This window comes from Coloeus monedula (assembly GCF_965178545.1).
Source record: "Coloeus monedula genome assembly, chromosome: 13".
NCBI classification, from domain to species: domain Eukaryota; kingdom Metazoa; phylum Chordata; class Aves; order Passeriformes; family Corvidae; genus Coloeus; species Coloeus monedula.
In genome coordinates, this window is record NC_138793.1 from 8,673,150 (window position 1) to 8,817,328 (window position 144,179).

Here is a 144,179-nt window from a genome sequence, read left to right on the forward strand (position 1 = left end):
TACAGGGAGCTGGGCTCTGCTCAGTCCTGAAGAGCAGAAACACACACAGGGAAATGGAGAAGGGCTGTTTCTGTGCCTCTGCTCCTCACCTGTGTCAGTCCCTGTATTCCTGCTGCATCACAGGCTTCGTATCAATGCCACTCCTTGGTGTGCACAGGGTACCTGTGGGGAAAATCAGTAGTAACCAATGACTCAATGTATAAACAACTTGGAGATAAACCTGATCATTTCTGCTGCTGTATCTTAATGTTCAAAAGAAGGCATTCTTTCATAGCCAAGTTTATTTTAGAAAGACAAAATTCTTGTGGCAAGTTACTGGAGCCAGATTTGTACAGTGACATGGTGGTCCAGGCATAGTTTTTAGAGTGAAGTTTTCTTTCTCAGATATGGTTATGAGTGTTTGCCAAAACACTTTAGAATTGTTATAATTCATACAGAGCTCAAAAGATAGTTTTGCTAACATTTTTTTTCGTTTTCAGATATCTATTAAGTTAACACTTCTTGCACTTACTTATTTGTAAGCACAGCACCAACCCTGTTTACTATAGCAACAGAACTTCAATAAAATTTATGCTTATTTAAGAAAAAACCAAAAACCCAACAAAAACCAGCAAAGCTAACACAGAAGTGCTGTGCTGAACCACCACACATTGAATTCAAGCCTTTCATGTTTCATGAGAGTTTTGCAAATGCTATCATATTGGAAATCAGGCCTGGGTGACTGTCAAACTCTATAGTTTCAAATATGCTGAAAATACTCCAGAGATGGAACCTAAATACAAAATATAGGTGCAGATCCTGATTCTTACATTTTCTTTCCAAAGTTCACAGATTTGTCAACATGTGACAGTATAAGACTTTACCACATCATAGTTGTAAATAGTAAGACAGAGATCAAGCAACTTTCTCTTTCTGCCACCCCTTGCTGTGGGTTGCCACTTTGTCAGAAGTGATTTTTACACGAGCAGTGTGCTCTGTGTGTAAGGTTTGACTGGTCTTGCTTTGTTTCCATGCCAATTGTTTTTCCAGCAATAGTTTTACCTTTTTCAGAAAGAAAAGCACCAGTGAGTTACAAAAATGAAAAATGAAAACAGGAATCCAGCTTCTTGTAGTTTAAAAAACCCAACAACATTGAGCAAGTAGCAGAGGAGTGGAGGAGCTCAGCTGGCTCATCTGACAGTAGCCATTTGCTTTAATGCAAGACATGTTTCTTTTGTCCATGTGCAGTGAGTATCCTCTAGAATGGATATGAAAAGTAATAGGGAATTGTATGATTTAATGGTGACCCTCAGTGCCATGCTTTGAACAGACCTGTGATGTCTGTGTTGTCAGCTGTGGAGTGGGGCTCTCTTCAGTCATCAAAGCATTTTAGTAGAGTTTACAGTCTGCTGTTTACATTATTGGTCACTACTTTACTCTCCTGAATACAGTTTAACTATTCCACCGCCCCTGTGATGAGTATTCTTTTCGGCAGCAGCAGTCCTCACAGCCTTGGAACATTGTTTTTGGACACAAACATACACAAGTTATCAGAACACAAGATCAAAGGAGGTGTCCCACTGTCTTCCTTTCAATGCTCCCATTGTGTTTGTATGCTGAAGCCTGCTAGAGAGTTAGAACCAGAGAAGGGGGAGAAGGGGGGAGGAAACCTTTGTACAAAGGTACTTGTCACTGAGAGAAGCCCATAAAAGATGATGTGAGAAAAGACACCAGGTGGAGTATAAACCACCCTTATTGTTAAGAAATGCAAATAAAAATCCTCTCCTATATTAAAACTTTCTTACTTGTCATTTCTTAGATGCTAAAGGAAAGGTTCTGATTATTGAAGTCATGGCAGTACTTTCTACTTTGCTTCTTTTCTTTTTATGTGCAGCACACCATATATGATGTTGAAAAAAGTTATTTTTCCTCTTTCCCTGCATATTGTTACAGTTGTTAGCAAATTTCATCTCAGCAAAATATCCACTGGAAAAAGAAAACTCAGAAAAATTACACTTTTAAATTTCTTAAGGATTCCCTTTTATGAAGGACATCCATAGTTTTGGATTAGTAAATAAACTGCAAGTTCATTTTATTTGGATAGGAACAGTGTTTTCCTTGGGGAAACTATGACAGAAAAAATCTTGCTAATTTTGTATGATCTTTGAATTTATTCTGGTCAATCTGCAGTCAGATTCCAAGCAAACAGATTCTAGATCCAAAACCCAGTAAAATGTACTGAAAAAGCCAATTGCCTCTAAATTGCTGGGAAAGCCCTGGCCCAGGTTCCTCAGCTTCAGAGAGATACATGGTAGCAGGAGTCTCACTAGTTTTAGGCAGCATCAACTGTTTTTTTTCACCTTTCCACTTTTCTGGTGAGCTGAAATCTGGATTACTGAGTTAGCTATGCAAAGATCTTTGAGAGAGAATTTGCAGGACATAACAGGTGACAATTAGGAATTCACAAAAAGCAAGCATTTCTAAACTCAGGCCTTCACTGAAGGCAGTTGCTGATGTGGACTTTCAGAGTAATAGATGGAGAAAACAAACAATAACCTGGCATGAATCTTTATCCTCATCATCATGGATTCTTCTATTTTAAGACTTCTAAGACTCATTTTCCTGAATCCCATGAAAAGAAGATGTGATACTACCTGAAAAGGAGTGTTTTAGTGGGGGCAGTACAAAGGACAACTGGCTGTCTCCTGGTGTTTGTTGTGGAAAACAGCTCATGTACTGGATCAGCACTTGTCACCCTGAACTACCAGCCCTTAAACTCAACATTTATCTCTACCTGATGGGTTTTCTTGGCTTTAAAGAGAGGTGAAAGAGAAAATACTTTAATCGTGGAAACTATGTCCACTGGAGTATGGAGACACAGTGGTTTAACAGTCTGGGACTTTGAAGTTCACCAGGGTTTTCTCCAGCCAATCATCACAGGCTCTCAGAAGTTTCCTAGGAATAACCCTGAAGAAGGCCTGGAAAAAATTCTCATGGTACCTGAGCATGTGCAAAATCTGGCAAGTGATGTAGTGAATGTGCTCATTTGTGATAGGCATCTCTCTGCTGCACAGACACTGTTTGAACTTGCTGATCAGTCTTTCTTCCCCCTCTAGGGTCAGGGCAATTGCTGACATCCAAGAAAAACCCAAGGAAAACCTGTGAAGCAAGTATGTTTGGAGTTGAAAGGATGCCACATGCAGACTCATGCCAAAGCTTTGAGGCAATAAGCTAAGGCTGCAAAGTTGCTAAAGCCAGGAGGTGCTAACACGACAGATTGCAAAAATGCCTAAGGCAAAAGCGCTGAAAAAACTGCCAAGATGAGAGGTACAAGGACAAAGGCCCAAAAGCTAAAACAGTGTCTTGTAACAGGCATCCCATTTATGTGTTGGGAATGAGCAGTCAAAGCACTCATGTGGTCACCAAACCAAAATTTAAATGTTCATAAAAGGGTGTGTGGCCCTAAAAGCATCATCAGGGTAGTGATTGAGGCAATTGTTGAAGAGGTACCACTGCTGTGGGCAGTTCTTTGTTGATGGAGTAAAAGGGGTTTGGTTGGAACATGGTAGAAATGGAGGCTGAGTGTGGTTTGTGACCATCTATGATTCTGAGAGTGAGGAGATTAAAAATTCTTTATCAGCTGGGTCCTGGAAATATTAAGATCTTAGATATGATCAGTGTTGTCCTTGCAATGCTGCTGAGAGCACCAGAAACATCTTTAGAAGCATGAAAAACTCATGTTTTTTCTTCACAATGGAGCAACCTTTTCTTAAAACACTTCTGTTCAGTATGGACTCAGATTGTTTAGTGCAGAGGAGGAGCTACACAGTTTGCACTTTACTGCTTCTGTGGGCCTTTTTTTTTTTTTTTTCCAAAGAATTACATGGGGCTTTTCCACTTTCAAAAACACATGTTAACCCTCACTTATTCTAGAGTTGGTCTAGCATGACCAGCTTGCCACTTCCAGGTGGAAGAGAACAGCACCCACCTGAGACTGTGGGAGGCCAATACCAGACTTTCATCTCTAGCTGGAGGGAACATGGCAGGAGAGGGGAAGAAAAGGAAAGAGATAAGGTAGAAGAAAGCAGTATCTTACCACTACCCAGACAGGAAAATCAGTGTGATGCTTTCATCTATCAGGTAACTCTTGCTATTGCAACTATTGTCATTAATTTTTCTATGCTATTGAATATTGAAAATTAATTCCTAGAATGGTCTTATTCACTTGTTCCTTGGCTAAGATTCATTTCCTATCATCAACTGCTTTATCGTATAGCAAGGTTCAGAAGGGTTTTCCATCTTCTGAAGAAGTACAGTGTAGTCAACACTAATGAAAGGGCAATGAATAATACTCTATGACAGAGCTTTCTAACTTTAAGAATTCCACTGAGGTCACTGGGTTGAATTGGAGATCCTTTAATCATTAGTACTGTTTTGTGAATGGTGTACTTTACTCTGATATTTTACTAGACGTCACTGCTTAACACACTTCTGGCCCCGTGGAAGGAAAAACAAAAGGCTTTGTATGCCTCGAGGTCCCTGTAGTTTGAGGATCATTATAATTCTACTGAGTCAATCTTGAGGTTCCTGTTCAGTTGTAACACCATGCTAAATCCTCCTGAAATCAACCGGAACTTTCTGAGAAAAACCATGCTAAGAATTGCAAGATTTGTCACTTCAAGAGTGGCTAAAACTTACTTTCTTGCAGGTGGAGGAAGAATTACCTACAGTTGTGATTCATACCCAGAGTAACATAATGAGCTTGGAATTGTGTTAGTCCTGTGCCCAAGCAGTAGAGACATGAATCCCATTGTGCATGGAGTCAGTTACTGACATTTGGGATTCTTTTGTCAGATTTGCTCTCCTGTGAAAACCTTGGTTTTGCAGGGTATGTCATCGACTGTAATTAGAAAGGGCTTGCTTTAAACTCTAACAAATGTTGTGTATGTGAAGGCAGTTCTGCACAAGAGTGGCTGTGTCATGAACGCAAGTTCCTCGACACAAGTGGACCTCTGTAATCTGCTGTGAAAGCCAGGGCTTCTTCCCCCGGCCACTTGTTCAGACCTGCTGAACTCGTGGCATTTCTAAGGCCTCATTTTATTCCCGAGAGCTGAATGATGGAGGCATCATCTCACAAGATGAATGGATAAAACCATCCCATTTGGAATCACTTACACTAAGCTGTTCTCAATTTCTCATAAACAGTGAAGATAAGTGATATTACAAATAAAATATTTGCTGATGAAGTTTTAAAGGGTACTTGAGCATATGCCAACCTGAGATATTAGGATTTAAAGTTTCTTAATATGGATCAGAAAATTTTTACAAGTTTTCACACTCTAGGTGAGGTTCATGCCCCAATGAGCCTGCTTCGTCTAAATCACTTTTTCCCCCTCTTTTACCCTCCCCAAAACAAGAGACAATCTTCAAAGGAACAAATATGTCACTTTAAATACACAACGTAAAAAATGGGCCAAATAAATTATTAAAATACATTAAAAAGAAATTCACAGAATATGCATGTTATTAGCTATTTGACAAGCAATTGATGCTGTTGCAATGGCTGCATTTCACAATGCAAGGGCTTTCTCCGCTAGACAGATAAATAGTTGGAATAATGTGAGAAATGACTTTGCAACCATCCAAAGAACAATTTGGTTTGAAATGGTCCATTTAATGGCATTGCACTGGCTGTGCTGCACAGTTGTTTCATACCAGACCTTCCCCACATCCATGTGCTTTGGAATTCCTTCTAAAAATGAGCTCCAAGCCTGACCCTCCTCTCCCAGTCCCAATTCCCTGCAGAAGTGTTACTACATATGCTTTGAATCTTTTTTTCAGATGAGCTCCCAAGTCTAACTCCTTCCTCCCTGTGCTTGAAACGTATGGATTTGAAAGCACAGATGTGGCCTTGAAGTTTTTGGACCAGGCCCATCTGGGTCAAACCCTACATAGTTTGACTAGTAGTTTTTTGAATTAAATTCTCAGAAGTCTTCATTTTTTCTTGTTCTGAATCTACTACACACTCCCTTTTATCTCTCCTAGTTGAACTACAAGGATCTCAAGGGAGATGTGATTTTCATAAACAGAAATATAATGACCAGCCAGAGGAAGAAAGCAAAAATTTTAATGACTGTGAGAATTATCTTTATGAAACAGCAAGTTTCCTTTTCGTTTATGCTATATGTAAAAAATATACCATTCATAATTTGGAGAAGTAGGGGAGATTCTCTGTAAATCTCATCTACTTAACTAATAATTAAAAAAAGCTGAGAGAGACTTTGTCCTCCTGCTGCCAACATTTTAAATCACTGAGAAAGGGTTCTGGACCTGACCCTGAGAACTGCATTTTGGCATTTACAGTGACTTCATTAGGATCACTTGTGTGCGAAGGGATGCCCGTGAAAAACGATTTGCAGGACTAAGTCAGTAGAACAACTGCTTTTCCAGACATGCTGGCTTCCTCCGCAATCCAGATACCGCGAAGTAGGGACAGGAGGGGCTCAGCACCGCACCCGGGTACAGGGGTGCCGGGAGGCAGCGTGCGGACATCCCGCCGGGCGTGCGGGGTGCCGGACCCTCCGACATCCCCGAGGGATGGGGAGCCGCGGCTGGGACCCGGCCCCGCGGGGGGACACTGCTGCTGCGCAGGCGGGGGCGGCGGCCCCGCGGGGGGAGAGCGGCCCCGCAGCGCCGGCGGCCCGCGGGGCTCCGCGCAGGCTGCGGAGGGCGGCGCTGGGGCGGGCGGGGGCCGGGCCGGGCCGGGGGGCAGCGGGCGCATTGTCCGCCCGGCGCCCCCGGGGCTGCGCGGGGCGCGGAGCGGGGCCGGCTCCGCCGCCCGTGCCTGGCTGGAAGTGAAACGCGCCCCGGCTGCTCCTTTTTCTTTTTTTTTTCTTCTTCTTCTTCTTTTTTTTTTTTTTTTTTTTTTTTCCCCTTCTTTTTCCTTTTTGAGCCTCCAAAAGGCTCACTCGCCCCTTTCATCTGCCGCCGCGGCCCAATGGGAAGGCGGAGGCTGCCTGCAAGTGGTCTAATCTCAATGAGGTGTCAATCATGTTCCCCGGTGGGTGAAGTAAGGTCTTTTGTAACCGCCTCTGTCTTTGGGAAAGAGAGGAGAGAGGAGGAAGGCTGGAGCGGAGAGGGGGACGCCGGATCGTGCTGCAGGAGAGGAGCTGAGCTTTGAGCTCGCTTGTGCGTTAGCAGGGAGAAGCGGAGCACATGGATTTCTAAACACGCTGGGATTTTATATATCTATAAAAAATAACAAGCGAACCTGACCCTACTGAAAACAGTCAAATGAATCGTAATTGCAGATCAATGCAGAGAGATGGGGAAACTTCACTCGAAACATGGTTAGTTCCTTTCACTTGCTACTTCCTTAGCCCCTTCCCTTTATTCGGATTTTAGTCGGTTTGTTGCTGTGATTTTATTCTCGTGTCTAACGATTTTCCTTTATTATTTCCCTTACATACTTTCCTCCGGATCTGCCTAGCTGCCGTTTGTAAACCCAGAGAAAGTCCAGAAGGTAGGGATGGCTCCTCACTGTTAGTAACTTTGAACGCCTTTCCCCGGTCCGGCTGGCTGCTCCCGGCCCCCTGCCCTCTCCCCTCAACTTTCCGCCGCGCTCTGCGCTCTGCGCGGCCGTCCCGGTCCCGGTCCCGGCTCCAGCCCCAGCCCCGGCTGGGCTCGGGGATGGCCGCGGGGGTCGGGCGGGCTCTGCGGGCGGCTCAGCGGCGGCATTGTCTTCTCTTTTCTAGGTGATAGTTTTGCGGTGAACGCCACTCTGGCTCGCAGAGGGCTGGAGGACTGGCTGGTGAAGCAGAAATACTCCGGGGGCGGCAGCAGCTCGGGACTCCAGCACGGCTGCCAGCACCGCGCCGTGTGCAGGCTCTCCAGCGCCAGGGTATGTCAGCTTCCTCGCTGCCCCCCCGCCCCTTCCTTTTGAAATAGTGAAAAGCAAAAGCTCTTTCTACATCCCTCTTTCCCTCCCAAGGGGCGGTTGTGCAAAGGAAGGTTTTCTTTGCCCTAATGTTGCTCCGAGGCGCTGCCCCGTGGGTGGTTTCCTTCAGTCCTTTGATGAAGTTAGGAGCTGCAGAGCAAACTTGGTGAGGGTACAAAAGCCAGAGGAGTAAGGGAACCTGACTGGTGGTGTCTGGGCAGTACGATTAGAGCAAAACCTTTCACAAACAGGAACAAACAATCTTTGGGGAAAACCCAGCACCCAGGCAGTGTGCGGTAGCTTGTGGACCCTGATTAGTACACAAGTTTGCCTGTGACATTTTGGCAGGCAAGGAGAAGTCCCCGAAGAGTTATTGTTATTTATTTGCTCTTTGCTAATAACGTGAGGCTGACTTTATCCACAAGAGTTTCTGTGCCAGTCACTTGTCCTGGGTGTTTCACTGGTCACTTTCCACCCCTTCTCTTTCCTTCAGTCCTTCATGTAAAGCAGGGCTGGAGGAAATGTTTCAGTCGCCGTTTTCTTTTATTTATTTTTAATGTTGTCTCTTTAAACAAAGAGGCATGATGGGAGGTAAACAGACTTAACGTTATTTAGATATGGTCCTCATAGTGTTTCAGGGTGTGATCCAGAGCTTATTGATGTTTACTGAAAGACTCCCATTGACTTTGGATCAAGCCCTGAAAGCTTCATCACTGGAAAGGTAACCTGAGAGATGGGGAGATTGGAATCTGTGCTTCCCAGCAAGCAGTGTGGCTTTGAAAGTGCAAGCAGAGCCAGGGCCACCAAACCTCCTGCAGGCTCTTCACTTTGTTAGCTACCAGTTGTATTGTCAGAAGCCTGGACTTGTGTCTCAAGGAAAAATTAACTTGCAAGTCAAGAACACTTCATTTTAGGTGGGATGTGAAAGTGAGTAGAAGATATGTAGCATGGGAAAAGCTAATGATGACATTTAGATTCCACAAGTATTGCATTTTGAGGAGAATAAATTGCGTGAGAGTCGCTAGAAGTAAAGACAAAGGGGGTAAGATATTGATGTGTTTGTAACTGATGAGCATAATCACCTTCAACTTGCAGGTATGATTGGTTGAAGCGATATTTATTGTGCTTTACTTGGAAAAAATAAGTCCAAAGAAAGAAATTTTCATTAATAATAGTACATACTAAGATACAGATGCAAAGAGTAAAAACACATGTTTTTAATTATTTTCTAATTATCCCAATTTTGGTAAGTCAAGGTTTTTAGATATGTTCTACCTTTCACATGTACATTTTCTAGAAAAGAAGCTCAATTCACCAAGCTAAACATAGATTTAATGTATAAGAGTTAAAGGTAAAAACTCTGACTTCAGTTTGTGAAATGTGTTTTCTTCCACAAAGGTAATTTGCTTTCTGAAAAGAAAGAGAAAATATATTTTGTCAAAGATACTTTCTATTCACAACACTCTTCAGTTGGCAGTTTTGTGAAGTCTGCTCAGCTGGAATGATAGTAGAACAGTATCTCCCCTCTTACTCAAGAGGAAGTCCTCCTCATGATGTCTCAGCAATTAGCAAGCCATTAACTAAATATTAGTCTACAGTTTTAGTACATTATAAAACTGTAAATAGGTTTAAGTGTGTTTAAAAGCACTGTTCCCATGAGGCTTTTTACTGTCATCCTTATAGAGCTGTTTCTGAATGTTCAAAAATATTTGCCATTTATTGCCTAATATATTTGGTAGTATCTGTATGCATGTATGGCCTGCTAATTGATTTAGTTTAATTGTCATCCTGTCACAGGCACACTGTGACAGCTACATTAAAGTTCCTTTAAAATATGAAGTTTTGGAATATGGAAGGATACATTTCTAATCCTACATTGGAACCAGATGTGCCATATGTACAGTCATTTTGACAAGGATTTCGGAGTCACAGCTATTGACTCCATAACTGAGGTTGCATGACTGCTTCTCTTCTGAGATCCCTTTGATCTCTAGTGTAATTATACCAAGATTGAAAGGGAATTTTAGTCTAACCTCTTGGTTCTTCAGTCTCCTCAAGATGTAGAAATAGTAGTTTCTTCTGTTAATGGTTAGTCACGGGGTTGTGTGGGACAGTTGTGTTGTCCCTAACAATGTAGTAGTGTTGCATGTGAATTGCCCAAGGACTCTTCTCCTTATTACTTCAAAATTCATCCTAAAATGTTCAATCAGCTTACAAGGCTCTGTGGAATTTGTGGACACAGTTATATTGTGTCGCAGCTGAAACTGTGACTTCTCAGTAAAGCATGGGTTTTTTTCCCCAAAATGGATCCCAAGTTGCTGTGTTTGTGACTTACGGCAAAGAGCTAGATTAAACACTGACAAAAATATCTGCATTCACAGAAATATACAGCTGTGTTTAAAAAAAAAAAATAATGGTCCTAGAAATAATTTTCCTAGTAGGAATCCTTAACCAGAGCTTTGTTGATAGTGGTTTTGTTAGTATGTAGGGCCTTTTTGATGAAATTCAGCTTACTTCCAAAGACCTGTTGATGGGAGAGGAGACCACTTACTCTGAAGAGGTTCCAAGACTGGAAATTCAAATATTTGGATAATTTTTATCAGAACTTGGATGTGATAATGCAATTTGATTTCTATTACTCTCTATAAGCCAAAAATTTAGTCTTGGTTTTAGTTGGAAGGCTGTTTCTCTCAAGGACAGACACTGAATTGTTCTGCTAAAGTTAGTCATCCAGGGGAGATGACACTGAAGTTCAGGGGATTCATGCAGTGTTTTACAAGAGGAATGAGTGACTAATACAGGGAAGCAGTAAAGTTTCATTTGTAGTCCTCGCTAGAATGATGGAATTTAAAGTTGTTGTGGAGGGGAGGTCTTTACATCAATTCACTCAAGAGGTGTTGGACTCAAGGACAGTTCAATCATATGACACCTTTCCTCCTCCCGAGCAGAAGTTTTGAGAGTTTCTTGATTAGAGCAGACTTCCCTCAGCTGATATGTTGTCCATGTCGTGTCCTGTCCATCTATCTCTCCCCTCCAGTTCACTGAAAGAACAGTAATTAGTGTCCAGCTATTGCCAAAAACACCAGTCTTCGAGAAGGATCTCCTGGTAGATTGCTGGGTGAAGGCATGAGCTAGGGGAAGGGGAGTGTGTCTGAAATCAGCGCCTGTGGTGTGTCTGCAACTGGCTGTGCTGGGTGAGAGCTCTGATCTCATTTAACCATTGCCACCCGCCCAGCAGGGGCTGCTCTGCTCTAAGTGTTTTAATGACTGGAGGCCGAGGGCTGGCCTGCAGCTTCCACAAAGTGAAGGATTAAAGAGAAAAGGAATTCTGTTGCATCCATGAAAAGTATGAGATCCAGAGTCATCTTCTGGTTTCAAAGCTAATTGAAACCACTCAGGCTGTAAATCTGCTAGAGCAACTGAACACACTTCTTTTGCTGCTCTATGAACGAGTTAACTTGTATCCAGAAAGGTTTTCTGATACTGTGGATTATCCTTGTATAATGCTTAAATTTATTCAGTGTGTTTACTTTTACAAACTATTTTTGGAAATCAACATTGTTTGCAAATATTCATGTATTTATTTATTTAACTGAGAAATAGTTCTGTGCTAGAGGGGGGAATATTAAATATGACATTTGCTTAGTTCCATTTACTTTTATCTTCAAAGCCAAAAGAAATTTTACTAGGTTCTTGTGTGTCTCATTGAGATCTGTGCTTGGGAATGGAAAAAATATCATATTTTTGATTAAATTTCAAACTAGCTCTCAATGAGCTGCATTGTAGGTACTCATTTTAGGTAAAATAGAAATGACTTTAACTTACCACTTCTGATGGTCTCGTTGGTGCTAGTGATCCTCATGTTCAACCCTCATTGGTGTTAATTAGAGTTGAGTTTGGGTTTGGGACTAATACAGTATGAAATGCTGAGGCACATCAGTACTTCAGAGGTGGGGCTTGTTCTCCATTTGTTCTGTGCCTGTAACTGCCAGTGACATTAATGGGCATTCCTTGCATGGCTGAGAGGAGACAACACCAGTGTCAACTTCACTGCTCCTCTAGTATGATCAATCCTAAATTTAAAAAAAAAGCCCTTCCCAGTCCCCCACTGTTAAAAAGTGTGTGTGCATATTAAAAATACGTTGCCTTATGGAAGACACAGCTGGGTAGGTCATTCATCCAAAATGAAAAAAAGGAACAGAAATTAGGCTTTTTTAGTGTTGTGTACATACTATGGTTTAAAGGCTGTTGAAATGCAGGATTTAATTGTAGCACTACTTTGGGGTCATTTCATGGGTAGAGTGACATTTGAAAGACTGCCTTCTTATTGGTATGGTGACAAGAGCAATGAAAGTGTTCTTAGATGCTATCTTGTGTGACTGCTTGAAGTGATCTTTTTAACAGAAATATAATATTTTCAAGTCCATTAATGTCAGTATTATATAGATAATTATTTTTGTTGACTCTGAGGATAAAATAAACAACAGACTCAGGAGTGCTAGATATTGGTATGACTAAAAAGTATTTTAGCATTCAAAAATATTGTCTATGGCATTTAAAATAAAATTACCAAACTTTGTATTGAGAGAGAGAAAAGCAGAATCTTATTTAGTGTTGAAATTTAGTGCCAACAAACCAAGATAATTTAATTAGTGGTGTACATAGTATATCTTGACAGCTCTGGTTTGGGAAAATTATAATATGAATATTAACAATCAAAGAGTCTCTGAAAGCGTTAGTGCCATGGTGATGAGATTAGTGAATTGGCCAATACTATAGCAGAAAGCTGGATTCCAAGGGAATTATCCTTGAATGATACCAGTTGGTGCAATTAAAAGCCACAATTCAGTTGCCATATGGAAAGTGTTAGGCATCCTTATATGGTTTCAAAGCTATGTGCCAGAGGTTAAATTGACATATGAAGAAAAGCAAAAATTAAATATTTTGTGTTATGAAATTAAAAGTTGACTTTGCTTGAGCCATATGGAGGCGGTAGATGGAAGACTCTGTATTTCATCAGGGCTTGTTTTATAGGTGTTTCAGATTTAATGTGGTGCACTCATAATTTGGCATGTTGATTGGAAAGCTGAATGGCCCGTGAGGTTTCTGCAAACAGTCTCATTAAAGGAACTTTTTTTGATCTCTAACAACCCTCCTTCTCCCACCCCCACTAAAGTGGAGTTACTTAGGTTGGTATTTGTAAGGAGAAAGCATATTCTCTGTAGTAGCTGGGTCAAGTCCTCATCTGTGTCCCTTGGGCTACTGATAGTCCCTGTTGGCTTAGTGAAACCTTAATTCTTCTGAATGAGGAGGCCTTGGTGACGGAGTATATTTTCTTCTGTAAACCAGGATGAAAAGTGACAACAATACGTTAGATTCTTTAATGTCTTAAATGTAAATAATGCAGTCCAGACTTCACACTAAAACTTTAGTTATACCAAAAATGGGATATTTGTAGCACATGATTGTTGACATATGGGAATGTTCTTTACAGCAGCATTCATTAACAGAGGGGTTTTCTGTAGGTTTTGAGATCTGTAATAAGACCCAGGAGGAGCTCAGTAAGTGGCTATTTGTATGCACCCTTCAGAAGAAGATCTTAGTTGACTTTTATGGTTTCTTTTGAGTTGAGTTATGAACAGAGGAAAGAGAACTCTCTTGAGTATTGAAACTTTGTGGGAGTTAGTTTTTCCAAAGTTGGGGAAATAATTGTTCGGTGATGATATTTAAATCAGAATGGAACATTGCTCCCAGTGCTGCAGATGTTGGCCTTTATAGAAATCCTTGCAGACGGATTTTGCTTTTTGAATGTCAGCATCAAACCCTGGTTGGAAAGCAAATGGGAGATGTTCAGATGTACAAAATACTTGAAGTATTTTTGGGGTTTTTTTGTAATGGAACCACTTTTCTTCTTCATATACCAGTTACTTTGAATACCTGTGAGTTTCCAAACTATGTGATATTTATAGATTTCTTTTCATGGAAAGTGAGGTAAAGTTTTAGTTAAAAAAATTAATGTGAAGGAATGGTCAAATATACTTTCTCTGTGAATTTATTTAGTCATATCTGCCAACATTGGCAGCAAAACTAAGCCTGTATTTACTCCTACAGAGTAACTACAGCTATGGGAGACTGAGTTGGACTGTATTCCATTCAAGAATTATTAACCAAGTTCCAAATGCAAAATCTTCATTGTGTCTGATTTTTGAGCCAGCAAAGCATGTTTGTATTGCAATATCTCATGACATTTCTCTTGCAGTGGTGGAAGGCCAGTGGTGCTAGCTGTGGTGAAAGGGCTGTGCTGGCTTTTAGTGTAAGCTAAGAGAAAGGGGAAATGATTTGTGTACCTTCAGCCACTGCTGCCCTGGTCTCTGCAAGGGCCATGGTTGTACAGGGCATTTACTTTTTGTAGGCTTCTGGATATATTGTCATCAGAGCAATATGGTGTGTATTTTGTCTTCTAATTTGAAGAATTATAGGGGCACTTCTGAACACGTGAGACACCCTTTCTTGAGTTGGAAAGTCCTGTATAGTTAGTGTGTTCCAAATAGACTGCTGCCATGTAACCTCATGTCCACTGTTTAATAAGGACGATCTGTTGGCTTGCCATGGGACTTGGCTTTCCAACAGGCTTCTGTCTGTAAGCAATTGTTCAACTGGATTCCCTAATCTCTACATATTTGTGTCTCACATGACCTGATAGGTGCCCATCATACGTCAGGAATACTTCTGGTTTAGTCATACAGAATCTAATTGTTTAAGAAAGGGAGTAGCCCTTGAGAAAAGGTGCTGCTAGGGGACCTCATCAATGTCTATCAGTATCTGAAGGGATGGTGTCAAGAGGCTGGACACCAGGCTCTGCTTGGTGGTACCAAATAATAGGAGAAGAGGCAATGGGAAGAAACTGATGCACAGAAATTTCCACCTGAACATGAGGAAGAACTTCTTTCCTGTGCAGTGACCGAGCACTGGAACAGATTATGCAGAGAGGCTGTGGAGTCTCCCTCCACTGGAGAGATTCAAGAACCATGTGGACACAACCCTGTGCCCTGTGCTCTGGGATGGCCCTGCTGGAGCAGGGAGGTTGGACCAGATGACCCATTGTGGTCCCTTCCAGCCTGAACCACTCTGCAATTCTGTGGTTTGGCCTATTGCATATTATAGGGCAATAAATGATCCTGTTGTTTTGGTCCGTAAAACTTCTGGTGGTGTAAATAATTTTGCTCCTCAGATGACCAGACAGAAATTTTGACTTCAGTGCCCGAGAAGGTCCTCAATGACCAAGAAGAGCCCTGTAAAAACACACCTAAAGGGTCCCACCAGCCACTAACCCCTCAGCAGGGGGAACAGAAGACCCTGTGGTTCCTTGGTTCAGACCAAGGTCCCTGCCAAATATACATGAGAAGTAGTTGTTCCTTAAACCTAGGGCTGTTGTTAATAAAATTTAATACTTGTGAACAAGGCTTATCAGGCAAGCAGTTTTTCTGCATTTTGTGATAGTTTGGTAATTTTGTCCAATAACCCTTCTCAATCTGAGAATTCAGTGGACTCTGAAACTCACTGAGTTGACTGTGATGGGGAGTGGGTGTCTTGATTACACCTTGAAAAAGGAAATCTACCAGTCTTGCTTTCAGTTTTGATGGGTTTGGATTTAAATGCAGGCTCAGCGGCTCTTGTTCTTTGTATCATTTGCAATGAGAATGCCTTGAGAATGTGAGATCCTCCCTTAAATGCGGAAGATCAGTTATGTTTTGAGGAAAATTTGCAGCAGAGAACTTCTAAGGTGCCTGGGATTTTCAGCCATGTATCCTTGGACTTCTGACTAACAAATGCAGGCAGTGTATGTTGCTTTAGCTCAGAGGTGGATTGGCATGTGGTCAGAACAGTCTGTGCACTGTCCATCCAGAGAAATACTTTGTATTTTGTGATTAGGGTGGAATTTAATGCATTTGAGGGCATTACTGTGGCAGCTTTAAAGGGATTAAATATATTGAGGTTCCTATTAAAGTATAACATTGTGATTCAAGATCTGTGAAAGAAAATCATGCATGGGTGTTTGATCTTGGGGTGCAGCCACACATGCTGTGAGGCATAAAATAAGGGGATAGACTCAGTAGGGAAGTGACAGAACAAAGTACTGTCTTCCAGGAGAAATGGGATTTGGGAGCAGCCTCGGATCTTTTGATCCATACTCTGATGCGAATGATGAGTGGTACGGAGGTGACAGATTTGTCTTGGGGGAGGAAGGAGAACGGTGGGTAGTGTGTCACATTGCCCTTGGAGATAGTTTGCTGTCTGATTCCCCAAAGATTTGATAGTGGTAGGTAAGGACTAAGCTTCTTCTTGTCCTATCTTAAAAATCTTTTATAGTTCCAGGACAGTTAGTTTCAGGAGAGTTAGGTAAGGAGGGTAGTAGCTGTAAGGCTAAGCCTTGTAAGTTAAGTGCACAGAAAGAACAAGTGCCTGTTTGGGGAGTGGGAATTTTTTCTGAGCATAAAGTGTCCCAGTCCTGAGCTCACAGAATAACAAGCAGTCTCTGTATTGCGTAAGATGCTGCGGTTAAGCCTGTATCAGAGTTTCTGTAATAAACTACTCTTTTTGAAACAACAAATAATAATTTTGCCTGTGAACTTTCCAAGTCTCTCTCTCTTCGTGTAGTGTACGTGTGCATACACTACGGACACTCATTCCCCTGTAAAGAGAGAACATCACAGTCTAGCAAACAGAATATCTGTCATTCCAACTGAGCAAAGGTCTAAGGCAATAACCCAAAATATCCTGGAAGAAATTCTAAAAAGCATTGAGGAAATCAATCGTCTGATCCTAGAGGAAGGTCTTTGATGTAATCCCGGTAAGTTTATACTGGGATCTTGCCTATTTATGGTCAGCCATAGACTTTCTATATGAAAAGTGGATCAAATAATTTCATAAGCTCCTGCTGTAAAAAAAGCTGGTTGATAATTTTCTAAAGCGTACACACTGTTTAAATGTAGATTGCGGTTTTTAGCAGAAGCCCAGGTGGGGAGGAAGGGCTTTTCAAAACAAGTACCTACAGGAAAATAAATAATACTTTGATATTTTTTCCCATGGAAAAACTGTGCCTCATTTAGCCATGCTGAATATTTAATTTTATTTTGAGGATAAACTTCATAGGTTATCTCAGTTAAAGCCACTTTTATTTATGCAAAGCTTATGTGCAAGGTCTTTTTCCTGGTGTGGATATGCATGTAAAAGGAGTTATTTCAAATACCATAAATAAATTACATTTAGATGTATATTTTTAACTAACTCAGTGCAGTTAGGTAAGACTGTTTTTATAATTTTTGAAAATTCTGCATTATTTCTGGTATGCTTTGATGCAAAAGTCCTGCTGTAATAGAGGGGAAACTTCTCACTGCTTTTAGTAGTTTTGCATTGGGTTCTCTGCCACATCAGTGGAAGACGGGGGAAGGTTCAAGAGACTAATATTCTTTTAATCTGGCAGCTACATTGCTGGTGTAATGGCAGTGTATTTTCCCCTGCAGATGCAGTTTATCTGATCATTTTGTGACAGGTTCACAAAAGTTTTTCCCAGCTGTACTGCCGCTTAAATTCCCATTTGTAATTAGCAATGTAATTTTCCAGATAGGTTTAAAAAGCACGTTTTGAAAGAGGCTATTCCCACAGCACTGCTTAATACCCATTAAAATGCCACATTTTTATTGTATGAAGGTGTTTTTTTTATCTAATTAGGTTGGTTTGTTAAAGTATTGCACCACAGTCTTTTTTTTTTTTTCCTTCTACTCTAGGGCTGTTTTCAATCATTTATTTATGACTGATAGGAAGCACACAAAATCTTTAACTCTGGACTAATGCACAGCATAAAGAAGTAAATGAGATCTCTTCCTGTGTGCTATTGTACAGGGCTTTACTTTGAAAGACAGTTGCTCTTGGACTACAACATGGTGATATGCAACAGAAAGGAAAAAAAACCCCAGTACTTGGAAAGGAAGTATTGTATTCATTGATGCTATATAGACTTCACTGGAATTTGGTCATCAACCTTACCATGGCATTCTTTTCCAGATGTGGTGTTTGATTTCTTTTTCTTTTAAATTTTAGGGAAAAAAAATTTTTTTTTTGTGAGAAATGTGCAATGAAATTCAAAAGTAAGGCACGTTGAAGTAGCTCTGTGTCCTTGGACATTTGCTGTTATCCAGGAGGGACTAGCTAGACTGCAGCATGCAGGTGTTGCTTGTGCTTATTGATTAAACATACACGTGCTGTTTAAATACAGAACAAACCTCTGCTAAAACACTCTATCCTTAACCTATGGCGCCTCTGATTTCCCCCATTTTGGAAAGACAGAAACCAAAGGCACTGCAGTGGGAAGCCCCCTCGATTTGGCAATAATTGAATAACAGACAATGGGTAATGTCCTGTGGGAGAAGCAAAAAGGCTGTGAGGTCCCTTATTAGCTCTGCAAGAGTAATCTGACCCTCCTCATGTGTTTCTGATGGCAACACTGGCAGTCCTCTCTCCTCAAAAATGAGGGGAATTTCACCACCACTGGGGAAAGTAGGAGAGCTTGTCAAACACAGAAGAGCAGAATGGTTAGATAAGAAAAATGCTAATGATGCGCCTTTAGGGGTATGTTTTAAGAAAGGAAAGAGTCCTGGCCTAGTGTCTGAGTCTGAGTGTCTGAGTGTCTCCTAATATCTGCAGGAACCCTTTCCAAAGGCAGGGTGAGGTTCGTTCCTTCCACACTCTGAACTGACATGGGCTCTAGTCAAGATCATCTGCTATTGGACATCAGTTCCAATATCCAGTAGTATGAGGATTGGGTAGCCACTGCTTCCTTCAGCTAGTGACTTCTGAGAGGCACTCCAGCCTGAGAGACCTGCCAGATCCGGGGCTGGATGTGCTTTAAATTAGGCTGGCACAGCTCGCTGATGCTAGCGGGCTGGGTGCTAATAGCTAGTGGCAGAGCTGGGTGGAGGGAGCTAACTTTGCTAGAAAAGCCTTCTGATGTTCAGTCTTACCTGTGTGTAAATGTGAGAGGAAAAACCCCACATGTTACCTGGACTTAGCCATCCACTGCTAAGAATCTTCCTTCTGTCAAAGTGATGAGCACTATTCTGTGGCATGCCTGGCTGCATTCCAAACTCTGTTGTAAGCCTCGTGCAGCACTGGTTTGCAGTGGCCCTTCTTGCAGGGTGATGCCTTCCCTCTGTGTCAGCACTGCTGTGGCGAGGTAGAGTGGCCTTTCTTCTGCTGACAAAGGTCTGCTTACGGCTGGATTTCCCCAAACTTCACATGTCTGCTGGAACTGCCTGCCTGTGTTGTACAGAGAAGGAAATGGTACATGCTTTGCCACACAGTTTTGTGACTGCTGTTGATAGGAGAGCTTTTGGAGTGAGTGATCTTTGTGGAATATAAAGGGTTACGTTGTTGAAGTTACCCAGGCGCCAATCCACTGGCACACCGCAGGTGATCTCGGAGTGAATGTTGTTTAAAGCGCCTGTCCCACGGTTTCACAAATGTGCTCTGACCAGAGGATGTTTTTCTAACTTCAAAGGGCTTCTCAGGCTGGCTTGGTGCCTCACAGACTGAGTCCACAATTCCTCTCTGCTCATGATGTGTTCTAACCATGTGTGATTTTTTTGGTATGTGATGTTTTCTTAAAGAGGCATTGACCTGTGTTCAAGTGAAACTTGCTCTTAAGCTTGTAAACACAGACTTGTTGTGTGGCCGGTTTTCATCTTAACTTGATGTGCGTATTTTTTTTTCGAGAGCAAGAATAGATATCAAAAGGAGGGATAATTTATAGGAAAAGAAAAAAAAAAAAAAAAAGGAAATAAACTTGTAGCAGCCATTTGAGTTGCACCATCCAGAGTCTTTTCCTTGAAGATCAAAGTGTGTGTCCTTTGCTGGCCATAAGGAGAAGAGCGTGTTCCCACCTCGGCTCTGTGAGTGTTACAGTGGGTACTTTGTCTGAAATGTGCCTCTGCACAAGGAGAGTGCAAGGGGGGAAAGCAAGGCAAAGAACAGTAGAAACCAGAAAGAACTTAGGCCACTTGTGAATGACCTGATTTTTTTATTTTCTTCTCTCCTTCTTTAGCAGTGTTATATTAAATTAAACTTTTAGGAACACATTTGTATGTTTTTAAATATTTAAGGTTTCTTTTTCTTCTGTAGTACTTTGTAGTGTAGTTTTTTGAGGGGGACTGCATTTGCTTTTTAACAATGAGAATTAGAAATGGCTGAGATTTTGTAGGCCAAATCCTTTTACTTTTGAAGTTCAGTAACTCTCTGTTAATTCTGCCGAGAGCAGGATTAGGCCCTGAAACAGCTTCTGAGGTACACTCTGCTCCAGCAGCTGTGGTTGTGGATCCAGGAAGGTCTAGTTAGGGTTCACTAAGCTGCACTGGTGGATGCTGTTTTTTGCAATGCTTTTTGCGTTTAGTAAGGCTAGAAGAAGTGGGCTAGTTTGAGGTTTTAAAGTAATAATTCTGAGTTTACTGGTATTGCTATTATGGATGGTTTTGAGTTTATTAAAAAAACAAAAACAAACAAAAACCACAGCAGTAAAATAAACCCTTTCTTCAAAGAAACCAATACCTTATAAGCCAGACCATAATACTTTCTGTTTGGCAAGGGATTAAGAAGTATCATCTGCTGTGGGAGTAAAACATCACACTGTGAATGGCATGCTGTGAACAATATATCTCAGCTGTGCAATGAAGTTTTGCTCCTCATGAGTAACAGTACTGCAAACTAGCACTTAATAATTAATCCAGCTTTCAAATGCATCTTGATCCCAAGGTCCTCATCCAGATGAGATCTTGGAGAAGTTAATGATGTCTAGGGCCTAAGCCCTAGCAGCAAATAACCTGTGCTACCCTGCCATCCCATGGTTATCAACAGGAACCATCCCACCACGTTTATTTTGGCTGGTCTTAAAGCAGGTGGCCAGAATGAGTTCCTAGTTTCAAAGTCACAGCTGCTGCTTTGAAATTGTGTAAGAAGGGCTTTGGTTTCTTAACACAAAATAACTGAGCTGCTGTTTAGTATTAGAGCATCATTATTCTGGGAAATGCACCCTTCGTTTTAAAAATATCTTTCCTATGGAAGTTGAAAGTTTATACCTCATGATTCTAAGGTCAAAGAGCTGAAATAGTTCCTTGTTTGACGGATGGTTGTAAATACTTAGAATTTCTCAGTGACTTGAAACGAGTGGAATCTGGAGGTAGTATTAAAATTGACAGCAGTATTAGAAACACAGAATTACTGTAGGGATCTCTTGTGTGTTGGCATTAGGTAAATTAGAGGAGGATTGTTTTGGGCAACTGTAATTTAAGATTTTTCTCCTTTAGCTGGATGTCTTTGTGGGAGTTACCCCCAAAATATTACATGTTTATCAATTAAAAGACCAAATGGATTTTATACCATCACAGTAATGATGTTGTGAATAAGTAGAAGGAAGTGTTCCATTACAAATCCCCATTTGGCTCCTTGCAAAATTTTATTTTAAAATGAGCCATCTTGGGTGATTTTTTTCAGTAGCGTCAGCAACAGTGTCAGCAGAATGGTGAATTTGTGTCGCTGGAAGTATAAAGAGAATTCATGAAGGAGTTTGTGTTAAGCATAGTTTTCTTTTTTATAAAAAAGGATTCTATTCACTGTGGTTTTTTTTCTTCTTTTGTATTCCTTGCCACCTTATGATATTATAATGTTTTTCGCCTAGTTTCAAAATTTCATAGATATATATTTATAAAAAATATATGTCATGTAAGCCTTTTTCTAGTGTAAGAGAAAGTACATTTTATGCAAGGTGCACAGCATGGGGTCTTCTGGGCCTTCAATCTCATTTGATCCTGTCTCACAAGAAATGCATCAAACAGGAATGAGCAAAATGCAATCCCCTCAGACTGGGTGAAAATGTTCTCTTAAGAAAGAAGACGAGAGAGGGCTGGTGAGAGGAAAGGCTTGACCTCTCCTCTGAAAGGAGGCCTGAAAAAAGCAAGTGGGCAGAGAAGGGAGTGCATCTTCCACTTAGGTAGACAGGCTTGGTAAAGGATGGAAAGGGCAAAATTAGGGTATTGGGGACACAGTCAAACAAATTAGTCCAATTTGCATGCATACAGTCTATCAGAATCACTGACTTGGTTGTTAAGGGGAAGACGTGAGAATGGGCACATCAGAAGTACAGCCAGTACAGATGGGATACCTGGGCTGTGCCCTTAATCCTTTTTGCTTCCATCATAAAATAATTTTTCCTTGTCTCTTGTGACTGAAATTCTAGTAGCTCAGTCTAACACACAGTCTGGGAACTGTGTGTTCTAGTGCAGTGCTTCTTAGATTTATCCATTTGCACATGATGCTGGACCATATTTTATATTCAGGTGTATGTGGCAGAGAGATCCCTACGAGGTTAAAGCGCTCTGTGGTTCAGACACAGGCTCTGATAACAGCATGTGCCTTTCCTAACTGGGCTGCCTGGTGTTGCCCCTTGGGTCTCTGCTTAGTGGTTGGGATTTTCATGGGTAAGATGTCAGCCCTGTTGTACTTAAGGAGATGGGGTAATAGGTTAAACACAGCTTTCTTAAGCTCTCTCGATCACAAGGTAGGTAGGCTTTGAAGTCATCTGAGATTAGCAGACTGGCCTGGCGGCTGGGATGTGAAGCAGGGAGGTGTTTGTGATGTGGGTGGCCAGGGATGGGCAGCCACTGCTGTGGTGCTACCTGGTCTCTGAAACTCTGAATTTATGGTTAAAGAGTGAGATCCAGGAGCCATGAATTCTAGTCCAGATCCTAGCTTCATGTGTATGTCTTTTCTAAAGTTGCTCATATATTTGCAGGCACCCAAAATTGCTAAACACTTGCCACTCATTTAGTCTCATTTGTCTTTTCTTAGAACCTACGGGGTTTATCCACTTTTTCCCATTTCCCCACCAGAGAAATATTTATAATTCATGAAGAACTTCAGTGCCAGCTGTACTCTTAATTCATTGCTATGTTTTTATGAACAAGCCTGGTATTTATCACCTACTTTCCTGAGCAAAGTAAGAATGAAAAAGAATGTTTGAATTCTCCTTGAAGTTTATATAATCTCCCCTTGCAAAATAGCCCAACCTCTTACATTGTTTCTTTTGATCTACAGTAATCTTCCTAAAATGTTTCAGAAAGGGGCCTTTCTGAACTGTCCAGCTCTTGCTACAATCCAGTGGCTCAAGACGTCTAATTCTAAAAACTTTGTATTCATCAAAGCAGTTCTGACATACAGAGAGAAAAGACATTTTACATCTCACTTATCTGAACGAGACTTTGGACAAGGTTGTAGAAGATGGTGAGAGGGATGTGTCTTTCATGTATGAGCTGAATCTCCACTTTCATGGAGGCCTGTCCAAGGAAATGTGCATTCAGGTGATGTGGACTTCCTGCTTTTTGCTGTACCTTGCTCTTGGTGATGCTTTTAAAGTCAGGGCAAGATTAATAGGAATGTAGGGACAGAGGGTATGGCTGGCACACATGTAAATCATAATAGGTATACAGTACAGCATGAAGAGAATGCCACACTTTCACCACTGTTACTAAATGAAATGGACTACACAGACATAACTAAAGGGGGAAGGAAAAGGTTTGTTCAAATTTCGGCTGAAGACAAGCTCTGATGCACCAGTTAGACTGGAAACTTTGCAAGGAGATGAGTTTTTTTCTGGTGTTTGCTTGAATAATGAAATTAACCTCTCTTGAAGGTTATTCTCTGGAGCAGCAGAGTTTGTACATGAGTGAAATGCATGTCAAAATGTTTACAAAGAACTGAAGTGGGGTGGTGAGTCAAAGCAGTAGGCTTTTCTTTGCACCGGCTTTGTAGTGGAGAGCCTTATAATGAGGGTGAACTATGCCTCCGATTCCGGTGGGCCTTTGTGCTATCTGGAGCACAAAGTGGAGCAGGTTTACAGGTTAATTAACACCTCTTCCCTCCTGCTTTGGTGCTGGCTGTGATGCATCACCCACGGTCATGTTTAGAAATGGTGACTGATGGTTAGTGATGGTACTCCCAAGCTTTTTAGTTGGTGCTGCTAAATTCTCTGCTGCGAATGTGATTTGTTCTTTTAAACAATAGAGAGTACTGCTAAATATATGGTGTTGAAGAGGCACTTATTGTCCTGTCAGCCTGGCAGCAGTGAGCACACCCCCAGAACTGTGTGTTGCAGCCAGGCACATCCCAGTCTGTAGCTTCCCTGCTCCCCATTCCTTGTAAATATGAAGAGAATTCAGAAATATTCTGCCTGTCTAAAGAGGATTTTATGGCATCTCAAACCCTATTATTATGTATTTAGGGATGATTTCTCTGAGTATTGAATCGTAAGGATGGTTTTAATCTAGCAGCTCTGTGGTTTTGGAGAATTTGGTCAGTCTGGCTGGAATCAGGGTACTTTAGTCTATGTGTTGGATATGGGCATTTGTTGTTGTTTTGGGGTATTTTTCCCCTCTGCCTTTGGACACTGAAAGCTTTCTTTGCCACCTATTGCCCACAGATCACACTTTTCTCAGTAGTTGCCCTGTGCTGCTTTCTTTCTCTCCCAGTTCCTCAGGCCTTAACACTATATGTGTTAGATACTTCTATTTTAACAGCTACTGCCTTTCCCTTAGCTTGATTTAAATGCTACATTCTTCAGAAATTGAATCTTGGGGGAGAAACAAAACCACGTGGTGGTCTAATTACCAGGGTGTGAATTTGGTGTATAACACCAAGAATCCTTTGCAATCCTGTGTTGTCTAGCACACCAAACTAACATTTGAGGCAAGTACACACCATTTCTATTGAATAACCATACCTTGCTATACCATAGCCACTGTACAGATGGCTAACAAAAAACATGTGTGGCATATACATACTTTTGGAGCTTAAAGAATTTCTCCTCAAATCTCCTACTTCCTTACTTACCTGGTTCTGAGTGGAAAGACAGTGGAGCATAGCCCAGCTCATGAACAGAATCATTTTGGGAAGAGGACAGTGCAGAGGCAGTGCTTGGTGCCTTCCTTGAGGCAGAGTGGAAATTGGAAAGGACACTGTGATTCAGTTCAGAATCGCAGTCATCTCTCAGACAGCTCCAGGGCAGTGCAGCTCTCAGCTGCTGCCTTGCTTGCAGTGGATTATAAGGTCATAATACAGCCCACTGTGCTGAAGCAGAAAAGCAGTAAATTCATCGTCAGGAGCTGCTTTATGTTGTCTAGAAATGAAGAATTCCTCTCTAAGAATGTAATACTTTTTATCCAACTTCCCAATTCCCATGCTTCAGCAGTATATTTATCTTCACTGTTTTCATGCTGTGAATAGAAGGCCAAGAAACTTGTATAAAGAACTTCATTTGCAGCCAGTGATATGTGCACTGTAGCATCCTATAAAGTTAACAGGGATTAAGGTGAATGACCATGTGAGCAGGGGAGGCATCCCATCAGGAAACATATCTGTTTCTGTGTAGCAACTAAAGCAATACTATCTACAGAGTTTGAATCAAAAGCTTGGTCAACTAAACAAAGCTAATCCCCAAATATGTACTATTAAACTCATTTCCTGTGTATGGAACAAATATTGTAGGAGTTTTTGAAAAGCATTTTCCAGCCATTGTTAAGAGAGGAGTTGGGGTGTGAGCTATAAAATTCAGATCTGGGTTCAGACTTTCCCCATATTTGTGGTTTTAGTTTCAGCCTGGGTCTAGTTAGCAGGGATATAAATGTTAAAATTCACCCATGTGGCTTGAGAGATGTTCTCTGCTAGTAGTGCAAATCTCACTTTCTCAGCATGTCTTTGTTTTAGAAAATATTTCTGCTGGGGTCAGATGCTTTCTTTTGCTAGGCAAATTCTGAATATTCAGGCAAAGAAGGACAATTTGACTAGGTCTAGTAGAGCTGAAAATGTAGGATTAATTGCCTATTAAAAATAATGCTTCTCTCATATATTCTCTTCAAGTGAAAACTTGTATGTTCTTACAGAGAAGAAAGTAAATGTCCTATCATGCTATCTTTTTAGGAAAGCTTTTCTTTCTTTGTTTCACTTTGATAGCCTGATACATTTCATTACTCAAGTAATTGAAATTAATTGTTAGATGGCAAAGGATTAAACTAAACAACGAATAGCCTTGGTTTTGGAGAACATTAAGCAGGGAAGAAGAACACTAAGAGTTATGTCCGGCAGTAAGCAGAACCTTAAGAGAAACTCACGTTGGGTAAAAGCTGTCTGTTCAGATCTGTTAAGCTGGGTCTGACTCAGCAGTGTGTTTGTAGAGTGGGAGGTTAGGGCTCTAAATTTGAATTCTCATCAGAAGGCATGATTTATGAATGGCAGTGAGAATCACTTACCCAAAAGTGAACAGGACAAATTAGCTGGGCATGGAACATGCTCTCTCCTGGGCTGTCACCCATTGTATCTGTAGCCTGGTGTGTGGCACTTAATGTAATTTCAGACTGGCCTCACTCTGAGCAGAGGCTGATAATGTGTGAACACGTGTGCTGGTGCTGGGATGGTGGCAGGAGAGTCCATCGGACACTGAGGGTGTCTGCTTTCAGAGGGGTTTTAGTGCTGACTTCCGTGGAGTCAGGCTCTGGCTGTTATAATTGTGCAGCAGAGAATATTACAGAACCAGCAATCTCAAACGCTTGGCACTTTGTTGTAAATTTAATCTATTTACATATTTCCTGTGCCACTGTACAAACAAACCAGTGGGCAGAGTCCTGAAACAATTTTCTCAGGCCAAGTTTCAATTGATACCAAAGAGGTCAGAATTGAAAGTAATCACTTGTTTAGAAGCATTTGAATGTGACTTTTAGAGAAATCATTTTCCTTTTGCTGACTTTTTGCACCCTTCATTAGGGAATTATTGAAAATCAGTAGGAAATTTCAATGAGTGCAGGCTACAACCCTGGCTGAGTTGTTACTTGCTGTTTCTTTTGGAGTATTGCAGGGGACATCACTTCTTCAGAAACTAGCGTGGGTCTAAAGTATTGTTACTCTTCACTCTCCCTCATTCCTTCTTGAATTTGCAAATGCTCATCTTGGCCTTATTAGATCTGTGGGTACAACTGTGTGTGGGGAACTTAGGTGTATTTCGGCGTAGATGCTGAGGCCAGTCCAAGTCTGGTGGTGTGCACAGGCAGTGTGCAGTGCATGGTTGTCTGCCACCATCATAATACCCTTTTGTTCCCCGAAAAAAAAAAACCAACCAACCAATACCAAAGAGATAATGGGCAAGCTTGAAGAAATTCACAGAAGACCTAAGGGTTGTTGAACTAAGAGAACTGAAAGGGAAAATTATTTACTGCTTCTTTTTGTAGGGAAGCTGGTAAGACCCTTTGTTATAGGCATAGAGTGAAAGAATAAAAAGTCCTTTTATTTATCAGTAATTTATGTGCTTACTTGTGCAGACTTTTATTGTGATACGGAGTGTTTGCACAGCAGCTATTCTGGAATACCTATTGCAATCTGCTTCCATATGTAAACATGCCAGTAAATACTGAAGTAAAGACTGAAGGAGAATTTAGTCTATATTGTTTGACGCCTAAAAAAAGGTTACTCAGACCTGTGAAGGAGAATGATGAGGAATCACAGTGGGACTTGAGAAAAATTGGGTGTAAAGACATGGCAGTAGAGGTCTGTTTGAGTGTGGAATAATTACTGGAAAGTGGTGTAGGTTTTAGTTCCACTCAGAATTGTTAAAGCTGCACAGTTTACATCTCTTAACTGTCTCAAGTATATAATGGAAAAGGGTCTTCAAAGCTAAGTTCATTGAACTCCGTCCATTTCTCTTTCTTCTACTGAAAATATTTAATAATTGTGTGTATCTATGACAGCAAAATTGAGATGTATGGGATTTTTCTCACTTTCAATGAATATCTTGTACATGATACTATTTGACATAGAAGTGTTACTTTAGGCATGGCTTTAGCAGTTTATGCTGACAGCATTTAGCTATAACTCAGAGCTCTGTCCTTTATAAAGATTAATGATCCTTGAAGTAATAAATATATTGGAAATGCCAACCCTGGAAGTTGTTTTCAATTTATAAATAGAATTGTTTTTGTAAGAGCAGACATCTTCGCTTGCTATTTCCTCTAATAGAGCAGTTAGGTTTCAATATCTCAGAGTTGCTGTTGGAGAGAAAAGATCCCTTCATGAGGAATATATGTGTTGGGAAGGGCAGGAAGAGGGTGATGACAAGCCATTTTGCAATATCACGTTTGCTTATGGCTTATGGGGAGTGCTGCAAAGAGCTTGAAGCTTTTAACACATCTGAGAATTGTTGACTTTTATTCTGGTTGCCATCATTCAGTAGGCAGAAAACAGCCCAGCAGGCACAGGGACCAACAGCTTGGCTTTTGTGGGTGGGCATTGTTTTGGGGGAGAACCAGTACCTTAAAATAAGTGTGTTACAATATAGTCCTAACAGTAAATTAATCATGACATTAAGAGGGAGTGTATGCATAGACATTACTTCACAGAGTTGTCATAAATTGTGCTCTTGCCATATTTTAATTTCCAAGGCTTTTGAATCTCAGACAAGGTGCTATAGATGTAGTTATTAAATTCTGCAGAAATATTTTTATTGGGTAAGACATTGCTTGATGATGTAGCTGTGAAAGGCAAATTCAGAGACTAGCAAAAGCTCCTTTATCCATGCATTTAGGAGGAAAAATACCATTTTTTAACACTCACTTATTGTTGAAATACTTGTTTTAAGCTTGCCTTCTTTTTCCTGAATGTATGCATGTATATATGTAGTCACAGTCTTGACAATGTGGGGTTTATTCTCTTTGTTACTGGGTCATCAATAACATTGTCACCAATAGCACACAAGTGAAAACATAGCTTTGGAAACAGTGATTTTTACTGTTGTGGCACAGAAGACACTTCCTACTGTAGAGTCACCTGAGGAAATCCTGCCGTTTTCCAGCTTTTCTGAATATTGTTGAGAGAAGACATTGGATAGGATATAAAGGAAAGAAAATGTTAAAAAGTTTACGCAGTGTATTTCTTTCAGTGCAAAAGTGAATGTAGGTGGAGGCTGAGTTAGACTAAATATTGCTGAGAAAACAGTATCTAGTTCCATGCTTTTCCAAGGTTTTTCCTTCGTGTGCCTTGAAAGGGAAGGCCATGTTCTCTGCACCTTTCTGTACCAAAACACATGTTGCTAATTATTTGGTTTCTTCTAGGGGCTGTTCTTTTGGATGATGGTTTGCCATTCCCTTTAAGCATAGAGGGACAGCCAGTGTCAGAGGAAGCTAAAAATAGGTTGTCTGCAATGAGGATGTTTTGGCAACCAGTAAAAGAATGGAATGGCAGTGCTTGGGAGAGTTAAACCCCCCTTATTCCATCTTATCCATGTAGCAAACTCTGCCTGGTTGGGGTGGAGATCTCAGGATTAAGTGCCTCAGAGGCTGATATGGGAGTTTGGTTGCAGTTTTGGGGCAGATGGTCTCTGGATAAGTGAGGTGGTGGACACACCAATAACTGGCTGCTCCATGGAGTTCTGTCTGCGTTCCCCTATACCCCACAGTAAATACAAGGTAATTTGAGGCAGCTTATGCCTTTATTTACCCCAGTGGAAGTGTTGACACGAGCTATTACTGTGGAATGCCTGCCATGTAGCCATACTCTCAGATGTCCTAATGTTGAGAAACTAGCCTGAAGCACTTTGCTGAGGTTCATCCAGTAAAATTTCATAGCTTAGTCATTTGCTCCATAAACCGTGATAGCAGAGCTGTATCAGATGGAAAGTTCTATAGCTTCTAGCTTCAAACAAAATTTAAGACTTGTTTAATTTGATGCAATTATAATTTATATAGTGTAAACACACTAGATATATCTCCTGTTGCTGGAATTAATCAGGCAAAAGTCTTGTATGTAAAATTCTTGTCTTCATCTTTCTTTTAAAAACACAAGCTCACTCCTGGTTCCTATTTAACAACACTGATTAAATGAAGTCCTTTGCTGCAAAACAGGTGTAAGCCACTGTCCTGCCCTGCCAGCACACCTCGATCACATCTTGGAGAGCCAGGGCTTGGCCTGTCTGCTCAAACTGCCAGTTGTGTGTTGCAGGCACTTACTTAACAGAAACTGGAAGTGAAATCCCTATTTCATTCAACATTGGCCACCTGTTGGATAATAGCTTTCAGCCACCGACAGACTGGGCTGAATTTGGAACAGCAACCTGTTATTGAAAGATACCATTTTCCTTTCTCATCTGCTGAGCTAGCTTGTCCTCCAAAAGCATTTGAAAAAATGTGGGGATGGGTAAGAACATGGAATTTTCCTCCTACTTCAGATGTGTTTGCCTGCGATGCTCTCTCACATGAGCTGTTTAAGTCTTCAGTTCACTGTTCAGTCTGTAGTTCTCAGGTGCCATTTGGCTTCAATTTCTGTGCAAAGTGTTTGGAAACCAGAGATGATTTGGAAGGAGACAAAACTCTTGTCCTGCAAGACCCTTCCTGAAGCAGGCAAAATGTTTCCTTTCTTGTAAGGAGCAAGTGAGTGTTCAGAGCCCTTGAGAGTCAGCTTTGTTCCTTGCTCCCTGCTCTTGACACACATGACTCAGGACACTTCTGCTGAGAGTTTAACTTGCACTTATGTTAGTGGGAATATCCCTGATAAGAAGGAGTTGTTGAAGTCTTGTGGCTTCAACCATGAAGGGTTTAAATTTTTTTTTGCATGGAGACTGCTGACCCATTTGTTGTTATATAAAAATGTGAGTGAAGGTTTATCTTTTCCTTTGAGATGTATGGCACTAGCTCTGGAATTGCTTCCAAGTTTACAGAATGAATCTGTGGTTTAGGCCTCTCCGATAAACATTTTTTTGTTGTTGCAAAGTTGGATCAGATTTTTGTTGTCATAATAGTTGGTGCACTTGGCAGCTTGCATTTTAAATAATTAGGAGATAAAATTGGACTGTGCTGGAAATCCAGCATGTCTGGTATTTTCTTGCTTAGTGATGTTTTTAATCCTCCTTTTAACTTTGAAGACTAATGTAAGGCAGTTAAGAACTGAGGGTTGATAATTTTTTTTGTCACTTTTGAAACCTAGATCCAGCCAGCTTCTCTTGCAATATTTCAGCCTCAACCTCCCAGGACATTATGAGATAAATCAGTGTCTTTATCAAAAGAAGTAGGCCTTTTGTGGTGGTAGCAGTGTAACATTAAATATTCATTCTAATTTGCAGAGTTGAGACAATTATTCTGAGGTTCCCAATAAAGTTTACTTTGGAATTTGAAGCTTTGAAAATACTCTGCTTCCTTAATTTCAATTGTCAGTAGCCAGTGATGGAGTTTAGTTCTCAGATGCATCAGAATTGAGATGTTTTGAAAGGCAGACATTGAGGTGTTGAGGGGTTTTATTTTGTTTGGGTTTTTTTTCCTTTTAACCCTTTTCTTTTTGTTGCCCACAGTGCCATGGGAATGGTGAGGGAGGAAGCAAAAGATAAGGCTAAATTGGGAAACAAGCTTCCACCTTAAGGAATCTTTGCTTTGTGAAAAGTATATGTTGAAAATATTCTGTACAGAACTTTGAATCCAGTCACATTAAGGAAAAGGATGCTCACTTGCAGTATTGTTCTGCGCCTTTTAGAAGCTGTTGTTCCAGTTCTGGCCTAGAAGTGGATTCATTTTAGCTGCTGGAGGAGTAATTCTCTGTATTGTTAGCATCACTTTCTTAAAAAAAAAAAACCAAAAAAACCCCTGACAAACATGGTCTAACTGACCATAATTTCACAAATATGCTCTGCATTCAACACAGGATTACCAAGACAGAAGTTGTAGGATGTGGCTCAGGCTGTATCTGCTGCATCCAGGCTTGGGAAAGGAAGTGCATTTTGGAATTAAGAAATACAGACTGCAAACATCAGAGTCTAAATCATATGTAGATTTCTTTTTTTAATTATTGTCTTGATTTTACTGAGTTAACTTCTTTAGCCCAGAATATATCATGTGAGAAAGGGGAACTAGAAGCTATTATATGGCTGCAAATACTTCCAAGAAAACATTTCTTGTTAACAGTCTACGAAATGTGCCACTGGAGGACAGTTGTGGCACCTGCTCTCACTTCACATTGCTGTAGGCATCTTCAAACAGAAAGCACAGAAATTCAGGGGCTTTGAATTCAGCTTGTTTCCTTTATACTGATGGTCCCTCAGGTACAGAATTGAACATGGCACCTTGCTCTTGTCTGAACTGAGCCTGTTCTGAGGATAAATTGACTACTCAATCTGCTTTTTTTCAAAGGGTTTAAATTCACTTTATTGTTTTTACAGTTGATTTTCTGTAGAGATTGGGCCTCTCAACTTTTTCCTCTGGGCAGCATATGGGAGGACATCCAGATGCATAGGCAACTGGCAAAGCAATTTTGTTCTGCTGCTGGTGGCCTTAATTAATTATGTCTAGATTAATTAGCTGATCCATTTGTGGATGCAGTGTTTGGGAAGAAAGTAACTGGGAGCGTTGTGAGCCAAGAGCTGGGGCACTTTCTCAAATATGAGTAAGAAAACATATTCTAGCTGATATAGTCAGAGCAAGTGAGCTCCCTGTTCATGCTTCCTGTGCTTAGAAATACACAATTTTTAATGGTGAAAATAGAAGCTTAAAAAAACCCCCACCCACTGAAGTTTGAATGGTAAAACTATATTCATAAAATCAAGCTGTTTCCTTGTGGAATGTGACTTATGGAGAGGAACACCCAAGTTTTAAACTTCCTCCTTCAAAATTTATGGAAGTCTTAGAAACTTTCCTTTTTTTTTTCCTCCTGTTTTTAATATGTCAGAATCTGGTTCAGGATTTAACTTTTTTTTTTAAACACATATTACAAAGTATGTTTCACAACTTGATTTAATGTAGCTCCATGTGTCTTGAATACAATAGTAACTTCTGAAACCAATATTTCTTTAGAGAGCAGTAAAGTTGTTTCTTCATGACACCAGTAAGTAGTTTTCTTGCCAAGAAGTATATTGTAAGATTTATTAGACTCTCCATTGCCCTCCCCCAAGTAACCCAGATTTTAGCTTCAAGTAAAGCAAACATGTTCAAAAAGTGCTCTTTAACTTTAGGCTAGGCGGATACAAAATAAAATCCTCCAGGGGTACATTACAACTAAAAGATTCACAAGCCCTCCAGGGGATTTAACTTTTTAAGTAGGCATTTCACAAGTATTTGTTGCATAAACCATTATATGCTCCAGGCTGGGGTTCTTGTAGAATTTTATTTTATTTTTTAATATTTTTTTTAATATAAGACATTCAGCAATAAATGTATTTTTGTGAAAAATAATATCTCATCTTTGCTTAGAAGTGATGTTCTGTTCTTCAAAGCATGTGTTTTCTTCATTTAATATTTAATAACAAATTTCTTGGACTGTCATTTTAGTTCAGTCAGTACCTTGAGGTGCTACTGAATGGAAATGGGGATCATCCATTCCAGTTTACTCCTTCCACTCATTTTTCAAAATTGATTGCTTTTGGTCTACTGCAACTCCATCTTTGGCAGTTGGGAAAACGGATTTTGGAGGCTGCAAAAGTCAAATGACAGCCATTTATATGTTGGTCTCGCATAATTGAATAGACCAGATGCGCACAAGTGCCTTGGGAAAGGGAATACCAGAGACAGGAGATGGGGAGCCTTTCAGCTCTAGGAGATCTGGCCTCTCTTCCTGTATCTTTCAGAGACTTCCTTGTAAGCTTGGACAAGTCTTGCTTCTGTATTTTGCTTGTTCATCCTTCCCACCAAGATAATGATCCTTTATTTGTTTCTTTGCGTTTCTAACTCCTGGGGCAGAGCCCCTCTACTCCAGTTCTGTAATGTGCAAACCTGTTTCGACAGCTTCGTTGGGACCTCCAAGTGCTACTGAAATGCAAATGAAAAATAAGTGTACGAAGAATGGAAAGAAAGTAATGCAAGACACAAAAAGAGTCCTTTTAAGATTGTAACAGGAAGCAATATAAGAAGTTTAATCCAACCTTGAGTCTTCTAGAAGTGAATGAGGAGCTGTAATTCAAAGAGATTTTGGAATAGAAGCCCTTGAGTATTATAGCCTAGCAAGTGACAAGAAAATGTGAGAAAAGGAGTCTTGATTATCTTTTTAGACAACTTGTTAGTGGAACTGTTGCATTTAAATCAGAATGATGATCAGTTCGAAGTCAAAAGAGTAATGGAAACACTTGTAAAGAGGGAAATGATGTGTCTGTCAGAACAGTGATATTCAAATCATCAGACATGAAGGATAAAGACAAAATACCAAAAGCTTTAGAAAAACTGAAGGGGAATATAAATCCCAGCAAATTTCTTTATTTCTAGATCAGAGGCCCTTACACAAAAAAAAGAACAGCCGTGATACTTGTAAGAGTGTCTTCTTGAAAGAGGAGATGAGGCCAATGTATTGTGTGCATCAGAGTTGAGAGTCGTAATAGAAAGACTGGCAGAGGGGTGAGCAGACTGTCATCTTGTATCCAGAGATACTCTGAGATCCAAATGGAGGAGATTAATTGCTAGAGATTACTGAAGTGAAATAGTACTTGTCTTGAGACTTTAGTGTTGGCAAGGCGCTTCATAACAAACTCTAAAGTGGTCATTCCCTATACCTCCATTTCCCAGAAAAGCCTAATTCTGCCTGGTTTTTGCAGGGGCATCCTTTTCTCCAACAGGAGCTCATCAAGCTCTGGCAAGAAGACAGATATGTTTTTTATGCCAACCACTGCTTTTGAAAATGTAATCCAAGAGCAAGCCTTGCTGCATAAAGTTCAGTGGTGTATTGTCTGATTGCCCAAGGACTCTGCTTATGCTTGTCTCACACAGAAATTTGAAAACTGTTTATGAGAGCACACATTTGCTCAATTATTGATTCATTCCACGTGCTGTGTGATTTGTAAGTCATATTTTGCATAAAAGCACTTGGCTGTCACAATCACAGGGACATGAGTAGTTAAACTACCTGGCACGATAACCTCCTGGATTTGCACACAGCATAATTACAACTGGCTTTGGTATGAAATAACTCCTGGTAAGGGCATGTGCTGGTTAGGAAGGAGGTGGCACTATAAAGTTACCATTAACAGGAATTTTTTTTGGTTTTTTTTTGGTAAGCAGAAGCATGCTACTTGTGATAAATCTCCTTTTTTTCCACATCCTGACTTCCATACTCTATTTTACCTATCCTGCACTGGAGGAACTAATTATATTAACAGGCTTGTCCTCAATTATTTATTTTCAAGCATGTTTCTCTGTAATTTCTGTAAGTATTTTGATGTCTATTGCAGATCCTTTTTGAGGTTTTAGTGTTCTGTCATTTCCATTTGTATTCTTGCATTTGGACCTGACAAATTATATCCATTTCTGTTGTGGTTTTAGCTGATGCTGGTTTTCCATTTTATGGGCCAAGTAAAGTTCTTGGATGCATATGTGCAGTTCCCATTTACTTCAATCATCTATATATTTTATTTATAGTATTTTTTTTTTCTCCCAGATGCTCAAGATTTCAGCATGAGATTAGTATCCAAGTGTTGCCACCTCCTGGTCTTCTATGGCCTAAATAATGTGAAAATGAGCCAATTTTTTTTCATGTTTACACAAACACTTTGGCAGTGAATGTGTGAAAAGGAGAGATTTGTTTCAATGTGCCTGAGGCTTTTATGTCTCACCCTTGTTCATACAAGTGCATTTGTATGAACAATTCTTGTGCAATTTTTGCAAACTCTAGCTGCATTAATTACGAATCAAATATGGTTATTAGGAAGCAGTGCTGTTCGTCAGCTAATGTGCAGGAATGAGATAGTTGGCAATAAGAGCTGGTATTGTTTGAACTCTGTTGCATTGAAAATAACTAAAGTGAAGTCTAAATTGCATAAATAAAATTGCTACAGGGCCTTTGGGGGCATCATTGTTACAGAGCAGCTCATTCATTGTTCACCTGGGATGGATAGAAATACTTGAATTCGAGAGAACGCATGAATTCTGTAATTCAACCTGTCTTGCTTCACAAGTAGAAATAAAGCATGGTGACTGTTCTGCATGTTTAGATATGCATTTCCAGTGTCTCAATGATCCTCTAAGAGTTAGTTGTTTTGTTTTTTTTGTTTGCTTGTTTGTTTTGTTTTTTTTTTCCCAGATGCTTACTAGAAATAAAAGCCCCTGGTAAATGCACTTTGCATTTAATTTGTTCATGACAGTTTACAGAGCAAACAGTTCTACAAGCTGGAGATTCAGGGCACAAGATCAGATTTTCTCCATCTGTGGGAAATTGATTGGAAACTTAACATGGAAAGAGGAAAAAAATATCTTAGGTATTTTTCTGGTGATCTTCATTTCTGTGAATTATTTTCTGAAACAGAAGGAAGCCAGGATACATTTACAGCCAGAGAGGTGCTGGGATGCTGCCCCAGCTTGGGCTCCTGAAAACTCACCAGCTCCTCTGCAGACCACCCTCTTGGCTGGGACAGTCTGTCTTGAGAGTCGATGGAAAATCTAACCCAATTCTAGATTGCATTATCTCTCCTTTGGGACTAAAGAAGATTTGGAAGGGAGGCAGGATGATGGACCTCATGAGTTTTCTTTCTCCATGGATTTCTCTTCCTGGCCATGTGACATGAACCATTTCCTTACAACTGCAGAGCAGCAGTCAGTGCTTTGGCTGCAATAGAAACTCATTTTGTGTTGCAGATCCAGCTAGACTCCTTTCTGCGTTTACTTACAGGAGAAAGGGGGAACGTTAGCCTCGTTTTGCTGCCAACCTATTACCTTGAACAGTCCAGACTGAAATCTGAACAGTGTGCTCTTGAATTTTTGCTGGCTGATTTCTATGGAGAGCTTGCATGTCTCATTTTAATTTTTCTTCATTTTAAATTTTTTTTTTCCCCTTGATTCTTCTTTTTTTAGTCACTTGAAATAGGGAATGTAACTTGAAACTGGAAGTAAAAAATTTGCTTTGAGAGATCAAGAGTCTTTTTAAGCAGCTTACTGGATCAGCAGTTGCAAAGTTATCATGAGGCCTGAACTCTTTCTATGGGTTTAACAGAGGCAGCACAGTGCAGGAGCAAACATCACAACTCTGTATCCTCAAGGGAAGACTTAGTGCTTTACACATACAAGCAGAACTAAATACTGTACTTTGATGTACTCCTCTCTCTTTTTTTATTTTGTTATTAGTTTCAACCTGTTGGGAGTAAGTTTTTCTGCACTCCTGGTTAAGATTTCCCTTGATGTTTTGTGGATCCTATGTACATTATATAAAGCTGAAAAGAAGGACACTTCATGTAGATAGTAAGCACCCTAATAGCTATTAGCTATGGGTTTGTGTCAGTGGGAGTTTTATACAGTCCCACATGTAAAACAGTAGTCACCATGTGACAGGATTATTGCAATGTGTAATATTTGATGTTTGCTTGCTACTCTTGGCAGTGTTTGGTGAAAGCAGAATGGATGCCCAGTGTCCACCCAACAGGGGTGGGTGAGATGATGTTTCATGTGTTGAGTAGACTCAAAGGGTCTCTGACCAGATTCAGTGCCAGGGCCCAGTTTTCAGATGTGTATGTGGTGTTACTACAGCACACTGTACTTTGTCCCTACTCAAAGTTTGCTAATGTATTATCTGGGTGCAAATCTAGGTCTTGGCAGTGGACATCACTCCAGCAAAAGTATATTTTTAAAATTCAGGGTTCTCAGTTCTTTGTGCTATCTCAAGGTAGGAACACAGTGAAGACTAGGTGCTTCAGCTTTAACTGAGGGTTAGCCACACAAGGTCAGCAGCAGCCAGGGGGTGACTCTATCTAGTTTGCCATATATTTAAAAACCTATCTTTATCTTGAGTGTCACATGCGCATTAGAAAAAGTGAGGCAAAGGGCTGGAGTAATCCTCTTGGTTCTCAAGGTTATTCCCTGTGATTATAGACAGCCAATGTAAGCACACTTATAAACTGATCAAGATCCATTAAAATAAAATAACCCAATAATGTTGCAGAGGTTTTGATTGCTTTGGGGGGCAGGGAAAGAGAAGATTTCCCAATCTAACTGCTGGAAAGGCTCCTCCTCTTAAACATTGGGCACCAAACTACATCTAATTTTAGCCTAAGTTAGTTATCTTGAAAGGTAGAAACACACCTTTTTAGCAGGAAAAATAAGGTCTCAGAGAGAGAAAACTAATGACTGGTTCATAGAAGCATCAAGTTTCAACCACTGAAATGCCCTGACACAAGAGATCCGAATCCTAGCAATGTCTCTGTTTGTCCTTCAAAGGTAAATAAATTAAGTACTATGGATTTCACTGGCTGGAACAGGAGTGTAAAGTTTCCTTTTGTTCTTTTTCTTTAAGACTGTCGGGTAGTCTCCTTAATAAATATAAATTTCCCTGATGTCCCTAAATTAACTTTTCTCTTTCCCATTCTCCACTGTATAAGGTATGTTGAAAACTTCCATGATAAAATGTTGTGAAATGGTAACAGCTGAAATACAGACATTTGTGTCAACATAACAGAGAGGTGTTTGAACCTTTTTCAGGGTTAGTTTCAAGGGGAAAATTTTACAGTAAAAAAATCTGTATGTATTTTGTGAGGTTCTGCAATACCTGCAGTACTTCTTCATATCCCAAAATCTGGACTTAATCGAATTGCTTACTGAAATCAGCAATCTTGCTTAAATAATGTCACTAAAGATAGGGCAATGCAGAGCTGATTTGGTGTCCTGTGGTGAATTTATTTCCCAGACAATATAATTTGTCAAAATAGACAGACTGTGTCACAAAACTTATTTTCAAAAAATGTGACATTTTCTTCAAAATGGCTGGAACATCAGATTTTTGCATGTTTGAAATGAATCTTTAGTTTGAATGTTTTTTCCTTCTTTAAGGTGTAATTTTTCTGAAGTTCTGAAAATTCTTGTCCAGCTGCCCAAGTTTTTTGGCTCACATTACTGTGTGTACGTTGTAGAATCATCGTCATAGAATGGTTTGGGCTGGAAGGGTCTTTTAACGACCATCTGGTTCCAGCCCCTCTGCCATGGGCACGGACACCTTCCACTAGACCAGGTGGCTCAAAGTTTGAGCTTAAAGGTTGTTTAAAGTTTGCTTTGATCTTTCCTTGTGTATAGGGCTATATGCTATGAACATTTTATAGTTTATTTGTTACCCAGAGTAATTGGGACCTGCAATAATTGTGTATGCAGCAGCACTGTAGTGAAATAATGCTGAACTTCCCATATGCAGTGCAAATGTTTCCTCAGATCCAAGGACTCACGTGACAGCTCTTCAAGAAGGTTTAGCTGTACTTGGCTTTAAAGGGTGTCTTAGCTAATTAGTGTATTAGAACTCATGGGCCACGGCTTGTGAGTTCAGAGCTTCTGCTAATTAAGTTTTGAATGTAATTTTAGTTAAACTATTAAAGCTTTGTCCCAGGGCTGTTCTCATTAAGCAGAACTCCAGCTCTCCTGGATTTTCTTTGTTCAGAGCTCTCTTGCAAGTGCGTGGAGGCACATCTGGTATTGGCTATGGCATTCACATGGGTCTAAAACTGCTGCAAAAGAAACAATGCAATGAAATTTATCTGGGAAAACAGTGAGATCACAGAATAACATTTCCCTGGAGAAAAGCCTGAACCTTTTTTATGATCTGTCTTAGTACTTAGTATGGCACTTTTAACCATCAAACTTCAGGGCGTATGAAATCCCACAGGATGGAAATGGAAATATTTTTTTGTTTAGTGAAGGCTAAGTATACCAAGATAATTATTTCATCTCCTCCTCCAGGAAACATTTAGGGGCACTAAGCCCCAGTGCGTAACATGTACCAAAAAAGCACAGTAGGTAGTTACTGCAGTGGGGTTCATGGACTGTGACTTGAGTCAGTCAAGAACCACCTGTGACTTGAGTTACGTTGAAACCTCACAAAACTGTTATATTTCTGGTGTCATAATATCACTTTGTTTACCACCTTTGGGTTTTTAATTAAATTTTATAGGATACTTGCCCACAATATGGATTAGGCGCATTATGCTACTTGGAGAAAAAAAAAAAAAAAATTATTATCAAACACAAGGCTTTAAATTTGGCAGTTGTTCAAATTTATTTTTTCTTAAGGCTTAATAGGCATGTCCAAATGAACATGGCAATTTCTTTAGAATAGAAATGAATACACTGTTTTGTTATATCCGAGGTCTGTGTAATGGACTGTGACAGTTCCTGCTGGGATACCAGGTGAAAAACCCCTTTGCAAAGGGCCAGCCCCTGGCCATTCCTGCTGGCCAATAACCCGCAGCTTGTAGCCAGTCCCTGCAGCACCCGGGGCCTGCGGGTGGCTGAACCTCCACACAAGTGTTGCTGCCTAGCACAGATGGGGAAAGAGAACACTGAGATAGAAACTTGGAAGCTGATGCACTGTGGAAGTGAATGGAAGTAGTTGATTCTAATTAGAGGCAAACTTTTCCCCTTTGTATCTCTATGGAGAGCCCTGTGTAGCAAAAGATACTTGTTGCTGTTTATCTTCCTTTTCAGCTCTTGTGTACACTAAGGTTTTCATCCCACTCTGCCTTCTGAACTTGTTTTCTTTCCTTGGTGTTGTGCAGTATGTCTTCTTCCTGATTATTATTTCTGTTCCCTCTGTATCTGCCTTTGCCCAGATCATTCTTTTTCACTCTACTTCTCATTTTTCTTTTCTGTCATCCCTCTTTTTTCTTGTGGAGCAAGAAGCTGCTGGAATGACAGCATAGGGATTGGGTGGCTCTGCGAGGGCTGCAGCTGCTGGGTGTGCAGTGGTTCACCACGTGGAGGGAGCTGGAGGCAGGCTACCAGATGGGAAGGAAGGGATGGATGGACAAGGAAGACCAGAATCACACTTGGTTTGCCACACGTGAACACTTTGCAGCAAATGATGCCCAGCACCTCTGCATGGTGATCTTTAACCGTGGGAGGCGCTGGCAGGTCATTGCCCTATCCTGGGTATTTACTAGGATGTTTCTGTGTGTATGATGAAAGTGAGTTTTCTCTCGAGTGTTGAGTTTGGCATTGAGTCCCTGGATTGGGCCAGTCGGAAACTCCAAATGAACTTTAGAGGCTGCCCTCCTAGGAAACAACGGCCATGGGCTTGTTTTATCTAAACAGTGGCAACTCAGAGTGTTCAGCTCTTGGAGAACCTTTTGGTTATGTCCAGTGATGATATTTGCCCTTACACCTGGCTCGTGGACCTGTCTTCTTAACTTTCTTCCATGTGAGTCACAATCCTCCCCATTCTTCCTGGGGCAACAACTCAGCCCAAGCACCAGCAGCATTTCAGATGCTCCAGCTCTTTCTTCATGTTGTTTCTCTGACAGCACTTGTCGGGACTGTGGCATGTTTTACTCAAATTTTGGTTTACTTTTTTACCAAGGAGAAACCACACCATTCCCTCAGCTGGCTTGGCAGACTAGCACAGGGAGTTAGCAGTCTGAAGCTCTTCGAGGCTTCTGTTACTGCCCAAATTTTGAACCCTTTTATTTATGATGTGTCAGGGGAGAGTTGTTGCTTCTGAGACTACAGAGATAGCTCAGCTCTCATCCTGTGAGCTGATAGCCTTGTTTTGCATGTTTGCTTCATCTAAATTGGCAATATTGAGAAACAATATCGTATATAAGGCTTATCTATTTCACCTTGTATTAATTTTTCTCTTCACATACCCCAAGTTAAACATCAAAAAGAAGATCATGTCTTGTGAGTTTAGTTTGTCCTGTAGTAAGTCTTTTTTGGGGTGAACAAGTTTTAAGGATGAATAGAGTTTGGTGAATGTGAGAACAAACACAAGGATAGTGCTTGTACTCCCACAAAGTAGAAGTTTGTCTAACATGTATTGGTGTATTTACTGGATGTTGCCTTGGGATGAGAATACAGCTCTTGGAGGCAACAAACCATTCCTCATTTCCTGTCAAAGACTAACACATGATGGGTGGGAAAAGCAAATGCATCAGCCAATCTATGTTTTATGTAAAATCTGGGTATTGGATGCTTAACTTTCTCTATTTGTTGATCCTAAGGAGTGTGACATTCACGTTGAGGCAAAAGCTCACATTAATTTGGTGGTGAGATTATTACTACTATAATAATTGTGTCTAAATATTATTTGACGTGATAGCCTGAAACTGAGTGGTGTGGATGATTAGGGTTGTGCTGTCTGGAAAGGAACTATTCTTTGAATGGCTGTAGTTGTGGTCAGAACAGGCCAGTGTACATGTGTACAGCATTTGGACCAAGGGGAACTGCCACTTCCTTGGAGAGAGAATGAATTGGAGCTGGGCCTGTTTCCCCAGGCTTTTCATGCTCTTGTTCCTTCCCTTCACTGCAGTAAGACACTGCCTCCAGCAGTGTGTCAGCAGGTCTCCCCATCAGCTCAGTTTCTTTGAGTCTCCTCATTCCTGACTGTGCTCAATGCAGAGCTGCTTTGTACAGTGTTATTGGCATGTCACTGATAAATGTGCCAGAGAAAGGAAAAAGCTTCCCTGGGGTTGTCTTGAGAGCCCAGTATTAAGAAGAGCTCTCCTAAAACCTACTTTGCTTAGCCATATTAGGTCTTTTGACCAATATTTTCATTTTCTATCTCTCATCACTTTTACTAATTCTTCTTTTTTCCAACTCAGCCTTTAACCTCAACCTGTCTTGAACATTCCTTTTTCTCTTCCATGTCTGTTCTTTCTCTCCATATCTTGGTCTCTGAAAAACAGCAACATTTCTTTTGTGTCCTAGGGCGAAGTTATACCGTAAGAGATTTTTGCTCCAGCACACCAAAGCTACACCTGAGTCTGCCTTTTCTCCCTCTTCCTCAGAGGCATGAAATATCCAATATAGAGATGTGGGAAAGAATAAAAATTTAACTTTTCTTTGAATGCTGCTAAAACTGCCTAGCATTGTGTCTGTCTATTCAAGAAGGATGACAAAGCAAGTGTTACATGGAACATTTTATTATACTTCTGTAATTATGTACAGCCTCAGGGTCATCATTCAGGAGATGGGATGGAGGGACTTCCACACTATTTGCAGTTCTCTATTGAATCCTTCTGTGACTGGAAATAAGTAGTTTAATTTCCTTTGGATCTTTTTCTCCAGTACTATGTTTACTTATGTCTCTCACCTCCTAAGACTGTGCATGGCAGAATATATCTTCCACTTGTGTTTAAGAGTGGGTATATTTGGATTTTTAAACACTTCCAAAATGCAGCTGATAATTTCACAGTTTGTCTAATTGTGTAACCAACTGCATTACTATGGTCATAAAGTTCTCTTGTCTTAGCCATGACAGCTACTCTAGAATCTATCATAGGCTCTGTCCATTTTAGAGAAAGTAGACTTCCTTTTGTATGTATCAGATTTGTTTAGTGGCATTAACCATCCTCCCTACCAGAATTATTTTGATGACTTAATCTGTATGGAATTTGTTAGAAAATGTAATCTTGTTCTTGCATGTGGCACTTTAGTTATGATCTGCACAGCTGTGAACTGGGTTTCCCTTATTACTCTTTTACTTCCCCCTGTCTCTGTTAATACTAATTTGGCCAAGTGTGGTTTATAGTTCGATTTCATGCTCATTACAGTGTGACATGAATTGGTAGCTGGCTGAAATGGGCATTCAGAGACTCGAGAGCAGGGAGGCTTGCTAGTGCATTCAAAAAATAAACACTGTGGGGATGTTTCTTCATTAGATGGAGCTGAGAACTATAAACCCTGGGAATCTGAGAATTATCTATGTACATATCTGAGCACTTAGAGCTAAACCAGGGAAGGTGTGAGATTTCAGCTTTAAGTCATACCTGTCAAGGGTTAATGGGAGTTGAAGCTGGGCTACTTCCTTTGCAGCAGTATCCTTTTACACACATGCTTTTAAAAAACCTGTTAACCAAATACAATCTGGCCCTCGCTTAAAAACCCATTCTCACTTTCTTAAGGTTTAACCAGGGCTGACTGTCCAAATCTGCTCATATTCCATTCGATATCACATGAAAGAATCATAATTCCTTGTGCAAGAGGCCACGCATTTATCCAAAGGGCAAAGTTTTCCAAGAGCCCATCTCCTAAATGATGCCCAAGCTGAGAACTCAGGATTGTACCTACTTGGAGACATTCCTTTGCAACTTCAGTTTCCCTTAAATTTGATATTTGCATACAAAGTTGCCCAACATTTTTTAAATACGTAAGAAAAATACTTTCTTCGCTGTTTTCCAGAATTTGCCTTTAACTTATATGTTGCTCTCCTTATTAATTTTTAATGAGGACATCTGATGGCTTGAATGATTGACACAATGAAAGAAAAACTCAAAACAGAACTTCAAAAGCACACACAAATTGATAAAAAATTGCTTTTTTATGAATTTCAGTTAGGAAGAACTTCTGCCAATTAGAGGTGTAGATTTGCCTGTTACAGCCTTCTCCCATGACCAAAATTGTTAGAGGAAACTGTTCTCTTTTAAATCATATCCATGAATGAGTATCATGAATGTTGAGAAGAGCTGTGGACCAGAAGAAAATTGGGTTGAAAGAGTTGTACAGGTTAGCAGATGTGTGAGTTCACCCTCATTTCAAAGTTCACAGTTTGATCATCCTTTCCCTGGGACCGGTGTAAATGACTGCTCAAATCAGTTTGAGGGATGGATGGAAAAGCCTGTTTTGTTATAGTTTTTACAGGATATGGTGGATGGTGGGGAAGCCTCTGAACTCTGTTATGCTACTGCAAGTCCAGCATGTGGCAGAAAACACGTAGTGCCTGAACATATCTCTAACCAGATAGGGGTGAGAGTTATTTTTACTTTTTTTTTTTCCCTTAATTAAAAATTTTTCTTCCTAAATTATATAACAAATTTTCAATCATCTAGTTAGTTCAAAAAATTGCTCAGTGTTTGTAAAACAGGGAGAGAATTTGACTCTTGCCTTTAATTTAGCCACAGCAGATGCTGCTAACAATACTCTGCTTCCCAGTGAAGTAATTTACCTTGAAGATGGGAAGTGGAAGCACATTGTTTAAACAGCTGACTTGATTGCTGAGAAATAAGACTGACCAAAATGACTTGATGACTTGTATCTGAGGACTAGGCGATTAAACAAAGAAAACACACAATAATATCAGCAAAGGCTGTCTGGGGGAATCAGCCCTCATTGCAATGGGGATGTTATGAGCATTTTTTAAGCAAATAAGCATATTGAGTCAAGCAGTAATGGAAGTAATGCTGTGATTTGCCTGAAAAATTGCCATTAAAGGTTAGGAATGAAAATAAGTGGGAAAAACAGCAGAGCACCAAGAAAGAGGGTACTGGAGGCATGGCAGTTGTCTGTAACAACAAACAAGAAAAACAAATGTGCTGCATATGACACAATACAGAAAATTATTCTGGATTTGTTAATGACTTGAGCTATGAAGAGTTTTGTGAATTATAACTAAGCTGGAAAAGTTTCAAATCTCAACTCAGTGAAGCTGCAGTACCTACTCAGATAAATGGCCATAGTTTTCTTTATTCTGAGACTTTCAGCTTCTACAAATAGGATGTTCATTTATAATTTGACAACAGTTTTGTTATCTTATTTAAATAAAATGGGCGCAGGATAATGTTCAGATTTTATAGTACTCACATGCAGAATATGTATTTAATTTCTGGTTACCCTTTGTCTTTACCAGCACCCCCCTCATCACAGCTGCTGAGGCTGAGGCACTGTGCAGTGCCCTGTACTCCTTGTCATGTCTGGAGCTCAGTTCAGCTCAGCTAACTTTAGATGTCTACAAGGTAAATGTTGACATCTGAGCCAGTCATGCTGTCTCCTTTCATCAGTGGCAAGAAACAGAAACTTCAGTGAGGTCAGTTTTAACACTGGGACTGTTTCTGGTAAGCCACGTGAGCAGGGATGTCTGATCTGCCGTCTGTGTTACTCGGGGCAGAAGGAGACCTCATCTCTGGCTGACTCCTCTGGGTGCTATGGATATATATAGACCAGGGGTGAGAATTTTCTTATAGCATGGAGAACGCTGTTATTTTTGAATATATAGCAGGAGGTAAGTAAGGTAGGATTAGCTGCTCAGTGTCTAGCTGCTTTGAAATTTTACAGTTAGTTGTGCTATTTTAACCAGAGGAGATAGATCAGGTTTCCATGGATAGACTCATGTCCACTCTGTGTGCTGCAAGTCACTGCTGTGTCCAAAATTGTCACTGTCTCTCAGGGGAAAAAGAAAACCCAACCATGTCCAATGGCTGAGAAGGGAGAAACTTAACAAAAGAAACACTGTGGTAAAAATCTGGGAGAGGACGTGTATGTGTATGAATGGAGAAGAGCAAATGACAGAAAAAGGAGAAAGGAAAGCTGCTGACTGTCCTTTCTTTATTCATTGCTTTAAGGAAGGCCTTTAAGCTGGAGAGCAAATTGGAATGTCAGCAGGCTGACACGAAAGCATTAATCTCATCTATCTGAAAAGGGGCAGATTTAGGAACCTTTGCCTGTGAAGCTTGGCCTCTGTGGCACTTTGTTAAGTGTGGGTGTTTAAGGGGGCAGTGTGTTTGTGTGTACATGTGTCAGAGTGAGAGAAAACAGTGGACCAAGGACTTATCTTTGCAGAAGCAGAACATGACACCCACTATCAACAGTGGGTGCATCTCTTCTGCAGATAGAGGAGTTTTGTCCATTGATCATCATGTTCTCTGTGTTTTCGGTGTTTGCCAGGGTGTCGTGGAACTGGATAAGCACTTGCAGTGCTTCTCAACCTTGTGCTAAACTATGACTTATCCCATATCTCTCTGTATCTGCCTTTTACATTGAACAGAAAGAAAATCCTTGCATTTTCAAAATAACAGCTCCTCTGTGTTAGAGGTGAGACATGGGCCAGTAGGAAGATGTTTGTGTAAATAACCTGAACAATGATAAGCTCTTTTGGTTTGTAGTTTTTTGTTTGTTTTTTTTTTTTTAATTCTCAGAATGGTTGAAAATATTGGATGTCTTTTTCACCATATGTATAATTAGCATAACGAAGAAGTAATAACCCTGGCACTTTGCTGTGGAAGGATTATTGGCTGAAGGTTACAAAGTAGGTGAGGTTTTAAGAAATCCTGTGTTCGGTGATTGGTTCTCTCAAATTCTTTAACTTCTGCATGACGTACTTTACCTCTCTTGAAAATACCTTGAAGTTTTTTCAACCCCCATTGCATCCTGTACCAACCTATCACCTGCCATCACTGCTCACTACCATAGCTAGTTCTCATGCTTATTTTACAAGATTCTGTTAATGTCTGTAAAGCAGTTTGTAGTTACTTTCAATCATGGATCTCATTACTTTCTTAGTATCCTCCTGGTGGCATGATATTTAGGGGCAAAATTTCGTCTGTTGAATAACTGTTCATTTGAGAGTAAGTAATACCAGTGCTAGAGACTTTCTTGAACAAAAGATGATGTCAGCCTCTTGCAGGAAGGAAGAAGCCTTGCCTGGATTTCAGTGGCATAGATAAGAGGAGGGCAAAAGAATTCCTTCCCTGAATAGTTGTGCTTGAAGTAGGAGGAGCTCCTATCACTCAGATCTTGAGTTGCTTTATTGTAGCCTGCTCTTCCTCTTTGATGCCTTTTTTACCTTTAGAGCCCTGCAGTTAATTAACTCACTTGATTAAAAGCAGAATGTCCAAACTCATGGGTCACCACACTTGGGAAGTTTACATGTCCTGTCTAAAAATAGGCATCAGCACCTGATATGCCTTGTGAAGACAGCGGGAGCCAGTCCTGCATGAGCTGGCTAAATATAGTGGCAGCCCCACCACTTGCCAGAGAGATTAATAAGGGGAAGAAATTCCACTTGGACAGGTAGGGTGCAGCAGATCCAGATCTCCCAGCTGTGCTGTTGGGTGACATGGGCTCTTAGTTAAGAGGAGAATTGCTTTGATTTTTATTTTTGCAGTACAGCAGTATAGAGAAACTTGTTCTGTCAGATGTTGCCAAATTGCGAACAAGAACGGGTTTATATCCCTTTTATTCAGTTATTACTTGGACAGAGCAGGAATACTTGAAAATTGCTTTTTTACTTCGCAGCTACTTGCAGAGATCAGCCCTGTGTGCAACCTTCACTTAGTGAAATATAAAATTAAATTATCCTAGTTGCACAGTGCACCATGACTCCATGTTTCATCTTTCTTTCATTTTAGTTTTATTTTTGTTACCATTCCACACAGACCTATTTTTCATTTCATTTGTATTATTGTAAATTATTGGCATCAGCTGAAAGGGAGGGATGATGAAGATGAAGTTAGAAGATCTGGTCTGGTAAACTACTTAAAGTTTAATTCTGCAAATTTATTTCTTGTGTTTCTCAGTTTAGGCACACATTTTAAGTCTGAGAGGTTTGGCATGTAGGAATGTTTTGATGTATGTTGACTCCTGTACATAAACACAAACCACCAACTGTCCAAAAAAAGAAAAGCTGAAAGGAAAAAAGGAAAGTGAAAAGACTGAGATCTGAAATGAGAAATAGAAATAGCGGGGAAGAGGAGAAATGGGAAAGATTAGCCGCAATAAAAATGCAGGAACAAATTCTGAAGGCTGACACATAGTTTTTGGAGTGCTCTTACTCCACATGTTTTCACTAGGTAACCTGTCCTCTGAGTTCAAGCTGGAAAAATTTACCTTGTACCAACCAAAAAAAAAGACCCTGACTGTGGTGGAAGAGTCCTACTGAGGAAATTTTGATCTATATGATCAATATAAACTTCTTTTGCCTGACTGCATGCTTAAGCTGACCTTCCACTTCTGGACAGAGTGCTGCTGAGTGGGATGTCCTCATACCTCCCTTTTTCTGTATGCAATGCCAGAGCTTCTGGTAGCTTCTACAGTACTCTTACATTTCAGAAGCATGAGTAGTTACTGTCCAGGACAGTTTGGAACAGCATCAAACAGTTTCCTGCTGCTTAGCAAAAATTTGTAAATCATTCATATGTCACTAAAAGTGTAAAATAAATCAGTGTTGACCTGATTTCGACACACAGTGCATTACAGCAGTTCACTGTCATAACCCAGATTCATCAAAGATCAGTCAAATGCAGCAAATAAATCCAACAGGAGGCCCTGAAAAACTGTTGAGACAGTGCACTTCTGCAAGTATGGCACCTTCATCAACTGAGAAAGAGAAGGTTGATTATTTACCATGATGTTGTCTCTGTCCAGATATAAAAATAAGTTGATATAATGACATTTGGCCTTGTCATTGTGTCTGGTGTATAGTGAACAGCATAGGGGTACCATGTACATAAAGCAAGTCCCTTTGGAAAGAGTTCTATCTGAAAATGTTAACCTTGGTTGGTAGGGTTATTATTTGAAGTAAGTGGTATGAATAAATCTTTCACGTTTGTATTTGTAGATTATTTCATCTCCAAAAATCTGATATTTAGGAACACACCTACTTACTGCATACAGATGTTCTGATCTGGGGACCCTCTTCAGGTGATTATTTGGCCTCTTTGAACATAAAAGCTTTGATTTTCCCCACAGACCACTTGAAGCTGAAGCAGATGCCTGCCTGAGCAGGAGGGCATGCTGATGAACACCAGACTGTCTAAATACTAGTGAAAGAAGGAAAGAACTGTGATATGAAAGGGTGGAGAAAACATACTTCAACAAACTTACTATAGCCTCTGGATACATGGTCAAAATACACTGAGAATTAATTCAAACACCCATAACACAATGGGGGCACTCCTCTCAGTGAGCTGTGTCCTGTATTTCCTCCCAAGAGATGTGTGATGCAGACAGGCAGATCCAACGTTTCAGGTTGGGCTTTCCTTTAATTTTTGGGCTCAGATTAATGAATATCAGTTCCTGATAGGAAGTAGTTACCAATGCCACCTTCTCATTCCACACTGAAATCTGCTGTTGAAATAATCCCTGTCCAGGAATGAAAAATAAAAAAGAAAATAGAGATATGGAACTACTAAAGATGGTTGGTTTCAGCAGTTGCAGAAGAGAGTTAGGATCCAGATGAGTACTGCAACTTAATGGAAAAGAGGCTAAAAGAAGTATGTATTCCATGGGGACCCTCAAATAACTTCTAGCCCCTTTCATAAGAAGGAAAACAAAAGCATACTCCTCAGCTCTGCTTCCATTTTGTTCATTCTCTATTTAATCTTTTAGACAGGAAAAGATAGGGAAGCTCTTTCCAACAACCTCTCTGCACTGGGCAAAAAATAAATGTATTTTTACTACTTGAGCTGCTCTGGCTGTGGCTTGTCTTTAGAGAGCCTCGTGCAGAGTTGCTCCCCTCTGTGATAATCTAGTACAGTTGAGGCAGGGTGGTGCTGAGTCTTGGGGGAATGCTTTTCCTGTGGGATGGCAAGGAGTCACTTGCACACAGGACAGCCAGGAGCCTGGTCAGCACTCACAGGCTCAGTTCAGTGCTCAGTGTGAGAGGGTTCCAGCTCTTCACCAGGGCAGTGTAGGCATGGCTGCAATGCAAATAATTGTGGTTACTGGCCTGTCACATTTCAGGAGTAAATAGACATGGAGGCTAAAATGCCTTATCAGGTGAAGTTAGAAATTGAGGCAGCAAGAAAGAGCTTTACAGCCAGTACTGAATAGGGGAGCAAATAAAGGCTGTCAGGCTCATCTACTTTCAGGGGGTCTTCCTTTGTGCAAAATATTTTTACAGAAGTTCACTCTCTCTATAAAAGCCTACTTGTGTTGAAACCTCCTGGCCTCTCTTCTTAAAAGTTTTACTTTTGGGAAGATTGAATAGAGGAAAACTCCCTTTCTTTTCAGACTATATGCTGGTAGCATCTTCTGAATACTCAGCTGCTTAATTTTTTCTTTGTAGTTGCACCCTTTCTCCTTTTGCAGAAGAGGGTTAAATATTTTAAGTTTGTTATATCAATTTTTTCTTAAAAAAAAAAAAGAACACATGGTTGGAACGATGCATTCAGGTTGGCCTGGGTGGTGGTTGTTATTCTCCCAAGGTGCTTACAGTATTTCTGATGATAGCTTCATTTTATGCAGATATTATTGAGACACAGGAAACCCCAAATCTTCTGAGTTTTTTTCAAACCCATATTGTCTTTTTTGCCTGTATTTCCACTAAAAGTAGTCAACTCTGATGTCTCATGAAATTGCAAAAAGTAATTTTTTTCAAAAGACATTTGTTCTTAAAAAGATATTTTCTATCATCTGTGTTCCTAAAAACAGTAACTCCATTTCTGAACTCTTCAGCTGCTTTTGCTTCTTTTGAAAAACTTGGCTAAATCAGATTTAAGAAAAAGAGAAAGAGGATAGAAGGTCAAGAGAGATGGAAAATATTTAGTGGCATGTTTTAAGATGGTTGTACAAAGATATTGTCGTATCAGTCTGAGCTCCTGTGTAGTTCCTAACTGTGTGTATTTCATGAGTTTTATGGTAAGGAAATGACATCTTTTAGCAGGAGTTGTTTCTTTGGAGCCTTTCCCAACTTTTCTTTGTGTCCCAAAGAAGGTGAATAGAAGCTTTTGGAAATTTGCAGCATTCCCCTATGCTAACTGTGGGACAGATAGGTAAATCCTGGTAGACCAAGACAAATTACATGCACTTGCCTGTCTGTAAGAGACAGTAATATACTGGAAAAATATTTCTTTGCCAGCACCTTTCCCGCACTGATTCATCTCGTTCCAGCAGCTTAATCATGGCCATTTAAATGTGGTATTGCAGATATTAATTCAGTTTGACACATCCATTTTCCATACACTTGGGAAGGAAATCTCTTTCTCCTGGTTCCCTACTTCAAGATACAAAGCAAAACAAAACACAAAGGCATGTTATGTGATTGGTACCAGCACCGGTTGCTCTATTTGTTTGTAAGTTCTTGTTCTTTTTGAACTAAGCTGCAGTGGCAAGAGAGGCCTTTAGACAATCTGGAGGGGGTATAAACAATGTGCTTTGTTTATACTGAGATAAAATAATTGAGCTTTTCTGTTGCTGCCTGAAAGCCATGTCTCCAGTTTCTGGGACCTGTTTACTGTGTACTGTACAGAGCCTGCAGCCTTTCTGCAACAGATTGGGACTCCCCTGGCCTGTCTGCCATTTCCTTTTTTATGGCTGGGTTTTTGAGCAGCACTGGTATGCCCCAAACACCTGCCAGATTTGCATATCATTCTTGCTTGGCTTGAGCTTCCACTGCAAAGTTGGCACATGAACTGTGGAGAAGCAGGGCTAGTGTTTTGATTGTACGCCAGAGCCTGATACTGAAATAGGCAGTGGGAACGAATCCAGTAATTGTTGGCCTCTGATCAATGAAAACTGTCGTTAGGCCAGTAAATCGTCGGTATGTGGGCTTAGTTCTATATATCATCTTTGGGCTGGTGTCACCCTGACTCCAGGACGAGAACATTATCAACATGTCATCAAGTCTGCCGGGAGCTTTTTATTACTTTTTCTCCCTTTGATTTATATCCATTCTCAAATTTCACACAGGTCAGGTTCAACAACACACTGGAGGGATGTTGAGGGGATTGTTTCTTTGGTGCAGAAATAGATTTGCCAGCCCCATCGAGCAGGAAGCCCCTCTTCCCTGTGTAGTCCAAACTGGTCTTCCTCTGGACTGGAAGAGCCTCCCGCCCTCATTGCTAGTTGCTGTGGCAGGAAGCAGAGCTTGCTGTTATCTCTGCTCAGACTGTTTTCTGGCATTGTGATGAGACAACACTTGATTAGCTTTGGCCTTGTCCATACACAACAACTTTAGTTTAAATAAACTGCTTCTTTAATTTGGATTGAATGGTGAAGACTCTATTGTGGGCATTAAGCATTCTGGCTATCTTTTTTATTTGGTTGATTCAGAATCAATTAAACCAAATAAAAATAAACCACATGAAATAAATGTCCACATGGCTTTTTTGCACTTGAACTCTCTTTAAAACTAAGCCTCCCATTTAAATCCAGCAGAGCTTCCTTTTGCAGACAAGCCCATCCACCAGCAGTGCTGTGGGAGTAAGGCCAAGCAGCCTCTCCGGAGTGTGCAGATGTACCTGCTCAGGAACAACTTTACCCTCTTCCCATTGGGAAAATTAAATCTGTACTCGCTATAAGAGCTGCAGCTTCTGTGGCTTTGCTAATGTTTTTCTAAACAGCTAAATGGATCGTCATTGCTATGTGTGGATGTGTGATAATGTAATTTCTTCTTTAGGGTAACTTTCTGTGAAATAAAGACTTTCTCTGCAGTAACACCTGCAAGAGGGCACTGCTAAAGCAATAGCAGAATAATCATAATTCTGATAAAGACCTAAACCTGCTTTAAAGGAAATAGTGAGTGTTTGCATGTAAAATACTGGCCTTATCTTGGAATTGGAGATGGGGAAATACATGATACTTTTTCAGTACATTCTTCCCTTATTCCTAACTACATCCTGTATTTTCAAGGCCAAGTGAGCCTATTTCTCAGTTGCTGCTCTTGAGAATGATTAGTTTAAAAGTATGTGGTATATACAGTTAGAGCCTATTGTAGCATTAAGGTTTGAATTCAATTCCTTTTGCATGCAAGAAATGACTGAAATCTGGAAAAAATCATGACTGAAAAGAACTTGGCCAGAAAATACGGATGTTGCCTGTTGGATTACAAAAGCAAGACAGCACATTCAGAGTTAAGGCTGAATGCCCAAGTGGCTGTGGTACACCAAGGGATTATGTGCTGCTGCCTTCTACATATAGGCACAGCGAGTCCGGATACAGTTAAAAGTCCAGGCTCAGATTTTTCCCAGATTTAGCTGAACTTGAAATGTTCTGTTTAAAATAACTCTTTGTGGCTTCCACCCTTGAATGGAGGATAGATTTATTTAAAAGCAAAATTAGATAAAAAGTTGCTGGTTAAGGTGAATGGCTGGCTTTGAACAGGCTGAGTGGCTTTTCTGGAGATCTTTTATTCTAATGAGTAAATCCTCATTAAAGGACACTGTTTAAATCTGATCATGGCCCCATTTCAGCAAAGCACTTAGCGTTTCCTGAAGTAGCAGGAAGTCAGTGAGATTACTTACTTGCTTAAACTTAAGCAAGTGCAGTACCAAATTGGGATGTGCATGAGCACAAGATTAGTTGCTATACAAGTATAGACCTTATTACCCAAAGTTAAATATTTTGAATTCTTTTTTAATCTTCTTAATGGGAAAGTGAGTAGGCTGCCTTGAAACTCCTTTCTTGCCAAATTCCATTTCTTAAATCAAAGCTCACATTTGAATTACATGACCACAAAAAGCATTATAAACTAATAAACCTCTGAATTTGTTTACAGTTGTGTAAATTGAAAAAACAGACAAACCAGCTTAAGATTTCTTTGTTCTTATTTTTCCTTTTCCTTTTTTTTTAGCATTTGCTTTCAGGCTCAGGCCTTTGAACTGTTTTTTCCTTGGCTGTGTTTCACTCTTCCTTAGGTCGAGCAAGCAAGGAGGGCTGTGACAGCTGCCTGTGCTGAACTGCAGAGCCAGCCTTGCTACCCTGCACACAGACTGTTCAAAGGAGCTGCAGTTTCCTGGCAGTACAGTTTCATATGTCCAGAGTGACAGACCTGCCTGCCCCAGTCTGTTATCAGAAGGCTTAAATGCAGCCCTGACCACAGAGGGCTGCACGACTGACTCTGAGTGTCCTGGTGTGGTGATGTGCTCTGTGTACAGATAGGAAACTTGTTCTCCTCAAATTCCCCTCCTGCTTCTGTGAGATGAGCAGAATGCACACTGCAAGTGGAGAGCTAAGGCTCTGTGTGCAAGGGCATAACAAAAATAAACACAGTGATAAAAAAAAGAAAAAAAAGCAGAGGTCTCCAAGCAAGCTTTTATGTGTTATCTCCAGCAAGCTTGTAAAAGAATTCACAGCGTGAATTTGTGTATGTGTGTGATCATTGGCCTGAGCATGTGGGCTTTAAAGTCTGGTACAAATTGTATTTGTTAGTATTGTCCCTTGTCCTAAATTCTATCCAGAAAGTGAGATTTTGAAGCTATGGTAGTTTCCTGTTCCATTTATTTATTTATTTTTAAACTTTTAAATTTGTTACTCTTAAATGGAAAAGACACTAAAGCAAAGGGGAAGGAGCTCTGCCTATCAAAACAGGCCTATGGAAATATCCCTAGCTAAAATAAATGGAGCTTTATTGGGTACATTTAGGATTCAGTCAGGATGCAAAGGAGTACCCAACCCATAACAAGCTTGGTAGCCGCAAAGTTTTCTTTTCAGGCGTTGTGTAAGACATTCACAAAATTAAGCTGTTAACAGGGATTCTGGTGCCACATTACAACTGGTAAATACTGGGTATGCAGAGTTATTTGCCATAAAACAAGATGAACTTGAGCTAAAATGGTCTGTTATTAGTACTATGTGAGAAAATGGAGAATACCTCGGACTTCAGTGTGAAATCCAAATACTGCCAGCCTATGTGAAACACCTCAGCCCATCCTAGGGCAGAGAATTTCTAAACTGGTGTGGCAGAACTGTCCCACCCACTGCGTTTTGTGATCTTAGACAGGTTGTGTTCAGGTTTCCCAAAGTCAAAAGCTTGTCACATGTTAACAGACATTCTACCCCAGGGCTTCCCAGCACTGTTTGAGTCTACAGTATGCATCAATTCAAATGGACCATAAAATTGTGTAAAGTTCTGTTCCTGTGCACTGCAAACCCTTCTGTATCTTGTTTGCAGAGCCTGCAACACGCAAATTTTTAAGGATACTGTCCTCTAGCTCAAGCTGGTGGGGCTATTGCTTTGGCCCTGGAGAGCCTGGAAAGACTGTGGGTTTACAACGAACATCTGAGCAGTTAATTTTTCCATCAACTTGATGTAACTTTCAGGGCTTTTACTTCCACGGTACGTGTTTTTCTAGTCTATCTCTATTGCTTTCCCCACTTCTCAGGTCTTTATTGTTTTCTAGCATCCCTGTTACGGATTAACTACTTTTGAGCTATGTCCATGGAGACCGTTGCTGCTTTCTGCCCCATACAACACATTGGAGGGTGAGGTCTATACTAGAAACACTGATATAAGAACAGCTCATACAGGATCTTTGGGGACTGCTTTGAAATGGTTGCTCAGGTAGTACTGACAGTGCAGGGCAGCTGGGTGAGGACCTGCACTGTCAGCTGCCCACGCTGCTTCAGCAGGATGACACCGTTGGCAGAAATTTGTTCAGAGAAATTTGACAGAGAATTCATCTGCCTCTTTTTCCATAATGTAGGGCTGTAGAAGAGCTTTACTAAAAGACATGATCCATGTAATTATTTTTGTGATATCCTTTTTTTTCTTTTGAATGCTTGCTAATTTGTTTTGGTTTTGTTTTTGTTTAAAGCATGTATGTACTAGGTGCTGATACCTAACCTACATTTTACATATACCTCATCTGAGGAAATATCATTTACATGCCACAGAAACTTTTCTTGCTAGGGCAGTGTTCTCAGTGCTTTCTGGCGTCAGCCAGCAGCCCATCTCATTTCTGTCAGATGAGCAGTAGAATTTGTTCATAATTTCTTGGAAATATTAGTCTCCACTGGATATCTGTCTCTGCATTGCACCACATTTTGTCACACTCCCAGCAGTTCATTCTCACTTGGATAAGGCTGTGCCTGTTGGAACCATATGTAAGAAAAATGGAACTCAGAAACCCCTGTGAGCTAATGACCAAACCCTGCAGATGCTCGTGTGTGTGCTCATTTAGAAGGGAAGCCCCTGCAACTCCACATCTAGGAATATCCTTTAGAGTTAGACCCAGGTCACTGAAATTCACAGTAATGGCCGTGGCTTTTCATCAGGTGAGAAATGCTCGTAGGGTGTGGCCCTGAATAAATTGGGAATAAAACATCTGGGCATGTTCTTTGTGTACATACATCCCGTCTTCCTTCCTGCTGTAGTCCTTGCTGGTTTCCCTTTTTGTTTTAGTCTTTCTGATTACTCCCTTTTCACTGCATGTGCTATTATATACCTTAGCCTTGTTTCTATCATCACTTTTAAATCTTGTCTATATTACCATTTAGGCTTCTTGTACCTCTTTGAAGTTTGTTTTTAATGAGGATGATTAACATTAGTATTAGTGTGATACAATATTTCATGTGCTGTTCTTCTGATATCTTATATCTTTCTTTCATTTATTTTAGGCATTCATTTTAGATGATTGATCCTGCAAACTTAAATTTATTCGTTTAAGGAGTCAAGTTGGTTTCAAAAGAACTATTCATTTGAGGAAACTTAGTGCCTGTTCAAAGGTTTCCATTACTGGGTGTCTTTAATTTCTTCTCTGCATCTGTTTTCCAGTCTTCATGTGCCTTTAAGCCTTGTCTCTTAACTTCTCCCATCCTCAATGTTTTTGTGTTCTTAAAAACAGCAATAATAACCCCATTTAACTTCTCCTAGATTTCTTACTTTATCTTCTTCTGTTGTCATTATCCTGGTTCTGTGTGAAAGTTCCTTGCTCCTTCAAAAGCAGTCAGTTTCCAGTAATAACTGTAAGGTGATAGTTGAAGCATATAAAGGCAGATTGACAGCTGTTTGTTTGGGATGAAAGGCAGTTGTAGTCTAAAGTGGGATCTGCAAGGCATGACATATGGTCTAGGGCATTAATCTGCAGCTGGCCTATGCTAAGCATTGGAAATAAGGTCCCCTGCCACGAAAATCAATGACAAAACTTCCATTTACTTAAATGGGAGATGTTGCAAATCCGCAATGTGTATTTTGTATAATTGCACACATCAGAGTAGAGTGACATACATTCAAACTTCTGTTCTAACCATTCGAGGAATTTTGTATTTTCCAGTGCAATGCCCAGATGAGTTAGTGTGGTTTGTTGGTGTGTCATCTGGGAGAACATAGAGGTGAGCTGTGAGGTTCCAAGCTGTGCTCCTCCTTTTCCAAAGTCCCCAAATGCCCTCTTGCTCCACTCAGTCATTTCTCTTCCTCATAACTTTTTCTTTTAGAAGCGAAAGAGCAAGGCTGGCTTTTATACAAAGCAGGTAAATAGAGCAAACTCTGTAAAACTCTTAAGGCTGGTCATGGTGAAGAACACTAGCTTTGATAGACAGTTCAGATACTCTCCTCTGGTTTTTAGGACCTGAAAGTGGAATAGAAAGAAATTAAGCAGTTGGTTAGGGATAATTGTTGAGAAGATGTGTTGCAGCTATACCTGCCTTGCTTCAGCTATGTCTCTGAGCTCCACAATAATTCTTGCACTTTGTGCAGCCACCTGCTCTCAAACCAAATTGTGCAATAGAAAACTCGGTAGAAATTGATACTGAGGTAAAAAGTCTTTGAGACAATCAGAGCATCCTCAGACTGTATGGGGAGAATTAACCAATCCTTGTTCTTGTTTTCCCATAGAACACCAGAAGGTTGTGCATTCCCAATATTGAATTTTAAATTCTGTATCACTATGAATCAAATCTGCATTTAGTTGAAAATGGCAGTGTATTCTAACTAGAGAGCAATAACCTTTGCTGGGATTGATGAGTGAATTTTTATCTTAAGGCAATACTTTGTTTAGCTGTTTTACATGGTTACAGCTCTGGGCTGGGGCACTGTTAGCAGTAGTGCCTGGGATATCTGGAGTAAATCTTTATAGTGTCAGGAGGAAAGACTGATCAAAGTTTCAGGTCATTTGTAGCCTTTTGCGTCCTTCTTGTGTATCAGGAATTTCTTGCTCACTGCCCTCTTTCTTTTCTGCTTGCAATATTTTTATTTATGGTCGAAGAGGAACTGTAGCCTCCTGAGAGGTAAAGAAAAAATGAGGGAACTCTTCAGTGACTAACATGAGCAGACAACTGATTCGGTAATGAGGTTCATTAAATATGGTGTAAATAGTGGTGCAAATGCCTTCGTCAGGCACGTGGCCCTTCAGAAGACTTTGGAGCCAGGATATTTCCTTTCATCATCAGGGCTTTGTTGAGGTGCACTGTTGATTCGGAACACAAATGTCAGGCTGTCAGTGTGCTGAGTTGGGAAAGCGTGTCTGAACAGACTCCCAGCAGGAAAATCACTGAGCTACACTTAAGAGGTGAAATAAGGGAGGAACTGAGAGGGAAAACCACTGTTAATGTAAGGCAGCTGACTGGGGAAGAGTTGTTGCAAAAATCCTCATTATTATTATTTGTTTTATGATAGATGTCATCTTCTCTCACTGTATAGTGTCTCTGAGGAAAGACGGTGCACAGCAAACTGAAGGTTCCTTTTTGCACCGTCACTGAGGCTCTTCACCAGTCACTGCTGCAGACACTTGGGATGCTCTAACAAAGATCTTTTGCAAGGTGCTTTTCCCCATAATACATTTAAGAGGTAGAATGACTGTCCTTGCAGACACTAGGGATACTGCTTCATTGCCTGGCTACTTACTGAACTTACACATGAGGATAAGTCCAGAGCAGTACAAGGGTGTAGGACTTAAAAGTATTTGAAGGTCAAGTCAGTAATTTAAGACCAAACCCCTGTTGTATGTGTTTTTGATTTCTACTGCATGTCAAAAAAGAATGGCCCACTAGATGCAAATATTTCTTAAAATATAAAACAGGTGACACAACTTTTCTAACAAGGAGTTGTCACAACACAAACCTCAGCACACAAGCAAGATGGTGTGCCTGGTGTCAGTGCAACCACTCCTCGTCCTGTTATGGTGTACTTAAATACTGCGAGGCTTATCTGCCCACTGCTGGCAGGGCAGAGACTCCCAGTCCAATGCTCACCTGTGCTATCACTTTCGTGGGTTACTATGTCATTTGGAAGGATTGGCTTATACCTAAAAGCATTTCTGTTGCCTGCAATGCAGTTAGAACCAAAACTTCTCCTTGGAGTTAGAAATATGGGCTATTGCAGACCAGACCAGAGGCAAGTGTTGCTCATACTCAGATTCTGAGACCTTTAATACAGATGTCTTAATCTCTGCTTGTTGCTTCCGACTTGGTTGTGTTTGCCCCTCTGTGGGCCCTGTCAGTTATTTTATTTCTAAAGAACAAAACCTCAGGTGCAGACAGCAATTAGCACCATTAGATCCTGTTCGTGGCAAGAGAATGGCAATGATCCACTTCGAGTGGAGGTGACTTTGTGGTCTTGATAAGTTCCTGAGAATGTGAGACCTGAAAAATCCTTCTTGTTAAATACCCTCCATGGTCTGTAACGAGCACGGCAGCTGAGGTACTTTCCAATGGCTTCCTACATCTTCCCAGTGGGTGTTCCTGATTACACAGAGCCAGCAGCCCGTATAGCAGAGCTGCTGTGGCTGTGTGTGTGCTGTGCCTGTGGTACTGACAGCTGGGGCACTGCTGGTAGGGTGGGCTGCTCCAGGGATGAGGGATTATACAGCAGTTTGGAGTTGGAGCAATATAATGGTGTTGGCTTTGTGCATGGTTAATGGAACAACTTCTTCATACGGCTCCTAGCCCTTATTTTAGTGATTTTTAAATAAAAGCTTTCCTTTTAAGAAAGGATGTTGCTGGTTCTTTCTAGTGCACCTATTTGCAGGAATGGTTTCCATTCTCATCTGCTTCCCTCTGCCCTTTTTCTGTTGCATGGTTTGTTTCTTTGTTTTTTTTTTTTAATTTGTTTGTGCTGAGACCTTTTTTCCTTTGCAATTTGATTGATCCTCCTCCTTTCAATTCCACATTGGCTGGCTGCATATGGAACCCCGCCTGGCTTTAGCTGAGACAAAATCGACTGCACACAATTTCCCTCTGACAGCTTGTACAAGAGCAAACATTTCCGAAGAGCTGAAAGTCTAGAAATTCAATCAGCGGAAAACCTACTGTGTGGAACAGCTTTGCTAGTGCTACAGCTCCCTGCTGGGTAGAAAAGCAATCCAGTTACAATAAATCCTTAAGAGTGGAGTCATTTGGGTAAAAGGAAAAACAAAAGCTGGTTTATACAAACTGATTGGAGTCAGACGTTTTGACTTCCCATTGAAAAAGGAGTCAAAGCCCAGGCTTGTTTGGTAATTTAAAGGGGAGATTGGCTCCTTTTATCTTTCTCTAGGCCAGGGTTCTTAATATTTTGCTTGTGAAAGAAATATAAAGAGTTTTCAATTTAAGTTAAAATATTTACTTTGATATCAATATTGATGCTATAACTGACTAGAAAATGAGTTGGTCTTGAAAGTCCGGTGAAGGCAGAATTTTATTTCCAGCCACTCTGATTTTGTTCTGCTGCAGTTACAGAAATGTGAAACTAGGGCAAAACTGGGATCAAAATGAAGGTTTACATGTCCTGCCAGGACAGCTTGGGCAACAGTTTGTGCTCTGCTGCTGGTGTGTCATGAGCTCATGAAGCTGTTGACGCAATCTGGGCTGCCTGACAGACTTTCTGACTGAAATTAAGAGTTGTGCCTAGTGAGGAAGATCTGTTTGTGTTAATTTTCTTTCATTCTTTAAATACAATCTATTAAAAATTAGCAGCATTAAACAGTATTTGATACTAAAATAATGTCAACTGAGATGCCAGTAATGACTGTGAAGAAATATTTCCCCTAATTCATATTTACAAATTTAAATGAAGGTAGCTTGGGGTAGTAAAGTCTCCTTGTCATTTTCCTTCATTTTCATGATTATTTGCACCACTCCTCTTTTTGTGCCTTTCTTACTGGAGCATATTAAAAGGACCAATAGGCTTGAATTGAAACAATTTTTCTAAAGTCAAAGTGAACTGTCTAGAAATGCTGAGACTTCCTTCTTCCTTTAATGCCTTTCTGGTGTTTACATAAGACTAGGTAAAACTTTCTGGACAAATGTGAATTTTAAAATGTTGCTGTCCCTTTAATAGCTGCATGGGGCCAGTCAAGCCTGCTGCTCTCCATATAATCTGCTTTGGGCTGTCATCCTTCCTCCCTCCCCTCCCAAATGTGTCTGGTCCTCATGGAAAACATTAAAAATTGTATAAACGTTGTAAAGGATTTCCACGGGCCTTTATGTTTAAATAAGATGTTATAAATCATAGCACATGAGTACAAAACCTTATCACAAAGATGGAGTTAAATTGGTTTGAATAAGAAAGTAAGGTGGGATAGTAACCTGATGAGACTGTTAAAACCCCAGTTTCTGTCACAATCGCATGTTGAGGACTTTGTGGACCTGTGATGAGACTGAAGTTTCTCTTTCAACTTTCTCCCACCCTCTATGGGAAGAGAAAGTGTCTGTTGTGATCCCAAGTGACTTCACTTTTGTCCAAGTGTCTTGTGCTAGTCACAGAGCAGTGTTTCCTATGCCACCTGTGTAAATGGGGGCTGTACCTTTCCAGGGGGAGCACACTGAGGACTTGGCTAGCCCTGGTGATGTGCTCAGAACATGGAAATGGTGCTCTTATGGCTTTTGACAACATCCCATATCTTTGGTTTGGTTGGCTTCTCACAGTGCTGGTTTTGGCCTCTCCCATTTTGTGTGGAGTCTGATGCCCTCACTGTGTCTGAAATCATAGGTTACATTATGCTTGGACACACACCCCTGGCACTAGGGGTTGATCTAGAAGTACCTGTGCACTCGTGAACCCTGGGCTGAAGGATAAGGTTTTGCTGCCCAAGACCTGTGCACACACCTTTCTCTGGGCTTGGTCAGTGCAAGAAGCTCGGTGGGATCTGCTCTACTGCAAACACCTGCAGGTGGTAAAAAACAAATCCCCATGAACCTTTTTGGGCACATCCCCCTGGGCTGGTAAGGGTTTGTGTGTCTGCATAGCACCATGAGGAACAGGCAGTGCTCCCCAGCAGGGTGTGCTGCAGCAGGGTAATGCCTAAGCAATACAGTACTGCTAAGTAATACAGTAATTCTTGTTAATGGAAATAGGAGAACAAGGGGAAAAAAAGCCTTTGAAAGAGGTCCTATAAATATTACCTCCCTTGGTGCTTCAGCAGCCCAGGCTTGGCTGGGTCACTGCAAGTTCAGTTCCTTTGTTTCAGGACAAGAACTGTCCATATTTATGAGGCTCCATTATGTTTTTCTATCAGTGTTTCTTGAGAGGAAACTTATTATTTGACAAAATTAATCTTTGTTCCTTAGCCTTTCTGTTGTTGCAATGTAACAACTGAAACATACACACTCCAACACACACAATCAGAAAACCTTTTTCCCTGAAATGGTGAAAAACAGCCTCAAAAGTCCCTCCATGGTCTTTAGATGTCTCCAGGCATCATTCTGCCCAGCTCAGGAGACAAACCATAGCATTGGCCAGTTTAGGGTTTGCATGTCCAGAGTGTCAGAGTTGCATCAAAAGGAGGATCTGCTCTATTCTGGCTGAAGTAGGGTATTTTTCCTCCTACACACTTCCTGTGTGTATCACCAGAAGTTCTGTTTAAGGAAGATATGCACATTTTCTAAATGATTTCTGTCTACACCTTTACTGTTCAGGGCAACACAGTTGAAAATGTATTGATGGTATCTTTGGCAATTAAAAAAAAAAATTGTGAAAATTAAATCATTTCCTTTCTGTTTAATTTGTCTGCTTGAGATTGGAAAGGAATTACAAGTTTCCGAGAGCACTCGATATTGCTGGTGTCCTGCTACTGAAGGAGATACACTGTACAGGTTTTGTGCTCTGGACTGTGTATAAACTGGGGGTGGAGGGGGGGAGGGGATTTGACAAATTCCAGCAAAGATAACCTATTGAATGCAAATTTTCACTGTATAGGAACAGCTGAGAGAGTCCAGCAAGATTGCTGATAAACTGGATGTATTGATTCCTCTGTAGTTAAAGTTTTGTGTATAGAAAGCAGAACCATGGTATGAAGTCAGGAGTATTGCTATAGGTGCAGATTTCTAAGGCAAAGCATCACCAGCTTTAGGAGGAACCCCAGACCATAGTTCAATTTCTCTTTAATGTAAAACCTCAGTCATTTTGCTGCTGCTGTTGTGTTTCATTTTATATGGGGGAAACTCCAGCTCTTGCTGCCAAAAGTCACTAGAAGTAATAGCTACTAAGTTTGTGGTCTGGGTTTTTTTTTTTTTCTTTTCCTTCTAATTATTATTTGCTATTTTTTTCATCCTAATTATTATTTTGCTGTCACAAAAGAGACATGATAGGGCTCAGCTGAAACTAAAACCAGGCCTAGCCAGGAAGATGAAAACATAAAATTTATGTTATATTGTATATTTCATGATTCATGATCCATGATTGTTTTGGTTTTTTTCTCACTGTGTTCTGGTATATGTGGGACAGAAGGAGCATGTAATTAGCCCACACTGGAATATACTGTTTGACAGTGGTGAAAAACACGGGCAGTGCACACAGTGTTGTCCAAAGGCAGGTCCTGACCAGCTGCCCTGGTAGCTCAGAACCCGTGGTTCGATGGCGATGGAGCCACTGCCACCACGCTGAGCGTGCTCCTGGTGGGGCTGCCCAGCCTCCCCACCTGCTCAACAGTGCTCTCAGTCCAGAGAGGCTGGGGAGTTTTGAACAAACTTAGAACCCACATCCTAAAGGTGCATTATTTTGAGAGTTCAGCAAGGCCTTGAATTTATGGAATAGAATTTCAAATCTTCTGATTACCTAAGGGCTCAGTAGTGTTTTGTACTTCTGTGTCATCCCCTGTCTTCTCCACCTTGGCCCCACTTCAGCCACACACTAGATCTGAGTTACCTGAGCTGCTCTGCTCCCTGCTCTCCTGCTGAAGCTTCCTAATGCTTTGAAATGTGGTGGATGACCTCAGTAATACGGTATTTTACTTACAAAGCCACAAGGCTTGAGGATGCCTTCCTTGTTATTCCGTAGAGGAAATGACCTATCCCCAAACAGTGAGGCAGGAGAGATAATAAGGAATACAAGGAACCACATTTTATCCTCAACAAATCTGATAAAGGACTTTAGTTCTGGTTTTCCTAAGCTGTTTACCAGTGTGTTTGAGGGATAATTATTTTTCAAAGAAGGTGTGAACAGGAGTAGCAGCAGCTGAACTGGGGAGACTATTGAGCTGCTACAAGGAAAACTTTCATGCAGATGTCAGTGGATGCAAAGTATGGTGCTTGTAAATGAGCAGCAGTGAAAAAGTAATAATTTTACATGTTGTGTGATTGTACTATGATTTGTATTTGAATGACTCAGAAGGAGACCATGGGTTGTTGCTGCAGTAGGGCTCTCTTTGTTTCTCCTCTTCCAACTAAACCCCTGGAAAAAAAAAAAAAAAAACAAGCAGTAGAACACACCTGCTTGTCTAAAACCTTTAAAACTCTTTGCTTTCTAGTTGAGAGATGTCAATGTATGTTTCCCCTTGATATTTTCTTTCTCATGGTTAGTTGCTTTGTGTGAAATCTGCAGTACAGTGGCAGGAACTTTATATAGACTTTTATACAGTAACTGCAGTGGTGGATTTTTAGGAGTTTGTATATGAGGGGGGAAGGGATTTAACATTGGTGTTATATTTTTGTTTGTTGTGATTTGATATCCATCCCAATGGAGGGCAGAGAACCACTGAGAGAGGTGCTGCCAGGTGTGGCTTCCTACTGCTTTTTAATTCTGTGATCACAGAACATGCGATTCTGCAGTCCTTGCACAGACAAGTCTCCCACTGATTTCAATGGGAAATTTGCCTGCATCAGGGATAAAAGAGTGGGCCCCAAGTTGTGTACAATGATGCAATCTGATCCCCCTGCTGTGGAAATTGATGTAATCACATTCTCGCCCTCCCCCCTTTTCTCAACCCTTCTCCCTACCAACCCCTGGTGACTCCTGGGGGGCTTCTCACCAAACAGAGGGGAGGATGCAGCTGTGTGCTGAAGCAGTAGAGGAGAGGAGGAGACCTGCTAGCAAAATTTATGGAGGGTTGTATTCTAGATGTAGTCCTAGAAAACAGCTAAGAACATGGACCTGCCTGCCCTGAAAAATGCAATCACCTGTTTTTGCTAAATGAGGGATGTTTCTTGTTTTCACTTGCGACATTCATGACACATCCTCCTCATGTGTTTAAGGCTGATTTACAGTGCTCCATGAACTGAGCAATCTCGTTGCCTTCTGCATTCATTCCGTGCAGAGGGACAGGGCTAGCTTTTTCTAGGGCTCTCTGTGTTGTTACTGTTGACAGTCTCTGCTTTTCAGTGGTGCTATTGTGCCCTGGCACAGTGCAGGTTGCTTGGGAATAGTGAACCTTGAGAATGCTGCACTTCGCTGCTGGGCGAGCCGGGCGACCTCTCAGATGCTTCTCCCTGCTTTGCCATTTGTATGGGGTTTGGTTTTATTTTTTTCCCTTTGGGAATTCTAGGCTCAGCTGAATTTGTTCTGTGTTTTGCGGAAGAAAGAGCTTGTTAAAGAATTCCCTGATGACTTTGAAGTGAACTATTTATTTTCTCTCAAGGCTTGCTCAGTGTAGCCGTTTGCCCCCTCTCCTCTGTTTTTTCACCCCAGTGTTTCCTGAGCTACAAGCATTCTTGGAATATATTACTTGTAATGAGTTATGTGGGCATCAAAAGTTTTCTTTGAAACTATATGGCATCAACATCTGTTAGCTCTTAGAGAACAGAGACACAGACAAAGGGGCTGATGGGGGGAGGGAGGAAAAAGATATTAAATTCTGGAGTATGAAGTCTCCGTCTCAAAGGCTCAGGGGGAGGGGAAGGGGAAATCTGCTAAACTCCATGCTTTGATGTGGGCCGCTGGCCCTGCAATTCCATTTATGGGAATGTGCGTGGCAGACAGGCCTGCTCTTACTGCCTGCTCTTACTGCCTGCTCTTACTGCCTGCTCTTACTGCCTGCTCTGCCCTGCCTGGTTTGTCCTGCCTGCCTGCTCTTACTGCCTGGTTTGTACTGCCTGCTATTACTGCCTGCCTGCCCTGCCTGGTTTGTCTGCCTGCTCTGCTCTGCCTGCTCTGCCCAGCCTGCCTGCCCTGCCTGCTCTTACTGCCTAGTTTGTCCTGCCTGCCCTACCTGCTCTGCCCTGCCTGCCCTGTTTGCTGCCTTGCCCTGCCCCGCCTGCCCAAGCACTCTCTGTCACCCGCCCACCCAGCCTGCAACCCAAATTCTGCCCCTGCCCTTGTTGCTACAGTAACATTTTCAAGGAAAATGCCATGTACTCAGTTTTCAGATATTGAGATAGGGAATAAGAATTTCTAATAATATAGGCAACCCTTAAGTTAAAAAAAAAAGTGTTTAGAAGGGAACTTTTTATTTGCTTGTAATCCTCCTGACGTCCCTGTGACTCAACATGCAATTGTTCATCTAAATCAGGTTTTTAAATGGTGTGTGTCTGTGGTTTTTTATTGCCTGTTAAAAAACGTGTCTGTTTTCATGTGTGCAGCATCAGTCACCATTTGGGCATCGTCACCGATGCTGGACTGCTTACAGGAATGTGTGGAGATAGGTTCTGCTTTTTATTTTATCTTTTTCTGCAGAGCCTTACAGTGCTTGTCCTACATGCCAGGCAACAGAGGAGAAGAGTAAAAGAAACCTCTGTGTCTGTCTTTTCCTGTTGTTGGCTCTGTTTTTAGCCTTAATGTTGATGGCATTGTGCTTTGCTGGGACTTCCTGGCCCATTAAAACCCCGACCAGTTATAAAATGATTAGTTGACATACCTGGGCTCTAGGGACAAAGAGGTGGTTTAAAAAGGAATGTGAACCATCTGTTTTGCCAGCACCTCCTGTTGACAGATTTATGGCTCAACATTAGCATATGTGTCCAGGGTCACACACCTGTGCTTCCTAACAAGGTAATATTATTTAGCAGGGTATGTTTTCATCCTGAGGATTCAGAGCTCTTTGCAAAGGTGGGCATCAAGAATTCTGTTTTACAGTTGAAAAATGAAGGCACAGAGAGATTTAAGTGACTTACCCTACACCACACAGTGAGTCTGTGGTGGAGCAGTTATTGAATCCAGGTTTCCTCCAGCTGCATAAATATACGTCATCCATTAGCAGGAAAAGCCTTAGAGCTATAAACATAATAGAGGAGCATTGATTATCATTCTAGGGGAGTTCTAAGCCCTTGTGCTGTATGCAGACCTGAGCCATGTAGGAAGACACTGGCTGTTCTCACAAGGAAGGTTCAGAATGCAGTATGTTAAAGCTGTAGTGATCACTGGAGTTGGTGATCGCATCTTAAATGACCAAGTTATTCTGTACTCAAGCTCTGTAGCCATTTTCTGCAAGCTTGCTTCCCAGCACATGCCTGGATACAATCACCTCAGTGCACTTAAGCCCGTCTGTTAAAGAGTTTCTTGGTAATGAAATCTATCATGAAAGGAAGTTGAACAGAAAATCAGATTTATTACAAAGCTACGCCCATCTGCCTGCTGTGGTGAAGAAGCCCAAAATAAGCAATTCAGAGAAGTTATTGAGCTTCTCCAGGCTGGAAGGAAGATGAAGATTTGTCCTTTTTCATTCATGTCTTTAGACATGGTCATCAGTATAATCTATGTTGAAGATAAGATCTTGGGGAACATGGAACAATTGATTTTCCAATCAGCAAGGAGATTAGAGGATAGTTAGAACAAAATAAGGTAAATAGCTGAATCTGTAGAGTTCATTTATTCTTCTGAAGTAGCTTCAAAGATAGCAAAAAGCAGTCATTTCTTGTTTCAGTTCTATTTAATCTCAAAGACTGATGATCTTTTTTAGTTGAAGATGGCTGGACTCTTCAGTTGGAAAGTAACTGCTGATTCCGTACATCTGTTCTAACAGTTGCTTTCAATTATATGATCTCTTATCTGGCAGAAGTCCTTGAAAAACTGTGTTTTGTCCTATCACCTTAAAAATTAGAAGCCTTGATAGTTACAGGATTCCAATAGTAGTGTTAATGGAAGATGTTACTTTGCAAACACCTAGCAAGGCTTTATAAAAATCCATGAAATTCAGGATTAAAACATCATAAAAATAGTAAAGCTCTGTCTTGAAACTGGAATAATCTAAATAAAACTGTACCCTGCATTGATCTTCTGAGTATCTACAGGTCTTAACATACACTGGATAAAAGTTCCTAGTATTTTAAGCTATTATTTCTGGTCTTTTTTTCCTCTACAGACATATATATATATACACACAGGGTATAAATTGGTTTGTATTTACAACCTTGCTTATCTTCCACAGCACATGTGAAGCCTATGATTCAAGTTAAATGAGCAGGCAGGTAGCCTTTGTTGGGTGCAGGTTGCAGTGACTGACAACTGAAGGAGGATGCTTGTTTGCCCCCTGCAGCAGTGATGACAAAGCTACTTGCAAAGAGCATGTTTCATTGTAGTCACTACCTGATTTCCACAGGCAGGAGAAAACAATAGGTCAGAAATATGAAGAAAGGATTTGTGTTTCATCCTGTTGGAAAGCCTGGTGCACGTTTGATTTGGGCAGAAGAGGTTCAGCTGCGTGTTGCAAGCAACCTGGAACAAAAAGTACCATGTTTCCTTTCTTATTCAGGTGTTCACCACGAAGGCTTTTGTGCAAGTGTCCATCTGCTTTGCATGTTCATTTCCTCAACAGGCTCATGTTCATATTCTTATGAATGGCCTGCTCTTAAAAGCGTATCATACAACCACTGCTCCTGGTACCCACTTGGGGGCCTGTAACAGAGATAGAAAGGTATTGGGGATGTTTTCTGCCTCATAAGCCTCTAGTAGTCCATGATCCTTTGTGACTGGAATTTGAGTGGGGGTTTTTTTCGCCATTGTGTCTTTATCATCACAATATTTATCAGCATCTGGAATTGCTCTACAGATACCTTCTGTGAGATGAGACTGCAGGGGTGCCAATTCTGTCAAACAGGTGGATACAGATGCATGATTTCCAACAGCGTTGCCATGTTATTATGGCTGGGAGTTACTGCTCCCAGAGAACAGAGGCAGCCACACTGAAGGCATTTGTGTTTCATCATTTTATTTTTGGAGCTGGTAGATTAGTGTGATCTTTATGGTAAGGTGCCAAGCAATGAATTTTGGTATCTGTGGTACTAGACCCATTGTGTCCTGCTCTCTCTGTTAGGAAGACCATAACTTTGGGCATAGAGGCCAACAAGGCAGATAAAGTAAAATCCTAAGCCACAGCAGTTAAACCCATCCAAGATCATCTATCACAGATCTTCTAGGAAAAGTCTGTTTTCTTACAAACTCTACCTGCTGTGATTATATTATGAAGAAATTTTATCTGAGAGAAGCTTCGATGCATGGCGGAGGAAGAAAAACCCTTCTGTAATGACAGAGCACAGGTTCTTATTTCAGAGAAAGAGAACACTGTAGAAGTTAAACTTGTTTCTTCTGCTGAACAATCTACTTTATCGGAATTGCAGTGTGTATTTTAATGTGGGTCTGAAAATTAGAGTCACCTTGACATCTTCAAGTGTGAGTTGCTTCATGCATTTTCTACAGAATGTTGCATACTAATGAAGTATCTTTATTATTAAATTATCCAGAATGGCAGACTTTAAAAAAGTGAGACCTCATGACTGCAGAAGAAAAAGGGAAATATGCTGTAGAAGAACAATATTAGGCTTAAAACAAGGCATAAATGTGTATTGCTCGATATTGTTTTTCTGTATGGTATATGCTTTAATACTTACATATATTTTTGCCGGGTTTCAATTTTCATTATAGTGAGGCTTATATAGTGTGGCTTATATAGTGAAGCTTATAGTGGCATATATACTTTTATCTGTGTAAGGCCCTGGGTTTATAGATTGCTTATGAACAGAGAAGCAAAGGAAGCTCTTGTCCTAAATAAAATACTGTAATATAGGAGGTATGGTTTATTTGAAAAAGCTTGAGTGGGATCTTCAAGCATTTTTGAAAGAGAATATTACAATGAAGTCTTCATTTCCAAATGCAGAGAGAGCCAAATGCATGCCCAAAGCACATTCTTCTCTTTTGCCTGTAAGTAGTGATTACACAAAATTGTGTGCCTAAATGTCTACTTTCATGTGTGTTTGACTGCATGGGTACCTGACTGCATGGAAGCTGCTCACCTGGCACAACATCCTCTCCACGCATGTCTGACTATGAGCAGTTAATTTATTTATTTCCTTATTTATTTCATTGTCAAGTTTTAAGCCTGGCTATAAACCTGTATTTAAAGAATGATGACCACCTCAGGATAACTGAGTATCTGCTTCCACTTACATTAGCCTAAAAGAAACTACACCATTTTTTGAGGTGTGAGTAGGCTTTCTAGTGCTGAAGCCTAGGCTTGAGCTGATCATAGTTACATGTGGCCGTGTTTCTAGTCCATGGGAAATTTCAGATACCCAAAGGGGAACAAGGTTCCTTCCATTGACTATTTTTCAAAAGTCTTTTTCCTCTTTCTCTTAAAGTCTAGACAAGACTAAAAATAAAGCAAAACAATAATGACTGCTTTGGGATTTGGAGGGGTTTCCTGAAGCATCTTCAACAGATGAGGTTTCCACAGTCCGCTAAGGACTTGCTACAGGAAAATCAGACTTACTTTGGAAACTTCTTTCCAGCACATAAGACTGAAACATTCAGAATGGCCTCTTGGTACCTGATGGGCCCTCAGTGATTTGGTTGAAAGGCCAAAGGGGATCCTCATTCTCTTGAGCCTTTCTTGGGATTGTTTTTTCTACGTCAAGAATTGAAGTTTGTGCATAGGTGACACAGCATTCTTGTTGGCAGTGACTTTAAAACCATTTAAAATCTACACAAGACATTAGAATTACCACATATCTTGTCCCTTGCAGTCCTGTTGTGAAATGCATTTCTTCAACTTTGCTCATTCCAAAACTTAATTGCGTCAATATGAGAATAAAGAAAGAAAACCCCATGTTTCAGTCAGATGGTTAAAAATAGGGAGGAAAGGTTTTTGGTTGATGATTTGTCTTCTGCATGTGTTGTGCAAAAAACCCCCAGTATGTATGATTCCTTGACAAAAACTTAATTAAACAGGAAATACGTGCATATGTTCTGCCAAAAATGTGGAAAATCCAGTATTTTAAGGCTAAATCAAAGGATTTTAATGAGGTATTTGAAGGAGAAAGGTAAATCAACTTGTTTCTACTTGAGAAGAGCAACACCTTTTAGAAAAATGTTAATTAATGCAATACTGACTTGAGATGTAATACAAGGAGTAGGGGGGCCCAAGCTTTAAAAATGTGCTTGTTATCATGATAACCCACTTAAATCAAAGGTTATTCTTTGAAATATCTAGTACATCTGTGGATGTATCTGTCTGTACTTAACACTGGAGCAAAACTGTATTGAGCACTGTGTTAGGTTAGGCACAGGCTGCTAAAATACACACTCTGGTTGCAATCAGTAGCTTCGGCTCTTGTGTGCCATAAATTTGCTGGATGGCATGGGAGGTGACATGGAAAGGCAGAGCCAGGACAGGGAGAGGGGTAATACTGCAGAGCAAGGTTAGAGCGACTGGTGGATGTAGGGACTAGGAGGCAGGACTAGGAGATGTGACCACAAATACGCCTGTGCAGAGCCTGGAGGGTGAAATCAAGGAGCTTAACCTCAATGTAGAAGCAGAAAGGGAGCCACCAAAGGTGATGAAGGCAGAATGAAGGGTGAGTGTTTGGATTGCAGCATTTTCAGATGGCTTGTGAGAAGGAAGTCAATAGCTGGAAGCCCCAGAGTGAGTGCCTGGCCTTTGTCTCCAGAGACTTGTATCAGTAAAAAGATTGCACAGGGCCATTAGGGCTGATGTTGAGGTTAAAAATTTAAAATTTCCATCGAGTCAGAATTCATTGATGTCTGATTGTGCAGTGAAGGTGGGAAGCGAGTGACGATTGCTGGACTTGTACCCGGCTGAGTAGCAGCCCTGGGGCGTGGGAGCTTTTAAAGATTGTTTTTCCCCTCGGGTATGTATATACTCAGCAAGATTTCTGAGGGAGCTGCACTAATTAACTCTTCTCCCACCCCCGCCCTCTCAAATCTGAGCTGAGTACAGCGGCACCTATCAGAGTTGGATGTATGGGACACGAGGTCCTTTCTGGCCAGGCCAGGCAGCTGTTCTGAGTTTTGAAGCACATGTTTGAGCCTGAATCTTAGTCATTCACTGTGATTTGTGTTGGTAGCTAACAGAGGCCAACTTATTTATCTGGGAAACTCCTGGTGAGGTAGAGACACTTAATCTGGATGGGTTCCTGTTCAGCAACCCATAGCAATGGCACACTGGCATAATCCTTCTGTGTAAATGTTTCTTCTCTTTATTCTTTCAAGTGCTCACTGACCTCATTTATATAGTATTTCACAGGGTACATCTGGTTTTGGTTGTTTCATGACTCAGTGTTCCAGCTTGAAAACTCAGTGTTGTCATTTAAAACCTCCTGTCAGGACAGTGATATACAACTGCCTGTGACCCAAATGTCATTGCTGTTGCTCTTGGGCACTGGTCCTGCCGTGGCATGGGTGCTGAGGGCCCTGTGGCAGAGCCTGGCTGAATGCAGAGCTGCTCCTGGCTCACTCATCCCCTCGAGCTGCTGTCCTCTTTGTGCTTAAACACACTGGTCCCCAGTGTCAAATATTCCTACCTGGCTGTAGTGTTTGCTTCCCACTAGAATTTCTTGAGCTGCAAGTTCTGTTTTACCCATTGACCCTTTTCTTTCACTCTAACCCACTTTATGAATTTGGGTTGCTGGGGGTAGATGCACTGTTCTATCCGCTTTAAGGCAATTTGTCTGGGTTACTGGGAGAATATCATGCAGGATGAGCTGCAGTCAGAGTTGTCTTCTCTGATGCTTGCTCAGCTTTTGTACTTTTCTGTTGTGTGAATTCACATACACTGCCCAGAAACCTTTTCTCGGGCACATGCATTTTGGTGTTTATTCAGGTTGCAACATCTATCTTGGTGGTGCTAAAAATATTCAAGTGACTCTCTTGCAGTTTTTTTGACAGAAAAGTTAATGATGATAGGATGAATGAGAGAGTACATATTTTTTCTCCTGCATTTTTTTTCCTGTAAAATCTCAAGAGTTGCCCACACCCTTTGCAGATACGTGTCTGTCTATCAAAGATGATACATGTCAGAATCTTCCACAGAGGAATCCCTTTGAATGGGAGCTGAGGAATTCTGCTTAAATGTGTCACTAAATGTTCAGACGATACTCTCATCAGTTTCAGGATGGATTGTCAATTTATGTGCTGTCTAACAGTTATATTATGGTTCAACAGCATGAAAAACACTTTTTAGAATGTGTTAATTTAAAATAATTTGGTTTAAGGCAGAACACTTACTGGAAATGTGCTTGCATTAAGTCACTATTTTAACTTAAATAACTAGGAGCTAGAGAAGGAGTGAAACTAGACTGGAATATAAAACATATTTGCTTAAGACCCATGTAATGATTAAAAGTGAGGAAATAAGGAAGCTAGTGTAATGAATATTAATGTTTCACTCTGCTGTTTTACACTCTCTGTCTTCTACTGTTACACTCTCTGTCTTCTACTGTTTTCCTTTAAGTTACTTGATAGTGCATTTTTAATCAACAAATGTATGCTTATTTTTAAGTGATGTCTTTTGACGTATGAAAAATCACAACAGTTAATGACTCGTGAGTTTTGTAGAGCATGAGATTAATGACATCATTTTAACAGGCAGTGTTTGATACCCAGAGGCAGTGCTTGCTTAGCTAAAATTTTAGGAGGTGAAAGCTACCATCTAGATAGTATTCTCAGAGATACACCACAAGTACCTATCCATTTGCATATTTGTTGACCAGGTTAACAGAAAACATTTTTTTTCCAAAGGGAGCAGGAATTCCAACACAAGAAAACCCCAAACGAAACAGGTATTCAGTATTTAGCATTGTGGGAGAGCAGAGTCACTTCTATATATCATTATCTATGTGAGCAGGCAGAGGTGTGCTCTCACAGCTTCATGGAAAATTGTGACATGAGGGAATTTGGTCAAACAAAAGTATACTAACTTTTAGATGGTCTTGAGAAGATCATAATCTTGCAGCAATATGATGCATCATGCCAACATTTTATGTCTTCTTTTCATTCTCTATTTGTTCCTTCCATAATTTTTAACGTAATGATTGATATTAATCAGCACATGCCCAGAAAAAGAGACTTTTTTTACTGGAACAAAAGTAGATTTTTGTGATTTTCTACCTGGAAAGATAAATCCAGAATGTCAGCTTTTATAGCAGTATTGTGCTGTGCTGTTTCCCAGCATTCCAGGCCAGTTTGTGAGCATTTCTCAGAGACATTTGTCATGCGAGGTCTAACTTTACTTCAGGGGATGTGATTGTGAAGAGACAGTATTTTCAGGGTTTCTGGGCTAAGTGTCCAGTAGTGTTAGTGCAATCTAATTTTTAACATGTTGTTTCAGAAATTGATACTGAAGAATTCCTAAGATATGCTTTTGTGGCTTAGTTACTCTGTTATAACTAATCTGAAAGAATAACATTTGGGCATGTCGAAGGTAAGAACCTCTGTCAGCTTTTTCAAGAAAAAGAGGTGAGCTGTCTTTATCATGATCAGATTCCTTAACAATAAAGCTAATTAATACAACCAGACATAATTTTCACCAGTTATTCCCTTATCCTTATCTGATACTAAAAGCTCTCCATGGTCAACTTCCAGCTCCCAGGTTGATGCTGAGAATGCTGGCTGTGAGTGCTTTTGCAGATGCAGCTGGAATGGCTGTGAGTGCAGCACACCGGTTTTTTAGGCCCATATCCTTCTTTGTCACCATAACTTTATCAGAGGCAGAGAGTATTTGTGGAGAATCCAGGGAGCCAGCCTACAGTGTAAGGTCAGTGACACTATGGTTCTCCTAAAGCTTTGGAATGACTGAGAGAAGGCAGGACATGAGGATAGCTGTCATTGCTTATGGTTTAGCTGGGGTGGGGTGATGGAGCTGAAAGGGTTTGCTAATAAGAGAGTAAGAATGCTCTTCAGAGTCTTTGTGACTGGGATTAGCTCCAAATCCCACTGATGCACTTTATAACTACTTCAGCACCACTGGAGAAATGTTTTTTGGGTCTGAGATAAGTTTGTCTGCATATCTATGGCATCTGCTCCTGTGTTGTTCTATACATACTGAGGCTGGCAAAGTTTCATTAATTTCAGGACTGAAGGCTCAGGCAGCTTGTCAGAATCTGGTATCTGCTTTTCTTGGGTGACCTCTGGCATATGGAAGTTTTCTGTTTGTTGGTGGAACCAAGTGATAACATTCCTCTGCAGGCAGTGAATGGCTTATTTCTCCTTTATCATTTCCATTTGGAGTTTTTTTTAATCTTGCTTGTTTGAAAGAACATTGAAATACTGAATATTACTTTGTAAAATTATTTGAATATGAACTTTTTTTTTCTTTCCCCTCTATCGTCAATTCATCTTCACTAAATCTTTGTCCAGAAGTATGTCCAGAGCATTGTAAAATAGCACCAAATGCATTCACTACCATTGATAAGGTGATTGTCTTCTTTCCTGGAAAACAGTTTCTGTGCTCTCATTCGTGTTTTAAATTAATTCTGGCAATAATAAGTAAATATTGTTAACACCTCAACACTTTGTGTATAGTATATTTGTGGTTAATTTGTTTTGTTTTGTTTTAAACAGGATTTATCTGGGGAAGGCTACAGAGACACTATTGGTGATGAACACTTTCATCTAGAAGGTAATTAAAGAACAAAATTTTTTGGTTGATATAAAGGGGTATTGGAGCAAGTTAGTGAATAAATCAGTGTGAGAATGCATATACTGAGAATGCGGTTCTTGATCTACTGATGTGTCATTTGCCTGAAAAAGCTGTTAAGAAGGAAATAGGGTATTATTTCTGTATCCACTACTACTAGTATTGAACAAAGTCACCCAGCTGAACCACAGGGACCAAGTGTTTTAATTCAAGGTCTCACCGTTTTCTCCAGGTACTTCTCTTGACACTGGTAGCAGTGGCAAATGTCGCTGTCCCTGGCAGAGGTGGCAAATGCAGTGAGTGAGGCTGTTACCACTGGGTTACCTGAGACACTGCACTCCCTTCTGGGTTACACAAACCAGCCTTAGAAACTCCCACGTCAATTTCTAATAAGGACTAGAGATTCTTACTCAGCACATTTTTCTTGAATATGAATGGAATCATTATTGCCTCAGACGATTTCTCTTTCCACCTCTTCTCGTCTGTGATCAGTTGAGATGGAATCACTGTTGTGGTGGGAAGGACCTTTGGTGCCTGTGAGTATGGATGCTGTATTCTGCCAAGTGGGGGTTGTTGAATGGAGAAGATTAATTTGTTGCTCATTCCTTTCAAGGAAATGAGACTTCAGAAACTCTCCAGTATAACAAGCAGTTGCATGGGCTGTGTGCTAGATTTATATTATACACTAGTGGAAACAATATGCCAATTTATTTAGAGCAATGAACCATGTCAAGCTTAATCTGGAAATTTCTATCCCTTTACAATCCAATCATTTGTTTCTGATATTAGAAGCTTTTGTATAAACGGAACGTGAAAGATTCTCTGTTAAGAATGTCTGCCTTTCAGTTCCTTACCTGTGCAATGTGTTAATATACCGTGATTCTCCAAGTTTCTCTCATCTCTGTAGTTTACAAAGACTGCATGTCTTGTATGTGTCATAACACGGGAACTCAATTTCAGTTGGTGCTTGTAGGCTACTGTTAATCACAAAGGCAGGCTATACTTGCCATGATGGAGTCAGTGTTTGTTGAGTGGTTTTGTGTTTAACTTCACCACAGTTTTCCAATCTCATTTTAGTAGGACATAATGCTGGTAAAGGGTAGGATTTTAATTTTAGAATTATAGGAGAAACTGCTTCAGACAGGATATGAAATGTCAGCAAGGTGAATAATTTCATTTTCTTTGTCTCGTTCTGTCTTTCCTTGCCTCTAATTATTTCTTGCTTTGTTGTGTAGCATTATCTTGTATAGCAAACATAATGTTCAATATCTAATTTTCAAACTAGTCAGCAGCAATATTCTTTTATTAGAGTATAAAACCTTTTAGGTAACTGTAATTTCAGTCTTTCAGCAGTTTCACATTATTACTTCCAATGAGTCCCATTTGTTATGAAGTAGATGAGTAGTGAAGACCAGATTTAGATACCAGCAGTGGTCCATCCTTTGTGTGCTGTCACCAGGGAAGAGCTGTTCTGTGGCATCCTTCCAGCTGGGTGGAAGATGACTGTTCCCACCCAGTGCTCAGGCAAATGCATGCAGGTTGTCAAAGCTCGCTCCTCATCCCTTCTGCTCTCAGATCTCCAGGTTGTGCTTTCCATGCTGGGGACAGTGTTAAGCAGTTCCCCATTTCATTCAGATATTGAAAATCTTGCCATTCTCAGACAATACTACAAGCATGGTGTTAAAGCATCCTTTTTGTGTAACTTTATACTTTTTACTTGCATCATACTTTAATGATTGTGCTAGTACTAGCAAAAAATTGTGGTATTTGATAAAGTGAAGCTGAAACATGATTTGAGATCTTTGATAGGTCACAGCTTGAATTCTGTGTAGCTTAGGTACAAGATGGCAACTGTTGTACCTCTTCTCTGCATATAAATGTTTTTGTTGGAAAATGTAATTAATATTCTAGAACACAGATTAATCTTTCCATCTAAAATAGTTGTTCTGCCTTTATTTTGCTGCCTCATGATCTTTACATATGTACTGGTATAACACATGTGCTGCATGATTATATGCTCATGTGTCATAAGATAACATCAAAATCACCAACAGCTTCAGAGACAGGGATCTGTAACCCGGAAAATGGTTGATTGGACTCAGCTCAGAGAGGACATGAATGGCAAATACCATGCTCTACCAAATACCATGCATCAGTGAACTGTATTCTGCCTTCATAAATACATGGTAGGGATGAAACAGAAACATTTCCTAGATTTGCAAAAAAAGCATAGCAAGTTCATAGCTACAGTTCTGGTTTGGGCAGGGAACGTTAGAGCCTTTGCTCTCAGGAACTTTATTGGAGAATAAATCTGAGTTCTTTAGAAGACTCTCACTGAAAAGACAAAGTGGCAATAAGAGAAATAATTGAATTCTTTATTTTGTTTTACATAGCCAAGTTTATTACCTTTTTTTTCCTTCCCTCTCTTTTTTTCCCCCCCTCTTAGCTGTCTGAGCAGTACAGATAAAAAGAACTCTCTTTGCTGGATTTAACTTCTGTGTTGTTATGTAAAGCTTGATCAAATCCTTTCGTCTTAACAGACTTAACTGGCCAACAGCAAAAGGCTCGGGATTCTGGGATTAAGATTGTATTTGGTAAGAGGACTGGTGCATTAGTGCTTTCTTTTGAACTATACAAAGAACAAAGTAAACATCAAAAGCATTAAGCCATGAGAGCGGATTGTTGACTCAATGTTGCTGCATGACAAGAGGTTAGAACTCAATAGCGGCAACTCTGTTTATTGAGTGCTATGCAGAGAGAAACGGTTTGACCAGCATTGTCTGTTATATCCACCACCTGCCTTTGATTTTGCTGCTGGGCAAGTCACTAAATTGAAATTTTTGGATTTTCTCTTATGTGGTCAGTGATTTCCTTAGATAAGAGACACCAATGGAAACCTCAGTCTCATATTACTATTACTCTGTTTTCCCTCTTCCTCTTTCATTAATAACACAGCAATTGGGCATGCTGGATATAGGTTCTGTAGTGGATTTATTTGCATCTTGCATTCCAAGTGATTTCCCACTGCATTTCAGAACCTTCCACTTGCCAGACTTGGAGTACTTGTGCAATCTGCTGTGCCATGTAGGAATGTTTTGTGCTCAAACTTCCTTGTCCCCCAGTTTCTGCACAGGAAGGATGTGCTTCAAAACCCTTCACATGTAGGGTAAAAGAGCTTCCATTTGATCTTCCTTGTCCCTAGCTAGAATAATGGGTTGCCAGAACCAACCAATGACTAGGGGTGGCTCTGGAAGAAGTCACAAAACCTAGCACAGACACCAGGAGATATTTTCCGTTTCATGTTGGTGAAGAAGCTAAAATGGCAGGCAGGAATTGAGTGCAGGATTGAACAGCAAGTCACTCTCCTGCCAGGAGACAAGCAGGTGGTTCAGAAAGATATCTGCTATTTGTGTACTCAATAGTAACATCCAAGTTCTCCCTCAACTCTTCTAGGCATAAGTAAGCTTCTAATGAATTGTTCGAGAGTCCTGCTCTTGTTTTTCTGAACCTTATTCACCTCCTTTCCCTGGACTTCTTGGGATTTTTTTGCAGCTAAAGCTTGTAGACCAGGAGAGCTTTTTTGTCTTGACAACTCCACATCTTTCTGAAATGAAGTGGGGTTTCTCCATCTTGTCACTACTGCAACATTTAAAAACTTTTCAGAAAGTTCAGCTCAGGAAGGGACTCCTGATGCAGTCTTCTGATGCTGACTGATTATATAAAGGGGTGATTTCTTCCTTGTCCCAGAACAAGCTCTTTGGAGCTCTGTGGGATACAGCTGCTTTTTGGAGTTGACAGTGAAGTCCTGAGCTTCACCTTGATACCTAACCTATTGTCCCAATTATTTATGCAAAAATGTGATTTCTCATGTCACTGTTCTCTTGAAAAGTATGACCTAAGTATTTCTACTAATCAGAAATCTTGCATCTCTTGAGATCAGTCTAGTCCTGTGATGCCATGGTGATTCACTGTATGTGTCAGAGGAGCTGCCTCTTACACTGGTAGCAATCTGTTCTCTGTTTCATTTGTCAGCCAAGGGTGATGTCTTGATTATTATTCTCTCAACAGAAGACTGGAGAAGATTCAAGCCTTCCTGGTGCCTTATCTGAACATGGTATCCAAAGTCCTGCTGAAAGCAGTGACAGAGCTTGGCCTGAGTCAACAAGCCCAATTTTTTATATGTTTCCCAAGAGAGATGTAACTAAATCCCTAGATGTAAGATGTTCCCTGTTCTGGTAGCAGAAAGGACAAATTATTCAGGTCATCTTCTTGCCCATTAATATTAGAAAGCCCTCTAGCAGAGTTCAAAGCACATGTTGTTGCCGAAAAAAATCTAGCATATCTGTAAAAGAGCTACTTGTTGCACTTTTCACATATTTACAAGCCACTATGGAACTTTTAAACCTGCAATTAAGGCATTCTGTATTCAGCAAAGCAGAAAAGTAATTAATTATATTCTTAACATTGTTATATGTTTTTCAACTTTTTACTGGTGTGTGCAGTCTGTCCTTCACATCTTCATCCCCAGCATCCACGGAAGCTGTGTTCAAGGGGGAGCTGAGGTGTGGTCAGCAGTGTTCCAGCATGAGGAGCTGTGTTGTTATTTTTGACTTTTATAAGAACTGATAAGCAAACAAGGAACCAATAGCAAAGAATGAACTGGTGGTTTAAGGCTGCTGGTCTTATGCCCAGCACTGACAGCCTGTCTGGACCACCCCAGCTGCATGTGCTTCTCCTTCCACACTGGTCCCAGACATCCCAGTGATGGGAGCACATTGGCTTCCAGGTGGATGCTTCTCTTTGCTGGGGCTGCAGCGGCAGGGGAGGCATGGGGGAGCGTCCTTCCCCACTGCACCCTGCAGCAGGGCTGCTCCTGTGTGAGATAACTCCCTTTCCTCTCTCTCTCCATTCAGGACAGATTCAATGAAGGCTTTAGTTCCTGGAGTTTTTCCTAAATTAGTAATTGGAAGAATATTTGTTGGGTTATCAGCTCAAAGGAAGGATGGTAAAATATGGTACTTTGGCCCAAATTGTTCATAAACTTGTCAGCAAAGGAAAATTTGAACAAGCATTTTAACTAGTTCTAGCTAACCTTCTACTCACCTGGGAGACACTTTTTACCATACTTTGTTAATCTCTTAAATCTAGTAGATTAATATATTGTTCTTGGCTGAGTTAAGTAATAAAAGGCAGTTATTTCAAATTGCATTTCTCTCTCTAGTTAATGCTTTCAGTTATGATGGTTATTTATTTTCTAAAGCTTAAATAATTTTTTGTATTTTTATATACATGAAATTCCAGTGTATTTATAGAAAAGGCATAGCTTGCATCTCGCACACAGGCAAATTTGCACTATGTTGGCACCATTGTTATTACCTGTATAGTACTATTGATGCAGGTTTGGTGCTTTGCAGAAAATGATGGTCTCTTCTCTCTCAGGTTCTTAAACAAAATATCTGTTTATCCCTGACATTGCAAATAGAGTGTTAATAACTCTACCTTAGACATGCTCTTGTGATCAGCCTTCTGGGATGTTATATGGGAACTCTACATTTTAATGACTTGTTGCTAATCCTATGAATTTACCATAGATTTGCTATGCATGAGTATTGCTATGTGATCACCTCAGACTAGTGATCACTTGCTCACTGGCTGTATTTTTTTCTGCTCTCAAGAGGTTTCTGCTGTATCCTTTCCTACTACTCAATATGAAACAACTCTGAAAAATGTCTTCAGCCACGGGGTGACCCACTGGCACCAGCCACCAGTATCTGACAAGCAGTGGGTCCCTGCTGAGGCTGGCAGCTGATAAGCTGGTAACTGTGGATTGGAAGGAGCAGTGAAGGACGTGGGGCTGTGGGGAGGAAGGAGCAGTAGAGAGTGCCAGGAGACAACTGCTTAGTTTGGCAGTTAGAATAAAAGTCACCAAAGAACATGAGACTGGTAGGATTAGCAGAAGTTTTCCTGTGGTTGTGCACAGATCCAGGAAATTATAAGAAGCAGGTAGGCTGCTTGCCATGAGTGGGAGGAAAATCTTACGGCATGAGGCACTTTAAAAAAAAAATTAAAAAATATAAAATTGTACAAGTGTTTCTTAACATTAGCTGTTCCAGTTGAGGGGGGTTGGTATTTGGATCAGAAGCTTTTACTTCTAGAGCTGCTGTTTCAAGTGCAGCCAGGTTGGTAGTGATGAAAGACTGTTGCCATCCAACGGTTGCCCATGGCCTGTGTGTAATGAGTTAGTGGTCTCCAGGTGTTTCCAAATGAACCTTTACAGTGTGTCTAACAGCTCCCACCCATGCTGGCAAGCGGAGCACAGAAAGGCAGTGAAAAGTGGGCTGTTTGGACACCTCAGAAGGGTGAGTTTTCCTCCTCACACTGAGCTGCTGCTGTGTGGAGGGCATGTGCTCTCCTGCCCGCGTCCTGCGTGTTCCCTGCACAGTGTGTGTCACTCTCTTCAGCTGACACCCCACCAGCTCCTACTGGTGCTGCTTAGCAGGCTGTGATAGATGATGTGTTTTGTCTATGTTTTGAGAGTGTTTTGGGTTCTAATCCTCTGCATTAGACTGGGAAGATCATACCTGCTGTAAGTAGTAGTTTCACATTGATCTCTGTGTTCAGATCATTCTACACAGCTGGAAAGTTGTTATATTGAACACAAGCAAGTTGCGTGTTGGTTCAGGAGCACCATAGCAAGGCTGAGACTGGAGCTTGGGATTTTCTGGAACCATGTCTGTTGCTTAGAATATGACAGAGAGTTACAAAGTACAGTACACAAGAAAGCCTTCCAAACTTAAAAGTTGTCTATATTCTTGATGACGACCGAAGAAAGCCAAATGATAATAGGGAAATAAACAAGCACCTCAAAAAAAGCAAAGAGTTGGTCCTTAATGAATATCTTAAATATGGAAAGCTTTAAAATAATATTATGTGCATGATATTTATAATAATACTGGTTTTCCATGTTCTTTCCATCTACCTAAGACTGACAACTTCTTTTTCCATGGAGAAGCTAATGCTCTTCCTGAGTGGTCATTTAAAAAATAATCAATTAACAATAAGAATATTCCTTTATTCTCAGCTCTGGGGTAGTCATGAACTAGTTTGCTAGGAGGCAAAAAGTCACCTCTTGAAAAATCTGTGTCTACAGATCTCCCAAGCTGCTTCTCTCATAGTATGTGAGAGCCAGACCGTCAGGGTGCATGTGGGAAGCAGAAGAATCAAAAGGGTGTAGCTCAGGGAGATCTCATCAAAGACAGGAGGGCTCTTGGATTTGCCTTTATCATCCCAAAGGTGAGCGAGGCATCATGGTGAGTCTTGGGCAGCTGATTGTCAGCACCCAACGGGTCGCTCATATCAGTGAGTGAAGCTCGAGGGAAGGTACCCTGTAGCAGGACTGAGACAGGGCTGAGAAATGGGTGCCAGGGATAAGAGGTTTGTGGTCTGTGCTTGTGGCTTGAAATGGCTGGGCCTCAGTTGTATGGGCTCACTGCTCATTTGGGCTGGGCTGGGTCACAGTCTCGCTGAGTGCAGAGCGAGGCAGGCTGTTCACAGCTCTGCTCCACCTGCCCACCCTGTGGGCACACCTGACAAACCCTGACCACCCCCCTGGGGGGCTGGGTCACCACTGCCCAGGGCTGTCCTGCTCTCCTGCCTTGGCACTGCTGGGTACGAGCTCAGGTGTGCCATGGCAAAGCAATGGACTTGGGTGTACCTGTGAGAGAGCTGATCCTGTGTCTATGGTCAGAGATAAAGCTGCATTATTGTGCATGTGCAGCAGTACAATAATGTACTTGAACATCCACCATCAAGAACAAAGAATGAAATATGGGAACAAGTCAGGAGTTTGAAAACAATCTCTCTGGAAACATGATGAATACCAGTGGTTTCATTTATTCTGCTTAAACAAAGGTCCTTTTCTACTTTTACTTTCCCAGCAACGATTATTACCAGTTATTTTTCTTGTAGCTTTGACCACAGTTCATGGAGGTTTTATTAAACATGTTTTTGAAAAGTGAGTCAAAATGCCATTCTTCTCTGACTCTCTTGTGACTCTCTCTTTTCTTTTCTATTTTTTTTTCTATTTTTTTAATCCATGTGAAGCTAGTGCATATTTCCAGTCAAAGATTTTGGACTAGATAATACTCTCATGCTGGTGTTTGTAGAATTATTCCAGTTTTTTTTCCTTTATAATTGAAAGAAGTTTTGGTCTGTGGTATTTCAGAAGACGACATATTTGTTTCAGATCGCTCACCTTTACATGGAACACTTCACTCATTTTTAGCTCATTTTTAGAAACCTTGAATACTCCATTTAACAGGCAATATGTCCTGCTGCAACTCCCAAATATTCCCAATGTTGCAAGTTTTCTTGTGTTTCACTGACCTGTGACAGCACCAGGCAACTGAGCTTAAGTGCAGCCTTTGCTGGGGTTTTGGTAGCTTTCTGCAAAAGGTTTTTGTTTAGATCCCATGTTCTGCTAAGGCCCTTCTCTCCTGCCCACAGGGATTTCAAATCTTGGAGTGTCTTATGTGTGGACACACATTATAGCAGGATTAAATGGTTCTTGCATTTCTGGGACTGCATTTAGGAGCTGCTGTTTTATATAGATGGCCTGCCTGGTAGATGCAAAGTTAGAAGCCTGAATCTTGGGCTGGGTAGGTTTAGCTACAACAACTCGCAGAACCTTGCAAACACTCGAGTGTGTCGATGCAGAGCTGTGGAGGCAATTTCCATGACAGGCATGTTGCTTTGCCAGTTGCTGTTCCAAATTCAAAGTGTGTATCAGTCAGGGTGCTTTTGTGTGTTTCAACTCCACTTCTGCTGCAGTAGCTACAGAAACCCAAAGTTTTACCTCACCAGGCAGAACAAGTGCCCTTTGTTACCTAGACAGATTACAGGTTTTTCTAAAGTCTGCTCTTCATAAAAGCCCAGCTTGAACAGTGGAAATTCTGACTTGCCTCAGATACTGAGGAGACTTTTATAGTTTCAAGTAGCTCCAGGGTTATATTTTAAAAGTTGAATTTCATCACATGTTTCAAGTTTGGTGGAAAAAAAAAAGGCATGATATTTTTAGCAGAAAAAAGTCCCCCCACACCTTTTTTCTTAACAGATGTTTCATCTCAATCATATCCAAACCTCAAAGCACAAGTAGCAGTCAACCTTATTCTCCTGTGGAGAAAGAGATAAAATGTCATTTGTTTGGAAGACAAGCTTTTTTTGTAACCACAACTAGTCTGTGAGTAAAAGCAAATAATAAATGCAGCACTCTGGGATTGTGGAAATGAACCTGAAGCAACATTTCTGCTCTTGAAAGAGCTTGGAGTCCAGCTGCTCTTGTAAGATGGAAAGTCCCAACCCCCCAAAAAATACCGAAAACAAAATAAAACTTCTAGCAATCAGTTTTTTCTTGCTTTATAAATCTGATCCAGCAATCCAGGTCCTTTCACCAATAAAATACGTCATCCAGAGTTCTCAACTTTGTACCAAAAAGGATTTAAAACTGTAAAGGTAACAGAAAGAGAAAAAAGGAATAGTAGTTGTAAACCAAAATATCCAGAAGTAAGAGAGCCACTACCCAAGGAAATTTCAGAGGGCTCTGGAGGAGGGGAGAGCGTTTCTGTGCCTGGCAGCCAGGGCTGCGCTCAGGGCTCAGTGCTGGCACAGGAGTTGCCGAGGGAAGCCAAGGCAGCCCTGCACTCTGTGCATGAAAGATATTTTTAGGTGGGAGTTATAGTCCATCCTAAGGATGTGGAGGCATAAAGCTGAAGTGTGGTGCTGCAGACCCTTGTTTTGCTATTTTGAGGAGCCTTTAAAGAGAGTGGAGCCATCCAGGTGTGGCAGGACATTGTTGGCAAACTGGGGTTCGGACTAATCCACTCCCTGTGCTCCTACAGGATGCCCTGGGAGCTGTCCTGTCCCAGGCACCTGTGCCCTGCAGGGACAGCTGCCCAGCCCCTCTAGCACATAGGTATTGCTGCCCAGATTTCAAAATGTTACATCTGAAGGTAAATTCACAATGACAGTGTCTAGGAGAATATTACAGGATCTTCCACCAAAGGGGTAGCTCAAAGTGGGAAGCTGAATCTTGAGTTGCTGTCTGGAACAACAGGAAGGGCTGGCTCCTCCTGAAAGGGTGCTCCAAATCATGCTCCAAACCATCTCGTCTTCTGTGTTTGAGCAGTATGTGGGCTTCCATCTCTGGCTGAGGTCTTTAGGCTGTGCTAATTAACAATGGTGAGCAGATATCTGCCTTTGCTCTGTGGGAATTGTTTCTCTGATGAGATCCTGTGTATTCTCCAGACTTCAGGTGGTTGGGTCAAGCCCTGGTGAAATTTAATTCTCTGCATGTTTAGCAGTATGTGATGCATCACCTCAGTACCATTCCTCACCCATGCATTAATATGAAAAGGGAAAGGGATATGCACATGTATATGCTGGACTAATATTAATCACAATAATGCTTTTCTCTTGTTTTGTGGATCAGCCTCTATTCACCCCTCCCTCTCAGAATAATACGTAGGGCTGTGAGGATAGGAATACTGAACCTACTACTGAATATTTACTAAAGTGTTGTCAGATGTGTAACTAATTCATCACAGCCAAAATAATGTTACAGTATGGGTCGACAACGTTGCTCTCTATAAAAGTTTAGCTCTGAGAGGGTCAGAGTGACATTCATCCTCATGGGAAGCAATTCTGATTAATTTAATATTACAGGTCAGATACCTTTAGAGGCCCCATTATCACAGCAAAGGTGGTAGAAACACGATTTTCTTACTGAACATCTAAGTTAGATGGGAGCAAGTTAATATCAAAGCCTACATTATTAATAACATCACCTACTCAGTCTTTGAATAAAGGGTTATGCAGGGGCTTCTTTTTCTTCCCCTGTGAATCTCAGGGGGAAAAATCCAAAGAGGCAAAGACAAAGAAAATTTAAGATAGAAAGTCCTATGAGAACATGCATGTCTGCAACTTACACTGAGAATGAATTTTTAAAAAGCAAAATTGTTACCAGTTCCTAACCAAAATCAGTGTAGGACCATCTTTAGAGGAGAGAGGTCTTTTTTCTTTTGTTTTAAGCTGCAAGTGATCAGTTGATGTCCCTATCTGTCCCTATTCAGTAACAGAATTCAACACTTCACAGGCCCATTCAGAGCCCCAGGGACATATAATACTGTAAGAAAGTGGTGAGGGATCCATATGACAGTGACAGTTTTCACTTAAGGAACACTTACCTATGTTAAATGGTGCAACAGATTGCATTCTGTTCATGAAGGTTTTGATATGGCCACTGATCAAACAAAAATCTTGCTTCTACAGGTATCATCCTGAACTATTCTGACCAAAACTTATGGAGATTCTTCCCTGTTTCCGTGTTCTCTTCTTTTTTTTTCTTTTTTTTTTTTTTTAAGGTTGGGGTGGGGAATGAGAAATGATCTTCTTTGATCTCCAATGAGGAAGGAAAAAAAAAGACTGTTCTGTTCAGGCTTTTGGCTAACACAACAAACAGTGTTTAAAATTTAACTTTGCTTAATTAATTAGTAATTCTGTTTAGTGCTGTCTGATCTTCATCCAAAAGGTATTTTGAAGCTTGAGAACTGAACATCAAAGTGTATTGGGTGAAGATGGTCAAGTAAGGCATTTAATCTGGCAGTTTCTGTTGATGAAATACAGCCAGTTGGGGAGCTAATTGGAAAAGGGAATCATAATCTGGCAAAATTCAGCAAACTCCCTCCCTTTAGCAAACTCACTCCAGAGAGAGTGTGAGAAATCTAGGTTTAGTGTTTAAGCATGTATGAGTTACACCCTAGCTAGCAGAGAGGGACCATTTGTCTTTTCTATCTGCATCTTTACTACACAACTTTTTTGCAAGGAAATAGTAAAAAATCCACCCCACTCTCCCCAACGTAACAGCCAAAAAAATCCCCAAACCACCAAACCAAAAAAGCCAGACCTAGATAGAAACCTGTGGTTCTGCATCAAAGCTTGGAAGTATTTCTACTTAGAAATGTCAAATTATTGGGATTGGAGAAAGGAATTGAACCTTTAAGGGAGGTGGTGTTGCACAGACCTGTGAGTTTGACTAAACTTTATTCAGGAGAGAAATGGTTTTCTGAGCGAATTTCAGTTTAGCTGTTCCTCAATGTCTTAGTGGTGTCTTATCAGTTAGAACCATGCCTGAATATTTAAAACATATTTTGGTCTTCTATTTTTGTTGGGTTTTGTATTTCTTTGGTTTGTTTTTTTTTTCTTTTTTTGCAAGCTGTCACAAGGTCTGAGTCACTGTCCCTCTGCTCTGTCTCCTCCTGGTCAGGTGCTGGCAGTAGGTCTTGTAACACTGTGACTCTTTTTTTCCCTATGGTGTGCAAATGAACCTTTAATTTGTGTTGTGACTGTCAACAAGAAACCATGAAAGAGAAAACATGAGTTGTCTCCATATTTTCAGGTTGAAATACCCATCCCAGATTGGTAGGAGGCACTACTAGTACAGCTTCCTCTAAATTGGTTTTGACTTGTCCCGCTGGATGTAAAATGGACAATTAATTTCCCTACAGTAAGTTTCAGAGAAGGCAGCTTGATCTTTGTTGTTTTGAAGGGTGTGTCTAATTCATCAGCTTCAGCTTTCAGGGAAAGCTGAATACATGCTTTTGGCACTGACCCAGGACGAGCCTGTTTTTCTGTGTGCTTGTTCTGGTGGCTGTGGAACAGGAATGTTCCTCCCTGATCCCCTTCTCCCTATGTTCATTTGCCACTGGAGAAGAGAGCAAAGTTATCTCCATCAGGGATATATTTCAATCAGATCTGTGGAATAAAATAAAATGTGCTTAATGGGAGTGATGTTTCTTAAACCATGGCCTCCAGGAGAACTTAGAAGTGAAATCTGAATGTGAAAGTAATTGTTAATTAAAGGACTTCTTAATTTAGACTTTCAAACATGGTTGTTATTGTTCTAGTTGTTGCGCAGTCAGTGAGAAATGTCAGTTATGTTTGTCAAACCTGATTTGCAATGAAAAAAATGCTGGCAGAACCAGATAACTTAGACATCAGAGACCTCAGCTAAAACAATGAAATTAATTCTCTTTCTATCCCTTTGGTTCTCATAGCCTCCTAGGTTCTGCTGCATCTGCTAGATCTGTAAATTGGAAGGGAAACCCTTATCCTTTTATGTCCATAGGAATTTTACTACTGAGCTTGGCCAGTTCTTTGACACTCAATTCCACCAGTCAAATATTGCTGCTGGAGTTCAATTTGACCTGTTATAGAAGTGCTTATGACTTCACCTCCTTGTCTTAATAGATGATTTTTAAATTTTGCTTTTATCCTACTCCCCCACAAGTCTCAGGTTCTAGTGTGTGGTTTGTTGTTCCTTTCCCCATGTACAGATAATTCTGTCCCTTTGCTTCTGGTAGTAGTTTTAAAGAATTGCTGTGGAATCCAGTCTACCCAACATGAGAGGAAGGCTAATAATATTTCACTTCAAAGGTTTGGTTTCATGTGTGGCAGGTGCTGACTTTCATAGGTGGCATTTTTGTCAATTCTCCAGTTTTACCTTTACTCTGGTTTCTCTCAGTAATGACCCTGACATTAAGATAGGGTTAACATATCGCTGGTAATGTCCAGTCATAATTCACCACTGTGGAATTGCACAGCTTCTCCTGTAGTTCTGCTTTTTGAATTAAGGTGATGCAACAATCACATAGCTTTTGGAATGTCTGTCCTTCCAAAGAGGTTCTGAAGTTGTTTGTCTGTTTAGCCTGAGTTCTCCTAACTGCTATGCAAAATTTGGAGTTGGTAGCCTGGACTTGGACCTTCATCAGAGTTGCACCCTTTGATTCTGAGCTCAAGGTCCTGTTAATCCATCTGACTAAAATGCGAAGTACAGTTGAAAACTGGAGTGAAGCTGTCCTTACTTTGAGACGGCAGATCATTTGACAAAGAGCATGGTCCTTTGCTGGCATGAACCTTTGAGAAATGTGGAATAACACGCCACCTGAGTAAGGATGAATGTTTAAATAGTCACTTTTCCACCTGAGTGCAGCTCTATTTTGGTGTTTTCTTTTTTCTCCCTTATTGTTAAATGCACGATGGAGGCAAGAGAAAAATTTTTTTTTCTGCCTGAAGCTTAGTATTCTAACCTCATTCAATACACAGCACAGCAATCAGTTTACCTCATTTCTGGGATATTTTGGTGATGCCTAAGGAGCATTTTGAATTATTACCCCCTTTCCTTAGGAATGAAAAAAAACTGAAAAAAAGACTTAATTCTTCTGGGATGAGTCTTAATATCTTTAAACTGGTGTTCATTCTCTTGCTCTTTTCCTCCCCCTCTTCAATTATAAGCAATTGGGTGGTAGTAATTAACAACTGTAGGGAGAAACATCTGCTAGTACACTTAAGCCAGTCAGTTTGTTTTTTGTGAAAGAATGGTATTTCACAATTTTTCCAAGTTAATATTTTTCCTTTATTGTCTTTCCAATTTCAAATATTGTCCAGACGCATTTTTATAGTGTCTTAAGGTTATAGAAGTGAATACAAGACCATTAATAATGAACAAGAAAAGAACATAATAAAGAAAACATATGCAATATTTCAACTCATGAAACATTCTGTTAGGGAACATTGTTTTTGAGAGCATATGGTTATTCCCATGAGAAGCAATACATATACTTTTTTTTTCCCTTCAGTTGTGGATTCCCACAACAAGGGTATATTTCTCTGTGTATTTTTCTGTGTAGCATGTTCTTTTTGTCAGGACTTGTTGTCTGAGCAAGGAGGTAAGTGCTTTGTGTGTAGACCTATTTCTGATGGCCTAGACTTTGGAAACTCAAGTCTATTAATTCTCCACACTCCTTTGAGATAACTATCTTGTCTGGTCTAGTTTAATATCATTGGCAGAGCTGAAAGGAAGTTCACATTGTGAATGTATCTGAACCTTGGCATGTGGCTCACTGGTGGATCTCTGTTTACAGGCTGCCAGTTTTAACTGTCCAAAGCAGACATTCTCATTTTATTTATAAGTAGGCTCTGCATGTGTTTGTATCCCTCATGAAACTGAGCACATGTCAATAGTCAAAACTAAGTATAGCAGCAAGATACCTAACACTTCTCCTTCTCTTAGACAAAACAGTATGTATTTTTAAATGTTCAATGAGTTTGGATAAGACACATGGGAATATATGCACAGACACATTATTTGATCTCTTGTAAATACTATTTTAGTATCTCCATATTGCCCTTTAAAGTTTCCTCAGTTAGATTTCATTTTTCTTTGCTGAACGAAACTTGACATCAGGATGAGATCACCAGATTTTCCCATTTCATTTGAGCTCCAAAATGAGTAACTGATTTCAAAGGATAATTCCCTGGAGCAGCAAGGCCAGTAAGTTCTTCAGATCAAAGGTCAGCAAAGCTCAAAGAGGATAATTTCTGGCGTACAGCATTTAAACCCTCCCAAGGATTGTACTGCAAGATGTATCCCCTCCTTCCCCAATAGTTGAACCCTTGTTTTTTGAGAAGACTAATTTGTCAGTGCACATTTTTTCCTCTGTTACATGAATTATACATTAAAGCAAAAGCTTCCTATCAGAACACACAAACTGTACATCCAGAAAGGTTGTTAACCGTGCCAGGGGAAGGGCTGCTCCTGAAAGCAGAAGGTAACTCTGTGCTGTTCCTCTCTGAAGTGCCTGGTGTGGACTGGGGAACTCTGGTGCTCTATGCACATGCCAGTGGCTTTTAGCACAGTGCAGGAGCATGGTGGGGGAAAGGAGGGAGTGCTCTCTAAGACACTTTGTTTTGATAGAAAACCCAACAAAGAGCACTGTGGCAGGGAATAATCATCTTGTGCAGGATCTGCCTCACAGTGCTATGCCTGATGCAGTCTGCCATGCCATTGTCATTTGGGATGCTGACCCTCAACAGATAAAAGACCACTGTAGAAGTCTTTTGGCCATCATGTACTTTTAAACATTTAAAAGAATGTGTGATAACAGGAGTGAATTTTTTTTTTTTTTCCAAATAGCGGTTCACTGTCCCAGTGAAGTTAGTGGTCATACCAGCCCAGCTTTCATTTATTTCACATTCCCTAGAGCAAGATTGTGAGGGATTGCAAAAGCCTCTTTTACAGAAGTTTCTGTCAGGTAGTAACTGTGAATGTGAAGAACCAATCACTGGTAGAGATGAGGCACTGAAAATCTAGGGGTGTGCCTGAAGAACCACTATCAGTGTAACTTGTTATGAAGGCCCAGGTTACCTTTTCATTTCTTGTTGATGTTAGAATGAAACAACAAAGCTGGACTAAAGTAGACAAACAAATGTTGTCTTTTGTTGTATGGGAATCTTTTTGTGGCCTTATCTTTGAACTTCCAGTAATGCTGAGTTGTATTTATGGGCAAAGTGAGTATAAAGCAAATGGCACTTTGTCAGATATACTTCAAAGTATATATTGGAAATAATACTTATTTTAATACCTATCTTATGTATGATAAACACTCTACAAAAACCTCCTAAGAAACAGTCCCTGCTTTCCAATAACAACAGGTTAATAGAATCAGGGAAGAAACTGCTGTGAAGCACCTTTGTCTTCCTTGGTCTGACCTTCCTACTTAGCTTATGTTTGGTCTAAGGAATGCTAACATGACTTGGAGTAGAAATCAAAGCATATCAACATGTCAGTATGTGTATAATAAACACCATTGTGTTGGTATAATGCAGATTACACGTGTGTTTGTGTTGGGAAGCTGGTATTAGTATAACATCAAAACCACCAGTCCATATCAAAGTCAGGAAATTCCCAAGGTCAGGATTTCTACTCCATTCCCCTTCCTAACTGCATATCCATCTTGTATAGCATACCACGGTTTTGAAAACAAACAAACAAAAGTAATACAATAATTTTAAATTTAAACAAATAAATGAGACTTTGAGATGTATTTCAGTGTGACAATGTGAGTGTTGTGGCAGAATTCTGGAATTTCTGGGAGTATGAAGCTATGGTAATGGGAATTGTGGGAGTTTTTGTGTGGGGTTTTGTTGTTGTTGTTGGGTTAGTTTTTTGAAGCTTATTTTTCTAGTTTAAATATGAAAGAAAGTCCTGGAAAATGGCTAATAGAGTATCTTAATTTCTAGCATGGTAGTGACTTGCTTTCCTAGAAGAATGGTTGGGAGGCAGCTCAGCACTGTGGAACACCAGGAGAGGCACTAAACCCAGTATAAAACAGGTCACCCTGAACTGGAGGGGATCATGTCACCTTTTTTGTAAGGAATGCAACTTGATTGAACTGGCACTTAATGAGATGCTACTTACAAAGGCATCCCCAAGAAACAGTTCCTAAATAGCATTAGGATAAAGGCTTTGGGTAAATTCAAATGCTGCAGTGCAAGAGAAGAAAATGCTGACTTTAGGACCCCGTGTTCTTGCAATACTTGATTTTGGGGAGTTGGAAGGATTGTTGCTATATGTAATGGAGTATGGGCATAATGTTGGCTGAGGTGTGTGGATGTGTAAAAAATCATGTCTAAAAGTCTCAGAGTAGGGTTAAAAAGTCTGTGTATATTTTCATAATGCTAATGAAGATAGAATTAGTTTTCTTCAGATACAGGGTTTCATCATGTGCAAGGCTGAATGCCCCTGCAGGAGCCAAAGGAACAGCTATAAGTTCTAGGCATTTGTCTTTTAATCCACATGAGAAGCATGTATCTTTCTGTTACATATATGATATATGTTATGATATGTTGTGATAGATATTAATATTGATGTTCTTTATGAGTGCTGTTGATTTATGCAAGTGCCTGATGTTTTAACTTGAAACTTGAGTAAAATATGCTATTTCATGCATTGAAAAAAGACAACTAATCTTTTTGGCAGGTAGTGTTACCTTCTTGGAAGGTACTAAGCTTTGCGTGTGTTTGAAGAGTGAAACTGGAACAGAATGAGGACTTTATTTCAACTTCATTACTTCACTCACTGCTGGTGAATGTGATAGGTTTTTGCAATATGTCAGAAACTTTCAATATTTTGCAAATCATTCAACTTATTTGCAGTAACATTTCTGCTGTTTTATATTCTCCTAATACTGTGTTTGAACTTCCTGTGACTCTAGTGATGTTTGTAGGAGAGGCTGTGTACCAAAAGCTGTTGGTAGATTGTCTGCTGAAATTATCCCAGATGTGTAGTGAACACAAAAGCAAATCAAGTATAATGATCCTCTCATACAAGTTTGCTGATATCAATTTCATCCTAAATATAAAGACAGGTGTGCAAATATGAGACTGCTTTGACATTTCCTTATAAGCATTTTTTCTTAAATATGCTTTTCGCAGTGGCTTTGCCTCCAGAGAAGACAGATGGAGTTTGCAGTGGAGATGAAAAGAAAGCAGAAAAAGAAAGTGACACACGCACGAGTTCCAAGAAGCAGCTGAAATTTGAAGTAAGTCCTTTGCATTTTAAAGTTTCACTGTACTGACATAATTATGGTAGAAAAATAACCTGTGGACCAAATAGTGTCATCTGATGCATGTTTATTGCTCCCAATGTTTGTAATGGGTATGGGAGGCAACAGAACTGGCACAAATCGGTGCCTTACTATTGGTGCTCCTTAGGAGGTGATTAGTGACATTTATTTCCGGGTTTGGAGAGAATCAAATGGTGATTATTTCTCTGCAGGGTCTGAAATGTATAGTAAGAAGCTTTCAGTTTAACCCTTTATATGTTATGCCAGCTACCATATTATCGAATCTTTAGATTGAGTTTCATGGACTATTGCACTTGGTTAAATCTACGTGATGTAAAGGATGCGTGTAAAAGCTTCTGAAATGATTGGTCTTCTGTGCCCAGGTCTCCAAAGTGAAATAACCCTGACCTGCTACACAGGAAATCCATCTGATCACATGGAAGGAGGAGAAGGAGGGTGATGAGTCCTATGGGCTATTTTGTTGTAGACTTACAAACATCATATAACTGCCAGACATCATGTGTAGTTGGGAGATTTTGTTTCTGTAGGGAGTCTTTTCATAAATATGAGTATGGAAGCATGCAGTCATCCAGCTAGTGGGGTTGTCTGTCTTGGTGAGGAGGAAGATATTCTGGTACCAGCAAGAAACAGCACAAATATTCATCTCTGCACTTCAGCAGGTATGGCAATCTTCTGCCTTTCAGTGCTGTCAGGCTCCCTAAGTAATGAGCTTTGTGTTTCTTCAATTGCTGTTTAAAAGACACCTTGCAGCATGGCTCGAGTGTTCTTTTCCTTCTCAGCCTTCTCAATCCGGTACAATTTATTCAATTTATTTTTTATTGTTTTAAAGCAGATTAGGGGGAGGTAGGTTTCCCATGGGTAGTCCAGGTATTGCTTGTGTGCCTTCTGGGGGGAGGTGAATGTTCCTTTTTTTTTTTTTTTTATTGCACAGCTATAACTCTTTTTCTAGGCACATTTTACATTCTACCTTGAGTAGCAGACATTTGCAGACAGGAAAGGCATGATAAATTGCAATTAACAGTGCCTTGACATTTAAATGTTGGAGGACACCTGTCAACATGGTTGGTGCCAGAGTAGCTGGAGCTCCACTGTACCAGCAAAGTCTGCGTTTGTTCCCAAGTAGTTCTTGGCATGCCATAAAGGTTAGCACTTGGTTCTAGGCACTGTGACTAATGCAGGGAAGGTTTCCACGGCTCTTAACTAAGCAGAGCACATCCTCACATAAAGATGTTATGGTAGGCAGTGTGGGACAGGGAAGTATTAATATGTGGCAAGAAACCAAGTATTGAATTTTTTTCCCTTGTTCTACAAATGGAAGTTTTCCAGCAATGTAAGCTGGGAGCTAAGAGACTGGTAAATGCTTCAAAGGTATAAAAGAATCAGAAACGCCTGTGTTGCGACAAGAGGTCTAAATCTGAGGTGAAAGTGATTTGGCTTTTAAAGGTGCCGGGAATGTTTATGTAATACGAAACTGTGTTTCCACAGTGGAGTGTGGGGCACTTGGCAGCTCTCAGCCGGGCTTGTTACAACTGAGAGGAAGGCTGCCTTTGAACTCGGCAGGGGACGGGGTACCCGTAACTGCTGTAGGGAATTGGTTTCAAGTCAGAAGATCAACCAGGTATTTTGAGGTCTATCATGCTGGAGCTATTTGGAGCTGTTTATTTTACTTGCATACAGTGCCTTTCATTTTAATTGCACTGTAACTTCTCTGTTTTGCCTTTTTGTGGCTCTGGATAATTCTGATTGCACAGACCTTGAGAGACAGCAAATGATTTGCACCCAGGTGACTGGAGTCAGTCGAAGTGCATCCTTTGTTCTTGATTTTGGTTTGGGGATTTATTTCCCCTTAAACAAATTGATTCTTTCAGGCTTTCCACAGATCACACTCTCACTAATAGAAACATAGTTAAAACAAGGAGCAGGCAATCCAGGTTGTCCACCAGGTTGTTCTTGCCATTTCCAAGGCAGGCTCCATTTCAGGAGCTTCAGTGGCTTGATGTTGTACTGCACTAACTCTGACAACCTTTGCCTTTCAAATATCTGTGTCGAAGACAGGTCTCTCTGGTGGGGATTTGTGTCCATACCACATTAATCCTTACTCCTGGCCCTGTGATGTGCCACCTCATTTTGCAAGTCTGCTTCTGTTGTCTTCCTCTTCCTGTGTTAAGCATAGTTTTCCTTCTCACTTTTTAGTAGGGTATTTTACTACATTTCAAGAGCTTCAGGGAGTAGTTTTCTTGTACCTTTTCCTGTTTTCTACAATGCAGTAGAAAGCATGTTGTGAATTCCCTGGGGTGTATCCCAGAGAGTTAGGAGTGTTATATGACTGTGATGGGACTTCTTTGTTGTGGTGGACAGAGGCCTCTCCAGGACATATCCTGAAAGTTTCCTCCCACAGGGGAGGGACGAAGGAAGAAAGCAAGCAGCCTCCTTCTACAGAGAGCCTCTTCTGCAAACAGGCCTTTTGCTTTAGGTAATCAGCTGCTCTTTGCATGTTTCTTAGGAATTGCAATGTGATGTGTCTGTAGAGGAAGATAACAGGCAAGAATGGACCTTCACACTGTATGACTTTGATAACAACGGAAGAGTCACACGTGAGGTAAGCAAAGTACAGCTGCCCCTTTATGTGCAGCGCTTGCTAACAAGAGAAGTGTTTTATAACAGGAACATTTTTTCTACTATGAAGTAGAGGTGTCCTGCCAACTCAAATAGCAGTTTCCATGGACCCTTCTCTCCTATAAACAATCCCACCAGTAGTTCACTGTTTTCAGATGTACTGTACCATTTTTTAAGCTGGTTGTTGTTTAATACCTGAGATTAGCCTTTAAAAAATAGTACTGGCATTTGAGGAGGAAAAATATCTGAAACAACTGAACAGCTAAACACATTGTCAAAATAAACCCCTGCAAATGTATATTATTCTGGCTTCTCTCCTGCTTTTCAGAGTTAAGCTAACTAAATAGCAAGGTTGCTTGCTGACATTCTTTCCAATAGTACTAACTATACTTTTCTATTGTTTTCATGAATATTGGGCTGATCTCTGCCTTTTCCCTCCAAGTATAAATAACACTAATGATGTTCTCTGGAGGACCATAAAGAATGGCTGTTAAAGCATACCTGTGTGTATTTTTTATTATCAGGATGTCTTCAAGTCACATTTCCTGTCCAAATGAGAAGCCAAATAAGAGGATGTATAGATTAGGATATAGTCTTTTTTGAGAACTATTTCTGCCTGAATTGAATAACACTTCTTCTAGAAGAATGTCTTTTACTTGGGATTTACTGCCGTGTGCTGTCATTGATTTTTGTGATGTGTGTTTACTGGCTCCCATGCCTTTAGATACTCAACTGAAAATCAAAGGCTTTTTCTCACTTAGATCTAATGCTGATGCCTGTGACAATTGCTAAAAACTGATTGAAAGCAATAGGGCAAATACTGAAAGTGTAGTGGCCTTAGACACCCACTGAGGGCAGATTTTTTTCCTGTAAGCCTGAAGCAAATTTCTTTTGACATTGCCAAATGTGGTGGTTGTTCAGGGTTTTTAACATGTATTTGAACATCATTACAAGGTTATTTTTATTGTTGCTACTCTGATAGTGCGCTGAATAGTGAAGTGAAATCTGTGCCACTCCTGCACAAGAACAAGCAGATGAAAAGTTGCTGGCCAAGTCCAGAGTTTCAAATAGGGAGATAGAGAGAGGGAAGGCAAGAAAAGGAGGGGTGAGGTGAGGAAGTAGTGTTGTATTTGTTAATGTTTGTGGAACAGAGACTAGAAGAATGAAATAACTTGCTTGAAGTCTCACAAGAACCTGGTGGCAGATTGAACCCAGGTCTTTCAAGACCCAAGGCTAAGTCTTCATTACAAGATTATCATGACTCTCAAAAATAGGGGAAAAACACGCAAACCCCAAACCCACACACATGGGTGTCTTTTACATTCAGGCATGGAATTCCCATTAATGTCAGTGGGAGTTCCATGTGCTGAACATAACGAGAATATGCTTTCAAGTGTGTATACAATAATTATTTGTGATTATGTGGTACACCAAAGAGCTTAATTTGACTGTACTTTGAGAATATGTTACAGCCAAATTCTATCTCTCCCTGCTACAAGAGCAGACTACAGCTTAACTGAAACCAAATCTGTGCAGGGATTGAATATTATACTACTCTGAGGTCTGGAGGTTGCTACATTCAGGCTTGAACCTGTGCCAAAAAAAATTCTTTCAACCAAGGGACCAAATAGTTTGATAATTTTCAGCTCTTTACACGTGACCAAAGATAGAAACAAGCAGTATGCACCATTGCAAATCTTCCCATTTATGTCTTACACTTCTTCTGCAAACTGTTCCAGGACCATTTGTATAAGCCATCTTCTTGGTTATCTTCTGTTGAATCCAGGTGCAATTTATGATGGCTTTTTTGAGCAAGAATGACTATCAATAGCAGCTCATAGATAATCCTGGCCACAAAAGAGGAATTTTAGTCTCTTAATATGACATAGAAATTCTTGTTCTCCTGGCCCCTGGGAGCTGGGTAGACAAAGTGTGCCTGATACTATCCTTTGCTAAGCAACTCTGCTCCTGTTCCAGCAAATGACTTAATGAGGGGCAACATTAAACATTTGAATAGTTTCAATTAAAATGAATAAGAGACATGTTTTCAGTTAAAAGTATGTGAAGTACATTGCTGGATCAGGGACAGAATGGGCAGTCTGAGGAAGAGGCTGATCTGTACCAGTGCCCTTTAGTGAGCTGATGAAAATGCATTCAGAAACAGTCAGCTTTTCTTAACAAAGGTCCAGCATTCTGGTGAGAAAAGCTTAATATGAACCTTTTCTCCTTCTTGGAAAATTTCCCTTTAATGTCTCCTGGATTTATAGCTGGATTTAACAGAGAGATGAAATTTTTTAAGTTAAGTTTTTTTACCTGTAGACCTGGAGGTGCCTTACAAAAAGAAGTCAGTAGTATTATTCTTGCTTTTCACCACGTTGTAAAAGTGAGACACCGGAAAAGAAGTGGCGTGCCCACCCACATCCATTTCATTTGATTCAAAATCATTGTGTTTAAAACATTATACCTCATGTCCAGAGAGTTTCCACAGGAATCCACAGTGTTAAGTTAAGTTTGTAAGACACACAGGTGGGGAGCAATTTTACTAATGGACTGAATGGGTTTTTTTCATTCAAATGTTTAAAAATTGTAAATAAGCTGTGTATTTAGTTGATACAACTTCCCTTGGGTTTTACAGAATGACAGATCATTGCAAAAGCATTCAAATTCCATCTTAGTGAAATTTCTTCTGGATCTTAACAACATCTTCAGAACTTAATGCTGCTTTGATTTCCTCCTAGAATCTGTATGACTTATTCTGTAGTCCTTATAATTAGAAATTCATATCTAGTCAGGCTTCTTGAAGAGATACACCCATTATGAGAGCATAAATATTGGGATGGCAAATTATAAATTAGCATTACTGCATGTTACTAAACTTCTGCTTTTTCTGTCATAAGGATGTCTGGTTTTCCATCCTTTTTGGTTTAGTGAGAGATAACTTCTCCTGTTCTAATATGTGTATTACAAAACTTGGCTAATAATGTTTCCCTTCATTCCATAAGCCATAAGAGGACAATTCATTATGTACAGCAGGCCTTTTTAGAACTGACAGCTGCGCTGTAATTATCTTCACACGAATATTTGTAATTGGACTTGAAACTTGGATAATTGAACTAATGTGTTTTGATCCATGAGGTTTTATATTGAGCTCTCTGAATGTAATTATACTTCATAAACACAGGCTTGTTTTTTTGGTTTTTTTTTATCATTTCTTCCTTGTAAAATTGAGTTTCTTTGCTGAGCGGCTGCACAGGAATAAGCACACAAGAAAGTTCCTTGTCAGGACAAAAAAAAAAAAAGGGGGAATTTCTTCTAGAGTAGCTTTTGAGCAGATAGCAAGTGAAGCTCCTTTCACGTTCCAAATAAGAATGATTCAAAAATGTATGTGATCAAACAGAGCTGATGTTGCAATAAAAACATCCTGCTGTATGTAGAAATCAGACTACAAACAAAGTACAAATGAGACATTTGTATTTATCTTTTTCCAAGGGAAAGGTAATGAACTGATATTGATGTTTCTCTTCATGCATTTTTAATGCTAAAAATGTTCTTTGTGTCTTACATTAAATACCCAATTTTTCCTCTTATGTTTCCTTCGTGACTTGTTCTTTCCCTTTTTAGATTTTTTTACTCCTGTGCTCTGATGAATAAAAAGGTTTGAGGTTATATCTGCATTCAGAACTCAGTCATTGACTTCTGGAAGGATATTGGCTTGTTTGGGGCAACCATTTATCCACCTGACCCTTATCTTGAAATTTGTTGGTTTTCACTGTGTTTGTCAGCATTGTACTAACTCAGGACATAGAAAGAACAATTAAACCAATGGATAGAGGAGCAGTGCCTATCTGTGGCCATCATTTCAGCCATTAGAAATGGTGGCTTCATGTCAGATAGAAATATTAAGAGAAAATATAACTTTCTCTTTTGGTTTTAAGGGGGGGTTGAAGAATTCTCTCTCAGGCAAGCTACAAAGACTCAAACTGAATCTTTTCTTTCAGTGTTATTAAACTCTGGTTTTGGGGGTGTTTTGTGGTTTGTTTTTTTTATTTGAGGGAGGCTAGTAGTTTAGCATTTTTTGGGGGTTGTTTGTTGGTTGGAGTTTTTTAGGTACAAATATCCCATTCTGTTAAATTAATTCTAATGGAAAAGCCTATTAGTGACTTCTACAAAAATCTCTAATTTGCTAACTAGTCTTGAGATGATAAGCTATGCTAATAGCTTATTAACTGGGAAAAATAAGGTCATCCCTGTACCACTAATATTCCTTAAAAATAGAAAATAGTACCTGGATGAGGACTTTCTTGGTCTCACATAAGTTCTGGAAGGAATGAGGAATACTTCAGTGCTCTCGTTCTTTTTTCAGACCCATTGGTTTCTCTGAATATTCTAAATTACTGTTAATCTCCTACTGGAGATCCAAAAAAGTATTCTGCAGATACATGCGTGAGTGCAGCATACATGTGTGGGCTTAACTGTTTGCTTTTTAATATTTTGAATGGAAATATCTCTGGCAATCTATTAAATTTTCTCTTCTTAATATACTTTGTTGCCTTGGCTGCTTGATAAAAAAGGATGGGGTTTTCACCCTGGAAAAACCAACCGTGGTGTTCAATAAGCAAAAGACAAATCTGGGTATGGCATGTGCTGGCTGTTTGGATACTACTCAACGAGCATTTGTTTTCCTCTCTGTGGAAATATATCTTAGTTTCAGTTTTTGTACTTGATTAAACTAGGGATTCCAGCAGAATTCTGCATACCAGAAGCCCCTCAGAAGTTAGTCATGCAGCATACTTCCCCTCTAAATATAATCCATTTGCTGGATTATAGAAGAAAGGAGAGAAATATTTTTGTTTGTTTGTTCTTGTTTCCCTTTACCCATTTAAGATAGTAGTCTAAAACTCCACTTTCTGTGGGGGAGGTGCAAGCAGTCTAAATCAAAACAGTTGCAAAATCACGTGACTTTCAAAACTCATAATTCATTGTGCGGAAAAGTTCGGTTCTTTCGTAGGTGGGCTCTGAGTCATGTTGGTTGATGTATCAGACAAGAGGAACATTTAACTAGGTTTAGTTCTTGATCTTTGATGCTAAATTTCTTTAGCATGGTGACATGCACAAGCTGGTGGGTAGAAGGTAAAGCTGTCTCAATGGATGCAGGCAATGTTCAGTGGGACAGCTTTCAAGGGAAATGTCTGCTGGCAGGCTACGGGAAAATAAAAATACTGTTGGGGTAAATATACATGTAACTATAAAATATAGAGTGTGGAACTTATCTTAATGGTCTATTGCTACCAATTTGACAAGAAACCATTACCGTATTAGCTGCCAAAACAGGGCTGTGAGAAGGCAGTTTTAGTCACAGTTCAAACCTTTTTGACAAAGACCATTCCCTGTAGATCAGCACCTCAGAAATTCGTATGTTGTAATTGTGAAGGAACAGGAGGCTCAAGCTGCCTTGTAGCTGGTACCTGCTCAGCCAGGACTGGTGCATGAGACAGAACGACCCAAGCAGCCTTGTTTGACCAAATCAGAGCTGTCAATTTGCTGAATTTGCCAACCCCAAATTAGGACCACAAGGAAATGAATCCTATAATAAAAATGTTGTTGTCAGTATTTAAAAGATCAGCATAAGCACTAAATGGTTGCTCATGGCTATCCCTAACCTCGATCTTGGTATGCATCCAGTGTGACGACCACGTTCCTCCAGTGCCAGAATGCAGAGCTGTTCAGAGCACCATGGAGGAGGCTGCCTGTTAAGCACATAACAAAATGCAAAGGCAGCAGTGTGTAAGTCCACAAGGGTCCTGAGTCCTCTGTGCAGTCATTTCACAGCCTGGGCATTAATTTGGGTTAATTCGGGCCTGTTTGGCTGAGAGATATAACTTGTTCTGCTGTGATATGCATGTGCACATATTCGTGACTTGCCAAGTATGTGTCACACAAATGCCACGTTTGGCCTTCCCTGACAGCCTTTGGGAGTACTTTTTGAACTGCTGAGTCAAGCAGCTTGTTGAGAAAGACCCTCACAGAACACAAGGCGCTGATTGTCAGCCAGTTAGCAAGTTAGACCTCAACCCTGAAAAAAAATCATGTAAAAGGACAGTGGGGGATTTTTAATCTTTGGTTATTGAAGCTGAAATAGAGTAGATGTTCGAACATCTGGCTTTACAAATATCTGGCATAGCTGAAAAAAGGAAGAAGGGCAGATTTTTGTGAATGAAAAAGTTGATAATAACCTCTTGATAGCAGCCTTGTGTGGAAAGATGACATGTTGGCTAACCAACATGTCCAGGAATGTATGGGAAAAGCTCCATTTACCCAAGTGCTGAGTGTATGGAGCCCAGTTAAGGATAAATACTGTGCTTAAGTATTCTGCTGAAGGAGAAGGTTTGGCTTATCAAAGTATAAGATTATAGCACAATGCTCCTAGAACATGACTTATGAAGGGTGTATAAAACAACGGATATGGCTTTTTGTCTGTCTATGTGCTTGCTTGGATTTGTCCTCTTCGAGGAAATAAAAATCCAGCTCTTCAAGCTGACTGCTGGATGTGGCTCTGTCTATTTAGAGGTCTGGTTATGTTTCAAATTAGGGAGGAAGTGTGAGAAGGGAGATATGTTAAAGAGCTGTGAGGTGTCCGCCAGATTGACACAGAACATTCTGACCCACACTCAAGCTTTAGATGGTGATTGTCAAGAGCATGGAAAGCAGCTACTGACATGGTGGTTATATCCCATATAGACTCCTGCAGCCATGAGAGAAAAAATATCAGTGGAAAAATAATCGAGACACTGCAAATTCTGCTGTCTTTTTATGACTATATTGTCTTGAACTTACAAGTCTGGACTATATTGTCTTGAACTTACAAGTCTGGAGAAATTCCCCTGAGTGCAGAAAAGTTAGAGAGGTTACATGTTAAGATAAAGTCTGGACCCCCTAGGATTTAGTTATTCTTTCTTCCTATTGAGCTGAAAAATCATCTACTGTAATATCATCAGTCCTGGCCATAAGGTCAGTATTTCCCTAAATTTTGTGTGAGTAGAAATTAGTATTTCTGTGTCATCTTTAAAGCTGGTTCCATAATAAGGGCTGTGTGGTGTGTTGATAAGTATTGGGCCCCATTAGGGCATACTAAACTTTGAGCTGCCCTTGTTACAGGTGTGACCCCTGAGCAAGGGAAAAGTCGTAGAGGTTTTGAGTTTTTATAGACCTGACTCTTAATCCTGAGAACCAGTTATACTTAGCAAAAGATGATTTCGATATTTCCTTTGTGCTTGCAGGCATCTGGAAAGAGCTTAGATACTAGGATAGATCAAGGAAAAGGAAGGCCAGCATGGAGAAATTCTCAGATATGCATTCAATGGGCTCTTTACAGCCTACAATGATCAGAATGCTTTGGCCTTAGGTTGGTGCCCAAGATCAGTTGGGTAAAATCCCTTTGAGGAAGAGCTGTGAGCCAAGAGATCCTCTTTTCATCCTGGCAATTTAAGGTAGTACCCTGTTTGAGCCTGGCTGGATTAAATCAGCCTGAGAGACCTTTGAGTATCACCAGCTACTAAACAGTGTTCCTCCTGTTTGAAACGATTGGCTTGTTAAAATTGTCTGCTGTTCTTTCCAATATAGGCAGACATGTAAGCCTTTGTTCACATCCCATTGCCTTCAAAGAGATCTGTGAAGAAGGTTCTGTAATAGACTGGATAATATTTTCAGTTAAAAATGTGTGTTTAGAACTGGTTGAATTTTACAAAATAAGCTAGACCCCAAAACACAGATGGTAGGGTGACATTCAGACAGACATCATTGGTTTCCAAACCTGAGGTTTACAGTTCTGCCACTTCTCCTACTGGTTTTCCTCTAGATAATCAACCATTTAATTATCCCAAGGAAGAAAAACAAACAAAAAAAAAAACCCCAAACAAATAGGAAGACTGTAATGTCCAAGATTTTCTTCAATTGCTGTATTTCTTTTGGCCATGTGAACTCAATTTTTAGTGGAGTATGAATGATTATCCCTGGGTTCTGTGTAAATCAAAGAAAAGAAAGAACACCATTTTGCTGAATCAGAGCTTGGGAAACCTGAATATCTTTGTGGTGTTGTTAGTGTTTTGGTCTGCTTTGCCCCAATTCATAATTCCTGTTAGTGAAGATTGTAACGCTCTGTGCAAGTTGAACTCTTCTAAATTCAGTGACTTCTGAGGATACATCAGCATTTAATAGTCCCAAGTCCAAAACAATTGTAAGCATCAAAGCTGAAGGTTTCATGCCATTTTCACAGTACTGTGTTCTTTTGTGTTTCAATCCAACTCTAGGATATTACCAGCTTGCTTCATACCATCTATGAGGTAGTTGATGCATCAGTAAACCATTCTCCTAGTTCCAGCAAAACTCTGCGAGTGAAACTTACTGTGGCACCAGATGGCAGCCAGAAGAAAAAGAGTATCTTGTTGAATCATACTGGTAAGGATGTGCAATCAGCCATTGGAAAAAGTACAGAAAACTCCCAGAGTCCCTTGAAAACCCAGCTCTATATTTTGTTAATACAAATACATATATACTTAAAGGCAAATAATTATGTGGGTATATTAAACCCCATGAACCTGCTTTATGATGTTGGTTGTAAAATTACCTGCCCTCTTTCAGTGTCTCATTAGCAAATGAGGGTTCCCTCTCCTGATGGATTGCTTCTTTTGGAAGCAGCAATAACCCATATGTTGTGTAATTGTCTTTGTGCACTGCAAGGCAGATCTAAGGCCTTTTTGACCACTTTGTCTCTGCTGATACTACAGCTCTTGGTTTCTGTGGAAGCAGGTGTAGGGGTATAAAATGTTTCTTGCCAGTGCATAGCTACCACTGCTGCTGGGTAAAAATAAACAATTAAGCATAAGTAAACTCGAAGAATCTATGCATAAAAATTGCACGTTTTTCTGTGCTGGCAGAGTCTGCCGTTATAAAATGCTCATACCATGATGGCTTATCCAACTTATCTTCACTGTAATGATAGTTGTATCAGAATAATTACTTCAGTAGATAGAGTAGTACTAAATTGAAATACTTAAAAGTATTTAAAATAATACTTCAGTAGAAAACATAGGCATCAGGTCTAAAAGGACAGCCTGGTTACCTCAGTTTTAATAAAACACTCACTCCCTCAAGAGCAGACACAAGCAAATTCCCACTGCTGGGAAGCTACATGATGCATTAGTACAGCAGTGAATTGCCAGCTACTGAGCCTGTCAGTGTGAGTGTGGCTCCACTTGGGCTGCCACATGGAGTGCAGCCTAACCCTGCAGTCGAGGTTACATCTGACTACAATCTGCCGTGCGGGCAAAAGCACATTTGAGAAGGTTCCATGAAATGATACATCCCATCCTGATCTACTGACACCAACAAACGTATTTGCAATGTAGATTGTTACTTATGCTGATCAGCAAGGGCAGTAATGTGACAATAATGTGCTTTCTCTTGGCAGATTTGCAGAGTGCCAGGCACAGAGCTGAAAACAAAGCTAATGAAGAAGCAAGAAGCTCTGAGAAGAAGCAGAGGGCTTCTCTCAGGTAAGGGGAATTGAACCCTGACTCCTAGCAGCCACTGGGTAGCTCTGAGGAAACCTCAACCACTGATTTCTTTCTTGCCTGTTTTATTTTTAAAAATTATTTTAAAATACAGGAATTACAGGAGTTTTCATTGTGGACTTATGAGCAGATTCCATAGCTGGATATATACATTAAAACAAAAAAAAAAATCCTGACATTTTCTTCTTCTATGAGCGCTTTGGAGGATCTGAATTGTCTTTTTAGATGCCGTCTGCAGATAAGGGAGGTTAATAGCACAGCCTTTTGGCTAAAAGTGTCCTAAAACCTTTTCATCTCCTTAGTGGCCAGCTCCTGCCTTTCTCTATCCTCCTTCCAGCCCATCTTTTTCACTCATCAACTCAAACAGTGCCAAGCTTTATATGGTCTAACTTGGTTACCAGCTCATAACCTGACCAGAGTGCTAACAGGTCATCTTCATGTATATTTGGTATACTTTAACATTTTATGTTTCATACTAAGGCAGAGGGAAGTGTTTGCTGAAATGTTACAGTAATGACATTGACTCATTAGTTGTGTTTGTTTCTTCAGCTGCAAATTTAAAACAGAAAAAAACAACAAACTTTTGGCTTCCTTTGGATTTAGAGATACTTGTCTGAATACATAACAAATTTATCAGGACCAGGAGCATTCAGTCTTATTAAAACTGACAAGAGAACAGTACCTCCCTTTTTTGGATGGAGAAAAAATGCTAGTGAGTTATCCCAGTGAGCAAATCCCAGTACAGTCAAATTTCAGATTAAAAGAAGAATAAAATTAGTATTAATCTTGTGTCAGCAACTCTGTACAAAATCTTCTATGAACTGAAGAATACTCTGTGGTTTTACTTGCTGGCCTAGATGTGGTGTGCAGATTCCCTCTGCCCATTAGCAAAGTTTTGCCCTGTGTGAATTCAATGGACTGTTTTTGTTTGATAATCTAGTGCAAAAATCCCCTTTCAGTTTGAAGTCCCTCTCTTATCCACCTTAAAGTTCAGGCTCTGCAAATGTAGTGTTTTTATGAACAGCATGCACTTCCAGTTAAATCCACAGTCATAGACGCATCAAATGTTGGGACAAAATGTTTATCCTTCTCCTCCCTTTGGTGAGTGACTTCATAGAACAAATCTGTATCTTGAGCTGAGTAGATCAGCATCAGTTTTTGTTGCATCCCACTAAAAAATGTAGACAGGATGAAGAGAGTGCTGTTCACACTGTGTGTTTCAGGGATGTTTGTGCACTCTGGCCAAGCTGACAGCCTTCAGGAAAGCTCAGATCAGAATCTCGTGATATTAATGCAGTTGCTTTCTCTTTGAAAGCAGCAATGAGGACTTGTGAGAAGTGCACACATCTCACATGTTCAGTCACTTAGGAATTCTAGGCAAGATGTGATTCGTATTCAAGATAAAATGGATAGAAATGTTTTTACCCTGAAGGCTGGGAGATAGATGGGTTAGATTTTTCATTTGCTGGAAGCTACAGGCAGGAGTTTTCACCTGTAGGGCTAATATGAGTATCAAGATAAGTAGCTAGATTCATGGCTAGATAGCCTGGTTCTCCCTGGCTGACTTAAACCCTGTGTTCTCAGTGAGTGGGGCTTTCAGGAGATGTCCCTGCATTTTTCTGCCCTGTGCTCTGTCAGTGCTCTACTCCCCTTTCCTGCTATATTGCTGTGTGCTTCGTGCCATCAGGATGACACATCAGCCTGGGAATTTTAGAAAGGACTTCCATACACTCCACAAACACTTCAGCAGATGCCATTTTTATTAAAACCAAAACTAAACCAAGCCCAAACCCAGTAACAACACTGTATTTTTACACAGTCCTTGAGGCATGGTTGATGCCTGCCTCTGTCTTCCCATGTGTTTGCAGGACAGCATTGTGGGGCTGCATGCCAGACAGTTCAGCTCTCAGAAGTACTTAAAGTTCTCTTTGACAGTGGAGCACATCTCTCATCAGTGTATAATTGCTTCACTGTGTATATTTGCATGAATATTCTTGAACGTCATCTTGCATGTAAGAAAGTTATTAGAATGTAGGGCTGTGGCAGTACTGGCATCATTTTTGTTCTCTGTCTTGATGAGAGATTGAATTTATTACAGTAACAAAATAACAGGTTCCCTGTTAACTTCATTTCCAACAGACAGTGCTCTATACAGTGTTGCTTAATTGTGTTGGATTAAATTCAATGATATTTCTTCCTTGGTTAACTGTGCATTGTCTCCAGCACATGTGTGCAAGTCCCAGTGGTTTCTGAAGGTGATTCATGCCTGGCAACTGCAGTTAGGCGAGTTCTAGCCCTAGAGATCTTTTATGTTGACATGGTAAAGTGTAACAACCTGTAAAGGTGCGTCTGAGATAGGAAAGGTACTGTGCGGGCAAGGTATCCCAAAAAAAAAGAATATCTGGACATTCCCCTTTTTTTTTTTTTTTTTTTTTTTTTTTTTTGAGAGTACCCCATGTCACTTCTGGATTTCAAAGCTGACTCAGAGTCTTTAAACCTTACCTGCTTTCCAGACAAACTCTCCTCCATTCAGGAGACTCTACCTCTATCAAAGTAGAGCAAAAATGATCTTCCAGGTAGGTCAAGTCTTGTGACTTTTGTCAGAGGAACTTCAGACCTGTGTCTGACAGAGACACAAGGGGACTCAGTTCTGTAATGTCCCTGAACAGTACAAGCTAGACCAGGAAAGCCATTTGTGCCAAAGCTCGATGGGATCAGCAGCCTCTGGAAACTTGGAAATGTGTTAATAGACTAAAAGCAGAGTATTGGGCACCATACAGTACAGATCCCATATTTAGCAACTGGTGTAGCATACAAGGCCAAATTCTGGTGTTAAGTTGACATCAGTGCACTTGCACAGAGAAATAGAAAAGCCAGTCTCGTGGTCTTGGAGACTGAACTGTCTGAATGTCAGGCAGCAACTTAATCAAGAGTTTTCTGCTTATCCTGCTTGTTATATTGAAAATATTGTTCATATTTGCAGACTTCCATTTAAATTGCTGAATTAAATTGTTTGGCATTATGGGCTACAATACTGTAAACTTCTGCCTGATTTTTTTCTGCCTCATAAATGAATGGTATTTCAGATATTTATTCTCAGGAAATAGTTCTGCTATAAATAAAATTGCAAAGCTGAGCAGGAAAAGGAGTAGAGATTCTAAAGCCAGCATCTGATCTGACCTTATTAATTATATTTTGGAAAGCAGCAGTTACCTCTGATTGTCCTACAAACACCTTCTCTTCCCAGGCTCTCTCTAGTTACTACACCTGTGCTGTTGCCTGTCTGTCTGAAGCAGGAACACATGAACATTTATCTGGATTACCCCAGCACTTCCCCACAGTGGTGGGAATGGTTGTGAATCAAACAGCAGATTTTCATTGGCCTGTCCAAATTGGAGAATCAGTTGAATGATTTGGCCCTAAGACAGAAAGTTATAAATGCTAGGAGTGGTTTTATTTGCTTTTGCACGTGTGATGCAATTTGAAAGCCTCCTTTGCTTTGTAACGCTGTGGTTGATTTATGTGATGAGAAGGAACAGTCAGTTCAGGCCTATCGACTTAGCAAATCTGGTCATCCAGAATTTCAAGCATTTGTTGTTTCTTTGTGAGCAGCTCCTGTCACTTCAAAGGGTCCATTAGTTGTTGGTTTGCAGATGGTGATAACAACTTTAAAGAAGTTGTGCTGAATTGTGATTTTGCTTCCTGCTGACAGATACCACCAGAGTGAGAACAATCCAGAGCAAAGTGGGTGCTATCGTCATTGTGTTGATGAGAACATTGAAAGGAGAAACCACTATTTGGATCTTGCAGGAATAGAGAACTACACATCAAAGTTTGGGCCAGGTAATTTATGTTGTAACATCATAATCTTTTCTTTCTTCAGTTTCACGTTCCGTATCAGGGACAGTGAATTGTGAAGCTGTGTGATTTGCGTGTAGTGACTTAGGAATAGGACTGTGAGTACTGCAAGATAATTACTGGTGAAGGTGGCATCACAACAGAGTGGCTAATGTGCTGCAAGGCTGCTTTGATGTACTTGTTTGTGTAGCTAAACTTGGAGCTGAGCCTAGGAGAACAATCTTTACATCTAAATTATTAAGTTTAGTCTACGGGTGAGGCAAGGACTGCCTTTTGGATGTTGGAGCTTGTTCCCAAGATGATACCAGCATATATTTTATACTCACTACTGACCCAAAAATAGGAGAATGTGTGTTCGTACCTGGAATTTTGGATTCAGTCCCTGAATTAAAGAGATTTGGATTTCCTTTATTTCCCTGCCCTCTGCCAGGATTTTACTATTCCCCTCACAGTTAATTTGATGACCAAGAGTTGGGAACATAAAGATTTTTATACATACACACACACGCTCACACATGCACACATTCACTCTTCTCTAGGTATGTATTCGTATTTGTGTGTGTATTATTTACTGGCCAGAATTATTAAATGTAATTAAACTAGACAGCTATAATTTCATTCACTTCCTTAGGAAAAATTTGTTCTGCCGATAATGCTATCCCTGCCAACTGCATGCTACTAATTAAAACTTTGAAATACTAGATGACTAACTCAGCTCGTTATTTCCTAGGATCTCCTCCAGCAGCTCAAAAACATGACCCACCAGGCAGAATTGTGAATCAAACTAGATCCCGTTCTCATGAGCCTGAAACCTTCCATGTTCACCATAGGAAATCTCAAGTGGTGGATCCAAACCACATCAATCTGGCTGAAAGTTCATATGCCAAGATTGCAGAAATCCAACAGAGGCTCCGGAACCAGGACTCAAACAAGCACTTTGTGAGGTCTCCCAAAGCCCAGGGTAAAAATGTCGCCCCTGTGCATCCTGGAAGGGCAGTTAGAAATAAACCTTTTCAAGGGGTGTCCTTGCCCATGGCTTCCCCAAGTGCACGGGTGGGCCAGAACCTCCCGTACCTTCCCTTGCAATCCCAACAGATCCACAAGAAGCATAAGCAGAGGGCAAAGGAGAATCACCAAATGTGCAAAACCTTCCAGTCTCCAGGGACAGTTGTAGAAAAGGAACATGTGAGAGACCTGCCCACAGTCATTTTATATGAAGGCCAAGTGGGACAAATGATACAAAGACATGAGCACCACCACCACCACGAGCACCACCACCACTACCACCACTTCTACCAGACATAGAAGAGATCCCACCAACATCCTCCAAGAATCATCCCAAATGAAGGAAATGCGTTCTTGTGATACCAGAACTAAGGCATTACTATGATTAATATGATCATTACTCTATTAATATTCAGCTAGCATATATTTTAGAGGTTATATGGAACTCTTGAAACTCACCCTATTTATATGTTGTGGAACCGCATAGCTTACTCAAACACCTTGTGGATTTTTTTTTTTTAAGTGGCTTGTAAAACAGCAAACAGCCATAGCTTTTTGAGCTGTGATTTAATACAGGTCGTCAACGCACTTCTGTAAAAGTACTACTTCCATTGTACTCAGAAAGATACTTCAAACAGTCTTGCAGACATCTAGCTTTCCACTCTGCTGTACGTCGGCTGATCGCACACAAGCCTTTCATCAGGGGAGCAATGTTCGAAGGGTTGGACTCCAGAGATACTCAGATAATGGAAAATACAAACAGCTGCTACCTCTAGTATTATTCAGATTTTATTTTCTTTTTATTGATTGTAATGTGCTACAGGGGGGAAATTTAATATACTGTGTTCATGTAGCCTGTTTGTGTTCACATCCTTTCAAATCATCTTAATTACAAGGAAATATTAGCTAAACTTGTCAACAGGGCTACATTTGTACAACTTACACTTTATTTTCTTGGAGATTCTTCACTGACACAAGTACAGTCTGTTATATACTGGGTAATATTTAAATATACTTCTTTTATTTTTGGTTTTTCTCTTGCTTATTCTCCACTCTGTTTGGGGTAACCATTTGAAAAGAGGAGGATGTGAAATGGGGTTTTCCAAAGCATCACTAGATTTTAGTGCTTGGGCCATAACTATCATTCATGGGGGTTTGAGAAGGAGAGGGGTTCATGGAGGGGCGGGGGGGGGGGGGATTTGTTTTGTTTAAATCCACAGTTCTTTGTTTTGAGAAAGAATTGAGGAAAATATACTTTCTCACTTTAAATGTTGGCAAATATATATAAAATATAAATATAAATATATATATATAAATATGCGCACTCTCAGGTACATTTTGTTGTGTTTTAGAAATCTGTGGTTTGAATATTAACATTATATTTGTTTTTTCCACAACAGTGATTTTTTAGAAACATATGCCATGGCATTTTCCTGGTGCCTCTGATTTAAATTTCCCAAGCACCTATCAATTTGTGCTTCTCCTGTTTTAGAGACGTGTATAAAAAATATCATTCACAATCATTCTGGATTCTTCTACTTTTTCCATATCAAAGGGCTTCCATTCCATGAAGGAGAATCAGACCACACTCACAAGACCTTAATGGCTGCTGAGAAATTTGAAGGTCAAAAGAAAATTGGAAAAGTGAAAAAAAAAAAAAAAAAAAAAGAAAAAGAAAAAAAAAAGAAGGGTTAGTACATTCACATTTTGCTTTCTGTGGAGCCCAGATTTATAATAGATTCAGTTGGGGTTTGTACAGATCACCATTTTGCAGGTAGAAAGTGACTGGAAAACACCAACATTTCTTTTGGAACATGAAAGTAGAGAACTCCTACATCAAAACATAAATGTTCTATAAATGTATTTGCTTTTGGTTTTAATTATTTTTAATGTTGTGGTATTTTGTCAATAGTATATATTGTAAAATGTAACTATCCGACGTTGTTATAAGCCCTTTATGATTAGGGTATTTTTTGTTTTCTGACTAGAGTTTTGATCAGTCCAAAATGGGGTATTACCTTACTGCTGACCAGTTTTAGAGGGATATTGTCCTTTCTAAGAACACAGAGACATCACCTTGTAAAGAACAGTGGGAAGCCTTGCCTTCTTGTGGAATTGGAATAGAATCACTGCTTAATGGTAATTAGGTCCATCTCTTGTCTCCCTGGATCAGCAGATGTTTAGACTTATTGTCCCCTTTAAAAAATCTGGTTTATTTTATTTTACTTTTTTTTGCTGTCAACAGCGTGTTCTGTAAAATCTAACAAAATGTTTTTAAAATGTGTTTGATCTGTGTGACAACTATACTGTTCTGTTTATTTTAAAATTCCTAAAGTCCAAAAATATTTATATGCAGAATTTTCTGTGTTGAAAATATGAAAAGGCCACGAATTTGGTTAGTTACCACTGAGTTGTTCTAGTCTAAGCCTTTTTTGCTGCTTGTGTATCATTCTTTTTCAATGTATATATAATTATGGACTGCAAAAAAAAAAAAAAAGGCATTTATATGTCTAGTAGAAGGAATAAGCTTATTTATATTATAGTGTTAAAAAAGTCTGATGTATTCAAGTGACATTATACCGCATGCAAACACACAGTGTACATTCCATCTAAGAAGGGATGCCATGCTATTTGTTTTGAAGAAGTAATTAAAGCTGTTCTCTTTTCAGTGGAGCATATGCCAGAAGGACTGAGAGGTGGAAATTGTTCTTAGTCAATTTTTTTTAATGCAGATTGTTGCTGAAAACCAGAAAACATTCTGGAAAACTCAAGTGCTTTCAGAACTGTGGGATTTTCCAAGAAAGGGCAGCAAAGGGGTAAAAATGCTCCTTCACCCAAAGGTATTTTGCTGGAAAAGAAAACAGCACCACTACCAAAATCCCATCTGACTGAGAAGTGTGCAGTACTGGCTGTGCCAGGTGAACTCTGACATGGAACATGACTGACCATTGGTTACAGCTGGGCATTGATTTGTTTTGGCTTATTATATTTGGACATTCAAAAGACAGATTCTGCCTTGCTCAGAGTCTGTGAAACACAAGTACATTTTAATAACATGGCATCCCCTTACAAAAACTTTACACCAGCCATGTATGAATATACAGTATCTAAATACTGTGTTGCAGTTGTGTTATGTGCATTTTAAGTGTGAATAACATGTAGCACAGTTTCTTTTCACAGAACCTTAAATTTCCGTATCTTTTAAATATGTTTGCTTTTCAGTATTTTGTATAGTAAATATAGATGGTTTTGACTAAATGCTTTATTTATTTAACAGCAAAAACTGTGCCAAGAGAACCCCCTGTTAATTAAAGTTTTACTAGTTCAGAAAGTACATTTCTTTCTTCTTGTTGTGGATTTCAGGGGCCTATTGCAATTGCTGTCAGTGCTTGCAGATCCCACTGATGAAAGAGCTTGCATTAACATTTTTGGGAACAGGATCAGGAAATTACGTATGGACTGGGTATGCTTTGGTCTAATATTTAAGCTATCAAGTTTAAAAGGTAAATTTCTTGTCCCCTGCTGTTGGACCGGTGTTGAGTAACTGATATTTCATCTTGCTATTAATTCTGAAAATTTTCCTTAAAAAAGAATTGTTTTAAGTTCTTCAAAACTGTAGCTGAATCAAAATTTGAAAGAGTTTAGTTTCTGGTTAAACAAAACATTTTATTCCCAAAGAAAAAATATCAGAGTTGAGTATATTGTTAATATTGAAAAGTAAAATGGAGTGGTATTAAGTAAGTTCAGATGAAAACTCCAAACTTTTCACTTACTTTTTCTGTTTTTACACAAAGCAGTTCAGCAAAATGAAGTCAATCCTGAAGTTTGCACTATTTGCTGAAAAAATTCAATTGAAAAATTTTCCTCATCTCTACCAGCTGCAATGCTGGGGAGGACAGTTTTTTGAAAAGAAGGATTGCTAAGCTCTTCTCACAACTTCATGACCACAATACAAAACAACCTAAGCTAAGGCTGTGAAGTAAAATCTCTGTCCCAGTGAAATCTCTGGCAAGCCTGCCAGGTTCCCACTGGCTGCAGGGTGCCTATAATTTCATTCCAGGAAGGTGGGTTTGAACTCTACATAATGTGCAGCCAGTAACTTCAGTATTTATTTTTTCTGCATCTTACTGCTGATGGGTTTGCTAATAGTAAATGGAAGTTTTGCTGTAAGAGAGCAAGCTGGTAAATTAATTAAGATAGCAGAAAATCCTGTCTTTATACTGTCATTGGACGACCTCAAGGCACTTCCAAATGTCTTTGAAACATCCACGTGTCATTTAGTCACTGTTAGACATGGAGACCCAGTTCTGCCTGTGGGTGATGAGGTACAGATTCTCCTGGCATATTGGCAGACCAGCCTCTTGAGGCCCTACCAAATTAGAAAGCAAAATATATGACCTCTGTTATGATCTTTCTACTCTAGGCATCATGAGCATAGAACAGCAATGTTAAGCTGGAGAAGTACTTTAAAGATGTGTGTGTATATACATGTGTGTGTGTGAGTGTGTCCTCTGGCAGAAGTTAGTGAGTGGAACAAGATGGATTCTGGCAGAGGTGATTTTTTCTAAGAAGATGAGCATGGTGTATTGCTGACAGTCCACAAGCTGCCACATAAACACACAGCTCTGATGAATGCATACTGTTCTCCATATGTCATCGTGTACCTCAATAACTGAATGACAGATTTCATTTGTATTCCAATTAACAGGAAAGTTGGGCCCCTTTGGGCCTAGATTATACTTGAGAAAAATTCATCATGCTAGAAAATTTGCAAAAACATTCACCATAATTTTTGCCTGAAGTACAGGCAAGAATGTTCATGTTTGGAAACATGTCAGCTAATCAAGTCTCACCTTTAATTATCTTGATGCAATTCATCAAGATCTAAAAATACGTTTTCAAACATGACTTATTCATAGCTTTGCTGGGAACCAAGTCTTATTCAACATCCTATTAGTTGTCAGACTTCTTTGGTTTTGTTTTTTTTTAATATACCAGCAGAAACATGTTTGAAAATCCATGAACTAAAAATTGAACTTAATGTGTTTTCTAAATAGCTTCTGGAAGAAAATTTCCTTTCTAATGCACTTAAGAGCAAAACCAGCCTCTATTTATTACATAATAATGTATTTTGTTTGCATATTTGAACAGATGTTGAGTTGATTTGATTTGGAAGGGTCTGGTTTGGGATTTCTTTGTTCTGTGCACATTTAAAATGTGCTCAAAGTGGTCTAAAAGGAACAGATATAGAAAAGCAAATAACTTTATATTGAAATTATTCAATCTGCATTGAAATGTGTCTTATTTGAAGCTTGAATTACAGTTATTAAATAATGAGGTTTTCAATGATGCTTTAATTTGCTTTTACATTTCTATATATTTCTAGGTAATTCAATCCTAAATGAGCTAAAATGATAGGAATCACACGGATGAAGTCTTCTGATTTCTTTGTTTTAAACTAGCAGGATTTAAGGACTATTCAGGCAGATTACTGTGAGGGTTAGAGCTGTGTAGAAAGACTGGCAAGGGAAGGATGGAAAGATTTGAGAAGTGTAGGGATAGCATAGAACTGTCCAACAGAGGGGCTGGGGGAGACACACCAGAGGCAGGAAAATGCTGTACGGAGAAGTTTTTATTCATAATACTTTTGTGAATCTCTTACGGTACATTTTTTGCTCATAAAACAGCAACACTAGTTTGTAGAATGCTTTTCACTGGGAAAACTTGAAAGACTTTCTGTAAGAGGTGAATCTCCAGCGTGCGGGGGGAGGCACGAGGCAGGAAAGTTGCAGATACTCACTGGGGCTATGGCAGAATAAGGAAGGATCCCCATTTTCCTAAGTCCCTGTCCAAGCTGAGGGAAACGTTTTTGGAAGCAGAGGTGTTTCTACAGATGTTTTGAGTATTTCTTAGAACACATTTTGAACAGTGACATCAGTTCTTTTTCTCTTTGATTACAAACACACCTAAGTTGGTCAAATGTTACCCAAAACTTCAGTATCTGTCTTGATTTTTCAGAACACTAAACACTAACTATGCCTGTGAAATCTACTGACACAAAGGATAATCTTTATACCACAAGGAATGGCAGACTGGGCCTGTTGGTTGTCTCATCAGGCTGGTAATCTGGGGGGTCTGAGTGTAGGAAGTTCCAGAAGGTTTTTTAAGAGTGTTGAAGACATAAGGGGCTTCATAAATTTGGCAGTGGGCAAACATTAACAATATCAGGCATACTGGTAATGATGTGAATTGTGGTTTCTGGTTTTTAGGACATGACTGTGAGGTGGGGTGTGTGTCTTCCTTTGAGTGCCTAGTCCACAGAGACAAAGCTGCCTGTAATTACTACTGGCTGGGAGATGTACTCCTTTGGTGTTGTATTTTGTGGATGAAGATATGGGGTTCAGATCCTTCTGGTGCTGAGTGCTTATTCTTGCACTTAATGCTTCCCATTCTGTTCTATTCATGAAGTACAGCGTGCTGAGGCTTTGCAAATTTTCCAATAAAACACGTAACAAACTGGGCCAAATTTGTTTTCAGCTTCATAAGTGGAAGCAGAAGAGCACCGTGCATGTCTTGGAATTTGGACCTTACAAATGCAGTTTGCTATGAGTCATCATTTTTTCTTGTACTAATTTCAGATATTTGATAAGCTCTTTTTATGGTTTACAAGTTTAAAAAGACAAATAAAACTTTGTAGATTAAAACATTGGTTTGGAGGTTGTATTTTTCTGTTCTCAGTGACGATCTGTGAATAGCCTTTTTCTGTGGGCTTCAGCTTAAACCTACAGAGTGACTTTGGAGTGGGTGTTTATAGTTCTTTGCTTGCTTGTTCACAGGGTAAGGCTGTTGATAGATGAATAAAGTGCCACTTGAGGTTGTTAACAACCATGACTGGTAATGCTAGTTCAACGAAGATAAACACTGAAATGCTATGGCAATTAGCATTAAGGTCTCAGTTGGCCAGTGCTGATTTTCAAACCATAGATACAGTGCTCTATAGATACCCATGGCGGGGAGGTCTGGAGCTATTCTCATCCCATGGCTGGGAGGTCTGGGGCTGTTCTCATCCCTGCTCCGAGTGCTGGGGCACTCCCTGAGGTGTGTGCACACGGCATCTGCATATTCAATGTGCCAGTAGGAAGCAGGAGTACAAAAACTGTAATGTTTCAGTCCAAAGCAATTAACCTTCTCACCCTGCAAGGAACGGAGGGGAGGAAAAGCTCAATTAACGGGACTCGGAGTTTCCAGTAAGTGCAAAAGTATGAAGGGAAGCAATAAGGCAGCACTGTGGGCCTCACATTCCTCCGGTCTCTTTACAGCCTTTTCAGGGAATAGTTTTTACTTTTCATGTCTATAATCACAACTTGCTGTTTGAGTGTGTCATCTGCTAGGGCCACAACCCTCAACGGGTCTGAGCATGTCACTTCCATAGGTTTCACTGGGAATTTTGTGCAGCTTTACTGGATCAACAGAAGTACTTCAATTTATACTCTTGTGGACTCAGGGCCCTGGGACACTCATAGTTTGCAGTGGTTAGGGACCGGTTTTTATTAGAACTTTCCTGGTCTAATAAGTGGATGCTAAAATCAATTAATTTAAAGATTACAATCTTGATATCTTAAAAGTCTGAAACACAGAGTCATTTTAGCTGGTAACTATGAATTAAAGGAGCAAGTTGTGTTTTCAGGAGCAGGGCAAGACTTTCATTCCTTTCTCTGCTAAAAACATCATCACTGCAACCTCTTTCATTGTAATTAAATCAGGAATTCGGCATTCACAGGATATTATGTGTCTGCTGATCTTTCTAACAATAGTTAATGAAGTTTGTTTTACTTGGAGCCTTTGTTCCTTTGGATATTGCTTCTGTAGCCCATGACTGCAAAGGAAATCCACTGAACAGCAGATCTGACTATGAGTGTCCTGCGTGCTCTGTTACTCATCTCCCCAGGGATGTGCAGGATGGAGTCACTCCAAAGGAATGGTCCAAAATTTCTGCTTCCCAGCACACAAGAGGTATGTTCATTATGTCTGTAACACCAACAGAGAAAACCGAGGAGCCACGGTCATTGAGACAAGTAACTGTTCCTTGTCCTCAAGAGGGGTGTCAGTGTCTCACAGTGTCTGTCACCCCCCTCAGCCCCAGTACTGGGTTTCTTTGGCAGCTCTGGCACATGTGACAAGCAGGTGCAGTAAGGCCTTAGATTCCAGAATACTCTTCCATCCCTTTAGTCAGTTTGGAAAGATGTCACCATGAAAAGAACTTGAACAAGACAATTTTTTGCTGTTGACTTTCTGTTGTGCCCTTTCATGTGTTTAAAATCCACTTATCTGAAAGTGTGCAGTTACATTTTGTCCTTTTTCATCATTTAAATGCATCTTCTTGATCTGAAGAAATAAAAGCAATTTAAAAAATTAGAGATTTTGTTTTCATATGTGCTGCCAAGTCTGATACTGCAAAGTAAGTGCTGAATTGGCACAAGCAGTTTGAGAGAGCCAGCAGATTTAGGAAGGGAGAAGATAAACCTTATTATGTTTCTTTGCCAAAGGAGAAAAGAAACGATATTGACTTAAATGTGGGAAATTTAAAAGGGGCCATATGTTCTCACTTTGTGCTTTGTTTCTAATAGATAGACAGAAATCTTTGAAGTGTGGATTGGCACAGTAGGGTGCATGCTTCTGTAGAGAAAAGATGCTAAATGGGGAGGATGTGAGGGGGCACATGAAACTCTATTAGCCATGCAACAGCAAAGAGAGAAAGGCAAATCCAATGATAATGTACATCTGTTTCAGGGAATTTATAAGCTTTGAACATTTTTTATGTGCAGATAAGTGGATCCTTTTCTTACCATAACTTAGAACTTCAAAGCAGATTGTGTGGATAATGCAAATTGCTGAAATATGAGATTTTCCTACAAAGAGGTTTCCAAAAAAGAAAAAAAAAAAGAATTAAGGCTAATTGATGCCACAGTCTTTTATGTACAGTGTAAAAACTCTACAAAAATTGATTTTTATGAACTAAGAAATTGATGAAAAAATATTGAAGTCTGCTGTTTGCATTCAGGGACTGTAGTTTGAAACTGAGTTTCTGTGAATTAAACATTTGTCTCTGATATCACTACAGCAATATTGTAACATAAATTAAGATATGTAGCCAAGCTGTAATTGTATCAAAGTCTGCCATGTCGTAGGAATGTAAAACTCATGAGTGTGGTGTGATATACGGCACCTCACTGTCAAGGTAGTGAAGCAGGGATTTCTAGAATATGAGAAAAAAATTACTACAAGAGACAAAAACTATTGGGGGGAAGCAGGAGGTGGAGGATACTGATATGGTTAAGCCTTGGGAGTAGATGAATGTATAACTTCTTAACTGCTCAGAAAAATGAGTTGCTCTCTGAGCTGGGAGGTTACAGCCAGGCTTGGGGATGCCGGCTGCATTCCAGCTGGGAGATATGAATGTCCCAGCTGAAAGGCCAAGGCTGTGACACCCTGGGCAAGAAATTACATCAGCCAAGGGATTTTGAAGACCTTCATTTATTAGATGTAGTGCATAGGGGCATTCCCTTCCTTCCTGGGCAGACTTGGACTATAAAGCCAGCTTTGTCCTCCTTCCTGTACTGTAAATAGGGGTGCATGAGGCTTAACCTGATGCTGAACACAGAGGCAACCAGGAGTGGGAGCTCACGCCTCATTCCTGAGTCTTTCCCCAATTTTGGCTTCATTGGCCAGCAGGGCATCTTCAGTAGATATTCCTGCATTTTAGTATGAATGAACCATGACAACCACAGTCCTGGAGTATTTCTTTTTTATTCCTAAATCCTGGCACAATCTTGGTCACTGTCTGTCAGTGCAGGCCATGGGGCAAGTGCCAGGTCTGGATATCCTGAAATAATCTATATCCCTTCATACTTCATGTCCAGGGCTTGTTCTTCTGCCACAAATCCATCTTGGCTGAGGTGGGAAGCAGAACCAGCTCTGTCCTGTCACCTCATGCAGACGGTGACTCAAAAATTCTTCCCCCTCACCCCAGCAGGTAAGATTGCCCTGAAAAGGGTTCATTTTTTTATTTTTTTCAGCATTTTGGCTCTGAAGAGTGGCCCTGTGATGGGATGAGCACTCTGAGACTGTGGGATTCCTCTCCATCCCTGGCCATGTGGGAAAACTCCCATGAGGTAATGAAACAATTTACCTCATGATTTTGGGCCAAAATGTTCTGTTTTAGGCAATCAGCAAGGGCTGGCAGAGGGTTAAACTTGAGTGAATCCTACCTTTTCTATTTCCAAGAGTACCCCAACAGCAGGGAAAGGGCAGTAGGCAGCAATGCTGAAAAGAACAGCTGTATGCCATCAGACTAAAGATAGAAACATGAAGCATGTGGGCTAATTAAGTTCCCAAGTGGCAGTGTACAAAGTGTACAGACCAAACAGAACAGTGCCTTCTGCTTGTTTTGATCAACTCTGTTTCTATCACTTTGATGAAAATAACCGCTTGATTTGTCGCTGGCTGTGGCTGCCAAGGGATCCCTCACACCCCGGGCTCTGCTGGTGCCACCCTCGTGGCAGCCATCCCATAACCAGGAGTGGCTGTGGCTGCCCCTGTCTGCCAGGGGGGCCCTCAGCAGCACCGAGTGTCGGGAAAAGCGTGACAAATGTTCAGAACTTTTGAATTAAGTTTCTTGCTTTATTTTTTTTTCCAGTCAGATATAATATTAGACACTTTCACCCTAAATAGGATGAAGTGGGCATGCTCTGACCAGCTTAGCACAACAGGATGGACTTTAATTTTTTATTTTTCCTCCTCTGATGTCTTTCAGTCGGTTCATTTTTCCTTCAGGGGGCACAGCAGACTCTTGGTTAGGTCTGTTAGCTTGCTTCCTAACTGGTTTGTAGTCCTGGTAACTTTTGATGTAGACTGCATATGAGCCAGAATGCAGCCCCCCCACCTCCCACTGCCCCTTTTTTTTTTTTCAGAGTTCTGAGTGGAAAACTACCTTGAGGATAAACCTGAACAGAAAAATTAATCTGAAAATCATCTTCCATGTGAAAAATGAATTTGTGCTGTTTCAAGGTCTCTTATGCTCCAGCAGGAGGCAGAAGGGACACTTTGGGGCAGTAATCCCATGAGCTGCTCTAGCAAGTTCGGAGAAAGGCTTGGCTCAAGTGTGGTTTTGCAGCAGGTTATAAGTTGTAAAGCTTGAGGAGCTGTGACAGGTTTGAATTGTTTGCTTGTAATGATGCTCAAACGGAGACTGAAGGATTAACATGCTCAGTGTGGAGAGATGCTCTTTTTTCTAAGTGTAATAGCTCAAAGTTTGCCTTGCTAAGCTGCTTCAATTACAAGCATAGGACAGATTTTCTTTTACTCAGTACAGTAGCCACTGTACTGGAATTTACTGGAACTCTGGAATTTAAATTTTACTCTATTTTAATTCCAGACTTGATCTCTCAGCTGAAACCTTGAGTTTTCAGAAGGTTATATCTTTGAGGGCTACTTCATGCCTGATCACCAGCAATTAAGTTACGATGAGATACACACACTTTCTTTATTGTGACCTTTTATCTAAGGTGTTCCTGATTTAATCTTTTAACAGTCCCATTTTTCAGCCTTTGAGATCTAAGTGCTCAACCCAAACTTGGTTAACTTCAACCCACAGGTAACTGACTTACTGAGGGAATTATGGATGAACAAAGCTGTATCTTCATGCACAGGAGACCTGATGTCCTGTAAGCTGTCAGGCCTCACTGGAGCATACAAACACACTGTAAAGGCTGCTGTGCTGTGGATGAATCATATAAAATGACTGCTATTTTTTTACAGTAAGAGTCTAAATTGCTCATGTATTTTGTTAGACCCAGCTAAGTCCTTAATCATTTTGTTTGATGTTGTAGTACCTCAGCTAGCAATAAGAGTGTCAGCTTGTACTTGCTGTATTGGCCATTTGCAATAAATTGATTTTTTTTTTCTCTTCCTCGTTTGCTTATTGCTGATGGAGTTCACATGTCTAAGTTCTACTTCTGAGCTTCTCAGGTAAGGAGACAAGTGTGTAGATGATATTTTTAGATTGATGTATGTAATAATTCAAAGTGTGGTAGCCTTTCTTAGGTCTTTAAAGACAGGTGACGTGGTTTTCTCCCTAAATTGCAGAAGTGCAATGGGGGAAAGATAAATGAGAATCTGACATTACAGTGGTACTATGTGCTAGAGCTGTAGTGCCAAGCGAAAAAATACAACATAGCCCTTGTTTTCTGGAAGATTTGACAGAAGAGTTTGGGTCATTGCTGTGTAATGTTTGTTATCTGCCAGTCTGGAGGAAATGGATTTGTGATCTGGTTTCCTTAACCAGAGTTTACAGCTACATGAGATCAGTAAATTATGCTAGTAATGAACAGGTTTATTTATGAAATTTTCAGAGATCATGATGCATCATAAAGGTCCCAAATCTGCACTACCAAATATTGCCAAAATAGGCAATGCTAGCAGGTATTTCAGCATAGCAGTTCTGTTCTGACAGCAGCCAGTGCTGCTTGTGTTTAAGGGATGGGATAAACTCCTGAGTGTTGGGAAGTTAGTTCCCAAGGCTTCTCAGCAGCCAGAGACTGCCTTGAGGTGTGCAGCAAACAGGTGGTCCTGTCCTTTCCAAAGATCCCAGCCCCTTGTGCTGGGTGATGGTCTTGCAATTAAAATTCTGGTGATTCTTTTTGCTCTTATTGATGGCAGAGTATTTAGTCCTCTACTTTTGCTTGTGACTTGTTTAGTCTTCTAGCGTGGGGTGGGATTTCAGAGAGGGTGGGCGGCATTGCTCTTTCTCTTGAGGAGCTACTGAGTGTGTTCAAGCAAGATACTGGAGTGTCAGAGCATCCTGGCAGTGCTGCAAGGAGGCTGCAAGGAGTGCAGGAGCAGCAGAAGCTGCAGCCTGGCCTCGAGGTGCTGCAGTCCCTGTTGGCTGCAGCTCAGAAAGTCCTGGGGCTGGCTGAAACCATTCCTGGAAATAAGGCCCTTTCAGGCTGGGGAATTTCCCTGATGTCTGAACACATCAAAAATGGTAGAGAAATAAGTGCTGCTGCTGCTGCTGTAGATGAGGGTGTAGTTTGTGACAGGATGTGGGCATCTTAAACTGGTACAACACTGCTTGAGAACTTAATCTGCTTCCTTTACCTTCCCATCCATCTCTAGTCTGCTGCTACACAGCTTTTACAAAACTAAAAGGGGCTTCTCACAGCTGAGTTGATACTGAGAACTATTTCCTTAAGAACAAGCTAATGCTTAATGAGAATATTTCTGGTGATTTGACCAGGCCTTATTTCAGGCTCAAGAAAAAAAGGGGGTAAGAATGGCTTATAGATGGTGTGCTTTTCAGTGTTTGGCCTGGGAAAAGGGATCACACAGGATTTCACCTGGCTAATCCTTACGCCTCCAAACAGTTCTTTTCAACAACATCTGATAGGCAACCTGAAACTGGGGCTATGGTGTGGGACTTGGGCAGTAGCAGCAAAGCAGGTGGGAAGTGAATGTGATGCTAAGAAACACTTTTTAATAATGTTCACCCTTCAAGCACAGCAAAACACTAAAATGTTGTGAAATTTCTTTTGCTGAGGGTGATATAAATAACGTTGAGAACACTTTTTTTTTCTGTTAAACGTTTTAGTCCTGGCACTTTTGGCCAGGTAAAAATAATAGTGAAACTAGAAATATTCACTTGTCTCTCAGAGTTCAACAGAGAGTTTTCTAAGGTAGACTGAGTCAGGGCTTTGACAGGGAGGGAATCTCACTGGAATATTGTTGAAAGCAGAGAGCAGAATAACAATGAGTGTCAGGAGCACTGAGAGTTCAGAGGAGTTGAATGCAGAGGGCAACAATGACAGAGACTAAATTCCAAATGGCAGAAATAAAAAGGTTAAGTCACACACACAGCTTCATATAGTCAGAAGGTGCTGTAGAAACCTGCCAAGTCTGTCAAAAAAGCCTGTACTAACAATGGTATTTTTAGGCAATATCATTCTCCTCAAAATCCACATTAATTCATGAGGGTTTTTTCTTCCCTGACACTCAAAATATCTGCTGGAAAACCTCTTCTGTTCTTTTGCAAGAGCCTGTCAGCCAAGGGGAAAGGACTGATGCTCTGAGGTTTCCATTCTCAAACCTGGCATATTTCAGGAGCCATCTCTGAAAACTCAGTGCTCTTTGGTCAGAGGCATCCTTTTCGTTCGTTTGGCTCTAGCAGCCCAGGTAGGTTTTTTTCATCTAATGTGTATTTTGATTGTATAGGCACAAAGGACACAATATAACCATATACTGAGCCATCTTTTTCCCTTGGTACATACAAACTTGCTCATTCTGCTGCTCAGTAGTGACAGCAAAGACAAGAACCTGTACTATAAAATGGGCTCAGGTTTTGTTTTGTTTTAACCACTTGAAAGACATAAACTACCTTTCAGATTTCTTCAGTGTTTCAAGTTCCATTGACTGTTTACAGGTCTGGATCTTTGCAAGAAACCAGAAGGGGTCATTTGGATTGATCTGTGTGAGTGATTTGCTCTTTAATCTTGGTCCACTTTTAGCTCGGTTTCTCCACCTTTCAAAGTAAGGTTCAAACCATGCCATTGGTGGAGAAAGGCTTCCTCAAAACACAGCCTTAATAAAAGGTTTATTTGGTGCAAGCTTAACTGGATAGAGATTGCTGGGTGTTTAATGAGGATAGGCTAATGAGGATTGTCTCTTGGCTCCCTGCACACTTTGAGCCAGAGGAGAAGGTACATTGTGAGTGAAGCTACTTGGGTTTCTTCCACAAGCAGTCTCATCTGTGAGTTTTTGCAGAGCCATCTTTGAAACCCCATTATTCATTTCTTTCCATGACAGGCATGACATGGTTCATGCCAAACTTAGATTTTAGGTCAGTCAGAACTTCACAAGCTTGAATAAATAAAAGCAAGGTAGACAAGGTTTAGCTATTAAACCTTTCTGTAGCAATGCTTGGCTGCCTGGCAGAATTAGGATCACCTGGGCTTCACTGAGTAATAAGAGCAGACCAGCAGCTGTAAAAGTGCCACCTGGACAACAGAGTAATAGAGAACCCTGGAGAAGCTTCTGTGGTAGTGGAGGGCATTACAGGATTAGACACACAAAGCCCCATCCAAACTCGCAGTAAAATCAAATGGCATCTTTCCTTCCACTGACAGGAGCTGGATCAGGCCTCCCATGAATTGCAATGAATAGTTATATTAATCCACTGCTATGTAGCTGTGAAAATCCTGCATCCCCTTCTCTGGGATGACGGTGCAAGGCTAAATCACCATGGATATTCGATTGCATTCTGGCTCATGTAGCTGTAAGAGCATTACCAGGCAGCATTTTATCTAAGACGAGTGCTCTCTACAGTACTCACAACAAATCTCAACTTATTGCAACTCCAGTGATTAAATGTTTTACAGACCCCTGCAACATCAGAAGACTCTGTGCAATAGGCATGGCTGCTTTCAATATGATCTCATAGGGATCTGATTACCATTTTGGCTCTCTTCTCACAGCCATTCAAGTGGACCTTCAAGGAAGTGTAACCCTTTCACTTTCAGATTTTTTTAGTATGCAAAACACTTACTCAAGGATAAAAGTCTTGAGTACAAAACCTATAACACCAGAGCCAAATAGCCAAACTGATCATATCTGAGCTGGTCTTGAGCACAATACAACAATAAATGAGGTTAAAGCAGCTATTCATGTTGTTTTGGAAAAATTCAGGTCCTAAACTGGAAATAAAAAGTCTTTCTATGGCAGACGGTCTGGACTAAACACATTCCTCCTGAATTGGTTGTGGTTAAGTGTTTGACATATGTTCTTGTGTTGGCACCAATTATTTACAAAATTCTGTTTGAAAGGAGTAGCCAACATTACAGTTTGTGCATAATCTATTCACATCCAGTTGCTTAAAATGTAGTTCCTGCAGATTAACAGTGTGACCAAAGTTTTCATTCCCTTCCTTTTGGAGCAGGCACATTACAAATGCACATCAAAGAAAATGAGCTCTGTTCTGACTTACAGTCTAGGCATGTTCCTGACAAACCACATCTGATGAAGAGTCTTAAAGAAATAGCACAAGCAGCACTGCCGGCAGCAAAACAACAAAAGGGCTGGTCCCTTCCACCAATGAAGAGAGGCTGGTTAATCAAAGGATTTTGTGCCAGAGAGAGGGACCGTGCACTTTATGTTGAAGCAATGCAGTTGAATGATACATATGCAATGACCTAGCTTGGCAGCATTTGAACAAATCACATTTAATTACATATCTTTTCCTCTCATGATATTCTTCTCAGTTCCACTGCAGCCTGGGAAATCACTAACAAATGTTCATTTTGAAAGTCTCTGTTCTCCAGCCTTGGACTAATTATGCACATTCCTTCTGTCCTTATAAGGACAGAGCAGCTCTTCATTTCAAACAATGAACGAAAACACGAAAAGCAAAACCTCCCTTCCCAGTATTCAAAACAACAGGAACGTGAGTTCTCAACCAAATCTGGTCTTTCCTCTTGTGGTGAGAGGCACCTTCTGACAAGGTATTCCTGGCCTCCTCCCAGGGTTATTGGCACTTTTTGTGTCTGTTATGGTGCTGAGGAAATCACCTTTGATTTCATGATCAGAGTGAGCTCTGAGCCAAGCGTCCGCAAGAAATTGGGACAGCTCTGTTTTATGGCTGGCAATTTGCTATCATGGCCAAACCAAATAACATCTCTCATTGCACAATTCCTTTATCTACAGCACAGGAATGACCATGTTTTTCTAAATCCCTCTCAGTGACCTGTGAATAAAAAACAGAGCACATGCACTATCATTATCATTATTAGTGAGGTGATGCTGGGGGTCATGACAACCGTGGTGTGCAAAGTCACAGGTGAGAAACAAATAAGCTCTTTAAATAAAGTGTATGTGTTCCTTCAAGCCACTGTAGTTCAGGCCCTGGGGCCCATATTTAACAGACTGCAATGAGACGTGGCTTGTTTTTTTACTGGGAGCAAAATGTTTATACAGGTTTGGTGAAAATGGCAAAGATTTTCACATATTCACGGGGAAAGCAGTAGTATTTCTTTAAGGGAAAAAAAAGAGCAAACTACAAGTTCCCCTGGTCTTGGCAAATCATGAGGCGTTTTTCATTTTGTAACATCAAAGTCGGCTCCTCTTCTTTGATGTCTTCGCATGCTGTTTAAGGTAAAGCATGAATGAAGAAATGTCAATCTGCAAGGTGTCCATGTAGTTTATGCTGAACACTGAAGAGGACTTGTAGATAAAAGGCAAACACAAGGTTTGATAATGAATGTCCAACAAGGAGGTATGCATATCTAAAAGGAAACACTCAGCTGGAGAACAGCTCTGCAAACCTCAAAACTCTGCTTAGCCTAAGTTTAAGAGATTAAGAAAAAGTGGATTTTTTAAAAAGTGTGGAACCAAGACAGGAATTCTGTAAAAATCCTTGTTGTTCTATAAGAAATGAATGTTCTTTCATTGGCTTTACTTAACAATAATAAATGTGCCACCAACTGTGCTTAATTTGACAATGTGTAATTTTGAGAGGATACAGAGTTAATACTAGGAAAAGCATCAGAGACAAAGTCTAAACCAGCACAGTGCATTTCAGAAGTTTATAGTAGCTGCTTTGTGGTCCCTAGAGTCTGAACACTGGCAAAAGTTGTATGCTGGGTCAAACAAAGGAAAGTGTCAATTATTTAACTCGGTTTGTTCCAAGGATCTAGAAACTCTAACGGAGTGGTAGTCACCTGGGGAGGCTGAGCAGTGTTGGGATGAAGGGAAAGGCACTTTCTAGACCCAAACCCCATAATTTTCAGGACCAGGACATCCAGTGATGTTACTAGAAACTTAGCTGCAGAAGAGGGTGTTTCTACTGTGTCTTCTAGCTGCTAGCACTGAATTTATGCTTCCTTTTCATTATTTCTGAAGCTGTAAAAAGTTGGTTTGGTGAACTGCGTGTGCTTTGCTTGATTTACTCGCAGAGCAAGTGCACCAGGCACACTGCCCTGGAAAAGGGAGCACCCACAGGGGCTGCGAGGGGAGCCCTGCTCTGTGCCAGCCAGGCTTTTGCTTCGCTGAGACAGCTCTGCAGGGGTCAAGTCTGAAATACAGCAATGTCTTAGTATTAGCATCTGTCTGCTGCAAACTGGACTGAGACTTAAAATAGTTTAGATTAACAAACAGGACATAGAAACCTTTCAATGGGTGCCTGTTGTAGTGGGGTGTATCTAAATAAGGAATGTACATAGGTGAGTATTAACCCATATGACACTGAGTCTTGCCCATTAAGATCAGAAGTACCTGTCAGAACATAGAAACGACTGGATGTTTCATGTATGATAGTTAAGGAACAGATATCCACAGGAATTCAGGGAAATAAGAGGTAAAACTCCATAGCTTCAGTCAAGGCACTTACTCGGCTTTTCTTCTGTTAGTTGAGAGTAACCATGAGAAAAGAGTATTTACTGGCACTTTGAATATGGGGGAGAGACAATCATAAACATGGAGGGACTTTTTCTGTTTAAGAACACATATTCAGAGATGCCTAAAACTCTCTAGAAATTTTGTAGCCTTGGGATGATAACTTATAAAAAGGAAAATGAGGGTATAATGCATGGGAATATTGACACCTTATCTGTTTTCATTCTTACATGAGGGACGTCTTGTGAGAAGATAACAATATTATTAAAGAGAATGCCTACATTTTCTCTGGAAAGCTATCTATCACTCCTAAGAATCATCTCTTGTATTTCTTGAATTTTTTATCCTCTCTATTCTACTTTAACAAAATAATGTGCATAGACAAAAAAAGAAAATCTGGATAAAAGGGGACCTTTACTTCCTTCCAGATCTCCTTGCCAGATTCAGACTATTTTGACTGAAGAGGATTAGGTGTGGAAGAGGCTCAGGGAAAGTCCAAAGTCAACACTGAGATATGTTTTTTCTCAGTTAAGGTGGGACAAAAGTGAACAGAGATCATCTGATTGTGAGTTCTATGAGCTGGCTATAGTACCTGCTAACCTAGAGATCATGGATATATGCAAGTGAGATCTGGCTAATTTTAAGTCTCAACTGCTAAATAATTCCTCTAAACCTGGATATTTTTTTCATAGTTTTATCATCAACCTGTGGGTTTCATGTCCAATAAAGAAATGCCTTGGAAAGTTTAAGAATGGGAAAGCTTTCCTGCAGATGATGTGCAACTGCACTACCCTTTGGAGAGCTCTTGGAAAAATTCCTACTGAGTGCCATTGCACACAGATAGAGCCTCACTGAGCCAAAGCTTCAGGACCATGTTTTGGGGTTTGAACAGAACGTGGGAGCAAGAAAGAAGATCCTTGTGCAGCAGTGGTTACAGGAGCAGAACTAACACCAACCATTGTATAGGAACAGTAAAGCAGAGGGTGGCTTCTTCATTCTTGCATCAAGATCTCAAAAGGTCTGTAGTCACATCTCATGCTCTCAGGTGTAGGGGCACAGGTACAGAATATGTTTTTGTAATAATCTGACTAGTTAGGCCAAAGGGATAACCCATAGCAAGAGGAACAGCTGAAATAATGTGTCTGATCATAAGCTGGTGTGCAACATCTGAGACCTTCCAACTTAATGTCTAAAAGGAATGCCTGAGGTCTCTTGCTGCCATTCAAAACCTAGGCTTAATTTGAAGTGCAGTTGGACTGGATACTTCTAAAAAATAATGACAATACCTAAGAAAAGAGAGAGAAAAATATTCCTAAGACATTGTCAAGGACTTCAGACATGTTCCTAGTGCAGTGAGGTGTTTCAATCCACACTCAAGTTCACCTTAGTTGCTCCAGAGCAGGTGCCAGGGAAGCTATCACACAGTGAAATTCAGCCCAGCCTGTAGAACACCTCTGGGCTGCTGAGCACACTCAAGTCTATCCTGTCACAAAAGCCCTGAGCTGTAGCCAGACTGGGTTAAGAATGGTTTGATACTCTGAATGCAAACCCACACCCCTCCTGGCATTGTGGGTATTTTCTTCACTGAGAGCCATGCTAGTATGCTGAAGGATTTGATCCACTATTCATAGAAACTCTCGATTCAGCAAACAAGAGTCAACCTTAGTATTGCATTTGCAGAAAAAAAAATTTTAATTCAGATTTTTATTGTTGTTTTTCTAAAGAATTGCAGTTACATAGAACTCGAGTCTGAGACTGACACTATTTTGTCACAAGTACCTTTTTAGTCAAATTAAGCCCCATTCTTATACAGTCTTCATCTTTTTGGTTGAACAGTTACAAGGAACACTTACATTTACTTTGTCTAGTATATATCCAAATATTTACTGGAAAATATAACTTTTGAGAAGAGAGATTAGCTTTCAAACTCTGAGTCTTTAAAATGTCATCTCTGTGAAAACTACTGACAGTCAGTAGGTGGAGAGTTACTATTGTCTGACAATGATATTCATGGGGAGCAACTTCAAAATGCAATGCAGAAGAAAAGAATTTCAGGACTCTCAAAAGACTTTGGAAGCAAGAAAGTTTTACCCCTCAACACTTGTGCAGGAGGAACTGTATTTGTTCTAGGAGGCTTAATCACCTCATTTTGTTATGATTCCCTCTCAGTTCAATTTCTTCAGACAAAGGGAATTGAAATAGGACTGGCAGGTAAGGGGTAATGTTGGCATTTGAATCTTTAAAAGATAGAAGAGCCAGTGGATTAATTAGTTCAAAGTATATCCCTCTGTCAGACTGCAGCATGCTTCAACAGGGTGCACACTGCTTCAGCCTACAGCAGGGGTAATGCTGATGAATTTTTTTGTATCTTGTATTCTGTAGTTGGGTCTAAAAGCCCTATTCAGCTTCAGTTGTGTGAGGCACTTCATACAAATCTTATGCAAAGATAATCCCTGCTTAGTAGAGCAGATCTGTTACGGAATCTGAGTTCTGTCATACTTGAGCTCTGCAGTTCAGGGCCGTTGTCACAGGAAGGCAGATGTCACTGCAATAGCAAAAAAAGTGGGGATCTTAACATTTTCTGACACTAGAAGGTATGTGACAACCAAAGCCTCCCTTCTTCCCAATTTTGAAACTTTCCATCCCTTTAATCCCTTTTATGTAATTTTAAAATTTTTTAGCCTTAAGAACTTTGATCTGTTTTGTCCCTGGAGAAGAGCCATGGTTTTGTTTTGTCCCTTCTCTAGTTCCTTTTGCCTGCATCACACTCTTCTGTCTTTATATCTCCTTCCTCATTCAGCACAGTGTCGTGTGTTGTGCTTCCTGAACCTGCAACTTCCCTCCATGCTCAAAACCACGGCTGTTAACAGAGTGTACAATCTGTCCCCTTTCTGAGTTCCCTGAAACCTGCAGCAGCTCCAGTGCAGTCCCCTCCTGGGAACACTCAAACAGGAACCAGCTCCTGGCGCACCCATGTTTGTTTGCTGCTCTCCTTGGACAGCAGAGCTCCTTGGATCCACCTCTCTCTCCTGCAGGGCAGAAAACTCTGATAGCACTTAACAAGCAGTGACTGGTAACAATAAGAAGAGTCTTCAAAGAGTTATATTTACATGTAAAAAGACACGAGGACGTTTATGTATACCAGATGGCCCAAAGCAGGTGGATATGGTAATGTAGCTATGGATTACTGCAATGCCAGAGGAGGAGAGTGATGTTGTTACTAAAACAGCACGTCAGGGTCCTAACCTGGGCTGAGCTGTGACTCCTGTTTTACTGGCACTGTACAAATGTATCATGTCAATCACTGACATGAGGAGATCACAATCTAAACAGACAAGATAATTACTGACTGCAGTGGATACAGAAAGACTTTCAAAGGTCCTGCAGCCTGCCAGAGTCAGAGCTGGGACTCCTGCTCAAGGCGTCTTAATACAAACTGAGCCTCTTGGTCATTAGTCCTCGCTGCTGTTTTCTAAATTGACTGGTTTGTTTATTTGCCCTGGACCCTGTAGATCCCTTAGGCTGCAACCCCCAGCTCTTTCTGTAAACAAAGGGATCATTAGGAGCCAAGCACCTTAATCTTTTAAAGGCTCTGTGTATTCATTCTAAAGAATCTTATTGTGGAAAAAAATGAAAAAAGAAGGTCTCCAAAAGGGGCTGATTTGTGGCAGCAGCGAAGGTACAAGATGTTATGTTTATATCATGTGTCTAGGTGCAGCTGCAAGGTTTTTGTCACCCACTGCATTATCAAATGGACTGAGCCCATGGGATGCTGCAGGTTGTACTAATGCTCAGACTGAAACTATTCAGACTGAAGCTGTGGCATTCATGGAGTGAACTATGCCTGAAGAACATGAGAAATTTCAGACTCCACCTGAGTGCTTCTGTCTGAGATTACTCAAATGGTGAGTAAATGAAATATAGAAAGAGCTTTAGAGGGGATCCTGGGATAAACAGAACACTGAGAGCAGAGTGGGCAAGAGTTTCCGGAAAAGGAAGTCCTGCCCTTGACCGGCTACAGTTCAATGAGCTGTCAATAAGCATGTGCACATCAATACTTTGATTTTCAGAAAACCTTTTTGAACATTACACACAAAAGGCTATTGAAGAAACTGGATTGCAAAAATGTTAGTGGACAGGTTATTTTACTGAAAACTGGCTAAGATACAGGAAATAAAGGGCTGGGCTTAAAGGTCAGTTCTCCATTGCTGGAGACAGAATACTGGTCTAGGTGCACCACTGGCCTAGCTCAGTATTTCTTATGTTCTGGAATCAGTCATGGTCTCTTTTCCAGAATAAGTTTGAAAAGTGGCCATATGAATGTCTTCTGCATTACCTAGAAGCAACTGAGAGTATTCTCCTCTCTGTGTTTAGTCAGGAGGGATTTGCAAAGGAGTGATATGTACATTATGCAGAACTACAGAGAGTCATCTTTGGGCCATCCTTGTTAGCCTAACTTAAAAACTTCTGAAGTAAATCCTAAATTCCAGCCCTGCAGGATCTGGATGTTGCTGTCTTGATCTTGGAGCACCTGGCAGCTAATTTACTTGTGGCGAGACAGTTCATTTTTACTGTTTCTGATTTTTGGTTTAAAACTGCATTAGACTGCGTAGCTTTTTACCACTATATTCCTTGTATGCTTTACTGAAGAAATAAGGGGCAAATGAGCTGTTGGAGACTCAAAAGGGATGATAGTAATTTTCAGTTTATTAGGAGGAGAAAATACATCTGGAGTGATCAAAGCTAAAAGCTTTGCCCTCTGGAGCCAAAGCAGCCCCTATGATGAGCAGGCATATTGTGGCACACCTGGAGGTGAGCCATGGGTCGGATGCCTGAGCCTTATATTTTAAATTTTCCATTTAGAGGAGGGGAGTAAAATTGAGAGCAAAGCCAAAGGAGGGGTAGGACCTGAAAGGAAATAGAGCAGTGATTAAAACAGACCAAAGGATCCCATCCCCAGCCAGCACAACTTGGCTGCTGGGTCTCACATGCTGCCACAAGTTTTCAAAACCAGCAACAACCTTGTCTCACTACAAAAGGAATAAAACAAACTTTAGCTCCTGCTCAGTGTTGCTCCTGGAACAAAAATTTTCAGTGTCAGTCAAGCTGGTTCTTTTCATTTGTAGAAGTAAGAATTTTCCAACATGTTATGGAAGCAGGGAAGCAGTGTAGAATCTCCTTCTTTGTAATCTGAGGCACTGGGAACTGTAGTTTTAAGTATGTTAGTGTCCTAAAATGGGAGCCTGGAAGACAAACAGAGCAGGAGCACATGGTTTTGTGACCCCAAGGCAGCTGGAACTGTAAATGAAATGTATTACTTTAAGGAACCTTGAACCCCAAATGATCACTTGATATCACATCATATAAAGAGTAAAGAGAAGAATATCCTAAATGACGTGACTAGAAGAATGGGACATCCAGAGCTGTGACAAGAGTTCTCTGAAGTTATGAGACACGTAAATTAAAGATTTGAAATTGCAAAAAGTATTTGCAACCACAAAATGCCAGTGAAAGCAAAGATGAGAAGACAGCTTTATTTGTGAGAATTAGATGTCTTTGTGCTCTTGATGTATTTAACAGTTCTTATGTAAATACAAGCAGGGGAGGCAATCTGTGAGCCCTTAGTACAAAACCAGGATAATACCACATTCCTTGTAAAGGTGCATATGAGTGTCATTTAAGCTCCTTCAGGTCCAGCAGAGAAAAGTCTACAATAGTGGAGAAGAGCGATGGGATTAGAAAATAGCTGCTCATGTTCAGGATGATGAACCTCTAAGAGAATTGTCTTTTTCAATGGCTTCATTCCTTGAGGTGTGTCAAACCAGGCACCTGAGGTATATCCTGGAATGTGCTGGGGTAAGAGTCCAGAAGACGGACAGCTTTCTGTGGGCCTCAGATCTAATCAAAAAGGTGCTGTCAGGGAAGTTTGGGTTGGCAGGATGGACTGTCACACTGCACAGAGTCTGTGCTGTGTTGGAGTCTGTGTAACTCTTTGTGGCTGTGCTCTGCTGTTCTGTGGAAGGTCAATGGCTGTGGATGGAGAGACCCCCAGAGCAATCCAGGCTTAGGAACCTCTAGACTGGAGTGAAAACCATGGCCACCACCCACTCCAGGTGTTTCTGCAAGAAGGAGGAGAGCTGATAACTAAGTAAGTGACCGTGGCAACAACTGGCTTGTTGCATACTGGACGTACCACACCCCACAAGCTGATACTTGTGTCTCATCACTGCCAACAGCAGTTCTGGTTTGCTGCACTCTTTCTGACTGTCAGTGCCTGAAAGGAGACTGATGAGAGGTCTGTTCTGGTGTTTTTAATCCTTTGATTCTTTTTCTTTTTATGCTGTAAATGCCATATGAAAGAAAAGGGAATATCCATCCAACTTGAGGCTTCAAAACTGGGGGAGGCATTTGACTAATGTGTCATAATATAAGTTCCAGTTTAAGCCACAGAAGAAGCCTAAAATGAGGCCAGAGTGTTCAAAGAAAGCTTTGGAGATGTTTTTTTCTTTAGATGTGTTGTAACTTGACATTAAAGATGCTCCTAATTCTTCAAGTACAGTCAATGTAGACTTCCAAATCATTTGGCTCTTTTCATGCTGAATTACTGCCACATGAAGTGGAAACCAGTGAATAACTCTCTTCCCCTACTCTGGTCTTGTTAAGCCTCCCTCACCCCTCTCGCCTTGGTGTAAGGAACACAGAACTAAAGATTCATCAGATCTAATGAAATCTTGCCCTTTACAGATCCAAATTCACCTCTTTTTTTTCCCTTCTCTCTGAAGCACTTCTTGGTAAAACAACTAAACTGAATTAGGTTCTATTTTAAAATGGTCTGCCGCTGACAGCCTCAGTTCTACAAGCAGTTGAAAATGGCTGGCAAACCTTTATACAAACAGCATGCAAAACATCACACAAAGCCCAGGGAAGAAATGGCTTTAGATGTAGGGATTATAAAAGAGTGAATACAATTTTAAGATAAAATACAAGTGATTAAGTTAATGATGGATAATTTCACCAGTTTGAAAACTATAATTAATAGGAATTAATTGTATATTTAGACATTTAGCATAGCTCCACTAAAAACACTACATCAAACATAATGGTATTGGAAGCCTATATAATGAAGAAATGATCCAGATGTTCATAAAAGCTTACAAAGCTTTAGAAAAAAAGGGGCTGCATGAAGAAGCTCTAATGATAAAAAGATGCCACTTGCTGTTCTGCTCTTCTTTTAAATACATCCTTTCTGAAATAATGATTATCATTTGCACTTTCATCTTAAGTGAAATAGCATATGGCTTTGGCTGATTAAAGCCCCCTCCTGGTATTAATCAGCATCTTAGTATCATGTTTCTAATGGAGGCAGCAGTTGCCCTGCTGATATTGTAAGCTTTTTAACAACATCTAAAGTCTGTGGATCACTGCTGCTGGCAAGAAATAGCTTTGAGCCTCCTATGTACAAGAGTATTGCAAAGATGTCACTTACAGGTGCAGTTTATATGAGCTCCTACAACACATTGTATTTTAAACATTTGCTGGAACTTAAAGTTTAATAATTGCCTTTAATAAGTAGTTTCCAGTTTTTAAAAGAAAATCAGAGAACTTTTGGGCCTGGTAACATTTGGTACATAGAGACATCTTGAAACCAGGGACCACATGCTGCAGGGAAGGGTTTGTGTGCTTTTGAGTGTCCATAAACCATGAAGTCTGTGTGCATGGCCACTGCTCTGAGCTGAGCCTAGCCCAGCAGCGATGCTCACAAGCTGACCTGACAGCTGTGGCACAGCCCATGCAGAAATGGCCACCTCCAAGGGCTAAGCTCAGCTGTAGATTTGTCACCTCATCAGGGGTTTCCAAGGCCAAGGGAGAGCCACAGGCAGAGCTGGGTGGGAGTGTAGTGGCTCACACAACCACCCTGGTGTGGCTCCTTGTTGGTGGAAGCCCCTGCTCCTACGACAGCAGGCTGGAGGGAGCACAGGGAGTCTCGACTGTGGGGTTTAAGGGAGATTGCACTGTTCTCTGATACAGAAATATGTGGAGATGGGGGTGGGGTTTGCTCGAGTTTGGCATCTCCCACAGGGACTGTGCAGGTCCCAGCTTGGCTATAAGGCAGGAGTGGAGCCCTGGGAGGCCCTCAGTGCAGAGTGCAGTCCCTACCACTCTTCCTGTGCCTGCTGGGCTTGCTGTTTTTCTCTGGAGACTTGTTCTCATGTACCATTCAGATTTAACCAGGCACTCCAATTTAGGTATGAGACTTGTTTTGTTTCTGCTGGATGGTAAACTAAACAAACAAGCACAAAACAGCTTTTGTGTTAACAAAAGAAGTTTAATAAATGTTATTGTTTCAGAGATTGTCAAGGGAGGAATGTCCTGGTAAGGCTGACAGGCCAGGCAGATCTTCACCATCACTTTTGCTAAGCATGAGGCAGTTCTCAAGAGTTGTTATCTTGTGTATTGTAATGATAGTAGTTTACAAATATGGACACTTTCCCAGATCTGGTTTTTCTGCTTTAGCACCTGGGAATCCTGCTGGACACTGCTTCCATTTGTTCTTTGATGTAGCTACCCTAGGGCATTGTGGATGCACAAAATCCACCCCTTTTCTCTCTGGATTGCTGTATTAGAAAAGTCTAGCATGCAGTGCTTAATTCCGTCTTACAAATAAATTTTAGCAAGGCAATATTATCACAACTCCTTTGTTATCACTTTCTCCTTCATAAGCTCCCATTTTTCTTTCCTCATCATGGTAAGATGTTAATCTAACAACTTCTTACATGCCTGGACAAATAGTCCCTGCTTTTTGTAAACAGCTGTCACTAAACTAATGTTTTATCCTTGTCTTTTGAAACTGCTGGGCTCTCTGGCTATCACCATGCACCATGTTCCTGACAATTATCTATCATGACTCACAGGAGAGTTGGATGTTTTGACTGTTGTGTTTCATTTATCTTACAGGTTTTTCGGGTAGCACATTCCAAAGGCCATGCTTGTCTGTTGCTTCTGTTCCACAGGTTAATTTGAAGTTTGAATCTTTGGCAGGTGTGTTGAAGTTGAATTTTTTCAATTCTAAAAAAAAAAAAAAGCAATTGTTTTACTTATTTGCATTCTTGATTTTTGAAGTAATCTAATACTCTGATTTTTAATGTAACATTTTCGCACTCTCCATTTTGTTTTAAGATCAACTTTTATTAGAAATTGGTCTCTAGGATGTATTTCTTTTTCTGTCTCCCCAGCTGTGTTTTCTTGAATGAGAATATTTTTATGTCTTTATAAAAATTATTTGCCTTGTGATAATCACTGACCATCTAAATACTTCAAACTGTTAAAAACACTAGGGCATGTGAACCATGCCTTGAATACATAGGGTAAATTAGGAAACAATTTAATCTCTTTTTCTCAGAACTGGTGGTGTGAAGGCCAGTTTACTCCAGAGAAGAGCTCCTTTTTTGCACTTTTATGTCTTTTTATTTAGCTGTTTGCCATCTGTAACGTGTTTCTGTTCTATTTCTTTATTGGCTATTGATGAGGTCAAGATGGTGATTTGGCAGTGGCTGCTGACCACCTGTTCCTCAGCCCTTTGGCCCACATGGCTGCCACCCCCTCCCACAGGGGTGCAGAGCCTGCCCCTGCCCGGGGTTCAGTTGTAATCGATTTCCTCACAAGCCACAAGGAAGCCCCTTCTGCCACTGCTCCATCTCACTGCCAGCAGCTGGCCTGAGGTCCCTCCAAGAGGATGTTCCAGAACAACCACTCTCAAAGGCTGCACAAATTTCCATCAGCCTTCCCATAAGTGACAGGAGAATTGACTTCCTGCTTTAAAAGAACCACTGGCATTGTGTTTCAGTTAGCAAGCAACCACACATGCCTCTTTGCAAAATTTCCTCTTTGATCTTTGCAGTTGCCTTCATTTTTCTTCCCCACTAATTTGGCATCACTGGGTTACAAGAGGAGAACATGGAGCTGCCACTGGCTGCGCATCTCAGGATGTGAGCAGCAGCTACTGCCCCATGGAGTGGGGTCTGCATCTGAGAAATGGAAAATGGGGACCACATTTCTCCCAGCTTTCTGGAAGAGAACCATAGTAGTGGCACCACCACTGAGTTTCTAGCAGCTGCGTGCATTTTCTGCCGGTGGGAATTATACTCTGGGGACAGAAAACATAATTGTCTTGTCATTTCCTTTCCCTCCCCCCTCTTAATGAGAAAGTACTATTCTTAGTGATTTTATAATGACATCTATAAACTTACTTAGGAAGCATTACCACACTGTGCTAAGAGCTGTCAAATGAGCAGGGTGTGTTTCTTTCAGTGTCACATATTTGCTTACAAGTCTGCAATTCAACTGCTGAATTCCACATAGAGCTGCTTCTACAGAGGAAGCAGAGCTGAAACTCAAGCTTCGTGCACGTTGTTGTCCAGGTACTTAGTAGCTCCTTTCTGAATACTTCAAACTCCTGTTTTTATATTTTTCTGATATCAGGAATAAACTCGAGGAAGTAAATGTGCCTAATAGTAGAATATGTGCTTGCAGAGAGTTTCAACTTTGGCCAATCTTTGTTTACCTGGGGGCTTGAAGGCGGCTGTTTACCACCTGAACCTCTGAATGTGTCAGCTGAAGCCTCCAGGATCAAAAAGGGCAGAAAGACTGCACATTTGCAGTAGTGAAATGGAAGGGGTTTACTTTAAACTGCATTTGCCTGTGGTAATGTCTGCTCCTCACATTTCTTTTTGATTCCTCATAATTTCTTCAGATTCACAAATGTTTGACTAATAATATACACAATTGTCCTGTCAGTCTTAGTGCAGAGCCTGCATAGCTATAAATTGGATGACATGACAATTATCATGCAATTTGGGGGTTGTGGGAGCTGTAAACATTATAATAATCTGATTTAAATACTCAGTGCTCCAACAAATTAGGCATGATTACAGTGAGTTGAGTTGTCCCTTGAATGCAAATGCAGCTTCATCCAACTCCAACAGCAATTCCATAAAAGTACACAGAGAGAGCATGTGACTCATAAAGTGCTTTTAAAAAGGAAAATGTTGTATATATCAAGGAACACAAAATAAAACCTAGGGGGAAATATAAATATACTTTGTGATGCTTATCTCAGGGATAATTGTTTAGATTTTTACATCTGGAACAGCTAGCATTTCAAAAGCTAAATATTTGATTTATACAGTTTATTTTATTTATATTAGGCGTTCTCCACGTGTCTAAAATTTATCCCTTTGCTCTGGACCTGCATCACTTGCACCCTTATCTAGGACACTGAAGCTGTGGTGCCACACAGGCCTTGCATGGCCCTGTGCACCAGGCAGGAGCTCGGTGTGAGTCACTCTCTGTGCTTTTCTGGGCTGATGTTCATCACCTGGAGTCCTGCAGTGTTTAAGAGCTCTAATTGAGGCTTGGTAACCCCAGATCTAGCTCAAAGTAAGAACAAAAAGCCAGTCCACTTGCCAAAATCTGCCATTCTAAGAAAAGAAAAAGCAGAGGGAAGGGGAAAGGCAGGGAATAAAGAGAAGGAATGACAGCATTGATCTGTGCAACTGTGCACACCACTGCACGTTGTGTTTAGCTGTCTCCTTCCTAGAGGAGGAAGGCTGTGCAGGGATATCTTTACACATGCTGGCTCAGTTTTGCAATGGGATAGTTGGCTCAAAACTGAGGGCATATGAAGGATTAAATTCCCACTTGTGTTTCAGAGATAGAAGTGCCTGTGGGTAACTAGGAGTGCCTGTCTAGAGATGAGGGAGAAGCACAGATGAAGTGTTTTAAACATCCAAATTCTACCCTCTCAGTTTTTAAATTGTTGTGTGTTGGAATCCTACAGATTAATGCAGAGGACTTCCCGAAGCAGTGATGCACCACGGGTTGTTCACAAAATGCCAGGAAGAGCTCTGTGCTGTGGCTGACAGCTGAACCCCAGGAGCACAAGAATGGTGTACCTTGCCATCCTGGTAGAGAGGGGACATCACCCTGAACACTATAAAGGTAGAGCTGAGAGGGGGAAAGCCCAGGGCACTACTGTAGATGGTAAAGAGCTGCCAATGGAAATCAGAATAGTTCCCAAGATACCCGTTTCCCTCCCTATGTGCACACAACGATGAGACTTTCCTCCCTCTCCCCACCTCGTTTAAAACACTCTGGCGATGATGGACAGACCTAGAAGTGGGGCTGCACATTTCCCTCTGCAGCTGAAACAGCTGCTTGTGCAGATCTCTGTGCGCTTCCAGGGGAACACCAGTGGCATGTGCTGGACAGGCCGGGGTGGCGCGTCCCAGAGCAGCACAGGCACCACTGCACCCCCGAGACATGGCCCATCCCTCGTGCTGTGCCTGAGCTGGGGCACTGCACAGCCCTCCAGCTGTCACGCCAATATACCAGCAGCAACAGAAGCTACAATGAATTAAGTATCAGCCCCTTGCATATCTGCTATAAGCAGAAACGTTTGCAGTGATCAGTCAGCAGTTTATTGGCTAAGATCAACAACTGAGATAACTACAAATAAGTGGCTTTGCAGCCTTTTCTTCTAGCATGTCTTTTGCAATCAGTATGAATTATTACAGTGGGTTTCAAGAGGTACAAAGAAAGTTCAGCTGACAAGCAAATAGATATAAAAGGAAAGGATAAAGAGAAAGCCAATGTTAATGGCTTTTCCTTACCAAAGACAGCTGGAGTTCATAACTGTATCACTATTAGTCTGCACAGTGTCATTGTCAGTCTGAAGACAAAAAAAATCAACGTGCTATTTTCTTTTTCTTGAAGAGAGGAATGCAAGAACTAGATTAGGATAGATGAGTTCAAATATCTGGTCTGATGGCAAATTACATTGGGATCAGAGAAATGAAAATGCTGTATGAACTCTGATCAGAAATTCCACATTTACTAGAATTCCTGTAGTGCTGTTTTTCTCTGCTAGGATGCTGTGATCCTCAGTGCTGACTGTTCATTTCTCTTAGGACGTGGTTTCAAAAGTGAAATCTTGTGGAGAGATTGGCCCCATTTTAGCCAGGATATTTTGTGCCATGACTGCAACTGCTTTCATTAGTTAGCCAGTGCTCAAATAATCTTTAAGAAAGAACCCAGTTCTAAACTAGTTCTTGTTCAAGATCAACATCCCAACATAACCCAAGGGGGAACTCAGCTGGTGATGGTGCAGTGTGTGTATGGTGAAAAAAACCAAATTTCCAATGATGAGTTATTGAAAATACTTTTTTTCTACAAGTAGGGACTTTTGGACCAGATTAGAACAAGGATAGTGTCACTGTTAACCCCCCCTCACTGACCCAGTCATTTCTTGCTTTTCTTGCTGCCCAAAAGGGCTACAGAGGGTTGTTATGTCCCACTGAACAGCTGTATGTACATGGTCTCTAAAAGCACTATTCCAGTAGTTCCCAAAATGCAGCATTGACAGCTCTTGCAAGTCAAATGAAAACCTCACATTTTTTTTAAGGCCTTGGTTCCTTGACTGAATGATTAGGTGAAAAGCTTAGCTTTCATAAAAGTAAGCACCTTATTTTATGAAGATGGATATAGAGAAAAAAACTTGATTATACATAATTTCATAGGATCAGGAAATATCAGGCTCAGAAGAAACTGAAATCTATTCTATGTTTTGGAACACTCCTGAGTTTTTAGATTGACCTAATTGTATATAATTCTTGGTTTTGCATACTGAAAGTGTAGAAATTTAAAATTATTTCTTTGTACACTATTACATGAAATAGTGCAGTTTGAATCCACTTCAATTAAAGAATTTGATGACCTGGAATTGAAAAAAGATAAATTGTTGTTTTATTGTTTGATAAATAAATTATGAGATGGGAATATATCAGATTCCTTTTCTGAGAGTTTGTTAAGAAATACCTGGTTGT

At 40.5% G+C, this 144,179-nt stretch overlaps 1 protein-coding gene across 1 annotated transcript; it reads left to right on the forward strand.

Moving 5' to 3' along the window:
- Positions 1 to 7,303: 7,303 nt before the first annotated feature.
- NKD1 (NKD inhibitor of WNT signaling pathway 1) lies at positions 7,304 to 112,289 on the forward strand (the record flags this gene model as incomplete). Its single annotated transcript, XM_082289901.1, has 10 exons — positions 7,304 to 7,328; positions 7,469 to 7,501; positions 7,734 to 7,879; positions 76,262 to 76,319; positions 94,665 to 94,771; positions 97,320 to 97,415; positions 105,739 to 105,886; positions 106,899 to 106,983; positions 110,714 to 110,844; positions 111,590 to 112,289. The coding sequence occupies 10 exons, from the start codon at positions 7,304 to 7,306 to the stop codon at positions 112,162 to 112,164; spliced, it is 1,404 nt and encodes a 467-aa protein (XP_082146027.1). The 3' UTR covers positions 112,165 to 112,289.
- Positions 112,290 to 144,179: the final 31,890 nt, after the last annotated feature.